Source organism: Rhinolophus sinicus, chromosome 17 (assembly GCF_057876585.1).
Source record: "Rhinolophus sinicus isolate RSI-liver-muscle chromosome 17, RSI-T2T, whole genome shotgun sequence".
Lineage (NCBI taxonomy): Eukaryota > Metazoa > Chordata > Mammalia > Chiroptera > Rhinolophidae > Rhinolophus > Rhinolophus sinicus.
Window position 1 is genome coordinate 200,383,953 of NC_142517.1, and position 144,179 is coordinate 200,528,131.

Sequence of the window (144,179 nt, forward strand, 5' to 3'; positions counted from 1 at the left end):
AAAAAAGTACATTATCATTCGAAATAGAATTTGTCAGTCTGATTATCTAATGTTATCAAGTGAGGCATCATTTTCACAACATGTTTAAAACTGAAGGGAAATAAAAATTGTGTAAAGCGACTTTACCTGAAGTATTAATTAAATGTAATAATTTAATAAGAAAAAATTAAATTAAAAAAGTTTTTAAATTTACTCCAAGTACTGGAAAGTATTATCAATATGATAATTTACAGAATAACAGATGTAGGAGACCAGAGATAAAAATGATTAAAACTATTAAATAAACTAATTTTTAGGTTAATAATTATGTTGCTATAAAAATTAGTTATATGGATCTATTTGCTTAATGTATATCACATTAATAAAGTTTAATTTATCCTTTGTTCATATTTTAACTCATTGTGATTAAAAATACATGAATATTACTTATTTTAAAATTCATATATATTAATAGTTTTATACCACAGGGAGAAATTTCTAGAAGCTTTTATCCAAGAATGAGAGTTCCCACATAAATGGATAGGAGTTAAATAAGTCAATTTAAAGAAATGGGATATGCACTGATTTTACTTTCAAAGTTTACCTAATCAAAAACTTAAAACTTAAAACTTATGAGTAGTTGAAATATTAAATCATTAAGGAGAGAGAAACATTAAGGTATAAGTAATAATATAAAAACAGTATATACCACATCTTTATTAGAGTTAAAAAGAAACAGATGTAAGATGTATTAACTTGGACCAACTCTATACATAGTCAAAGGTTAACTGCCTTCGATTGCAGCCTGGCCACGAATACAGAAGGGACAACAGTTATATTGAAATAAACACGCTCCTGTGGCCATTTATGGATCTAGCATAATGATAGCTGAAGAATATCCAGCACCTGCTGAGATCATAGCATTATATTATTTTAATTAGTATGGGCTGCTCTATCGTGTTCAAGGTTCAAATAAGGTCACATCTCCCTTTAATAGCCCAGTTAATCACCGGATGTGCAGGAAGTCTGCTTTCTCAGTTGGGGGACTCTCCCTAAAACACCAACAGGTTACAAAGCCTAGTAGGGCCAGTCCTGTTCCAAACATCTAGCCAACAGAATCTGGAGCATCTGATTAGGCCACTGACGAATCTCACATTTTCTGAGTTGTTGGTTTTGTGAATGCCTCTGGTTCACACTTACACGTTCAGCCGCAGTTCCCCAAAGCACAGCTTCCAAGCCAGGATAAGCCATGCATTCTGCTGGAACTACTTGTCAATAATCTAGGCCCTGATATTGGGCCTAGGAGTTAGTCAGCCCTTTCCTTCTTGGAAAGCTTTTCCTTGCAGACCATCGCAATCTCTTCTAGAGAATCAGAAACCCCAAAGGATAGGAATTGTAAATCTCTACATGTTCACCAAAGCTCCTGGTTCCCCATGCAAATTTGCCCACCTTCTCCTCAAAACATACCACTTCTACATACCATGGAGTATTGGAAGGAGCATATTTTGCTAGGTCAAAAACAAAACAACTCCAACCAAAAATAAATATTAAAATGAAGGAGCAATGCGTCCTTAAACCAAGAAAATATCCTTCAGGTTTATATGCTACTACAATCTAGGTTGAGAGGTGACCAGCATTATTTAAATAGCAAGCTCTCTAGGTAAATTTAAATTTGTCATTAAGTAGTAAAACAATATTCAAAGTACCTAGAGTTGAAAACCAGTTTATTTCCTGACCCCTTCTTGCACTAACCTTACTTTCTTCCAAGCTTGTAGGCAAATTATCTCTATTTCTGCAGAAAGGATAAAACTGACCTCACTCCATAACACATTGACAAAGAGTGGGGCCACCCTGACAGCTTTAAAATATATATATTTCATGGTACATGCAGCCAAGAAATAGCTCTTAATTTTCTCTTTCTCATAATTTAACTTCCTATATTTTTTAAATCCTTATTGAACTTCAAAGGGTCTCTTCTTGGGAGAAAATTATGAATCAAATCTAAGTTATCTGACTAAAATACAGTAAGAAACAATGTGAATTTGTTGCAGGTGGGTTACAATTCCCTCATGCTTGGCAAACCTTGGCAGTTTGACCATAATTCGATGTAGACTTAATATCCGAATCACATAAAATCAAACAAACCAAAAAACCTCTTTAGTTATCTTTCCACCAATTTTTGAATATGATGTTTTTAGATTCTGCATCTTCATGGCAGGGTCTCTTAGATATACTCTCTTAAAAAAAAACATGCCTGGTTTTTATTCTCCTAAAACTCATGCTTGCACTATTTAACCATCAGAGCTGGAAATTGTTTTCTTCTATACCTTTTAACTTAAAATCTTATTTATGGGAGCAAAAACTTTCTGTTGCTGGTCATTTATGAAGTCTCCTTTTGGATTTCAAGAATTAAATATTGTTGTTTGTAATGTACATATTTTTAAATTTCTCATTTAAATCTTGATGTCTCCAGATTTTTATGTAGTATAAAAGACTGTGAAATACCACATGTTAGCTCCAAACACTTTGATATTTTGCTGAATATCCAGTGATTTGTTAAGCAGTATTTTTAAATAATGAAGAAGTCAAACTTGAAAATTTCCTTAGGATTGTACAGAAAACCACTCAGGGTAGAAACTCTGCCACTGGTAACTCAGTCTATCCTGACAAAGGTTTTTCAAAATGTTTTAGAAACTTATTTTCAAGGTCAAAACCCGTTGTATATGGCACTCTCAGACACTGACTCCAGTTGGATTTTATGTCAGAGTCAGCACATTTGCAACACTCCATCTGGCATTGGAGGAAAGAAGTCCATTATTTAGGACTTTTTGCCAATAACAGAAAAACACCTCTAACTAATTCAGACAACGAAGGGGATTTATTGGCTCACATAATTAAAAGTCCCAAGATAGACAGCCTTCAGACAAGGTTTGAGTTCACAATTCAAACGATCTCGCCAAGAAGGATATCTGATTCTCCAGGGCACCTCACCACCCTCCACCCTGCACCAGCAGCTCCAGGTGGCAAAATGGCAGCAGCATTCTAAGACCTCACAGCTTCATATCACACCTTCTAGGGTAGCTGGCTCCTTCACAAGTCTTAGGATTTACCATTTTTGACAAAAATTGGGTAACTTGCCCATCCCTGAATCAAACTGTGGCCAAGGGGATGGAACATATCCATAATCTTAAATTAACCAGACCCTTCCCCTCCCACACCCCTTTCTCAGAGATGAGATTGATCCCTTGGGCAGGAGTGAAATTCCTGCTGTACCCTTATGACAGGAGATGGGTGATGGATGTAGGAAGAGGCAACCATCAGATACCCATGACACCCTTTCCCTCCATGCTCTTTTCTTTCCCTAATCCATTTAGCAGGAGACACTTGAATGTAGGAAACAGCTACCCAGGTGTCCGCACCCTATTTGACTGCTTCCAGATGGGTGTCCTCCAGGTAAATAACAGGGTAGCTTGTTGTCTCTGGCCATTTCTGCAGGGCAAGCAAATATTTGTATTCCTTCTGGTTGAATCATTCAGCCATCAGTTCATTATTTTGTTCACTCATTTGCTCATTCAATATATATTTACGTGCCAGATATTGTGCTTGTCTTTCCATGTCTTCTTTTAGGATTGAATGGAGGTTCTGGGCCCACTTGGGGGAGTTGAACCCAGGTAGAGCCAGTGAGCTCAGAGGTGGTGAGAGCAGAGTGGACAATGTCTGAGTAATTTTCCTCGCCCATACACAGGCCGGCCAAGAGCTTTTCTTTATGGGCTTATAACTCCACACCCACTCTTATCTAGAAATGCCTGGAGAGTTTCAAGGTCATCAATTAGTTATTCAGAGATAATCCTTGGGAAACTCCTATTTCAAACCAAGTATCTTTTCACCGTATCTTAAAATTCTTTCCTTAGATAACAAAGGGGATTGTCATTTATTCAATGCCTCCTAGACAGTACTTATTCATTTTACTTACATTATTTTATTAAATCTTTACAGCAAACCTCTGAGGTAGGAATTATGATTTCACTCACCAAAAATGAAGGCATGGAGAGACCAAGTAAATTTCTCAAGGTAGAGCGTGACAGAACCGGGATATAAACCCAGATCTGTTCAAGGCCAAAGCCAGTACTTATTCCATGGGCTTCTCTCCCCTACAGGTACACTGCACCCTGTTAGTAACTATCTTATTTTCATTAGGTATTAGGTCACACTTAACCCCATCTATAACATCAATGTCTAGTCAGTTTAGTAACTCATTCTGAAACTGACATCTGGACCTGGAATGGATCTACAAGACCACATGATAGAATTACATTTTACTGTGGCCTAGGAGTAGAACTTGAGTTTCCTGGCTTTCCGCTTAGAGTTCTTTTCAGGATCCCACAAAAGAAAATGTGACGCAGACCCTTCCTGAGCTTGCATTGTGGTTGGGGAACAAGACTTACAGAAGACAACTCTATCCTTGGTTGTCAATCCAAATTGTACAAATGCAGTCAAATGTCAAATGCTGTCAACAGTAAGAACTGCGGGACAGACCTCGAGTGTGCACAGCTCCTGTGATTCCTTTTACTTTTCATAGTTGTGGGGAGAAGTCTTTTTTTGTCTTGCCTCATTATTCCACAGGGAGGAACTACCATCAAAATACTCTGCCTGCAGTAGAAGCGAATTATCTGATTGGTGGATGGCAATGATGCATGTTTCTTGATTGGGTAAAAATGAATCTATTTAAAATGGGCAAGGCTGCAAGCATTGGTGATGCATTCTTTTTCCTCTGTGGCAGACCAGTGCAAGGCAGTGATCCTGGAAGAATGCATCTGCTCAGGGGCTTGGTCACCTGCTTCAGACTGCGGGCACAAGACGTTAGCCAGTTCTGCCCTTTGGGCTGTAGGTATAAATCCACATGCTGCAATCAGCTGCCACTGTTACCTCTGTCTGTTAGTTGCTTCAGACGTCCACAGGAGAGGTGAGAAGTATTATTATTTATTGACCTCTTAAAACTCCCAAAATAGAAAGCATACATTTTCTTCTTTATTTCAAATCCAGCAACCATCACGGCTTATCACTGAGTCAAAGGAACTCAACATAAAACTTCTTTATCTATATTTTAATTTGCATTATAAATGCTCAGCAATGATTTAGCAAGATGTACCTTGGTAAAACACCTGACTGCTTTTCCTGGGGCCCTGGGCACTTTGTGACAGGAGTAGAGGTCCTATGGCAGCCTATTTTGCAGCCCTCCCCTTGCTCTGCTTTCTGTCACAGCTGCTGAGGTGCAGTTTCTTATGAATTCAGGCCAGCCCACCTCAGGCCGATGTCCTGTGTTGTTCCATTTTCAACCCCAGAACCCTCTCCCTAGCTGCAAGGCTGCTCACCAACATGCAATCACAGGCTGGAATTGTGGGGAGTCAAGGCCTGCAGGGGCTACCCTCAGGCAGTGAGCCTTTCTTTTGTGTGGACAACTCTGGGAGGCATTGGTAACACTTCTCAAAAGGTTCCAATGGAACTGAACCCCTTTTCACACAGAAGAGATGGGAAAATACAACACACTTGTACTGGCATTTTCTCCTTTCCTGTCTCTGCTCTCTCATTCCTGTTTCTAAGGATCACCTCTCAATTAAACTACTTGTACTCAAATCCTGCCTCTGCCTTTGGGGAGACCCAAACTAAGGCAGTGACTAAAGAGGATATAATCTATGCAGGAGGAGAAGGTTCCTCCTTCCTTGGGCAGACAATACTGTCCCAACCTATCCCAACACACAAGATACTACCACCCCTTGACACACACACGTGTACACACACAGTCATACACAGGTGTGCATATACAGACACACACACACACAGATACAGGGACACAAACACAGAGACCCACAGGTGCACATACACTCAGAGACAGACACATACACAGAGACACACACACACAGACACACAGACACATACACACACAGAGCAGGCTCAGGTCATTGCCTCTGGCCAGGTTTACGTGTCACCACTGAAGAAAGACACCTGAGAAGAAAGAAAGACCATCACTCCATCAACACCACGTCCCTGAGTGCTGGCCTTTTCTCACAGTCTGGGCTTATCCAGCTATAACATTCTTAACTTGTCCTCACTACAATCAAGTAACTGGTTCAAGTGTAAGACACTCTATAACACTGAGAAAATGTCAAGGTCTTAGCTGAGCTGAATTACAAACACAGTTTCAAGTTCCTCTGCTGGCTTGCCTCAGCTTTGAACATTAAACAATACCATCTGACACTCATTGTTATCCTGTCCCCATTTTAGCCAATGGCCTTTTCCTTTGGATCCTGACCCATATTTTTCCTAGACTACTTTCTTCTTCATTCTTTTGTTTGGATTATTGCTATTGAGTTCCCATTGGGGTTTTTGGAGAAATCTGTTTTTTTTACATTTGGGTTCCAGGGCTATTGTTTGAGGCACTGGATGAAACAGTTACTTTGGAAGCGGCTTCCCAGTCTTCCCTGTCTCACCATAGCCACAGCCTAGAATCCTGCTCCATTTTTATCCCCATCATTGGCTCCTTCTCTTCGAGTCCCCATATTTAGGGTCCTGTCGCAGACTGGGTTCCCCAGAAGCATACACTGAGCTTATCATGCAAAAAGTTTTTTTAGGGAATATCCTCAACAACTGGGTGGGGGTGAGGGAATGGAAGCAGAATTAGGCAGAGAGAGAAGACGGGTCGCAGCGCAGACACAACACAGCCCCGCCCCACAGAGTCCGGAGGTTGGGAAGACTCCTGGGAGCCATCCCGAGGTGGGGCAAAAAGCTGGCCTGGAGTGCCGACCAGTCATTGGATGCAGGCTGCTCTGGGAAGAGATCGTGACCTTGGGCGTGGCTGATTAACTCAGTCTAGGCAATTCCTAAAGAGGGCTGACAGCTGCCAACATTCCCAGCAGCTGAGGAAATAAATCCTTCGGCCTCGAATGAGTCGGGGGAGGGGTCTGGGCAGCTCCGCGCATCACTCACAGACTTGCAACCCTCCCTTCCACTCCTCGTTCTCCTGCCGCCACTCGCCAGGATCGCGGCCCTAAGCTCTGTCTAGAACTGCTCAGGTTGAAAAAGCATTAGCAACGTCTCAGAAAACCTATAAAAATTGTGGTACAAGGTAGGCCTATTTTCTAAGAAAACTAAAATAGAAACATAAGATCTTTCTTTTTCTTTTTTCTTTTTGTAAATGAATGCCTATGTTCCAAAATATATTTCTGAACCCTTAGGCATTGTTTTCTAGACACACTACACTTTGTGAAATCTGTAGGGAATGGAAACTTTATTTCAAAAATAAACCTTGAAGCAATTGGAAAACACGGAGGACCTTCCTTTTTAATGGATGCTGAAAGTCAAGCAGGCCCACAGGTACTGTGAACCAAACTTCTTAGGAGTTCAAAATTTGAAAAGATTGTAATAACAGATGTCCGAGAGTACGTCGCAAGATTTTCAGGTAGCTTCAGGAATACTGAGCAGGCTCCCAGTTAGAAACCTATACTTTTTTTTTCTGAATATAAAATACATTCTAAGTTCCTTCAGACGTTATAAAGTCAAGCCCATTTGGAGGAACAAACAACTTAATATTAAGTAACTGTTATGGGTTGAGTTATGTACCCCGCAGCCCCCATAAGATAGGTTGAAGCCCCAGTTCCTCAGGATGGGACTTTTTGGAGATAGGATCTTTCCAGAGGAAGTCTCCAATATGACTGGTGTCCTCATGAAAAGGGGATTTGGGGATATAGAGAAGGACACACATTAGAGGAAAGACAATGGGAAGACATCGGGGGAAGGCCATAAGCCAAGGAGTGCCTGAGGTTCCCAGAAGCTAGGAGAGAGGACACAGAACAGACTCTCCCTCACAGACCTTAGAGGGAACCAACCCTGCTGACAGCTTAGTTTTGGACTTCCAGACTCCAGAACTGTGAGACAATGTATTTTTGTTGTTAAAACCACTCAGTTGGTGATTACTGCAACTCCAGGAAACCAATATTGCCACTCTGACAGCAACTTCTCCATTCAGCTCAGATTGTTATCGTCCATGAAGGCAGCTCAGAAGTCAGATGGGCTTGAACTTGGTTCCATCATTTGGGTAAGTTACGTAATTTCTCGGAGACTGTTTCCGCATATGTAAAATAAGAACATTAATAATACCTACTGTAGAGTTCTTTTGAGTATTAAATGAGCTAAAATAGATAAGATCCTTTCTGGGTGCTTATAAATGCAAGAGCATCGCACATGGCCAGCTGACTATCTTCTAACAGAAATGCTTATAAATCAAGTGGTGGGGAGTCTGATCCTTACAATTTTTATGCCTCTTAGAGATTCAAGTTCAGCATCCCTTCCTCTGTCCATTAGTACCCATTGTAAATATTACTGTTTTTTCTTATCAACTCTCAGCAATCAAAACCTTTAAGTCTTCTGAAACAAAACAATTAATTATCTTTATGTATTGAGGAAATCATAAATAAAAAAGACAACAAATTTGGAACAAGCATGCCACTATTCTTGACATGCCATTATGAATCAGTCTGGAGATACCACAGATTAATTAGCAAATGGGTCACAGTCAAGGAGTCATCCAGTGGGGGACGAGCTTCTAGCCTCTTTTGAGCCAGACATGTACATGGAGCTTTATTATTTTAAATGTATTTTTAAAGCCAGATAATCACCCTTGCTTTGTGTGGCACAGAGTCTTTCAAATAATACCCTAATGTTACAAATCGTCATGCAGATGGTCTTTGGGCTTTTGGTTACATTTGATCATCTGAACTGTTTTCTTTCATTGACAGAGATAAGTAAATACAGGTTAAACCACAGTGAGATACCACTTCACACCTACTAGGATGTCTATGATTAAAAAAAGGAAAACTACAAGCATTGACAAGATTGTGGAGCCTTTGTACGTTGCTAGTGGAAATATAAAGGTGTATTTACATGGAAAATATGTAAATGTTTTCTTCAAAAGTGGTTCAAAAACATTTAACGTAGAATTTCCATATGACCTAGCAATTTCACTCCTCAGTGTATGCCCAAAAGAAGTGAAACAGGGACTCAGATACTTATGCACCCATAGCCACTGCAGCATCATTCACAATAGCCAAAAGGTAGAAACAATCCAACTGTCCATCAACAAATGAATGGGGAAACAAAGTGCTATATATACACACAATGGAATATTATTCAGCCATAAAAATGGAATGAAATTCTGATATGTTACGACATAGCTAAACCTTGAAAACATTATGTTAAGTGAAATAAGGCAGACGCAAGAGGACAAATATGTATGGTCCCCTTATTTGGAATATCTAGAATAGGCAAATGCATAGGCTTAAAAAGTAGATTAGAAGTTACCAGGAGCTGGGAGTAGGATAGAATGGGCATTAATTGCTTAACGGGTACAGAGTTTCTATTTGGGATGATGGAAAATTTAGAAAACAGATATTGGTGATGATTGCACAATTTCATGCATGTAATTAATGCCATTGGATTGTACACTTAAAAATGGGAAATCTTATGTATATTTTTACTACAATAAAAGAAATAAAAACTGATTATATAATCATTCTATTCTTTTCATGTCAACCAGAGGCATGAATACAGGGGCTCTATACACACTGATGATCTCATTTCATCATCACACGATGTTATGAGGTAAGGACCATTGCCTCCATTTGACAAATAAGAAAACGAAAGCTCATGCCCAAATAGCTATTAACTGACAGAGCTGGGATTGGATTCAAGCCATAGTCCTTCCCCAGCGCTAAATAGAAAATACATAAATTTCTCTGCTATCTATGATCTGCCAAGATCGCCCAAACATAAATATTTATTTCTATTTACAGTAGCAGATCCAGGCTAGTGGGGAAGAAGGTTCCTGTGGGCCTCATAAGGAGAATTTCCTGGTTCTGAGGGGAAATTGAGCAGAGTTTTCTCAATTCCAGTTGATTATTTGTAAAGATAAGGTTTGCCTTGAAAGTGCCACTGGAATGTCTCATGTATTTGTGACTTCAGTTGACTGGAAGACATCCAAAGATCCCGAAGTGAGCAAAAGTCACCTGCTGAAGCATGAGAACTGGCTGTTGTGTTGCGGCTGCAGCCTTTCTGCATATGTTTGCAAGGCCTTTTCTTATCCCCACTCCCCATCTGCAGCTTTAGTAGGGAGGGGCTAGAGTAGAGAGGAGAATGAGGTCATTTTTTCAAAAGAGAGTTGCAAAGGGTCTATGAGGAGGAGAATCTACCCTTCCTGGTGAGGCAGACATCCTCGCTGTACCCTTCCATGTCTGGTCCTTTCATTTCTGTCTCTTTCTTGACTGCTCTCTATCTATTGGGCTTTTAAATGTTGGTGATACCCAGGGTTCTGCCCTTTCCACTTCTCTTTTCATATTATACTTTCCCTGTGACCCATCTACAAATATGGCTTCAGCTACCCCTGGTCCATTATAACCTCTGTATTTCCAGCCCTGATGGCTCTTCTGAACTTTGGACCCTTTTATCCACTTCACATCTCCAACAGGATGTCCCCAACCATATTCATCGTCTTCTTCTGAAACCTTCATTTCTGTTGGAATAACAGCATCAACCAACCAGTCACCCAAACCAGAAACTTGGAAACACTCCTAGACTTTTCTCCTCTCTCTTCTTTTCCTTCACCCTCCTTACTTTTTCTCTCCTGTCAATTCTATCTCTTGTATGTTGCCGATCCAGTCTTTCTTCTCCATCCCCACTGTGTTTTGCTTAATTCCTCCTTATCAAAACTGACCAGGACCACTGAAATAGACTGTAAGAAGTAGACTCCTTTCCTCCAGTCTTATTCCCCTGCAACCTGCTCTCCAGGGAGTGATTAAACAAACAAGCAAAACCACATTCGGTCGCATTTTTCTTCTGCCTAAAAGCTTTCAGGGCTAACACTTACTTGCAAGATAAATTTCAAACATCCAGACTTGACATGGCTGACAAGTTCATTCATGTTCTTTACAGCCTTGTCTCAGGCTACTTTTCCATACACACCCTTAGCTGTGGTTATCCTGGCCTACTTAATTACAAAAAATGTGCCATGGCCCATCTTGCTTTTGTGTTTTGGCACATATTGTTTTCTCCACCTGGAATGTCCTTCCATGCTCTCAACCTCCACTTCTCTGCCCAACCTGTATACAGCCTTAGGGACTTAGCTCGAATGTCATCTCCCTGTAGAAGCATGTCCTGACTGCCCTGAGCAGACTTCGGGCCTTCTCCTTCATAGTTTTCCCTTATCAGCATGTGGAGAACTCTACCCTACTCCTTGTTGCGTTGTCTCAATATGGATTTTCTTTCATTGTGTCCTCACTAGCCTAATTCATTATTGTAGGCAGGCAGTGGGTCAAGCACATATTTGTGACATAGAACGAATAAAACATATGTTGAATGAATGTTCCCTTCCTGGAACCTGGAAAATTTTTCCTTCTCAGCCCAAATCATAAGGATAGGTAACCCCTCACAGCCTTGACAATAATTCCTGGAGAGCTCTTTGAGACTCCAAGTTTGGAGAGACAAGACAAATTGGTTGAGACCCGAAAGTCAGAGCATGTTAAGACAGACATTAGAGACATGAAAAGGACAGTAAGGATAATAAACCCGGATTATTCAGTATAGCAGCTTGTCAGGGAAATTGGTGGACATCGCTTGTTTTGTCTTCCAGCAAGGCTTTTCCTTTTTTTTTTTAGTACTAATACCTTTGTAAGTCTTTGGGATACCAACCCAATCCCTGTGGTTCAGATGCGGCTGATCCCCAACTCCCACCTCATTGGTAGTCATGTGACCTAGACCTGTCCAATCAGAACACTCCATTCCCTTCCCCTCAGCCATTGGCTCAGAGGTAGGTACATGATCCAAGCCAGAACAATGATGCTAAACATCAGGAATTTCTCTGGAGCTAAGCCTGCAGTGACTGGTTGCCAGCTTAGTCTCCATATAGGAGAAGACTTGGAATGAACCCCACGCAAAAAGAAGGAGCTCAGAGGCAGAAAAACAAATTACTGATGATAACGTTTGGGTGCCAAATCCAACTTTGCATGAAGCCAAGCTTATTTTACTTAGTTGCTGTTTCTTGTTTTTGTTTTTATCTAGTTACATGATAAAATAAATTTTCCTTTCTGAATAAGGTAATTCAATTTGGGTCTCCACCACTTGCAACCAAAAGAGGCTTTATTAACACTGAAATCAGGGTAATCATCAAATCTAGAGAGAAAGCATGAATACAGAGGACCCTGGTTCTGATAAGATGTGTTTCCTTCCATCCAAGTCATTTCACCCAGTGACCTTCTATGCTTATGGTCATTGAACCTCTGGGCATGTAGCAGAGGAAAGCATACCCTAGAAGGCACTATGAGTCTCAAACTGCTTTAACTATAGCCCACTTACAGGGGACACAGCTATTCCCCATCCCATTCGTACTTGCCAGAAAGTGTGTTTCCAAATTTATTTTGTTGTATATTTATTTTTAAATATGAAGCAAACATGAATGCATTCTTTTTGTAGAACTGAAAATATTATGTAAAATGCAGAAAGTCCCCTGGCTTTTACTTGACCATTCCCCCACGGAAGTAACCCTATATTCAGCTTGTATCCTTCAAACACTATACCTCAGTGTAGATACATATAAAAACAGAGGCTTGTTGTACATGGTAGCTAGGTAGGGGGTGGTGACTGATGATACAGGTTCTACTGACATATGCACTAAGGATAAAATTGCATTGAAAAGTCTCAGCTGCAAAAAACACCTCACTTCTCATTCTATCATCTAACCCTGGGGATAGCTGAAACTGCCCCTTCCTTTAAATTTCTTCTATGTATTTAGGAATCCTCTCTAAAAGGTTGCTATTAAAAAGTTTCATGGGAAGGGGAGTATGACTACACTATAATTTTTCTCATTTTTTTCTCACTCATTTTGTTAAAAAGTATGTCATATATGAACAGGTGCTTAATGTAAAAGATTGAAAAAATACAGGAATGAATACACGTACAAAAGGTGAAAACTGCCCTCACCTCCCAGTCTCACCTTGCCATCTCCCCTCCTCATTATACTGTGTACTTTGCAGTCCTTTTTCTCTGCATTTTCATTATATATGTAAAGCAGGCAATATATTTTAGGAACTTTTCAATGTTACTGTCATAAGATTAAAGAGTTATGAAAAACAGAGAATATGCCTTTAGGTAATGAGATACAAGATGGGCAAGTTTTGAAGGGTGGAGGGGCAGGAAATCTTTGTGCACAAGCCTGAATCGGGAAGATTGGGTCCGTGTGTTGAGAGTTCCTAGGGGGTGAAGCACACTGTGGGCCTGTAAGAAACAATCCTTGCCAACTTCCCAACTTTTCCATCTCTGCTTCTATGGGAGGATGGCTGTGTTAGTGGCAGTCATAAGACTCTCTAATTTTTTCTATTCCAAATTGCGACTTAACGCTCAGTATATATATATTTTTTAATGGAAATGAGCTTATTGAGAAACTACTTTTTTTTCTTTTCTTTTTTTTTTAGGGGAACAGGACTTTATTGGGGAACAGGTGTGTACTTCCAGGACTTGTTTTTTTCCAAGTCAAGTTGTTGTCCTTTCAGTGTTAGTTGTGGAGGACGCAGCTCAGCTCCAGGTCCAGTTGCCGTTGATAGTTGCAGGGGGCACAGCCCACCATCCCTTGCAGAAGTCGAACCAGCAACCTTGTGGTTGAGAGCCCGCACTCCAACCAACTGAGCCATCCAGGAGCTCAGCGGCAGCTCAGCCTAAGGGGCCGTGTTCAATCTTAGTTGCAGGGGGCGCAGCCCACCATCCCTTGCGGGACTCAAGGAATCGAACTGGCAACCTTGTGGTTAAGAGCCTGCATTCCAACCAACTGAGCTATCCTCGAGGCAGCTCAGCTTAAGGTGCCCTGTTCAATCTTAGTTGCAGGGGGTGGAGCCCACCATCCTTTGCAGGACTCCAGGAGTTGAACTGGCAACCTTGTGGTCTTGAGAGCCCACTGGCCCATGCGGGAATCGAACCGGCAGCCTTCAGAGTTAGGAGCACGGAGCTCCAACCGCCTGAGCCACCGGGCTGGCTCTCAGTATATATTTTTTTAAAGCACAATGTTTATCTTTCCTTTTTCAGATAAGTCAAGCTAGATATCTTTTTTTTTTTCCTCCGTATGTGCCAATTTCATAATGTGAGATGGATTTTTGTTGTTTTTTTAAGCGTGTTTTTCCAGGACCCATCAGCTCCAAGTCAAGTAGTTGTTTCAATCTAGTTGTGGAGGGCACAGCTCACAGTGGCCCATGAGGGGATCTAACTGGCAACCTTGTTTTGAGAACACCACGCTCTAACCAACTGAGCTAACCGGCCGCCCTGAGATGGATGGGTTTTGATGAATGATTCCTGTTTTGAATTTTTTTTTCTTAACTGGCAGAAATATCCTGATCCTTTTCTCCCATCTCCTCTCCTCCTTCTTCTCTTTCTTCATTAGTCTTTCCTCTCTCCCAGTATTTAACATTTTTTTGGAGGGGGGATGCATTTTCTTTCCATTTTGGACTTCCATTTAATTTAGCCTCAATATTATGATTTATTATCTAACATGTTAACTATTTTACACCGAGGCTTAGAGAATGCAATTACAGTTCCAAAATATTTGAGCACGTGGACATTTGATGTGATATCCAGATACCACCAGGATGACTGACACTACTGCTTTATTCCTACGGAAGCAACATAGGCCTCGGAGAAAATCACAAGCTTGGACTTAGACAGACGTGTGTGTGTCCGGGTTCTATCACTCACTAGTTTTAGGACCTCAAAGAGGCACCTAACAAAGTTGCAGTAGTTTCTTCTGTAAAACAGGCAAATGCTTCATTGGGGGTATTTATCAGGTTAATACATATGTAAAACATTGATTCAATACACAAGCACTATTTTTCCATCCTAACATTTTGATTTAGAGAATTGTCGATGGAAATTTCACACCATCCATCCAGTTAGCCAGGATATAGGAGAAGAGGGTGATGCAGGCAGACGTCCTGTCCAAAAGAAACACTGGTTGAATTATGCTTCTCTTTTGCTGTGTTTACTCAGAAACCTGAACTTGCCGTACCTAGTACAAGAAGAAAAGGAAGCCCTGAAAATATGATTCCCTCTTTACAAAGACAGGTTGATAGAATATAAGCAGAAAACTTGGTAAGGGTGAATGACTCTGTTTGTTTCCTAAAGATGTAACCGCAATTTCACAATAGTAACAAGCTACCTTTCTGAGCTTCAGTGAATTTCATTTTGAAGCCCTCCTTTTATTTTCCCGTTTGTATATCAGGAAGTTTGATACACTAGTCTAAATACACACATTCTGACTCATTTTACTTGTAAAAATAGGAATGGGCTCTGACTTCAAGCACCACTAGATTTGGAGTTTCTCACGCTCCTGTCTTTCCTGGGCTCCCCTCTGGGCTCGTCCTGTGTTGTCCTGATGTCTTCTAAGAGAGAGTTGATCTGAACTCAGTAAACTTTAGGTTTAGAGGATCCTAACACAGCCTGTTTCTCAAGATACAGCCATAAAATGTCCATGATGGACTCTGATTGGTCCTCCCTAGATTATGTGACTGCCCTTGATCCAATACCTGTGGCTATAGAGATAGGCTATTCTGATGGGTAGGTTGGGTCCTGTACTCACTTCTGTGGCTAGAGTGGACAAGGTTTGATGGCCAGCAGTTCTGCCAGAAATACACAGAATGAGGAGAGGACCTTTCCCAAATGGAAGGGATGGCTTTTAATAGGAAAAGTGGGGGAAGGGTTGCTGGGAAGACAATGCAACAGGTATCCATGCTAGATATAATTTTTCGTAAATGAACCTTTAGCTAGAATTTTATTGTGATTGTGTAGCTAAAAATAGAGCTTCGAAAATGTATATATCAAGTTCTTTATTCCCTATGAGAGTATGTTTGTCACATCATTAATTCTAGTAAACATCCTAAAGTATTGATGGAAACTATTATTTTTCAGAGTAGCTTTAATAGTGGTAATAAAAAAGGGCTATATTGGGATATCTTACCAAAGCAACAAAGTCTCACTAATTGTCCATTTGTGGTTTACTTCTTTCTGCCCTTGCTGAAAGCAGCTGATTAAAAAGTAGATAGAGGCAAATTTGTGATTTTATAGTTAAAACCAATGTGTGGTGGATTGCTTTGGTTTTCTTGAATTAACACCACTGGTATAAAATGAGGTTGGAAAGTGTATTCTGATTTTGTGAGTACTCGCTGGCATCACTCAGGACCCTGAGGGGTGGGAGTGGGGAAGTTTGTCCTTAACATGGTTAGGGGCCATTATTGGAGAAACTTGGTTCTTTAAAACATTTACACACATTATTTTTCTTTGCTTTGCTTCCTTCCTTTCCCTTCTTCCTTCCTTCCTTCCTTCCTTCCTTCCTTCCTTCCTTCCTTCCTTCCTTCCTTCCTTCCTTCCTTCCTTTCTTCCTTCAGCTCAGAGGGTGGCAGGAGCTTCTGCTTTTGGATAAGTAGCAAACAACCACAATAACCTTCAGGCCTATCCTTCCATCCCCTTTACCCCAGCTTTTCCTCCATCTGTGGGAAGCTCCATCATGTCCCTGTTCAGGATGCCAGGGCACTGAAAATGAGAGATTCTCTGTTTGTTCTCTGTGCCAGTTGTTTTCTTTCCGTGCCTGGCTCTCATCTAAGTTACAAGTATGTCTACTTCTGGCAGTAGACAAACTGACAATAATGTTGAATCAGTGCTTCTCAAACTTTTAATGTGCACAGGAATCGTATCTTGTTAAAATGTGGATTCTTATTCAGTAGATCTGGGAATGGCCTGAGAGTCTGCGTTTCCAACAAACTCCCATGTGAAGCAGACGCTGGCCAATGAAAACACATTTTAAGTAGCAAGATACTAAAGTCACCGGTAGGTGTTCCCCAGCCCTAATTAAAGCTGTTTCATACCCATGTGAGATAAAGCAGGGACTCTCACTAGACTTTTAGTTAATTCTTCGATACTTCCACAATTTATACTATGAGAAATACACGCTAAGCAAGGTGTGATGACATAATAAATACTAGAGTGTTGTGGTTTAGAAATTACATAGAAAGTATATGAAACAGCTAACATACAATGTTTTAATATTTGTGTATGGATCCTACAAATGTTCACAAAATCACTAGGGAATCAGTATAAACAGGAATAAACTAGCAACGTATAAATAAACAATCTTCACATGTAGTTTATTTTTTTAAAAAAAGGATGTTATGACATGGCCTTACTTCATTAAAAATTTCTGGACTAAAAACTGTCTTTATGTAGTAAGAAGAATACAAATGATATAGATTTTCAATAGTCAAGATGTGAAGGAGCGAAAGAGAAAAATTAAAATGATTTCTCTGCTTTGACATTGACCATAATTCTCAATTCTGTTCACCTGGTGCTTCTATCTTTAAGAGAGTGGAAAGAGAAGAAGAAAGAAAAGAAGAGAAGAGAGGCGAGAAAGAAGAGAAGATGGTACATAGGAGGGTGAATATTTCAGATTGATTTGTACCTTCTCAAAAGTTTAGTAGTAAACTTAACAAGCACAGGTCCTGAGGTAGATGTCACTGTGTTTTGCACACCAGCATTCTTTCCCCATCTCTGAGGTAAGTTTACTTAAAGTTCTTCCTCACTTGAAGCCTACATACTGCCTACCATTGTGGACCTCATTCGCAGCTCTGGAGATGGGCCCTGATGAACTTGATCCAGAATATTTTTTCTCCCTGCACACAAGGCCTGGTTTTGAGGTAATGATAGCAGATTAATGCCAACACAGCCAACACAATGCCCGATGTTCCCCAGGATTCCTGAAAAACATAGCCATTCTTTCTTGGGCTTGATTTAGTGATTTGAGGAAGGTTAGCTTACAGCTGGGATAGCCATGGACGAAGTCAACCCAAGAAGGAAGACAACCCCAGTGAGGCCAAAAATCTGAGGACTTTGCTGACACGTGTCTAAATAAAGCTGCATCAGAAGAAGCAAACTCTACAGCTATGGTTTCAATTACGTGACTGGATAACTGCCTTTATTTAAATCAGCTTGAGCAGGGTTTTCTGTTTCAGTGTAAATGAAAATGATCTTAATTGGGTGGGATATTCTTGGAAGTGCATGAATATCATTCTTCTTTGTATCTCTTCACCCACTGAGCTCAATATGATGCTTTTATACAAGGTAGGTGCTCACTAATGAATGATACAGTGGAAGGCTCTTTGGGTTGGAAGTTGAGACCTGAGTGTCCAATCCTAGTTTTTGTGATAAGGAATGAGTGACTATGTACAAGTCTCTTACCTGTTTGGACCCATGTTCTCATTTGAGATACGAAAGTACTGGATAAGTTTGCATGTTCTGGGCTGGTATGATGCCAGTTCTCACCAGCACGGCAATACTAGTAGTTGTTGACATCCTGTGTCAGTTTCAACAGGTATAAGAACCAATTCTGTTTGGCCAGTGCTTTTGCTGTGCTGGTTACATATTATAAATGTCCCTCCTCTCCAATTTATTCAACAAACACTTATTGAGTGCCTGCTGTGCATCAGACATCGACTTCGTGAAACCCTGGGATACAGTGGGGTAGTGAAACAGACATGGTCTGTTGTTTTCATGCATCCTACAGCCCAGAGGTGGGCTGATCAATACAGTAGCCACCAGCCATGTGTGGCTGTTGATCGCTTGAAAGGTGGCTGGTCCAAATTGAGATGAAGTAAGTATAAAAGAAACGCTAGCTTTAAAAAAGTATCCCAACAAAGTATCTCATTAATAATTTTTATATTGATTACAAGTTGAAATGATAACATTTGAGATATATTGAGTTTACATAAAATATATTACTAAAATATGACTAACTTGGCTTGCTTTCTTTGTACTTTTTTAATGTGGCTACCAGAAAATTAAAAAATACGTGTGGCTCCTGTTATATCGCCAATAGATGGCGCTAGTCTAGAGCAGGGGACCAGGAATTCTCAAATTTTAATGTGTCCATGAATCACCGGCAAAATCGTGTTAAAATGCAGATCTGGTTCAAGTAGTTCTGGGGTGGGGCCTGAGATTCTGCATTTCTTATAAGCTCCCAGGTGGTGCCGAGGCTGCTGTTCCAAGGAACACACTTTGAGTAGACTAGAAGGGTCTAGCAGACTTATGAAATAATAAATGTAGATAGATGTATATGAAAAAAAAAAGGAATGAATTCATTGTAGAAAGAATGTTATAATAAGATAAACTAAAGGTATCAAAGAAGAAATAACTGAAGTAAGTGTAGTTTGAGGTTTGTCTCTCAGTCAAACTTTTAAGAAACACTTTGATATCATGTGAGAGATTTAAATGCCCTGCAAGTCCCAACATTGGTGTATGCACCCCTCTAAACTTACGCATGCATGCATGTACAGTGCTCAATGGTTGAATTCAACAAATGTGTCTTGAGCTGACTTGGTGCAGGCATTGCATCTACCAGCACATTGGGCAGACCCGAGGGAATAACAAGATGAAGACACGCTGCTTCTTTTCAAACTGCTCATCATGGAGTTAGAAAAGAAGATAACAACAACTGACTCGATACAGCACAGGACGAGCTAAGCACAGAGTGGTGCCATCCGGTGATTCAGTTTCATTTCACCTTTCCACTAATACCACGTTTCGCCAAAAATAAGCCCTAGCCGGACAATCAGCTCTAACGCGTCTTTTGGAACAAAAATTAATATGATACCGTCTTATTTTACTGTAAGACTAGGTCTTTGTAATATAATAATAATATAATGTAATGTAATGTAATGTAATGTAATAATATAATATATAATATATAATATAATATAATATAATATAATATAATATAATATAATACCGGATCTTATATTAATTTTTGCTCCAAAAGACTCATTAGAGCTGATTGTCCAGTTAGGTCTTATTTTGGGGGAAACACGGTAAATGCACTCTGATTTCCCTGTGGGAAATCTACACCTGCCTCCCCAACACATTTCCTCAGTGATTTTGGGGTGTGGACTGCTGAACTCTACCCTAGCATCCCAGGGTGGAGCCAGTGAGTCACGTCTGGATAGACAGAACATATGTAGTGTCCTGAGCACACAGATTGGGCAAAGAGAGACACTAAATGCCTCAAGAGAAAATGAGATTTCTGGGGAGACTCTGGGTTTCCATTGGGATTGGAGTCTGCAAGGGCCTCTAGCCATCTTGTTGCGCTGGAGGGAGGGTGGGGGGGTTTCAGGATGAAGCAAATCCTGACATCAAGAAAGCCGACCTATGCAATGGAGAGTCAAACTGCTCTTTCTGGTCTGATCGAGCCTTTATCAAGCTATCCCTGAAGGCAGACATACTCCCTTTAATTCTGTAAGCCAGTAAATTCTGTTTGCTTAAGCAAGTTGAACTTGCATTTTCTATTCCTTGTAACCTAAAGAGACGTAACTAAAAAACCAATAGCATGAACAAACAGAGAATGGGACAAATAGTTCTTCATGAGAGCTTCTCAGAGCACTTGACATTTGAATGAAATGCCTTAAATGACAATGCGAGATCTAATGGTCCTTTAGATGATAGGACTGTGTTCCTCGTTATATTTATGGATTCTGCAAATTGGGCAGGATTCCTAAAAATGCCAGGTCAAGTCCACGTGATACAAGAATATGTTCCTAGTCTCTGGGAGAGGCTCTCTACAGCTGGAGGATGATTTTCCTGCAAAAAGTATTAGCCAGTTCCTCATTAGGACTTAGATATCTGTCACCCCTCAGAGTTGTCTTTACTGACCTCCCTTGGCAAAAATTGTCTCTCTTCTTCCTTTCTTCCAATTATCCCATTTACATGCCTGAAGAGCACTTTTGACTCTGTATCTTGTTTACTATATTTATTTATTTATTGATTTCATAATGATCTTGTCTTTGAATATAAGCTCCTTGAGGGTCAGGATCTTTTTTGCCTTGGTAAGTGCAATTTTTGCAGCATCTAGGTAGCACAGTATTTATCATCTGGTGGCACGTAAATATTTGTGGAATTAATGCTCAATTGCTTAGAACATTGAATCCAGGCATGGCTTCCAAAATTTGTAATGATGTACAGAAACTACAAGTCCAGAGAAAAAGAAACAACAAAGATGAGAAAAAGAAACAACAAAGTTCAGTAAGGAACTCTGAAAGGAATTAAAACAGATGGTTCTCTAGAAGAGAAGGCTCAGAGATGATTTATTTCACAATTATAATAAGGCTTTTTATCAGGAAAATGTGGAACGGTTGTTGTCTATTTGTCACAAACTTCTAAATCAATGGGATAAACAGACAGAAGCACTTTCATTGGTCCTAAGAACATGGGCATCGTTACATTAAAGGCAAGAATTTCAGTGCCCAGTGCATTGTGGGTTCCATCAGCTGCCTCACTTTTATCGAGGGGGCAGAGACTGTTGGTTGTTTACCCAATAACTATTGCCGCCTTCGTGGTTAGTCACAGAACTGTGATTTTAGTTAACCTGGCAATGTGTGCTTCTAGGAAATTTCTGTCCCAACCTACGTCGTAAGTGATGACATTCCAGAGGACGAGATGTAAGGTGAGATGTAATGTGGAAAAAAACATTCCAAAATTCTTTTTATTGCCTTAAAGGAATTACTGGGAGTTATATGCCTTATATTTTCTTCCTTCTGGATGCCTGGAATGTGGATGGGATGCACGAAGCTCTATCAGCTATTTTATGACCTTGAGTAAGGAAGTCATCCATGAAGAAGCCACACACCGAGAATGGCAGAGCAGAGAGAAGCATCTTGGGTCCCTGGTGGTTTTGTGGAGTTGCTGTACTATCCCTGAAGTGCCTGTTCCATACTCATTTTATGTGGAATAAAAACCTTTGTATGTTTCAGCCACTATTATATTGCATTCTCAGTTCCATGCAGCCATACTTAATTCTGACACATTTAGGTTATCTCTTTTTAATGAAATATATCAAATCTCTATTCCAGAATATCTTTAAACAATAATAGAAAGCCAACTATTCTGAAGGGTTTGATATAACTGCCTGAATTCAGAGATCTTTACAGCTATAAGATGGAAAGGAGATTCATATGAATTAATAAATTACAGAGGTTTAATAAAGATAACATAAAAGGCTGTCTATGCTGAGACTCATACATAGACCACCAACCAAACAAGCCTAACAATGGATTTAAAAAGACATTTAGACATATAAGAATATGTCGTTAAAAAATGTTTTCTGACTTAACTGGAAATTATCATTAATCAAAATGAACCAGGAATGAAAAAGTATGTGTTGTTACTTTAAAAAACTAATTAATTTTAGGCTATTTTAATGTAATTCTGGTGGGTAAGGGCTGGGAATAGATTATTTCAATACATTTTATAATTGTCGGGTATTCTGTTTTGTCCTCCAAATGATGAAGAAGGGAGAAGAACAATGAACATGATTAAACGGATAGAAAACAGGTCATTTGGAAAAGAGTTAAAAAATATATTTTGTAAGAGCATTTGAGATCTTGCTCCCCAGCATATGTCATCAGTTTGGCTCAGATAAACTCTTATAAAAATTCTAAAATATATATATATATTGTCTAGCCTGGTAAAAAATAAGTAAAAAGGGACTTTGAAGTATTTCATGAATATGAAGGGTTATTAAAAGGAGGCTGGTAGGTTCTTAACTACTAAAGTGGAACAAAATCAAATTACTTTAAATTGAAGAAGGCACATAGTGATAGTGTTTATGCAATCCAGTGTCATTAGAGATATTGAGATCGAGGCTGTCGATCCCTAGAGGTCTTTATAAAGTCTAAAGAGGATGTGAGGGTACCCACTGTAATGCCTCACCCCACGATCTACCATGAGTTTCCTTCCTGAAGATAACACCTGTGTTGCAAAGGACTTTCTGCAAAGACAGGACCACAGGATTTGGCCACACAACCTTTTAAAATTCTCCTGATTCTTTCTTTGAAATTCAGTAACTGGAAAATTCCCTGAAATATACTCCAGTATTTTTTTCTTTAAACAAAAAGCTAAGTGGCAGAGACTGTTGATTGCCCACCTGTATCAGATGCTGTTGGTGCCTTGTACATATCCCCTTGGCATTTCGGTGTCTAGTAGATGCTGATGGCACCTGTAAATCTGCATTTCAGGGCTATCTCTCTACCACTGTGCAGGGCAGTGATTTGTCCTTACCGGGGCTGATATGTAACTGGGTATGAGTTTGCCATTTTTGCCCATTGAGCCTTGCCGGCTCCACAATCCCAAGGCTCACAGAGTTGGATTTGCCATCATGGAATCTTGCATAAAACTGGTGTTCCACCAAGGGACCCATTTTATGGCAGAGGAGAAACAATGTGTATGTGACTATGGGATCCATGGGTCCTATCATATACTTCATCACAGATAAGTGCTGCCAGATGGAACTCCTAAAGGTCTCTTTAAAGGCCAGCAAAGGAGCCAGCTTGATGATCACTCTTTTGGGGTGGGGTCCTGTCCTTCAAAATGTGGCAAAGGAACCAAAACCTTGGAACCAAAGGTGAAATGATGCTATGTTCCCAGTTGCTAGAATACTCAATCCCAGCCCTACTAGATGATCTATAATTGAGCTAAGTTTATTAGGGTCATTTCCTTTGCTAGTGTTTGGTAGGGGAAGTGAGCTGAGTGCATCTTAGAAAGATGTAGCTCCTCAATAAATACATACTTACATGTAGGAGAAGCCATCTTTTCCTTGTGGCTTTGGATATATTGTGTAAAGATAATGCTTGCAGCAGTTGCAGCCATCTTGTAACCATGAAGGGAGAGAACATGAACACTGAGAATGGCAGAGTGAAGACATAGAAGAATCTGATTCCTTGATAACATCAGTGAGTCTTTGAAGCAACTCTGGAATTGCTTTCCTCTGGACATTTTAAGGGAGATAACAGATGGTTGTATTGTTTAAGCCACTTTTAGTCAGAGATGGGCACTTTTGGATGATATTCATGGCAGACACTGCTGATCAGGCCCTCCCACATTTATTCTTTTCCATGACTGTTTCTGTATTGATGGTGACTACTTTCCATTGGAGAAGCCCAAAATACTGAGCCTTTCTCCCTTGCAGTTAGGATATGAACATGTGGCCCAATTCTGTCCAGTGGGACTTGAGAAGCAGTCTGGTGTGAGCCTTCTGAGAAAAGGTTTCATCCTTAATAAGAAGTGGTGTTTAGGAAATATGCCCCAGTTCTTTGGCCAGATGCTGTTGTGTTTCCATGTGACACTTGAAGCTGTGGCTGCTCTCTGCGACTCTCAATTGCCTGAGGATGAAGACAAAGATGCTAATGTTAGTAGAAGTTAGAAAATGTAGGAGGAGGAGGAGGGGTGGGAAGGGGTCCATGGAGCCTACAGAAAAAGCTCATAAATAGCTTTGATTAACCTCCTCCAGCCACGAACCTGTTTTTACAACAACAGATGACCCAGAGGTGGTCTGGAGCAAGATAATGATCTGAGTCAACAGACCTCCACTCATCTTAGGAGGTCACATCCTCCCATGGAAGAGCATGCACCCACTTTTCCCATCAAATCAACATGAAACTCCCTCACCCCACACAGCAAACTGTAAGTCCTTAGGTCTCTCTCTCTCTCTCTCTCTCTCTCTCTCTCTCTCTCTCTCACCTCGGCTGGGCCCGGTCTCTTTCCTGAGAATGCATCTCTAATACTGGGAGCCTATGCCTCTCTCTCCTACCGTGTTTCCCCGAAAATAAGACCAGGTCTTATATTAATTTTTGCTCCAAAAGATGCATTAGGGTTTATAGTCAGGGGATGTCATCCTGAAAAATGATGCTAGGGCTTATTTTCTGGTTAGGTCTTATTTTCGGGGAAACCTCCACTAGGTCCATTATTTTCCCTTAGAACGTATCACTAATAAACCCTGCTTGCATATTAATCAGCTTGCTCACCTTTGATTTTTTCAGTGTCAGCAAGAACTGACAGAATGAAAGACGCTAAAAGCTCAGGTCCTCAGTGACATGGCAGAGTCCCTAATCCATCTTGGACTTGCCCTGCTTCTTGTATTATCTTCATGTGAGGTCAATAAATGTCATAGTTTAAGTTGGTTTTTGTTGAATGTTCTGCTCCTTGCAGCCAGAGCCATCTTAACTCAAACATAGTATCATTTGCCACCTTAGCTCTCTCTGCTTCCAACCCCCAGTCCACCAGAAATGAAAGAACAAAAAAGTTTCTGTTAAACTTTTAAATAACAGCTCCTCCTGGTTGTGTATTATAATGGTTATGGAAAATGCTAGCAGTAATTTGCTATACAGTAACAGACTATTTCTTCGACCCTTAACAGGAAACAGATCATTAGGTATTCATGAGAATTACAAAGGCACTTCGACTCAGTGCTTCTGAAATAACAAAACTATACAAGGAACTACTGGATATTTTCATTTAGTTGGCCATTACAGTTTCTGAATTGAATTTTTCTAAAAAGAAGGAAAATGTAGCCAGATTCCAGAACTCTCGAAAGCTCTAAGTAAAAATAAAAATACACTGAAACCCTTTCTAAAAGAAAAGCAACTATGCATGTGTTATTTTATTTAAAAAACAAAACATCTAGAATCTAAACATACTACATTTCTGTTTAGCCTAAGCAAACAAGATGAGAATTTAGAATTTTAATTCCAAGGAATATTTTCTTTAAAAAATGTCATATATATGTATATGTTTATGTGTATATATGTATTAATATATATACACCCACCATATTTTATACTATAGAAAAAGATAATGAAGAAAAAAGAAAGAAAGAATGAAAGATGATAAGATGTTGCTGGAATTCTACTTGTCTGCTTTATGCTTATTGATGGAAAAATAAGATTCAATAAGATTTTGTCCCTTGGTAATTACTTATTTTTCTAGAGGCTTTTCCTAGTTTTGGAATTACCACTTTTTTTTTTTTTTTTTTGGAACTACCACTTTTAAAATATACTTCCCTCTGCAGGTAGAAAGGTAGTAAGCTGTGAAGATAAGAAATTCTGCATTCCATTTATCTTCAGGGTGTATCCTTTGATAGCGTTTAGATTAGCAAGCATCGCATTTTGTTGTGGAAGAACAGGTTGCCTAAGTCGGGTATCCATTCTTTTGCGAAGCTAAATTGGCTTGGGACCCAAGATGAGTGAGCTTGGTTTGCTCTGTGTATCATCACTCCACCTAGTTCAAGTTCAGGCGGCTTCCCTGACTGCGATTCTCCAGGAAAATGAGCCCCTGAAGCCTTAGGCTGGCTCATGACTGTCAACTTTCACCTACTTAACAAAGTTTGCATCTCAGCGAGAATTACTATTCAAGTAACTACTATTTCTAGCTCCTTCATTACGGTACCTACAACCAAAACCGAAACCCTCCAGATTTATTTTATTTCCTGTGGTATCAAACCTGATTTAATGTTATAACTTTATTCATAGGCCAACTAAATATGTTGAATTAAAAAAAAAAAAAGCCCAATCCTACTACTACTACGATAATGAAGGTCTTTTTTTTCTTACAGTGCACTGTAATTGTCGTTTTAGTCTTTTGTGTTTTGGTTTCTGTTTTTATGCTTGTGGGGAGGCAATCTACCCGTCCTCGGTATCTTTTTTCCTTTCCATAGTGTCTAAAATGAGATCCAATGGCAAACTCTTTAAAATAAAGAAACACTTTTAGATTTATCAGAACGTCCCAAAACAATAATTTGGAGTAAACCTTATCCTTTGAACACAAGTGTCAATCTTGCATAAATAGTGAGTGAATTTGGGGAGGACGGGTTATTTGCTGGGTCAGGTGAAGACAAAAAAGGAGAAATAATAAAGGAATATGCTTTGAATTTTTGAGCCCCTCTCTCTCCTGGAATTTCCACAAATCATTTTGACAAAATGACAGAAATTTGTGCCAGAACGGAATAACGAATGCAGTTAAGAATGAAAATAATACATATTATTTTAGGATCTAGATTAAGACTTATACATTACAGCCATAACTGTGTTTGCAGTTCTTTTTTGGAGGGTTGATCTGTTTCCCCTGGAGAGACGGCCCTTCTTCAGACCCTGCTGGACCTGACTCCTCTGCCCACGAGCTGCCTCAGTGCCCGGCTCCCCTTCTCCTGCGGCCGCGGACCTGTCCCTCCCGGCGGAACCCGTCCCCGCCCCGCGCCGGCTGCGGCTAGGTCCCCTCCGCCGCGGCTGAGGCCGAATGACCCATAGTAACCCCGCTCCGCCCCCGGCCGCCTGCGCCGCGCTCCCCGGCTGGAATTCCATAGGCCCAGCCCCGCACGCGCCACCGCCCGCGGGCCAATGGGCGGCGTCCTCTCTGCATATGCAACGAGCGCCGGCCTGGGGAGCGAGTCCCGGGCGGTTCGGCTCAACAGACGCTGGTGTGCCGGCGCCGGGAGGTGTGCTGTAGTTGTCGCCGCGGCCGGGGCTGGGACGAGGCGGCGGCGGCGGCGGCAGACGGGGCAGCAGACGGTGGACCCCTCGCAGTGCGGCCGCGGCGGCTGCGTCAGAGTCTCCAGGAGGCGGCGCGGGTCGTGAATGCTCTGGGGTGCAGCCAGGCCTGCGTGGGCCCGAGGCCGCAGGAACCGGGGCCCCGGCGTCGCGGTGAGTGCGGCGCCCGTTGTGGGAGCGGCGGGGGCCGGTTGGCGGCGCGGCCTCCGCGTGCTGCCAGCCTGGGCCGGAGATGTGCTCCGGCTTGGGGGAGGGACGCGGCCGTCCTGGGAGCCCCGGGTCCCCGACGTGGCCACCGAGCCCGGCTCCGGGGGTGTGTGCGCAGGCGGCCGCGGGGTTTCGGGCCGGCCCCGCGGCATGGGGAGAACCTGCCAGGCAGGGTGGGAGGCGCCGCGGTGGGGTCCGGGAAGCGGGTGACGTGGGGCCTCGGCCGAACGGCCCACGTGAGCTGGGGGAACCGCAGCGGGAGACGCCGCGCTATCCGGGGGAGGAAGGATGCACGGGGTCTCCTGGCGCTTTGGGGGCGGGGTGGGGGCCTGGCAACTTCGATTAGATCGGCTCTGACACGATCCCTGGGAGGAAACAACCCTGCGATTTCGGAAAACCTTGCTGGAGTGGCCCGCGGGCGTGTCTTGATGCGGAGGAGAAGAAATAGGGTGTGTGAGAGGGGTCAACCTTGGTATTTATTTTAGCCACGACCTGTGGTGGTGGGACTGCGATTAAGGCTGAATTTTGGGGGTTGAGAGTTGAAGGTTCACTTTTCCCCAGGTGCGTTTAAATCATATACCAGTAATAGATTGTGCAGCACGGAGGGCGCGCTTACTGCCCGCAGTCCTGTGGGGTAGGTATTCTCAGGCCCGTTTCGTAGATGAGGAACCCGAGGGGCGGAGGCATTGAATTGGTTTGTCCAGTCTGGTTTTAAAACATGTGCCCTCAGCTACTAAATATATGGCCCTAAAAAATACAAAGGGTAGAACGACATCTTTAAAATGATATGGAAGCTAGAGAGGGAATAGGCCTCTTGAAAGTGATTACAGATGAATAAAGTGACAAATCGCTGACATTTATTGAGGCTTTAATACATGCCAGGCACTGTACTAAGAGCTTTATACATGGTATCTTTACACTGTTAACAAACCTCTAGGGCGGTGGTGGTTCCCATTTTACAGCTGGAGAAACTGCAGTCTGGAGAAACCTCAGGAAAAGCCTGGAGTCAGAGTGGCCTGTTTAAAAACCCGGAGCTCTCACCTCTAACCACTGTATTATGCTGCCTCTCCTTGGTGGCCGGCTGAATAGTTGCCACAGTGGATTTTTGTTTGGGTGGCCAGGAGAACTGTGGTTTGATGATACCATCTTTCATGATCAGTACAACCGTCTTTGTTTTCCCCAGTTTAGTTCCGAGAGTTGAAGGGTGCTGTTGAGCTGCTCCTGAAAGCATATTAGGTTATAACTGGGAAGAGGTGAGCCATGGGAGTCTGTTGCACAGACTTTATTCTTCTATTTTCTGTCATTTTCCTGTGCACTCCTCACCCTTAGGGATGAGTAAGCCTTCTGTAGTCACTCTGGCATTTTCTCTTTAGACTTTTCCTGGTTTCTCCCTTTTACGAAAAGGGTTGGTTCTGTAGAATGACAGTGTTGTTCAGTGTAGGGCTTGCATATTCCTGTAATGCTTAAATTTTCCCCTCAAAATGAACTGTTGGGAAGCAAAAATCTTTATGTGAGATTTGGACTTGAAGATGGGATTTGGATGTTTTCAGGAAAGCCAGGCCAAAAAAGGTGACAGGTTTTTCTAACTTTAGATAAGCAGCATGGTAATTATCTATAGTATCCAGTGTTGTTTACACTTTACAGAGTGATTTAAGATTTTCACTTCTTAGGAGATGAAAATGATGACGTGATTTGGGAAATACAAACTGTTGAATAATAGGTGAATATTTCAGTTGAACATGTATTCAGCTGATACAGGAATTCATTGCAGTACATTTATGGAAGGCCACCTGCATTGAAAGCACTGTACTGGGTCTGCCATGTGGAATAAACAAAAAGATGAACTTGAGAAAGTCCTTATTTTGAAGAGTTCAATTTAATGACTATCAGTACTCAGATTTAAGTGTTTTTGCCCCCCTCTTTTTTCAAAGTACTATCAATGTTAGCCCATTTAATCCTCATAAGAACCTAATATCATGAGCAGAAAAATAGAGATTTAGAGGTACAATTGCCAGATATGGTGATTAGTAGTAGACGGGATGGGAGGAGATGTTAAGTGATTACTAGTTTACCATTTTGGATTCCTCAATGTAGAGGTGATGGCTGAAACCATGGGCCTGGGTGAGATTGCTTATGGAGGTACTGGAGTAAGAACTGGAGGAAGCCTGGCATGGAGCAGGGGAGAGGAAGCTGAGCTTGCAAAGGAGATGGGAGGAGTGGCCAGGGAAGTGAGAGGACAACCAGCAGCAGGTGTCCTTGCAGCCAAGGGGGGAAGCGGTCAATACTGTGGAATGCTCCTATGAGAGGAAAATTGAGTACCATCCTTTGGATTTAGCGACTCAGAGGTCATGGGTGACCTTCCCGGAAGATTGATGTGGTGGTAGGGGTCGGGAGGGGAGCAGAAGTGAGCGGAAGGTAAGGAAAAATGGAAACAGAAAGCAAGGAAACTGCTTCCAAAAGTTTTGGTTTTAGCATGTTCAAATGCAGATGGGAAGGTGTGTGTTGAGGGAGTGGTTGAATACAGATGAGAGAAGTGTTACTTGTTAGTGCAGAGTTCCTGAGGATGGGAGGGAATGGGAGCCAAAGCACAAGCTGGAAGGAGGGACACTTCTTCTGCAGTAACGGAAGACAGCCCTGTAACTGACCTGATACGAATCAGTACCTTATTATTGAGCCCTGAACAATTTCCAAAAAATTGCCAAGAACTGTTAAATTTCTATAAAAATCAGCGCAATTTTATCTCCCTTATGACATGTCTTTTTTAGAACAATTCACCACAGAAGCATTTTTTCTCTTTTTCCTTCTTCCCCTCTCCTTTCTTTATCCTTTAATTGATATACAAAAATTGGCACATATTTAATGTATCCAATTTGATGAGTTTGGACATGCGTGCACCTGTGCAATCATCACCACAAGGTAATAGATATGGTCATCACCTCCAAGTTTCCTCGTCCCTCTCTTTTGTTTGTTTTGTTTTTCTCTGAACTTCACCAGTTTTTTTGGTAAGCAGTAACAAGGTATTCTGAATCTGGTGTGTGAGTGAACCCATTGTCTAAATAAAAGCATACATCACTTAAAGGGGACCAGGAAATATTAATTACTTAAGGGCAAAAGTATTCAGGCTGTATGAAGGTCTGCACCAGATGTGGTTAATGTGGAGTGAGCAATGCAGAGGACAGAGAGGCCATGTTTGGCCAGGAAAAGATCAGCTGAGCAAAATGAGACATAAGTTGGATTTGAGGGAAGAGTTGAGTTTGAAGAAGGTATTCAAATGGGGAAGAGCAGAATTGACAGATAAAATTGAGGCATCGACTTTTTGGGGGCACTAGGGAAGCTGTGAGGATAAATCACACATCGGGGGGAGGGACAAAAGCAGACTTGGAGGACAAGTACAATTAAGACTTGGCATAAACTCATTTATTTATTGATTCCTTCAACTTGGGAAGTAATTGTTGAATGAATGGAAGGTCCTAGGAATAGGAAGGGAGACTGAGCAGCCAGCAAGTGAAGAGAACCACGTGGGCTCTGAGTTGTTATAAGAAGGACGTTTGGGGTCTGGCCCAAGTTGTTTCTAATGCTGCTGCTGTGACTGTCAGCACGGCACTGCACACCACAGCCTGGCAGCGTGCCTCCATTTAGCCTTTCTGGAACTTAGTTTCCTTGTCTGTAATCCTTTCTTGCTTAACAAAGTTATGATCTGCTTCTCCATCAGTGCTCTTTTTCTTTTACCTCCCTCTTCACCTTTCTGTTTTACTTGGCTCAGGCTTTTTATTATCTATACCATATTTCTTATGTTTCTTTCAAACTTTATTAGTGACGTTGTGCATTTCCCCCTGGTGTATTTTATGTGTTTACTACTCGGAATTCACTGGGGTACTTGATGGGTGTTATAGATACTAATTACACAACTGCATAGATAGTCAACCTTTTTAATATTAGTTTAGTTCTGAATTGATTTTGTATTTATAACAGTTTGTTTCTCTGCATCGATGTTTCTGGTTTTTAAGATAATCAGTGTCATTTTGGCCAACATTATGAAAAGTTCCTACTTCAACCCCCAGAATTTCTTATTTTTACTTATTTTGCTTTTTTGGGGGTTGCAGTCATTCTCATTCTGGACATTGACTTTGGCTCTTTTACTGTAAGACTAAAACAACCAGAAATTCTTGTCTTCCCCTTCGAGACTGTTGCTCTCTGGACTTGATACCTCCTATTTGGGGGCAGGGTTGGGTAGTTGAGTTCTTTCTAAGATGAAGCAAGGAGTTAATTTAGTTCCATGGAATACCAGAACGAACCAGAATAAATTCATCTTAGAACTGTATTTGACATAATTTTAAGGTAAAGAGAATTGGCATTAATTGAAACTGTACCACGTGGACCATAATACATGGAGTCATTTTTTACGTATTCACAGTTGATATTTCCCTAACTCATTTTCCTTTTGTTTTGTAACTTTCCATATTGCTTATGTGTTAGAGTCTAAGAATTTGTGTTCATCATTTACTCTGGAACTCAGCTTGACTTGTAGACTGATGCCTATTTAGACAGCATAGCGCTCTCCTTAGAAACTAAAAAACGTTTACTTTGTATATCACTTACCGAGGCATAAAAAAGAATACTTGTTCTCTCCAACAGCATCTTGAAGTGGGAGCATTATGGGCCACAGTGGGTGGCTGGGAGTGAGGTGTGAGGCTTGAGGGAGCTTGTGGGACCCCAAGTATGAGGAAGGAGATTAGTGTGGTCTAGAGGAGTGACGAAGGGCTTGAGCTTTGTGACCACACTGTTGCTTGAGTCCCCAAATCTGGTTCTACCTCTTTCTAGTTTTGTGACCACCCACAGCAAATTACTTCACCTCTGAGCTTCAGTTTCTTAAGATAAAGATGATATTTGTCTTGAAGAGTACGTGTGTATGCTATCTCTGGGTGCTGGAAGAAAATGCTAGAAATTTTATTTCTTTTTAAAAGTTTCCATATTTTATGTACGAGTAGTCACAGTATGCTGGACAATATTAAAACTATATACAACGTTAAAGGTACACGTGTTTGGGATGCCAGCAGTTTACCAAAAGGGGCTTGTTGTGATCCTTAAAGTTTTGAGATGGTGAGCTAGTATATACAAGTGAGGCCCATGCTTGGAGACTTACTAGTTTGAGGGCAGCTTTAGAGATGAACTGAGTTTGGAATGGAGTTGAAGAGCTCGGGTTAGTTCGCTCTGGGAAATGAAGGAATTTGGATTTAGGGAGTGTGTGTCTGTAAGTTCATCTGAAAAGTAGTGGATGTAGTAAAATGTAGTAATGATTTGAATTACTACTTTGTGAAAGTCTTAAACTGTATATTCTCACACTATATCATGTGTTAGAAGATCGCATGGTAGAAATTTGGGTAGGACATAACCCAGAAACATGAGTCAGTATTAGGGAATTGTTCTTGAAGTCTGGCTAGTTTGCCCCCAGATAACTGAGAGCCAACTGTAGGTATACATAAGTTAATAATGTTTATATTGCATGAGCCAGAGGGCAGGCATGTTAAGTATAGGTGATTAATTACAGTTTTGTGTTTCTTATTGTTAATTTCAAATTGCTGTATGAAATAATAAATGTATTTCTTTTTAGGTAAATCTAAAACATGTTTCTTTTGGGTTCCTTTAGGGAGAATAGTGTTTAATGTATCCCTCCACTGCAAAGGAAGCTCTGTGAGGAGAGCGATATTTGTGTTTCATTTACTGATGGACACTCAGAGCCCAGCATATAGAAGAGACTCATTTTTTGAAGGGATCAATCTTTGCATCTCTGCCATGTAGCACATGGACATGAAATGCTAAGTAAATGTTTGTGAAATTGAGTTGAAAGAGTTGAGCATAATACCAGAAAATTTTTGTAAGGCCAACATCGTGACATCAAAATGACGGTATACACTTTCTAGTGGGAGCTCAGGAAATGTCTTGACAGTAGACTCACTGTTGATAAGATATGCATGTGAGTAGCTAGCTGCTTGAGTAATACATATAGATATAATGTAAAAATTATGCGATCAAGAAGGCAAGAAAGTGTGATGAATTGCCTCAGGCCAGGCCAGCTGCTTGTACTTTAATGTCATACCACTTATCAACGTCTCTGTAGCTTCTGACACTCCTGACAATGTCCTCATTGACTCTCATATCTTTCTTTGGCTTCTAGGACATTGCTTTTGGCTTCTTTACCTTTCTAGCTGGCTTTTATAGTGTCTGTCCTTAATCCTTATATCTTATAAGTAAATATGCAGTCGATTCTTGAACAACCGTATAGGGGTGAAGGATTAGGGTCATTGACCCACCTGTACAGTTGAAAGTCCACGTATGACTTTTGAGTCCCCCAAAACTTAACTACTAATAGCCTACCATTGGTTGGAAGCCTTACTGATAACAAACAATCGATTAACACATATTTTTGTATGTTGTATGTATTACACAACTGTATTTTAACAATAAAGTGAGCTAAAGAAAAAAATGCTGTTAAAATCATAAGGAAGAGAAAATACATTTACAATATTGTATGTATTTATTGAAAAAATCCCCATGCAGCTCACACCCTTCTGTTATTTTTGAGGGGTTCCATGCTTTCAACTGTAAGATGGATAGAGTCAGTGTTGACTCTAAAATCTACATCTTCAGCTGTATCTAGAGCCCCAGTCCTGTATTTCTGACAATATCCTGAATATCTCTGCTGGTCATTCCCACAAATCATAGCCAACCCTGTACCCATGCACTCTTAAATGTATCAGCTCTTTGTCCCGTATTGCTCATATCTGTCACAAGTCCCCCGTGTTCTAGAAATGGTAACGTTAATCTTCAGAGATTAATATTCACATTCCCCCTTTCCTACTGGTTTTACCTCAAGAAGTTTCTACAGTCGGTCCACTTCTTTTGTATCTACTGCCATAAACTCTGGACCTCTTCAGTTTTCACTTGGGCTCTTGTAATAACTACATACCTGGAATCCTTTCTGGTTTGTTTTCTGTGTTGATCCAAGTAGTCATTCTGCAAAAACCAATTCCTTGCCTAAAAACCTATCTTATTCTACCTGCAACACGTTTTGATATTCCATTTTCATTTTTTTCTCCCCCCCCCCCCCCCCCAGTTCAAGCCGTTGTTTCTCAGTCTAGTTGTGTAGGACACAGCTCCCTGGCCCATGCTGGTATTATGAGCCTTGCACCCCTTCCCTCTCCGTATTAAGAGCCTTGCACTTCCCCCCTGCCCCAGGTTCTGGAGAGAATATTATTGGACCAACGCGTCTGCATTTCTGATACAGGTCTCACCCGTCAGAGGCTGCTGGGTCCTTGTGGTGCCCATGTTTGCCGTAGTTTGCTTGAGTAGAGATGGGAGCAAAGTGACATCACAGAGTTCAAACACAATCAGTGCTTCTCTCCCCAGCAGTAGTCAGCCAGGCAATGTGGGCTGTGCAGACCACTGTGATAGCCCAGGAGATGGTTTTGTAATCAGAAAAAAAGACTTGGGAACAAATCATTTTTGGGATGTGGAGCTGTGGACGAGAGGTATTGCTGGGCTGGTTGTTTGCTTCAGGGATCTGCTCTCATCTTTCTAGGACTTACATTCAGCCACTGGCTTACTTCTGATTTTTCTTGGATGCTGCTGAATTGATTGAATAATCAGCGTTTTACCCACTCATCTGAAATGCCACCATCGTCACATATAAAAGTCCCCTGACTGTTTCTGATTTTTAAATTCTGTACCAGAACAATTAGTGTTAGTTTTGACATTTAATAGAGCAAGTATGCACTAACTATTCTTGTTTTGAAATTTTATTAGCTAATCTTAAAATATTTTCTTCTAGATAAACTTTGGAATTAATATATCAAATAACCATACAAAACAAACAACAAAGTCCTAGTAGGATTTTGATTAGGATTGCATTTGGTTTGGTTGATTTTGGTGGAATTATATTTATTCTTTCTACCCAGGAACTAGCCTGTCTTTTCATATATACAGGTCTTTTAGTGTCTATCAGTAGCATTTTATACGTACATAAATACATATGTATGTTTAAGGTGCTGTGTACATTAAGTATGTTAAAGTTGCCTTCACTGCTGTGACTAAGATCTTTTCCCTTTGCATGTTCTAACTGGCTATTACTAGTATATAGGAACACTATCAATTTTTATTTACCTAATTTCCAGATATCTTAGTGAATTCTCCGTCTGGTTGAATAGTTTTCAGATGATTTTTTCGTCAGACAGCCAATTATCTGCAAACAGTAGTGATTCTGTGTCTCCTTTTCCAGTATTTCTGCTACCTATTTCTTTTGTCTTCGCGTTGGCTAGACTGCAGTGCTGTTCAGAAGAAATGCTATGAGGCACACATGTGAGCCATATATGTCATTTTAAATTTCTAGTGGGCATCAACAAGAAGTAAATTCTGAGATGTCCTAAATTAAATTGCAACAGGCCAGAGGGTGGAAGGAAGAGACAAGGGGTTAATTACTTAACAACTCCAAGGGAAAACCCAAAAAAGACTACTCACACTCCTGAGTGCATTTTGGAATTTTGGGTTAACTTCCAGGTGGCTATTTGCACAATCGTCTAAAAGGGAGATGGCTCCATGGAAGCACTGGAGGCCCGCTTCTTGTTTACACATGAGCTTTCAGGACTGCTGCCTGCAGTGAACCCAAAAGAGCCAATGCTTCCTCGTGGACTCCGGCGCCTATCCCAGAACTGGCCCCACTTCACTTCCCCATCCCCTTGTCTAGAGCTAATGTAAATTCTTTCAGAAGGGCTTGTATCTTTCTACCGGCTACTTGATGTTTAAAAATACTTGCCGACTCCAGGATGGCAGATGTGCTTGGCTTGTTCACTGAGCCATGTTGCTGGTAGCTTAGACTTCACGCTCCAGGACTTGGTTTTCTTTTTTCTTGCTAGCAATTGGCTTAGCAAACCCTACCTTTTGAAGGGACTTTCCACCGTGGAAGTTAAATTTTTAGTTTAGGAGCCTGTTAAATAAAGTAAAACAAAACAGGTAAGTTTAATATATTTTACTTAATATATCCAGAATATTGTTGCCGGAAAACGGGTTCTTGGAAAACGGGTTCTTGGTATCGTCACAGGAAAGAATTCAAGGATGCCCTGAGTAAGCCAGCCCAGTGGCATTTATTTCAGAAGGACAGTACACTCAAGAAGGGAGAGTGGGCAGGCCTGGAGAAGAGCGACTGCCCCTAAGAAGAAAGAGGTTTAGGAATTGATTCTAAAATGAGGGTGCAAAATATTCAAGACTTATAGGTATTCCTAGGCAGGTGGCTGACCACGCCTTCCCCTTGTGGGGAGGGATTTTTGTCCTTATTTTGCTCTTGTCAGAAGTGTCATGGCGGCTTAGAGGGGTGGAGATTTTTCCTGACCGCAGTACTAATATTAGAATCCATTGTAATTAGCTAAAGTTTACCTTGAGGGACAAGATGGGACCTGGATCTGCTCTCGGCCACCGAAATCTAATTCTGGCCCGTCTGGTTGTTGTACTTTTTCTTAAGGAATCTCATCTCCCTTCTTTGTTTTCCCGCACTTCCGGTCCCCTCTCTGCCCTTGGCCCTGTTCTTTCTGCCTATGGTAACATCATCATTTCAACATACAATCAACATAAAAACTGAGATGTTTTACATTATTTTTTTCGTACTATGTCTGCAATTCCATGTATATTTTTTCATTTAGAGCACATCTCAATTTGGACAAGCTACACTTCAAGTGTTCAGTAGCTACATGTGGCTAGTGGTTATAGGGCTGGAGTTTTCTTAAATAGCGTATACTAATTATGGTCATAACCGGCTTTTTTGTCTTGTTCCTGACTTTAATGGACATTACCTTTGAGTATGATGTTTGCTATTGGCTTCTGAGAAATACATATACTTTTGTTAAGTTAAAGGAGTTTACTTTTGTTAAGTTAAAGGATTTTTCTTTTGTTTCTGAGTAAGAAGTCCCCCCCCCCCTTTTTTTAAATTTTATTGGGGAATGTTGGGGAACTGTGTTTTTCCAGGGCCCAACAGCTTCAGGTCAAGTTGTCCTTCAATCCAGTTGTGAAGGGTGCAGCTCAGCTCCAAGTCCAGTTGCTGTTTTTAAGAATTAGTTGCAGGCGGTGCAGTCCACCGTCCTATGTGGGAATTGAACCGGCAACCTTGTTAAGAGCTCTGCGCTCTAACCAACTGAGCCTTTTAAAGTTCTTTTTAAAGTTAATAATTGATATTTACTTTCTTTAAATACTTTTTTAAAACATATACTGACATGATCACATCACACCTTTCCTTCCCACTTAATCTAGTAAAATATAGAGAATTATAATAATAGAGTCCTATGGTATGATACAAAAACATATTTGGTTACTGTCCCCATTTTTGGAACCGAGCTCCTAAAACCCTGAGTGATAGGAGTGTCTTTTGTTATTTATAAGAGCTCCTCTGGATCACACTGGAGTTTATGCTAATGAAGTGATTTAGGGTGGGGTCCTTGGTTCCTTGGTTAGCCTCAGGATAGGGCTGGTCACCTGAAAGACACTGAGATTAGAGGATTTGAGGAATTTTCAGCACAACCCACCCACCTATCAGGAGTGAGGGAGGCAGAGATTGAGCGATATAAAAACTCTTGAATGGTGAGATTCAGTAAGGTTGGTGAATACATTCAGGTGTGGGAGTGGTGCACCTGGAGGAGTTTGGAAGCTTGGCTTTGTGCCCTCTTCCCCCCATCCCTTGTCCTGTGCATCTCTTCCATTTGATTGTACCTGAGTTATATCCTTTATAGTGTTCCTGAGTTGTGTGAGCCATTCTAGCAAATTACTGAACCCGAGGAGGGGATTGTGGGAATCCCTGGTTTATAGCTGATGGGATTTGTGACCAGCAAATGGAGAACAGTCTTATGAGACTGAACTGGTAACCTGTGGGATCTAGCTCTTGTAAAATAGATTACAAAGCTTAGATCAAGTCTGTCTTTAAAGAAATTGTCTTTAAAACTTATCAAAGGGATACATATATGAGGTGTGATTAAACAGTATGGTGAACGTTTAAATACAAAAAAGTTATTACAGCAGAAGACACATTGCCATTAATCCCCCTAAAAATACGTATTTCCCCTCGCTTCAAACACACTTATCCCATGTTCTTACCACTTTCTGAAGCAGTTCTGGAAGTCCTCTTTCGTGAGTGTCTTTAGTTGCGCTGTCGTGGCTGCCTCAATATCCTGAATCATTTTGACTTAGTGGAAGAGCCAGAAGTTGCATGGTACCAGATCCGGTGAATAAGGCAGATTAGGACACACCGTAATGTTTTTATTTGACAGAAAATGCCATATACCAGAAGCGATGTGTGACATGGAGCATTGTCGTGACTGGGGATGATTTACAGCACACTTGCAAACACACCTTCTCTCAGTTGTAGCTCACACTCGACTGACTGCACCGAACAAGTTGAAACTTGTCACATGCTGTTACTAAGGTTCAACGCGCCACTTTCCATATTGAAGATCCCTGCCTTTCCGTTGGATAGCACTCAGCAGCAGCATTTACTGTATTTTGTGCTCATAATGGAAAGGCTCCGTGTCATACATCACTTCTGGCATAAGGCAATTTCTGTCAAATAAAAACATTACAGTTTGTCCTTATCCACCTTATTCACCAGATCTCGTACCGTGCGACTTCTGTCTCTTCCCCAAAGTCAAAATGACCATGAAAGGTAAATGTTTTGAATCGATTCAGGACATCGAGGCAGCCACGGCACCACAACTAATGACACTCATGAGAGAGGACTTCCAGAACTGCTTCAGAAAGTGGCAAGAACGTTGGGTAAGTGTGTTTGAAGTGAAGGGGCGTATTTTGAGGGGGATTATGGCAATGTGTCTTTTACTGTAACATTTTTTTTATTTAAACATTCATGGTATTGTTTGATCACACTTCGTACTTGTTAACAAGATTCAATGTTTATTGAGGGCCAATTAAGTACTAGAACCTGTCATGTTGGACCATTTAATTAGCAAAACAAAACAGGGTGAAGTAAGTACACAGGTATGCCAAAGTTTCTCCAGGGCAGATTTCTCAGAAGGGATTTACTGGGTCATAGGAATTTACATTTTCAGCTTTTACTATTACAGATGTTGCCAAATCACTCTCCGAGGTGGCTGCACTTCCCCAGTAATGCCCAGAACTCACTTGTTTCCTATATCTTTGCCAATACTTGTGATTTTTTTTTCATTAAAAAAGCCTGTTGGGCAAAATGATATTTTAGTTTGCATTTCTTTGATAACTAGTGGGGTTGATCATTTTTTTCATAGTTAATCGACAGTTGGATATTTTGGTGCATATACATAGCCCATTTTTTTCTATTAAGTTATTTCTTTAAAAAATTCCACAAATATGGATATGGATTGTTCATATATGTTCTCATTTGCATAGGAAACTAACAAGTAAATTTATAAGATTTCCCCCCCTCCCAATGGATAGATAGATAGTTGGATGAATAAATGAATGAACTTGTCTAGAGTCACAGCTGCTAAGAAACAGCAGGGATGATTTTGGACCCAGATATATCTGGTTTTAAGGCCTGTCTTTTTTTTTTTTTTTTTAAGTACATCTGGCTGCCTTCCTGCGAATGAGGAAATTAATAATGAGGCAGTGGTGTGCTGAATTTTAATTCAAAATACTTAACTGTTAGTTCTGCTTGCCAGCTCTATGAATTTAGGCTGCTGTTAATATTAAAGTGATGGTGACAGCTAACTAGCTGCATCACAAGTGATTGAGAAAATCATTGAGATAATGTATAAAAGTGTTGTACATACAGTGAAGTAGTGTTTATAAAAGTACTTTTTGGCCCCATAATGAGTGAATAAACAATATACTTTTAAAGAAAGTTTTGGATGTGCCCCCTTTCTAAAAAAATAGACTATGTTTTAGAGCAGTTTCGGGTTTACAGCAAAATTGAGCAGAAGGTAAAGGTAGAGATTTCCCGGGTATCCCCTGCCCGCACATCTGCACAGCCTCCTCCATTATCGGCATCGCACACCAGATGGTACATTTATTACAGTTGGTGCATCGACAGTGATGTGTCCTTATCACTCAGCGTCCTTAGTTTACGTTAGGGATCGCTCTTGATATTGTGCATTCCGTGGGCTTCACCAAATATGTAATGACATCCATCTACATTATCCTTATCGTACGGAGTAGTTCCACTGCTTTAAAAATCCTCTGTGCTCTGCCTGTTCATTCCACCATCCTTCCAAACGCTTGGCAACCTTCTGTTGTCTCAGTATTTTCAATACTGTCTCAGTAGCTTTTTCCAGAATGTCATATAGTTGGAATCACACAGTTTATAGCCTTTTCAGATTGGCTTCTTACACGTAGTACCGTGCATTTAAGTTTCCTCCATGTCTTTTCATGGCTTGATAGCTCATTTCTTTTTAGCGCTGACTAATCTTCCGTCGTCTGAGTGGACCACAGTTTGTACATTCACTTACTGAAGGACATCTTGGTTACTTTTACGTTTTGGCAAATATGAATAAAGCTGCTGTAAATATGTGTGTGTATTTTTTTCCTGTAGACATAAATTTTCAACTCATTTGGGTAAATATCAAGGAGCTCGATTGCTGGATCATATGGTGAGAGTATGTTTAGTTTGTAAGACACCAAATTGTCTTCCAAAGTGGATGCACCTTTTTGCGTTCTCAGCAGCAGCTGCAGTCAGTGCAAATCCTTGTTGCTCTTGTTAGCATTTGGTGATGTTAATGTTTTGGATTTTGGCCACTCTAATAGGTGTGTAACGGTACATAATATGCTTTTTTTGGTGAAAGGTTACGTGATAAAATGTCACTTGCTAGTGTGATAGATGGTGTTTCCAGAAAAACACAACAGAAATTTTCCTGTGAGGTTTGGAAGTAGAAATACTTCCAGGGAAAGGTTGATATTTGCCTCTGGTTAACCATGAGTAGTAATGCCTATCTTTATGTTTTTCTTTTGTCAGGTATTGAAAGAAAGGCGCATATCTTGAAGGCACTAGCACCTCCTACCATTGTCATCTGGTAATATGTTTCATTTTTTGAATTACAGGATATTTCTGTTATTAGGCATAAAATGTATTAAAGTGTGGCTAAATGTCAAAGAAAACAAATGCTTTCCATTTTGTGATTCTAGAATTGTGAGTTACGAGAAGGTAGCTTTCTTACTAATTTTCATTCCATACAAACCCATTGGAACATGAAGCCATGTTATTCAGTATTATTTACCTTCCTTTCCTCAACTTGAATTTCATTAAGCATCTGTGAAAGAGTTTAAACTCAGTAGCCTCTTTATTTTGCGAAGCTTAGCACTAATTAGACTGGTATTGGTGGTTCAAAATGTGCTGGTCATTTTAAATTCGTGTGAGTTATTTTAAATTTCTAACAGAACATTTTAACAGAAGCAGGTTCAAGGACAGGAAAAGAGCAGTGTGCTTTTTGTTAACTTACAGCAAATTCTGCATGTTAATTACAGCTGTCATGGGGTAAAATACTTCATATATCACAGTTTTATTCTTTCCTTACTGTGGTTTCTGAAGTGAATTAGAGCTTGTGAAATTTTGGGGCAAGAATTTAAGGATTTAAGTGACCTGAAAGATTTTAGCGTTCTGAGACATTAAAGTAAAAGTGGGTGGAACTGTTACAAGGAATAATCCATGTTGGTAAAGTGCTTTGAGTCTATAAAAGCAATAAGCTTAATTTTATCTATTAGAATCATGGTTGTTGACATTTATCTTTAGTTTCAGAAAATCATTTCAAAATCTATGCTCACATCAGTTGAATTTATTAATCCTTATATTTTCTACTGATTTTAAGAAGTTATACAAGTAGTATGTTTATTATTAAAAATTGTAAACTGCATCAGAATGTGTAAGTAAAAGGGAACCTTCCCTGTCCCCTGAGTTTCTTCCTAGGGATTACCTCTTACCCACTTGGAGTGGGTCCTTCCAGACCTTTTATGTGCATATTCAAGGTCACCATCTTTTAATGAGATGGGTGTGATGAAAAAAGAAATGTACTTTGCCCATTGGTGTGCCTTCACTTTATTTTAGACATTTCTTTTCAAACTACATCTTCTTGAGTGATATACTTGGCCAAATGAAGATTGTGTTCAAGTGACTAAGTAAATACATTGGAACACAGTACTTTTCCCTCCAAATTTCTTTTACTGATTAGTGGGTATGGAAACCCCAAACTTTCAATTTCTAGCTAAGAATGGATCAACAGAGTTTAGATTTACAGTGAAATTGGTATCACAGGTGTCATTTACTGCACATTAAACAGTAGGTATGGCATTTATACAAATGACTGCAATTAATATTACCTTTATAGAGATAGAGGGTAAGCTAGATTGGGGTAGACAGAGAAGTGGTTTTGGAGTTTAGTACATCTGCCTAAGGGGCAGGGGGTGGGGCATGGGAATAAAGTGCTATGGCAAAGTGACATAGGTAACTTTGTCTCATAATTTTACCGAGACTTGAACAGGTCCCCAAAAAGGGAAAGGAAATCTGTCACTTTATAAAGGTTTACTATATTATGATGTAAAGGGAATTTCATGGACTATTTGGGGAACCCAGTGTCATGAATTCTAAAATTTAGAACCCCTTCTGTTCACATTTGGGAACTACCCATTTTCAGATATCTTACATTATTAAGAAATAATGTAAAAATTGAACTGATTCACACGTGTATGTGTCCATTGTGTAATTGTTAGATTGAAGCATTTTAAACAACTTAAAAAATCTGAATAAGCAGATTTTGATAGTTTTAATGCTGTTACTAGTCCATCAAAAAATGACATGTAGAATTTGAAAGAGAACATTAACAAACAGAATTGTGTATGAGTGAATAAATTTAGACTCATTATAATAGCGATTATATAGTGCCTTAAGTTTATGCTACAGATTCACAGCAAGTTCAATACTTACTTTTTTTCTTAATGTTCAGATGTATTGATAAAGTATATTCTGTTCGTGACTCTAGTAATTCATATTTAAATATTTTCTAAAGTAGACAAGCTTTGATAGCCTCAGGATTTAATCACTCATCTTGATGATCTAGTGTCCATATTCAGTAGCAGAAAGTGCTATCTCTGCATATGGCCATGCAATGGAGAGAAAGTATCCAGGTTATTTTCCTTTGTGTGTGAAAATGATCTAGATTAGAAGTTTGGAAGGAGAGGGGACAACAGCAGGTTTGCTACTCCCTTGGCTTATCAGGAAAGGGTTTCTTCGAGTCAGGCCAAGTATTTCTTATAACTTTGAAGGTGGATTCCTTATTTTTGGTGCCTTCTATTTTTAAAACACACTTTAGTTTTTGAACACTATGGAAAAGCTCCAGAAGCCAGAAAATTGGGCACACGGGGAATGAAGAGAAAAGGGAAGACAACTCTTTATCTTAATAGCTTTGATTTTTGAAACTTGTTTAAGAAAAGCTTTATTAGTGGTAAAATAATTGAGAATTTATGGGAAGAGGAAAATACTTTATGTAAAGAATTAAAAAAGGAAAAAGTAACAAGATTATATGAATAAAATATAATAAAGACTATTGACTAAAGGAAGTAATTGCATGTTTAAACCTTATTCTTAACTATTTAACGTTCAGATAGTACAAATAATGAAGTTGATGCAGTGTTAGTTGTGATGCAGGTAATTTATCCTGTAGTTATATATATTTCCAGAATATACTTAAACTTCTAATTATATGTGTACTTACTTTTTCTCAAGTTTGACATGCCAAGATATAAATAAGGATTTTGGGGTGAGTGGCAAATGGAGGAAAAGATAAACATCTGAGGACTCTTACTAAACAATTTGTAAATCCTTGACATTGAAAGAAAAGCTATAGACTTAGATTGGATAGTCTCAGATAGACTTAGATTGCAAAATTATGCTAAGCTGTTGCAGCTTTTACTCATAGACTATTTTAAAATGATCTTGAAAATCTTAATTAGACACTTTAATCTTTTTATATCCTCAAAGGTTAAATTTACCTGGTTCATCTTTTCTCAAATGTGAATACTTTGCTCTCAATATAATCACGTTTACTTTTGCAGACAATATTTTATATGTTTGGAACAATTATATTTAGCCTCTGACCTTTGAATTTTAATTTTATTTTTATTTTACTTTTGGAAAGGAAATAGATAAACTCGAAAGTGAAATTGTTAATCCAACTAAAACAAGCCTCACTTAAAATTACTCCGTCTGCTCCCTCTCCAGGTATAGGTTCATGTAATACTAAATATAGTACTTAGCTAGATTGAGTTGCAGTTATTAAGACTCCCAAGTATCATCTGGCCAGGCTGATACCAGTATGTATGTAATAGTTCATCTTCTGAAATGTTTGTATAGTTGGCTCCCATTGACCATTTTGAAGGTGATAGTTGGAATACATAGGAATAGTGCTAAAGGGGTAAGCAGTCCTATGCAGTATTGTCTTTACAGGCAAGGCGTTCAGCTCTTGGCTCGTTAGTCCACACTGATAAGTATGTCAAATAATTGTACTAAGGAGAGCTCCTGCCCTACCATTAGGATAATGTAGTGATGACTGAACTTGCCATTCCCCCGTCCCCGTCATTGAGTCAGTCTTGACCAAAGTTCTAATATAAAAAGCTCTACTTCTGTATAGAGAACTTCACATCACTTCTTTTGGATATAATAAAGAAAGAGGTGGGTATGTGGCTTGGGAAGGTAAGTAGAAAGCAGAGTAGGATTAGGTTTTCCCCATACGTGAGGAAGTAGAGGTGGAGGCAGTGTGACTCAGAACCCTGAACTGGGTGTGGGGTGTGTGTGTACACTCCGTGACAGTGAGATAAATGAATGGAATACAGAGCCACCTCTGAGGACTCCGCTGTGTGTGGCTGAGGTCTTGGCATGGGGTTGTTAAGGGTGGACCTGAGACTATAAATGCCTTGAGAGTTAGGAAGCATGTTGAAGACCATCTTTTTTAGATGTATGGAGGCTGCGTAAGTTGAAATGGTTAAACAGAGTTGGTTCTGAGTTATAGTCCACATGTATTCTCTACCTTTGGAATTGGAGTGGGATCCAAAAAGTAGGGTTCAACAGTTTCATAAAATTGAAGGACATTTAAAGTTTAGCATGGAATATTGGACACAAGAAAAAATATTCTTAGTGTATGAATTTCCTTAAACAGAAGTAAATTTGTCATTATCTAACTGAAGCTCGTGGAGACAAATCCCCCAAAGTGACTAGTTAACTAGGGATGTTAAATGGATCAGTACCAATTCTAGGTACAGGATGTGTTAAGTATCATTTACTTACTTTATAAGAGACTTCATGGATGGATATGTGTCAGCCTCTTCTAACCTCTGAAATTGTAAATGTATTAAACATGAATAGGAATAGCAGCTGAGATTTGAGTGCTTACTATAAGGCAGGCGTTATATGCTTTACATGTGTTAACTGTTTAATTTTCTTAATAATCTCATGATACAGATATTCTCATCATTTTATAAAGAAAGTGAAGCTTAGAAAGGTAATTTAGCTAAGGTGACATTTGGTAAATGGTAGAGCTAAGTGTCAAACCCAGTCTGTTTGGCTCCAGAGCCTGAGCTCTTAGTAAGAATAGTTGAATTGATTTCAGTGTCTTCAGAATCAGCGGGGTGTAAGAAATAAGACAGAAGAAAAATGTTGTCATACGTAGTTTTGTATAGACAACAAAATTTGAAATGCTATTAAAACATACATTGTATTTTGTAAGTTATTTAGAGTGCTTTCACCTACTTTCCTTATTTGTTCCTTAAAAGGAGTTTTGTGAGGTATTTACTATCATCACCCAGTTTTACAGTGAGCCTGAAGCTCAGGATGTTAAGGGACTTGTCCCATGTTACACAATGAATAAAGGGAGGGGGCGCAACATCAAACCCAGAGCTTACTGCTGTTATTCTGAAAAGAGAAGGTTTATTGAACACTTTTTATATGCGGTCAAACCAGTGTTGCCAGTAACAGTACCTTCATAAAACAATACCTGTCGGCTTTGAAACTGCCTGAAACAGCACTGGGTACCCGTAGCAGCTATACTAGTAACTAGCATTTATAATGCCTTTGCATTTCTCAGAAATCCTTTATGTCTGCTGCATTCCATTTTATCCTCACTGTAAATTTTTTCTATTAGATAAATGATGACATATGGGGAAGTAAGGTACAGGAACGTTATTTCAAAGAAAAAGATCAAACTTAACTAGCGGTAAGGCTCAGGCTATAGTTTGCTAGTTTGTTCTCTTACTCCATAAGATAACTAAGTGTAGGGTGACCAGCTTGGCCTGTTTGCTTGGAACTTTCTTGATTTCAGTACTGAAAGTTCTGTGTCCCTGGAAACCCCTCAGTCCCAGGCAAGCCAGAGGGGTTGGTCATGGTAATTACTTTTGTCACACTTTGTGGTGGACTGGGAATGGGAGTAGGGTCGCCATATAAAATACAAGACACCCAGTTAAATCTGCATTTCAGATAAACATCGAATAATTTTTTTTATTTTAAATTGAAGTTTATTGGGGTGACACAATGGTTAGTAAAGTTACATAGGTTTCAGGTGTACAATTCTGTAATACATCATATATATATCACGTTGTGTGTTCATCACCCAGAGTCAGTTCTCCTTCCATCACCATGTATTTGATCCCATTTACCCTCATCTACCACCATCCTCCCCCCTTACCCTCTGGTAACCACTAAACTATTGTCTGTGTCTATGAGTTTTTGTTTGTTTGTTTGTCTTATTCCTTTATTGTTTTCAGTTGTATATCCCACATATCAATGGAATCATATGGTTCTCGACTATTTCTGACTTATTTTGCTTAGCATAATAATCTCAGGATCCATCCATGTTGTCAGAAGTGGCACTACTGAATAATTTTTTACGATATATCTCAAATACTACACGGGACATGTATACTTTAAAATGTTGATTGATTATTTGAAATTCAAATTTAAATGGGCATTTTGTATTTTTATTTGTTAAATCTGGCAGCCCTAATTAAGAGTGAAGGGACATTCTGGTGTGGGAAAGTCCACTTAGCTGCTTTTTGGGTGGACCTTACTCTTCACACATTAATCTGCTTAAGGAAGCACCATCTGGCAGTTTCCTTTTCTGAGGTATTTGACTCTTGTTCTTTAGTTGGGTGGACAGAGTTAGAAGCAAGAGTCAGGATGAATATATGAAACCAGATTTTGTCTAGTGCATTAAAACGTGTGTGTGTGTTTGTGTGTGGGGGGGTGTATAGCAGTTCTCATTTACTTGTCAGGAAACAACAGACCTGTACCCATTCCATCTTTGTTGGATCAGTTTGTCAGAGACCAGCACATTTTCACAGACTGCCCGTACTGTCTTTAGGCTATATGTTCAAAAGTATTTTTGTTGTTGTTAAGATAATACATTGACATGATTCAAAATGAAAAGGAAGTGAAGGCTTTACCCACCCCTTCTCACACCTATTATTCATTTGCTCATCATGGAGACCATCTGCTCTAATTGGAAAATGTTAGAATTTTTTAAATGGACCTTAGAAGTCTTCTCAGTGAGTGTTTTTCTTAAACCAGGGGAACTCTTTCCGTACCCCTCCCCTCTGAAAAAAGTATCTGTATGGGAAAATATCTTACTGTGTTTTCCTGAAAATAAGACCTAGCCGGACAATCAGCTCTAATGCATCTTTTGGAGCAAAAATTAACACGTTGCGTACGGCGGGGTTTAAATCCCTCGTGAAGATTCTCGTGATCCGTACGCAACGTGTTAATATAAGACCTGGTATTATATGATATGATATGATATGATATGATATGATATGATATGATATGATATGATATGATATGATATGATTATATTATATTATATTATATTATATTATATTATATTATACCTGGTCCTATAGTAAAATAAGACCTGGTATTATATATTATGTTATGTTATATTATATTATATTATTATACCAGGTCTTATATTAAAATAGACTGTGTCTTTTACTGATTTTTGCTCCAAAAGACGCATTAGAGCTGATTGTCTGTCTAGGTCTTGTTTTCAGGGAAACACGGTATACAGAAGACAGAAATGGGATCTTCAGGTTCTTTGATGATTGTCAGTACTCCTGGATTGACCTGGGAGTCCTAGGCATCAGTAGATTATAGTCTAACCACATCTAGCTGAATTCTGTCATCATTAATGGTGAACCAATCAAGGTGTAGTGACTTGGACAAGGTCTCAGGTTAACTTAATGCCTAGTGTCTGCAAGTGTGTGTCATAATCCTTGTTCTGTATCAAGCTGAAAAAGGTATCAATTCCTTTGCCTAATTTCTCTTTTTCCTATTTGGTTTTATGCCAAGACCAACCATTTTTATTTTGTTTTAAGAATATTTGGTTTGGACTTTATCTAGAAAAGGAAGATAGAATAAAAGTAGATTTAAAAATGTGCCTTGATCAGGATTAGGGGAGCTTATTTGTGGATCAAGGCGAATACTCAAGAGTCCTGTTATTTCAACTATTACAATTAAAATACTAAAAGTGTTTTAAAATCACAGTAGATAACTGAAGGTTATGTAAATTTAGTTGTCTGTTCAGCTGCTTCTCAGTTTTTAATTTAAATGTATTTACGGCAAAGACTTGCTAGTTTTCCTCCCTTACTTTCTTTCCCTCCTTTCCTCCCTCCCAACATAGGTCTTTATGGCCAAAATTTCATTTTTTGAGGTTAGAATAAATACATGCCTCGTTGTTTTCTTAAAAAAGAAAAAGAAAAGGCTGAACTATTATTTCCTCATCAAATTTCCTAGTTGTGAATTGAAAGTTCATCTAATCCAGATGGTAGTATGACTCAATCCTTAATGTTTTTAATCGACTTTCTGGCCCAGAATGTCTTGATCTTTTTATTTGTTGTATTAAGGAAGTACTTACATGGATTAATGATGTTGATTTTCAGCTGTACAGTCTAATTTCATTTATAGAGAAGTGACAGCTGTGGGGTCAGAATTGAAATCTTCAAAGTTGTTAAAGATTGTCTTAAGACAGGGTTTTAGAAAGGAAAAAGCCTTTGTCTTTAATAAAGGAGAGTGAGAACCACTATATTATGCAGTACTGAGTTCTTACTGAACTTCGGCAAATAACAGCATTGCCATGAAAATAAGAGTACTCACCGAGAGATTCCAAATTCTGGAGGGATCAAGTAGGGAGAAAAAGGTAAGTTTCAGTTCTGCTTACAAAGATAATTTACCATATTGCTCTAAGTCATAGGGAGCTTAAGAGAAAAGGTTTCCTTATATCTAGTAAACAAAAGATTAAAGAACCAGTACTCTTTCAAATAAGAAGTCATAAAAATTATAACCATCCTCAAATTCATTCAGTCCCATGTTATTAATCCTTATTGGTCTTAATCTTTTAACAGTTTTATGAATCCAGTTTTTCTTAGAGTTCTGCAAATCCTCACCCAGTTCAAAAGTATGACCTGAAAGTTGATCAGAAACCCGTATTTTTAGAGTGTCAGAGTCATCTTCATGAATCTCTGAAGATGAAACATTTTTACAGAAAAGATGCAGAATACAATGGCTCTCTAAATGACAGACTGAAAATGGCATTGTTAACGATCTTTGATTATATTGCAGTTGTCAAAGTTGCTTTTCTCTGCAACACACATTTTCAGATAACTAGAATTGCAAATGGAAGTATTTTATCAGGACATTGTAGATTCGTAGAAATTTCATATAATTTCTGGAATATTTTAACAATATAGGCATACAAATACAGCATAATTATTTCTTATTTGACAGTGGTTCCCATGTAATTTTAGAATATCAAATATACTCAATTAGTTTTATTTTCGCCTTTTATGTAAGTGAGAGAAGAGAAGAGAGATCCTTTGAAATCTTTCAGGTATCGTTCTGAAAAATCTTAGTTTTTTTCAGGTTAAGAAAAAGACAATTTAATTTTGAATTTTTGGGAAGTTTGTCAAACATCGAAAGTTTTAAAACACTTGGTCAAATAGAATCATAGGTCACTATGAAACAGTGTTTAATTATCTACTTAATCATGGTGACAAACACTTCACAGGCAAATACAGAAAGTTAAATAGTTGTAAGCAAAATATAGCTCTTTAAATATTAAGAAGACTTGGTTTACCTAAGCAATCAAAGACCTAATGATACAAAGCACAGGAAATAATTTTAATAAAACACAAAATCTTTGCTTTGCCTTTACAATCCCTTATTAAGAGTATACCAGTAGTACAGGAAAACTGCCTTTTTAGCAAAAGAACCAAACTCCACAATTTTGCATCAGCTTACTTTTGATATTTAAACTCACTAATTAAATTCATTTTAATCTCATTTAGCTTGACCAGCCATAAATTTCCTTTCTCAAGATTCCTTTTCCACAAACCTTCTGCAACTTTCCTTGTTCCTTTTAGTTTGTCTCGTCTTATTCAGAAGAATTCAGCTATTTTTAGGACAAACTATGTTAATTCCCTCAATGCATTTCCATGCCTTATACCTTCTTTTACTGAAAACACATATCATTCCATATTAATTAGAATTCTTAACCCTTAGAAACCTTAATTTCTAATGACAACTAAGAATTAAGCAATCAGCATTCTTTAGATTGGCAAATTTATGAATACATTTCATAATCTCTAGAAACATAGGTTCTTTTACTGGCAGATATATTTCTTAATTTTTAGAAAATAAATGCTTCCTCAACAAGGCACAAAACATATTCGTTAAAAAGTCTAAATTTATCTTTTAATTTCTGTGTAATAAGAGGTCAAATATAGATAGACTTACTTGACTATTAATGTTTTAGTGTTTTTATCTTACTTGGAAATGATCTAGATATTCAGTGAATTCACTCATCATTTAACTTGGCAAAACTAGAAGTTACCAAAAGATTTTGGGAAACTATTTTTAAGTACATGTAGTATATAATTGCTAAAACTTTTACCTAAGAAAACCTTTTTATCTTACATATTTTTAGTTTATTCTTAATTATCTTTAGATTACCCATGAAAACTGCATGAGATATCAGACAGTGATAATAATTGCCTACTTATTATTCCAAGAATTTTTCCTGCTTGCAGATTTTGTAACAGATAATATGAACTTATTTTTGTAATCCCAGGTAAAATAAAAGTATTATGTTTAATTCTGATAATTCTAAAGACATGCCTTTTTTTTAACCAAACCAAACCCAAACCAGCTTTAATAGCGAGTATTTTCCTAGATCATGAGATCCTGAAAAGCATTTGGATTTTTTCCTATTGTACATATTTTTGAGAATTTTTTTACTACAAACACTTAATTCCTTTAAACCAATTAAACAGAATTCTTTACAATCCCATTTTAATAATGTCCTTGGGAGACAGACATAATACACACATATATAAACAAACACAACTGGAGACCTGATAGTTTTGTTTTAAAATTTCAGCCATAAGACAGGTACCATAAGGCAAAAACCGCACTAATTTATAACAGTTGGAATAAGTTAAGTTTATTCATTCAGATGGCTCAGGCCTTTTCTTACTAATATTTGTGGAGAAGACAATTAAGATTTGTATTTATTTTTGGCAAGGATTCTTGGAGTCAGAGCAGCAGTTTATGCTTTTCAAAAAAACCTTTGTTTCCTTTTTTTTTTTTTTTCCTTCCCTTTTGTCTGAGGAATTGAGCGTGGTAAAGCTAGTGAGGAATTGAACTGCTTCTACAGTTGGATTTTTGATTTCACAAAGATTTCCAACATGTAAGGACAGTTACTCTCAATTTCCCAGAGAATTAGGTTGTACTCGTCACTTAAGTGACATCATAGGTTGCTCTATGTGTCCAGTTACATCTTCCTAATTCACGACTATCCCTCTGGGAGTATAGTTGTATTTTAGCCTAGAGGAGGGGGCTTAAAAAGAAATTCCTATCAGGCTCTGAAATTTTAGCTTCCGAATTTCCCAAATTTCTGATAAAAAATTATTAAATCTTTTCAAATACCTGATCAGGTTTCAGGTGGGAGAAACAGTAAGAAATCTTAAAGGAGCTGCTCAGATGGCCAAGTTTCTTTTCGGATCCTGTTAGAGCAGTTTTAAAAGTCAGTTTGTCTTTTAGAACCTTCGGCATGTAGTCACAGAATGCATTCTATTGTCTGAGAGGTTTGGGATTCTCTTTAAGGGAGGGCCCGTGATGTCGGCTTAGTTTTTCCCTTAATGGCCATTAGAGTTTTAAATTATTTTGGCTAAGTTGGTCCATTTATTAAAAAGGCACAAAAGGAGGGACCAAATGTTTGTACATATAACCAGCTTGAGTTCCTAAGGAAGGAACTTTTGGGGGGCTTTTAGAAGGTGATGATCTCATGGTAAAGATAAATTCCCCTGAAAGCTGTCATGGTTTGACAAAAAGACAAAAGAGATGTTAAGGTTACTTTGAATCATTTAATTTTTTAGAGGCCTCTAAATACCAATTAAAAAATGTCTGCCATTCAGCTTGTTTAACATTTCTAAGATTCTGTAATTGTGCGTGTAAATACACTAATTTCAGTATCTCCCCAAATCCCCAGAGTAGCCGCTGTAATTCCAAATTGTCCTTCTTATCAGAAGTCCATTGAGACAGATACTTAGCAGAATATGGTCCATAAATCCTGCTGGCGGTCTAGAATGGGGTTGTCCTTCCGTAACAGACTTAGAAAGAGGGATTCCTGTTACAAAAATTGGTAGCAGAGTACCCAAGAGTTCGTAGCTCTGAACCTTCACTGAAAGAAGGTTTGGAACCGAGAACTCACACCACTGGAATCCTGGAGCCGTTAAGGAGACACCAAGAGCTCAAAGGGCTCAAGCAGCTGCCTTGCTTGAATCCAGTGGTGGCATTGAAGCAGAGTGTTCTTCGAATCTCAGGACACTGACATTATATAGTCAAACAAATTCAAATAGAGTCTGGAGGCTTTGGCTAGAAACAAATGATAAAAATTCAGGGGTCTTAAAGTTTATAAACCAGAAATGCAGCTAGGCAAAACCCAGAAGTGTTCCAAAGAAGAAAGAAAAGAGTTCTTATAGTAAAAGTACATTATTGAAAGTTAATCAGTCTGCAGTCTTAGCCCTCGGATTGGTCAGGATGGTTATCAGTCAGATGTTAGGAGGTCTGGTCACGTCCACTGGTCTGGGTAGTGGGTGTGGCGAATATCAGGTGGTCTGGATATGTGAGTCCTTCAGGCGTTAATCAGAGGGTCAGCTGAGGTCTGGTGTATGTCTAGATGTGTATCCAGACATTAACACAGGTCTGGAAAGTTCAGAAGATCCCAGGCTAGTGTGACCAAGAGTCTTTCCTCATGCTTCAGCCCTCATAATTAATGTTAATAATTTTAGCAGCTTAGTTGAAGTGACTCCATTTTTATATATTCCCTGTCTTCACTCTTTCCTTAAGTGTTTGCTAAATTGTCGTTGTATAAATAGTGATTGGTCATTTTCTTTTAATATTGTTTAACTTGACTTACCTTGTTATTTTAATTAGCAGTTCTCAAAGTAAAGGTGAAAGTTAATATTCTTCATGGTGGAAAATTAATGTGCTTTAAGCCATTACAGCTGCATTTAAATATTTAAAGATAACTACTGAAAATCCTTGACTTGTCCATACCTTTTACTGTAGTCAGACATAAAGCCATGCATACCTATCTACACATTTTTTGTGTGTTTTTAAATAAAGAATTAGTAAGGTTCATGGAAGTCCTCCAGGTGAGTTGCTTGTACGTTTAACTTAAAGGCTGCATAATCATCTATACGTGGGTGTGTAAGTTCTTCAGCCATTCTTTGATCGATTTAGATTGTTTTCTGTTTCAGTTGTTAAAATAAAATTTTCCACAGACAGTTTACTATCTAGTAGGATTTATTCAGTGATTCGTGAATCAGGAACCATGCAGTCTAGCAGATAAAAGGCGCTGCAAAGAGTTGTACAAGGCTAGAGAGTGTTGTGGATGGACGTGAGCAGGACTGAGACGGAGTCACTGGCGTTTGCTGATGTGTTATAGCAGGGTCACTCCTTCAGGGAGCGAGGGAGGTATTGGAGCTGGTTTGGGTAACTTGTGCCGAGCCGGCAAGCGCTTGGCTGATTTAGGCCTTCCTTTTCTGGAAGAGCCAAGCGTAGAAACTGAGTTATGTTTTGGTTTGCTGATGTGGGCTTAGCATGAGCACCTCTCTCTTGGGCCTAATCTGGTTACTTTAAAACAGACGTTTTTGCCTCGGAAACAGTACTGCTGTCCTCCAAGGTTTGCCTTCAGACTGTACTGCTCACTCTTCCTTCTTGTTTGAACATCAGGTCCTGTGACTCGACTACCATCTTGTCATGATTCTTAGTGGTTTCACTACCTTTGTAGTTCTGTGGCCTTTCGGTTCCTTAACCTCCTGTCCTTAAATGATCTCGTACTCTAGGCTGCCTTTATCCATGAGTATAATCTAGACCGCCCCAGGAAAAATCACTATACAGCCTCGCAGCCTCAGTTTCCAGCCCTCTACTCAGTCCATCACCTCCTGTGCTTCCAGTTTGCTCCCCTTTCGTTCCTCAATTCCAACAATCCTGTAACCCAACCCAGGATCAGATTTTATTGATCTCGTCTCCTTTTCACAAACCCCTCCTCCCCTCATGGCTTTCCTCAACTTAAAATTTCCTCACGAGTTATAACCACTCCCTTGGAGATGGTTCCCTGGTCTCTCCCCTCTCCTCACTTGGGAATGCATCTTACCCTCTCCTACCCAAGGATGTGACTCTTATCTGCATAATCCTTTTCTTTCCTCTACTGGGTTACAGGCCTGAGTACGCAGACAAGTTATATCATCTCTTACCTTTGAAACAAAAGAATCTGCTTTGTCCTGTCACCCATTTCCCTGTTTCTCTTTAGCACTTTCATCCAGTCTTTCTTGAACTCTCTCCAGCTGGGCTTGGATCCTCACCACAGCTCTTCTCAAGGTCAGTAGTGACCTTCACATTGTCAAATCCAGTGTCTAATTCTCAGTCTTCATCCTTTTTTTGATGTTTTTATTGCAGTAAGATATACACAACACAGGTCACCGTTGTAACCACCTTTAACAGTTCCGTACATTCACACTGTTGTGCAACCATCGCCATCGTCCATCTCCAGAACTTTCCCATCATTCCAAACGCCGAACGCATTAAACACAATTCTCCATTTCCTCCCTCCTCTCAGCCCCCGGCAACCACCACTGATGATACTCTCGTGTCTTTGTGAATTTGCCTATTTTTGGGTATCTTATATAAGTGGAATCATACAATACTTGTCCTTTTGTGTCTGCCGTATTTCGCTTAGTATAGTATGTTCTCAAGGTCCGTGCATGTTGTAGCATGTATCAGAACTTCATTCCTTTGTAGGATTGAATAATGTGCCATTGTGTGGCTGCGCCACATTTTGTTTACCCAGTCGCCTGTCAGTGGACATTTGGGTTGTGTCCACCTTCTGGCCGTTATGAATAATGCTGCTATGAACTTCGGAGTTCAAGTAAATAATCTGTTTGAGTCCCTGCTTTCATTTCTTTTGGAAATATACCCAGAAATGGAATGTTGTAGTAATCTGTGTTTAATTTTTTGAGGCCCCACCATCCTGTTTTCCATAGCAGCTGCGCCATTTTACATTCCCATCAGCTGTGCGTGAGGGTTCCAGTTCCTTCACCTCCACATCCTCATCAATACTTGTTACCATGCTTTTGTTTTTCAATAGGAGCTGCCCTAATGGGTGTGAAGTCTCATCTCATTGGGGCTTCCATTTCCATTGCAGGCCTTTGTCGACCTGTAGATAACAGGTAAAGCTGGTCAGTGCCCCCCTCCTGTGACTTCCACCGCCCTGCTTTTCCCCTGTCAACACTGACCCCATCTCTCAGGTTCCTTTGCTGACCCTCTCGGCCCAGCCCTCTAAAGGTTGACGTGCCCCAGCACCTGCTCTTTGGGCCTCTTCTCACTCCTAGGCTGCCGCAGCCAGTCTCGGCTCTAAACCATCAATATGCTGAGAACTCCCAAAGGAACCTTTCACAAAGCTGAATACTCTTCCCCCAACCTGTTCCTCCTGCGTCTTCCTTTTCTTAGTAAATGATAGCTCAGTTTTGTTTTTCAGTGTCTCAAGCTAAAAACCTTAGTCACTGTTGACTTCTCTTTTTTTCTCACTGTATGTAAGGCCTTCAAAATAAAGTGAGAATTGGTTCATTTCTCATTACTTCCCTCATCCTTATTCTGCTGTAAGTCACTGTCTTGTTACATCCAATCCCAGCAAAGGCTCCCAAATGGTCTCCTTGCTTCCTCAGCAGCCAGTCACCCTCTTTGTGGTAGGTCAGTGTGTGACTTCACTCGTGTCAGCACAGTTCTCCCGGTGGTCTGCCAGGCCCTTCAGGATCTGTCCGCATTCGCACTGTATCCTCTGACGTCATCTCCTTTCACGGTCCCCTTCCTCCCTGGGTTCAGCTGGGCTGCTCATCTTCCGGTTGTCCCTGTGGCTCCCTCTCTCATTGTCTGCTGTAACATCTGAGATGCCTTTGCTTAACCACTTAGAAAGCAAGCACCTCTCTCCTCCCCTGGCATTCATTTCCTCGTAGCCTGCTTTATTAGCTTCTGTTACCTCATGATATTTAGTTATTTGTTCATGGTCTGTTTACCTCGCATGCTTTGTTCCTCACTGTGACTCCACCATCCAGAAGAGGGCTTGTATGAAGTCTGTTCAATAAAAGTTTTGGAAATCAATGAGCAGTTGAATCCTTGTTCATATGTGCTTAATATACACTGACTTTTCCGTAGACCAGAGTTCTGAACGTGGGCTTGCAAAGGGGGTGTGTGTGTGTGTGTGTGTGTGTGTGTGTGTGTGTGTGTGTTCAGTACTGTCGAATTGCTTGAGTGGACTCTGGATCTTGCAGTCTTTTCCATTTTTGTGACACTATTGGATGAAAATTGACACGGCTTCATTTTAAACTTGATTACGTGTTAAGGAGAACATGCTGCTTATGTGTATTAGCCATCTGCATTTCCCCTGTTTTGGCGTCTCTGCACATAGTCTTTGCCCAGTTTTCCTTTGTGTTGCTTAAAAAAAAAAATTATAGGAGCTCTATATATTTTGTCAGGTGTTTGTTTTTTTCCTGAATCTTGTTTCCCTATTGATTTTTGAATTGTTTCGCCACAGATATGTTAAACCTTTAAAATTTATATGGAAGAATAAATCTGTAAGAATTGATAAGAAAATTTTGAAAAATACGGATAGTGAGGGTCTTATCAGATATTTAAAGCCATAGTTCTGAAGTATTAGTGCACATAAATATCACATGGATGCTGTTTAAAAATGAGCCTGCCGTAAACACACAATGGGATTTATAGATGATGTAATACAGAATTGTACACCTGAAATCTATGTAATTTTACTAACAATTGTCACCCCAATAAACTGAGAAAAAAAAATGAGCCTGCCACTAGAGTTTTCAATTTATAGGTATTGGGGAGGTAAGGGCAGGGCAGATATGTCTGAGGAATCATTTTAAGTATTCTCTAAGGTAATTCTTATATGAGTGGTTCTGGGATCATAGTTGAGAAACTCTGCTGCAAATCTGCATTTGGAATAGTGTGGTATTGTCAAAGCGGTAGACAAATAGAGCCGAGAAACAGGTCCACATATGGGAACTTAGTATTGAAGGTGACATTTTGGTTAATTGACGAAAGGGTGGCTTACTTAATAAATGGTTCAAGGCAGTTCATTAGGAAGAAAAAGTTAGCTTTCTCCTTTACACAATATAGAAAAATAAACTACATACTTGATTAAAGATCTAAATGTAAAAATTATGCAAATACTAGAAAAAATACAGCTGACCATTAATTTAGCCCTGGGATGGAGGACGCCTTCTTAAACTACATTGGAAACCTAGAAGCTGTGAAGGAGAGGATTAACAAGTTTAATTGTCCAAGTTTACTTTCTGAAAGGTGATGACTGTTTCTGAGGTGTGGCAACATAATGAAGTACCTGTGACTGGGGTCCTCGTTCTCTAGATTTTCCATTCCCACTTTAGCAAACAGGATGCAGTTGGCCAAAGGTATATTACTTTACCTAGTTTATCTAAAACATTTTAGAAAAAATAAGTGTCTTAATTGTATGTGCCTGGTGCATCTCGGCTGTATTTGACACTGCTGAACCCTTACTCCTTGGCTCTTTTCCCTTGACTTGTGACACTGGCCTCTCCAAGGTCTCATGCTTCATTGTCTTGCAGTGGGATTTGTCTCCTCTTAGTCTTGGCAGTGGTTTCCCTTCAAAGTTTTCTATCTTTGAACTTGATCTTGGAGATTTCCTATGTGTTCTCTTTGGGCAGTCTCATCCTCCATCATTATCACTCCAAAATGTATGCTTCTAGCTCTGACCCCTCTTAGTTTCACAGTTTGTTTAGATGACTCAATGGCATCTTAAACCCTTTATTTTCAAGAGTTGTATTCATTTCCTTTCCACCAACCATCCAACTACTGACCAGCCCTTCTGTTTCAGTTGAAGGCATCAGTATTATTTTCCCTTTTTTCACTGCTGCTGTGTTAATTCATGATTTTGTTCTGTTGAGGATTCAGATACAGAAACCATCCTCACTATGTTAAGGAGAAAGGTTTCGGTTGTGGGGAAGGGCTGGAGTAACAGCTGCCACCGTTGCCCCCGTCTGGGCCACCAGGAGCTGGGACTCCCGGCTGCTTGGCTCATGTCACACCCCACCCTGCCTCCTGATCTAGGAGGGAAGGATTATTTTAGCTACTTTCTAATCTAATTTCCTTGCCTCCAGTTTCTGCTGCCTTGAGGTTAGTTATCCTCTGCATACAGTTATTTTCTAAAACGGCACCTGTGTACGTTGGAATGCAAACTAAGTTCCTTTCCCGGCATCAGAGACCACAACAGTTTGACCCTTACAGTTTGGGAGTTTGGGACCTTAAACACCTGGCCCTCATCTCCTCATCCCCACCCTGCTCTACCCGAGGGGCTGATTCCTACACACCTCCTGCTTTGGTGCTTTTTCAGACTTGGGGTATCATCTGCTCAGAATCTCTTCCTCTCCCCTTCTCCCCAGGCTTTAAGATCATAATAAGCTGTCATTTGGTCAAGCAGACTTCTCAGAAAATGCCAGAACCAGCCCCTTCCTTTCACTATACTCTTCCTGAAGTACTGTTTACACTCAGTGATTAGTACTTAGTTTTATGATTAGTTTTAGCTCTTACATGATCCATTTTGAGTTAATTTTTTTTTAATAAGAAAGGGCTCTATCTTTGTCGTTTTACATGTGTATACCCAGTTGTTCCAGCAACATCTGTTGAAAAGACTGTTCTTTCCCTCTCTTCCCACTTGTTGAAAGTCGGTTGTCCATGATATAAGGGTTTGTTTCTGGACCCTCAGTTTTATTTCATTGATCAGTGTCTATCCTTTTGCTAGTACCACACTGTCTTAATTACTGTTGCTTTTTAGTAACTTTTGAAATAAAGATGTTTGAGCCCTACAACTTTGTTCTTTTTCAAAACTAAATGTTGGCTGTTTGGCTGGTAACTTTGAATTTCCATGTGAATTTTAAAATCAGCTTACAGATTTCTGTATAAAAGCCAGCGGAGATTTTGATAAGGATTGTGTTGAATCTATACATTAATTTGGGGAATGTTGCCATTTTAACAATATTTAGTCTTACAATCCATATAGGGGATATTTTTCTATTTATTTAGGTCATTAATATCTTTAAACAGTGTTTTGTGGTTTTCATAGTACAAATTTGCAGTTTCATAATTCTTCACCTCATTTTCTGATTATTCATTGCTAGTGTACAGAAACCCAGTTGACTTTTGTATATTCATCTAACATCCTGCAACCTTTGATGAACTCTTATTCTATTAGTTTTTTTTTTTTTTTTAGTGGGTTACTTATGATATGTACAATCATATCTGTGGATAAAGATAGTTCTTTAAATCACAGTATGATTTTTTAACTCAAAATACAAACATCCAAAATTAAATTTCGGTGAGAGTACTTAGTTAACCTTGTTCTCCTGAGTTATTAAAGTGCATCTATTCTTTACAGCTCAAATGTCCTGTTAGTTTTCGTTGTGCCATTTTCTGCTACAGAAACCTTCAGTGGCCCCCCCACCATGCCTTTTATAGCAAAAATTCAGAGTCTTCTGGACTCGTTTTCCAGAGCACTGCACAATGCATTGTCACAGAAAACAGCTTGGAGTGGTGGAGAACAGAGCCCGGGGATCAGTTTGGAGACTTGGCTTCTCACCAGCTGTGTGGGGGCAAATTTGGAGGTGTTCCTTGTCTTGTAAAATTGGGGAATTGTACTGTTAATTTTTTAAGCATGGTTTCTTTTAGTTCTTTGAACATATTTATAATAGCTGCTCTGCTGTGTGTTCTGCTCAGTCTGACATTTGGGCCCTCAGAAGGACGATTTCTGTTTCCTGCTTTCCCCCGATGTATTAATATGTATGCGCCATACTTTCCTATTTATTTGCATGCCTTAATACCTTTCTGTTTTAAACTGGACATTTTGGTTGTTTTATAGCAATTCTGAATTCTGAGTCCCCTCCGCTTTCTCAGGGCTTCTTGTGGTGTCGTGCGCGTGTTCCTTTGTTCAGTGAAGCTTATCTTTTCTGCAGTGTGAGCCCTCTGATGCGGCTGTGCATCTAGCACGACCTCCTCTGTGCAGACGTGCAGTGTATTTGCCCACCTCGCGTGTGTAGGTTTTATGCGAAAGGGACGTAGACCTTTGTTCAGTTACATCCCCTGTACTTAGAATGGTATCTGAAACATAATAGATTCTCAGTCAATTTGATGAGTGCAAAGTATAAAATGATCAGTTTACTGCCTTGTTGCTTCACAGTTTAACTTGCCTACATTGAAAAATATCTAGAACCACTATTGGAAGTGAGTTTTATGTTGTTTGCCAACTCCAATTGCTTGCTGCTGCCTGGAGTGAGAGACTTGGGCTCACTGGGCAGGAATGCAGCGATCAGCAGTGGGTGCCTGGGCCCTAGAGAAGGGGCGATGTGCAAAGTTCTTGCCATTCTTAATTTAATGAGCCGCTGAATAACGGGAAGTGGGTGTGTTTGGTCTCCATTCTTTTGTAGGTCTTCTGCTTGCTCCCTTCTTGCCACCAGGAAGTGTTTGGGGATACTACTTGGGGTTAGGTTGGAAAAGCTACCTGTTAACAGATTGATGGTGGAAACTTTCTGTGGTAATTCCATTGTTAATAGATGTGGTACAAATGAGTCTCTTACAAGTATCGGGTGGACAGGACACTGCTGGGGCCAGTTACCACCACGTTTCCCCAAAAATAAGACCTAGCTGGACCATCAGCTTCAATGCATCTTTTGGAGCAAAACTTAATGTAAGACCCGGTATTATATTATACTGGGTATTATATAATATATTATATTATACTGGGTATTATATTACATTATATTATATAATACCCGGTCTTATATTAAAATAAGACCGGGCCTTATATTAATTTTGCTCCAAAAGACGCATTAGAGCTGATGGTCCGGCCAGGTCTTATTTTCAGGGAAACACAGTAGCTGCTGCTTGATGGCGAAAAACAAAAAATATTCATTCGCTTATCTAATGTGTAGAATTTTTCTTCAAAGTTATTTGTTATTTAAAAGTGATTTTGAATTAATATCTTTCTTTCTCTTCCTTGTAGATTCTTACGGAGATCTGTTAATTCTACTTTTTGAGCACTTATGAATAACCACGTATCTTCAAAACCAACAACCATGAAGCTAAAACAGACCATCAACCCCATTCTTTTATATTTCATACACTTTATAATATCACTTTATACTATTTTAACATACATTCCATATTATTTTTTTTCTGAGTCAAGACAAGAAAAATCAAACCAAATGAAAGCAAAGCCTGTGAATTCAAAACCCGAGTCTGCATACAGGTCTGTTAACAGTTTGGATGGCTTGGCCTCGGTATTGTACCCTGGATGTGATACACTAGATAAAGTTTTTATGTATGCGAAAAACAAATTTAAGGACAAAAGACTCTTGGGAACACGCGAAGTTTTAAATGAGGAAGATGAAGTGCAACCAAATGGAAAAATTTTTAAAAAGGTAAGGCGCTTTTTCCTTGCCTTTGAATTTCCTCTGCAGAACATGTACTCTTAGAAATGGTGGCAAGGGGCAAGGGACGTGCACGGGCCTACTTCTGTGGGGCTTTGCCCACAGGGCAGGAGGCACAGGGTAGGAAGGGACTGGTCTGCTCTAATCTCATGCCGCGCCCTCCGGCCCTCACTGGTCCTGAACTTTCACAAAGCCTGAGAAGCCCACGGGTGTGAGGTGCAGGGCGTGGGGCGTGGGGCACAGCTGAACCCGAATGGTTTCCAGGGCCTGGAGTAGAATGTCTAGGGCAGTTTGGGGTCGGACACCCACAACTCCTGGTGGTTCCTGAGCACCTGTATGTGCTTGAGGTTGCTCTGGGTTTTGGGGTGGGACCTGCTGTTTTCTGATTCTAATGTCGCTTCCACTGGGCACTTAATGTCTTGGTCCTTTGGTTGTGGCATTTGCATTGTTTTGAAGAATTTCTTTTCACCAGTGGAGAAGAACCTGCCGTTGTTGACTTGAAACAGGCTGTAAGAGCCTGGACTTCAGATCCGGTCTACGGGTTTGAATCTTAGCCTTTCCACTTACTAGCTGTGTGACTTAGTTAAAGTTAGTTAACAGTCTGGCCTCACTTTCTTTATTGATAATATGGAGATATTGATCATTGCTGATATTAGCATTTCTTTGAGCCAGGCTGCTGTAAGAGCTTTACCTATGTCAACTTAAACTTAAGGCTTTTAATAGCCCCATGAGTTAGTGTTATCCTTACTTTACCGATAACAACACAGCGGCACAGGTAGGTTGGGCAACCTACCCACGGACATTGCAGCTAGCTAGTGCTGAAGCCAGAGCTAGAACCCAGGCCCTCTCGCTCCATACCCCTTAAACTAATCCCAGCTCACATGCGCACCCAGGCACTATGCGTAGCACACTTTGGCATCTAGTGTACATGCTCTAGCTTCTGTTATTACTGGGATTTCAGTGGGAACAACTACAGTGACTACAGAGACAGATGATGGAATAGTGTGGCACTATGAAGGGTAGTAAATGTCGATGTAAGAATGTTCCAACCTGTAGAGAGTTTTTGTAAGACTTTATTTGAGCCAAACTGACGTCACATGCCGGGGAGCAAGAGCTCAAATGCTCCCGAGAATTACAGTTTTGCAGCTTCTTTTATGCATTTGAGATTGAGGAGGGGGACGTAAGGAAGATTAGAGAAATTGAGGCGGGGATTGGATTACAGGATAGTAACAAAATTATGTGCTCTTTTGAGGGTTAATGCTCCCTTCAGAGGTATTACTCCTGGTACTTCTGGTGGTAACCTAGATGGACAAGGAAAATGGACAGGCTGGCTTAAAACCTCTCACTAAGGAAGTTACGTGCCTGGGGTGTGACGGCCCACCATGACCTGCCCAGTTAGGAATTTATGGTCAGATCACCCTGTAAGGTGACTTTCTGTAAAATCCTCCCACCCCCCCTTTTTTTTTAATCCCCACAAAGCTATAGAAATGACATGAAAAGCCTGTTTTAGAACTTGGATACATGACTGTTAAAGCAGTTCTTGAATCCCCTGTAGGTAAAAACTGGAGATAAAACTTTTTAGAGGCCGTAAGATGGTCTGTAGTTGCTTGATAGCTTTGGCTGGGTTATGGGATTAATACCTGTGTAGGCAACCTTAATTTTCTCTTACCCTTTTTTCCAACTGCGTCCTGACTCCAGCTTCATTTTTCTATCAGTCATGAAGGAACTCAGATCTTGGAGGAAAGTCCAAGTAATCACACTAGGGAATGAAATTCTCAGAGCTCCTCTGCACTGCAGAGCCAGGCCGTGTTGTTTAACCTACTTAATGGTCCTTTCGCTCTGGCGCTTAGCACACGAATTCCATGTTTTTTCTCCTACACATGAAGGAGATGGAAAGCAAGCTAATGTCAGTAAGTCCTAGAAATTACATTTTTTTAACTCTAGACAAGAATCTAAATGTTCCCCACCTTCAGAGAGATCTTTTATCTTGTTTTGCCTGGCACAGCCCTGATTTATATCTGTTGATCTGACCTTAATACGTCCCCCTTAGAGTCTCAGAACTGGTTTGGATGAATGATATGGTCACTGGACTTTTAAGGCATATTCCCTGTTTCTTTGGTTTTTTCCCCCTACTAAATTAACTTAAGATCTAGCTGGAGGTAATAGCGTATTTCTAGAAATTGAAGTGATACAGTTAAGCATGTTTGATTATTTTGTAGCCTCTAGATTATAATTTACAGAACATTTTTTTCATAATGATGTCTGATTTTCGTCATGTTTTATTGGTACTTTTTATGGTATACCATCTTTGATTCTGTTTTTGAGAGATCTGGTAGTTATAAGAGGTACCGAAAACGCTGCATTTTTTCAGTTGCTAAAGTTTTCCACTCCTCTGCCTTCTTTTCTACGCTAGTCATATTATTTAAAAAGCATTTACTTTTATCTTTTGATCTGATGCTATTTGAATTCAAAGGCTGGGTTCTCTTATTCTGAATCTAAGCATATATAACAAGTCCTGTTTTAGCAGGAAGTATAACTCTTTTCCAGTACTTCACACATACTAGAGGCATTTTTATGGGGTAAGTACTATTTTTTAGTCATCATTCAGTACTCACAGCAGCGAATGAGGTCCCAAGTTTTTAAAAATATGGTGACTATGAAATACCTTCTTAATTTAGGTATCAGTATAATTAGGGCAAAGTAAAATCCCAGAACTATCAAAGTTTTCCTTAAATGTGAGCAGATAACACAGTGGGCATAAGGGCAGTTGTTTTCCGTGTGTGTGTGTGTGTGTGTGCGCGCGCGCGTGCGTGTGTGTGTGTGTGTGTGTGTGTGTGTGTGTGTGTACACACACGGCTTTTTCCTCCCTTTCCTGACCATGGTGCCTTTATGGTCATTGTTTATTCAACAAAGAAATATTTGAACTCAGAAAAGTTGGAAGGTGAGGAAAACTACTTTTTGTTAGTGACTTTTTCTGTCTATACTGCATTACCATCAGACGGTCTGTCTATCATAGGCATTTGTGATTCATCATACTTTTTTGGAAGTCTTTACATAAACTCTGGTATAGAAAACATGTTATATTTTTCTTGTGTGAAATTAGGCTCATTAGAAAATAAAATTAATGTTTAGGTTTTGTGTATAACAAATGAAGCGAATATTTTTGTTAGCCTTAAGAAGAAAGTGTGCTGTCCCACTGGTGATCTAAGACGAGTTTCTGTTGGTCTGCGTTGCAGCGGTAGCAGTGGCCTGCAGACTGGACTGTGGGGATCTCAGCTGTGTGTTAAACAAGCTAGGCCTTCTTTTTCCCTGTTGGTTTCTCGGTGTCTCGGTTTCTTTCATCCATTGTATTGCAGCAATAACAGCATCTGCTGTGGTAGGGCAGTGAAAAGGGGACCTTTCACAATTGGCGTGTAGACGTAAGGGTGGGGTTGCTTAGGCCTTGTGGCTTTTGCTCAGTGCTCACTCTCAGTACAGCGCAGACATGTTCACAAGTGTGTCTTCATTTTATAATTTCTGTATTTGAAGACAGTCTTTAATTGGGAAAGAAAGGTAATGATGTAGCAATATCTAAAAGTTTCCTCCCTGTTTTGAGGCTTTGGGGATTAACCCTAGAATGTATCTGATATAACTGAAGCAAAGATACCCAACACTGGATTTCCAATTAATGAACTGGGAATGGAATGGATTGGAAATGGGATCTTTATTTCCATCTTATTCTAAAAGTCTATTTTGAGCTCCCAAGGGAAGAGAAGTGAAAGGGAAAAGGCAGCGGTGCTGATTCTGCATTAATTATGCCAAAGCAGGGTGGCCCTCAGCTTCATCTAGACAGGTCTTCCTGGGGGGCACAAATTGAAAAACAAAAGGCAAAGAAGCAGAGGCTGCAGTATTCTTGAGGCTTGGCAAGCTTCTGCAGCTCCGTTGCCCCTTCATGTAAAGTTTCCTTTCTATGGTTTTATAACACTGGAGCAGAGTTACGCACCTGGAGTGTGTGTCAGTGTCACCTGATTGCCACCTTCCCAGCAGCGTATCTTGTGAAATGAAGAGCAGTGAAATGATTGGTTTTCAGAGCATCTCTAGAATACATGTACCTGAAGTAGAACAGAGAATAAAATAATTTTATAGTGAAACAGAAAAGAACACAATGCTGGTTCAAACATTGTGATCTAACTACCAGAAACACTATTTTCTTTCCTTCTATTTTATGCACATTAGAGAGAAGAAAATAGAAGGAATTCTCTAATCATAGTGTTTACAAAGATAAGATTTCACTATGATGTTCCTTCTAAATTGATCCAAAAAGATAATAGAAATACTTCTGTTCTTGGGAGTCGACTTAGCTTTCTTTTCCTCTTCCTCAGCACCTACTTTTGTGTTCTTGCTGCAGTCACATTTGCATATGTGTATGCTGTTTGTTTTCTGACTTATTAGGACATTTACATCATAACTGAGTCATATAATGGTCAGTCACTTGGCCAGGATTTGTGGTTTGGTTATTGTATCACTCTCCTCAACCAGGACTCTTGGTTTGCCTTTTCACACTTGTCCCTCTCCTTATCATCTCTGTTAGAGGCACCACCTGTACCAACAAACGACTCAAGGCAAAAAGACATGAGTGGTTCTTTTTTCCCCCTTCCACCCCCGCTTTTTAAAAACCAGATCTTCTGCTTCCGCTCTTGCCTCTGCTGTAACCCACTCACACCCGGCAGCTGAAACGATCCTTTAAGTTGTTATCAGGCCACCTTACTCACCTGCCCAGTAACAGCCCAGCTCCTTTCTGGAGTGCAATTGGCGATAGTGACTCAGTACTTCGATTCTGGAATGAGTTTGCCTGGTTCATATTCTAGTCCCGTCACTTAATAGCTGTGCGATTTTGAGAAAGTTATGCTTTCTCTGTGCCTCAGTATTCTCATATGTAAAATATGAATAATAATGGTAACTGTCCCTTAGAGTTATTGTGAGAGTTTGATAAGCCAATGTTTGCAGCTCACTTAGCGCATACCATGTTTCCCCGAAAATAAGCCCTCGCCGGACCATCAGCTCTAATGCGTCTTTTGGAGCAAAAATTAATATAAGGCCCGGTCTTATATAATATAAAGGACCGGGTCTTATATAATATAAAGGACCAGGTCTTATATAAAGGACTGGGTGTTATATTAGTTTTTGCTCCAAAAGACGCCTTAGAGCTGATGGTCCGGCTGGGGCTTATTTTCGGGGAAACACGGTAGTGCACATGGTAAAGGTTACCTGCCCTATCATCATCATGATTATTACCAACCATCCAGATTCCTTGAATATTTTCACTTTCTCGGACTCCCTTACAATAATTTGTTTATAATGATCTTCGTTTGCAGAGAGAAAGGTTAAATGAAACCAGGTATACTTTGCTGAAGAAGGCAGGAAAGTGTGTAATTTTGAAATATTTCTATTTTAAATGGTTGAAGTAAGAACAAAACAAAACATGTCCTAGTGCTCACAGAGGATAAACTCGCAGCTACCCAAAAACTTGATCTTTGTTATATTAGACTGTCTCATTCTTCAGGGTCCTGAATGGTTAAGTATTTGTGTGCCTTTATTCTGTCGAATGTTCTATATATTATCTCCGTTTTATTTTTATAGTTTTCTTTTGAGATCAGAGACCCTCATCATCAGCATTAGCAGACACCTAATCTCATGTTCTTGAACATGGTAAATGAAGTTCCTGTGTCCCAGGAGGTGAGAGTCTGACAACACTGATAGTTACACTTGTGTATGTCATATGTGTCATGGAATAAGAGTGTACAGCCAGCTAAATGTCAGAGGAAGGGGACGGTAGGGATCCTGGTGCTGCTCCCCTTAAGTTTACAAACAAGGAAACCGCTCAGAGACTCCCCAATAACCATTCACACGGCCACACTAGGCATTCATTTTCCTGACTGGCTCGGGAAGATTAAACATTTATGTCTTATATGGCTCATGGGTCAGGACTTTTAGGAGGTGGAAGGCAAAGGACGTTTGCGATTGAATGGTGATCAGAACAAAAGTAGCTATGGGAGTTAAATGATTAGATGGATATGGATTTTTTTTCCCCTCAAAGCAATCATTTTAAAAATGCAGCTGCTGGAGGAGAGAGGTTAGAAAACTCCCTCAAAGCCCGGAGTGAACTGAAGTTTTGTTTGATTACACCACCCATTCCACACATTTGGCAAATAATTGCTGAGTGCCTACTGTGTGCCAGGTACTTCTGTAGGCACCAGGAGGACACTAATGAAGAAAACACAGGTTCTTCTTCTCATGGATCTGACGTTTGTATGGGAGGAAGATAGACAAATAATACGTGACCAGATTTAGTGACTACTGTGAGGAAATACAGCTGACTGGAGCTCAGATATCGCCTTGCTGAGGAGGTTATGGCTCCGTGGAGGACTGAAGAATGAGGAGGACCCACCTCTGAAGGTCTGGGTAATGAACCTTGTGTGCAGTGGGACAGGAGAGTGCGGTGGCTCTCCAACAGCAGTGAGCCCAGCTGGGCGAGGCACTTAGGGTGCATTCCAAGACCCTGAGGGTGAGTGCCTCCTGAAATGTGCCCCAGGCGTCTTTCCTGCCTCTTCCTACTTCCTGCCTGGGCCCAACCTGTTTGAAGGACAGAAAGGACAAAGTTGTATTTACAGGAAGTGAGTCAGTGGAGGGGGCTTGAGATGAGCACAGACCCCTGCAACGGCCCTGTCCCTTCCGGCTTTGTAGGCCAGGGTAAGGTGTTGGGCTCCATTAACCCTGCATGGGGGAGACACTACGGAACAGCAAGCAGAGGAGTAAGCTGATTGATGTTTTTTAAAAACCACTCCCTGCTGTCGGGGAATGAGAATGGAAGCAAGTTGGCCAGTCAGCGTTGGTGAGTTCAGGAGAGAGATGGAGCACAGAGTGGAGGTGGAAGGAAATGGCTGGATTTGAGGAATGTCTGTTAGACACTGTGGTTGACTAATCAAGTAAAAAGTAAGGGGTGGGGCGGTCAGGACTGGAGATGGAAATTTGGGCAGCTCTTTGAAGCCAAGTCCTTGTGAGTTTTTGGCTTTTGTCGGGGACACTCCAACCATTGTAATACCGCAAGGACTGCAAAGATAGGGGTACAGATTTGTGCAGGTCATTAAACTTGGTGGTAGGAAGATAGGGGAGTTTCTGTTTAATTTCTGATTTCTCAGTGAAGTATGAGACATTATCATCACCTGGAAGTGGAGAAGGGAGACAGAGGTTGGAGGATATTTGAAGGGAGAGAAGGTTTCAAATAGGCATTTCAGAGGGTGAGAAAATGAATATTCCAGGGAAGCATATAGGATTGCTGGGTGGTGAAATCTGTGATTCTGGATTTAGTAAGGTTGGCTGTTCTTCAGCTGTGTTCAATAGTGTAGCAGGGAGTAAGGAAATGAGTTTAATCTCATGTTGGGGTCACCATAAGGACAAAGTTAGGATTGGAAACTTTTTGCAGCACAAGTCAGGTAAAATTATGGGGTTCACTGAATGTAATATTTATAGGAACGATCACTGCTAGAAGATTCAGTGATTTATTAAAGAATTAAATGAAGCTCGGGTTTTGATTATATTTCAGTTAAACTCATGATCTGGTTTCTTTGCCGCATGGTGGCACCATCACATGGCTTTATGTATTTGGGTTGTATACCTAATGCCTTTTCAGAACTCATGTGTCCTCTGAAACTCTTAAAGCTCATCATTTAGATTCTAGAATCAAGGCGGTAGCTCATGTGATCTTTGGAGTGTAAAATTCTTAACAGTTGTAATCCAGCTCCTGCACGTTCCGCCGAATTCTCATCTGTCTTCTCACCCCCACAGAGCTCCTTTTGAAGTCATTGGAGCTCCTCGTGCTGAGCATTTCGTGGGGGTGCAGAGCAAGGTGAGAGTTTCGGACACTGAAGTTAAATAAGTGTTTTAAGTACAGATAGTTGCCTTATCCATCACTATTATTTCTTAAGTCCTTTATGGAACAGGACACTAGAGGGCAGTATTTATCCTTTTTCCATTTTTATCTTCATCCAACCTCTTAATTTATGGAAGTCTCTTAAATGTTGTGAGCATTTTTGAAAGTGAATACAGTTTTAAGGCGTGTGAGACATATATTGATGACACAGCCCTGTTTGCGAACAGGCTGTATATTTGCAGTGAGAGGAGCTTTTTATCCATTCTGTATATAGTTGGGGATTTATAGTCCGATCTAAGTTGGAGAAAATTCCTAAAGACAACATATGTTAACCATCTTCACAACAAGATTGTTACCCATGTAGACTTGATGTTACCTACTTCTGGTAAGCACAGCTGGAATGTGGAAAGTCCAGCGGTGCTGGGGAGCATTTAAGGCTTCAGCAGAGGGACTTTGAATATACAACTAGTCCCCACCTGGTTGTGCAACTAGAGACTTGTTTACTTCGCTTATCCAGAGTTAGATACAGCAATTGAAATTGATCAGCTATAAATATTTCTATTAGCTTCGTTCTGGCCAATTTGTTTGTGAATCGTGTTTTTACCACCTAATACTGAAATTCAGGAATTCATAAGTAAAGGGAAAGTAAAATTTTGGTACCAGTAGTACTTGATACTAGGCTCAATTTTAAACTAATATCTAAATCATTTAAGTAAATAAAACCTGTAAATGAATTATTAGCATATGACCCTTGGGCCAGAAAGTTGATCTTTAAGATGCTGTCAAACCCTGAATATTTTTGAAAAAGAACCCCCCCTCCAAAAAAAAATTACAGTTGAAGATTTACCATAAAATTTGAATCGTCATAGAAGATACTGCAAAATAGCTAATTTTCAAAATAGATTTTTCACTAGAAACCCACTTTCCAGTTTTTTGTTAAAAACTAGTTTAATTACATGCAAGCATAACTTTCTGGCTTGTCAAAATTTGGAACACATCCTGGCTTTCTAGAAATTAGTATTTTGGTTTTATTGAAAGCTATTTGTATTTTGTTTTTGTTTTTTTCTTCAGGTTATTCTTGGACACTACAATTGGCTCTCCTATGAAGATGTCTTCGTTAGAGCTTTTAATTTTGGAAACGGCTTACAGATGTTGGGTCAGAGACCAAAGACCAACATTGCCATCTTCTGTGAAACCAGGGCCGAATGGATGATTGCTGCACAGGCGTGCTTTATGTATAATTTTCAGCGTATGTAGGTTTCTTATTTTCTGGAAGAGTGGATTTTTGTTACTGTGGGAGAGATGATAGTATTATTACAAGCATTTCACTCTTAAGAGTGTAAAATTCTGATGTTAATTTTTACCTTGTGTCCAGTCAGTGGAGAACTCTTTGTTAAAACTTAGAATTATTGGTCTGCTTTGGACAGGGAATCAGTTGTAGAACAAATGGTAGGTACAGTTAATGGATGTAGTAAGGGGACTTGAGCCTATTCATAGGGGACTTTCTGGGTCTAGGGAACTGTGCCTGCCCTATGGGCTCTACTGTCACCTCTTTGGAATTCCCCTTTGGAATTGGTGTCATTTTGTTACACCACTTCTGTTAGCAGTAACAGTTGTCTTCTAAAACACTTCCAGTCCTGAAACCCAATGCTAGGTTAAATGATAGGGAATGTTTATATTGTTAACTATTTGAGTGGTAATCCTGATACCTTAGTCTGTGAGGCAGTCCTGGAAGCTTAGTTCTGAGGTCTTGGTGCCAAAATGTGATGTTAAGTATGGCCGTTGTCTTATCCTTAAGATGAAACAGAAAAGATACTTTTACCAGATTTCTCGCTGTAAATGTCTCCACTGTTTTTGTTTTTGTTCTAAACTGGCATACCTTTTTGTTTTCACAGGTTTGGGTTTACAAAATGTTTCTTTGAGACGCTTTAAAACCATTGTTATCTCTTAAAAAGTCACTTTAAGTCTAACTTTTTTGAGTTAGGCAGAAAGCAAATAAAAATCTACATTTAATTTTAATATTTTTAAGAATGGTTTTCTTTATATTTTTCTACTTTAGAATAAGCAGTGCTGATGCTTGTTCATGCTATTTTCTTAACATATAATACCTTAAATCTGACCTTCAACATGTTATTTTGTTGGTATATGTTCTTTTTCATATTTTGGTACCAAGTAGTTCGTTAATAACTAAGATTTAAACATTTTAGAAATCAGACATAATTCCTTCCAGTATGACAGTCCCAGAGTAACATCTGTAGGTAAAACAAAAAGTAAGAGTTCTTTATTGTAAAATTTTGGAAATCTTGGGGGAAATTAGGTAAAGGTGAGTAAGCACAATGTTGATTAGTATAATACAGTAATTTAGTTTGATCATAAACTGTGGCCCCAATGACTGAAGGTTCAGCATATGCTCCATTATGATCCATGTCCGCTTTCAGAGGCTTTGCTTATGTTTAGTGCTCCCATGAAATATTCAAGTATCTGACTTGCCCTTCTTTTCCCTGTAGTTGTTACCTTATATGCGACTCTAGGAGGTCCAGCAATTGTTCATGGATTAAATGAAACCGAGGTGACCAACATCATTACTAGTAAGGAACTCTTACAAACAAAGTTGAAGGTGAGGACTGGAGGTATTTTATAACTACTGTCTGATGCCTTCGAATTGCAGTGTCATGAGCTATAGTGATAGCTCTTTTATGATCATTAAAATCCTTAATGTCATTATAAACTTGTAGGGGTATCATCATTCTATTCCTTTAGAAAAGAAAAAGGACATTTCGTATATAATTATGTATAAGTGGTGTAGAGAGTTAAATTAATTTTTAATATGCCCATATCTAAGATGAAGGGATTACAAATTTATTGTGCTCATGTATTTTCTACTCTGTTTTCAATAAATTTGCAATTTTGGAGGTTTATTTTTAAGCTAGTAATTCATTTATCTTATTTCTGAAGCACTGAATCATGAGTTTTCCGAATTTTTTAATGGGATAAGAGAAACTATGGAACTACAGGAAAAAGGAGTTTCTGTAGTCTCGCAACAATTCCCCATGAAAATAATTTGATTTGTTCTTTTTTTCATATACAGAGGGTGCCAAAAAAATGTATACACATTTTAAGAAAGGAAAAAATGGCATTAAAATTGTAATATTCAATATATACCGATAACCAAAGATGAATACAAGTCACGTGTGTACATTTTTTGGCACTCCCAGTATATATACAAGTTTATAAGTGAATTCCCTCCCCTCCCCCCCTGTATCTTTATTAGCCTCTTTTAAACGTGGGGGGTTTCAGCTACCCTGTAGTTCAGGCAGCTTATATTTACATGCCCATTTTGTGAGGAAGTCACTTTGTTGTTAAGATTTTATCGAAGAACTGGGTACACCCAGTAAATCTAATGCTGTAAAACAGCAATTTAAATTTCAGTCCAATATTTTCCCACCTGAAAAAAGTGCTATTCATACCAATGTACCCTCCTCCTTGGTTTTTTTTTTTTGAGGCAAGAAATTAATCACTGAATGTGGTTAATTACTTTTCTTGTGTCCTGGGCTGTTTGCTAAGCTGTTTCATGATGAATAATGAACGTGACGAGTGCTTGTGTTTTGTCCAGGATATCGTTTCTCTCGTCCCCCGCCTGCGGCACATCATCACCGTGGACGGTAAGCCACCAACGTGGTCTGAGTTCCCCAAGGGCGTCATCGTGCACACCATGGCCGCTGTGCAGGCCCTGGGGGCGAAGGCCAGCACAGGTGAGTCACAGCTCCGGTTCCTCATGTCATTTCTCTGGCCACGGTCCCCAGCGTCGTCCAAGTATGCGATCCCAAAGTTAGATCAAGTGACAAGTCAGTGTTCTAGACTATCGCTTCTAGGTGCACGTCTACCCTATAAAGGAAGGGTTAAGGAAAAATACAATTTATGAGTGTTTTAAAAGTGTATATATTTGAAATCAGTTTAAAACACATTTCGTTGTACATTATAGTTTTTCCGTTTCCTTTTTCTGACAGTTTTGAATGATACAAAGTTAGTTTTATAAATAATGACATTAAACTTGTCCTCTGTGAATTACCTGTAAGTACTAACAAATAGCTAGAGTGGCTAAACCAAGATCCCTCCTTTTACTCCCTGCTCCAACTCTACCTTTTGCAGAGGGCGCATCATTTTATCTTCCAGCTAGCGCCCCAAGGCATGGTGACTCGGGAAGTTCCTACCTTGAAATAAGTGTCCAAAAATGTTAGAGAGTGCACTCATGTTTAGGGGTGTCACAAAAAGCTGCGAGGGCGGTGGGGCCGTATTTCCTTTACAGTTGGAAACAGTGATGAATTAGAGGTAGACGTTGGCTCAGCTCCGGAATGGGTTAGGCTCACATTAATAATTTGGGGCATATTGAATTTTAGGTGCTGGGGGACATTCAGAGGTCGATATCTAATGAGCAGTGGCTTATGCAGGTCTAGTACTTGGGAGTTAAGTTTGGAGCTATGGGATTTGGAAGCTGGAAATACTTAGGTTTTAATTATAGCTGTGGAGTAGGTGAGGTCACCCACCGAGAAAGGTGCCTCCAGAGGCCAGCAAGCATTGGTCAGAGAGGAAGAAAGAAAAGTGTGGTTCGTGGGAGACAAGTGAAAGGAAAAGGGCGGTGAGACACAGGAGTCGTGAGCAGGACCGAGGTGCAGTGGAGGAGTCGGGTGACACAGGGATTGCGAGAGGACCATCCGACGTAGCAGACGTCCCCTTAGAGAGCTGTGCTGGTGGAGGAGTGTGGTGCCCTGGGATGAAGGAGTGAATGGCAGGCGAGGAAGTAAGGACTGGAGTGGCAACAATGGTCAAGAAATATATCTGGGCAGGTAGGAGAGAAAGGGTTCACCTGGGAACGTGTTTAAGATCCCCCCGCTGCCCTCTCCACACACGGATTTAAGAAGTCCACATTTAGAGTGGTTCCAAGGTTAACTCAGGCAGATCAGCAGCACCATCCATGACCCACTTCTGTGTACTGTGGGTCATGGTGCAAATGGAGCACATTGTCAATCCTCGTCCAGCCACCCGAGTGTTTAGTTGAACTGCTGGAGTAGCCTTTTGTCTCTATCTCCTTTCTGAAGTAGACACACAGCAGCCCGAACGGTCCTTACCACAGGTGATGCCAAGCCCCTGTTCAAAACAACAGCGCTCTCCACCCCACAGTGAAATCCAGAGTCCTTAGCGTGGCCTCTGAGGCTCTGCATGCACTGTTCCTGGCTTCCCCTTCATTTCCTGCTGCTTGCCCTCTTGCTCACTCCATGCCCCACCACGCTTCTTACTGGTCTTCACATGTGCCAAGCACATTCTTCCCTCAGGGCCTTTGCTTTTGCTTTTTTTCTGCTTGAAACAGTCTCCCAATTCCAGGGTGAATTTTCCTAGCTCCATTTTTCACTTTATTCAGGTCTTCACTAAAATATCAGCTCTACGGAAAGGTCTTTCCTGTCTCTTCCATCTGTATATTAATGGCTTCTACCTTCATCTCCTCACCTCGTCTTGCTTTGTTTTCTTCATAGCTCTATTATACTGTAGATTTATATGCTTGTCTGTCCCAACAGAATATATGACCCTTATGTGCAGGGACTTGATCTGTTTTGTTGACCTTTGTATGGTTACAATTAATAGATGTTGAATTGAGTTAACAAATGATTATGAAAAAAATTGGTGATGTGGCTAAATTTCTCAGAAATGTGTTGTTGTTTTTTCTCCAATACAGAAAACAAACCTCCTAGCAAACCAGCTCCCTTAGATATTGCAGTAATCATGTACACGAGTGGATCCACTGGGCTGCCCAAGGGGGTCATGATCTCGCACAGTAACATCATCGCTGGGATAACTGGGATGGCAGAGAGGATCCCACGGCTGGGGTAGGTCATGGGAGACAAGTGTGTGTTTGGGGGCTCCATTGTTTGTCTGTTGTGATGTTAAACATTTGTGTCATTTAGTAGGATGTGGTTCAATGAGTCCTTCAAAGTCTGTTCACAGTAGGCATGTCCTTCAAAAAAGGACATTAAAATTAGTTACAAAATAGTTATTGTTGTGAAGTTTAAAATACAGTTATAGGTATTATTGTTAATAATTACTTTTTACTTTAAAACTGCAAATTTTAACTGACTTAAATCCTTAATTTAAATTATTTTAATTGGTGGGTGTTGTTGCTTCTGTAGTCATTTCTATACCAAAGTATATTATAATTCAGGTGAACAAATAATATACCCAGTAAATGTTTATTGAGGGTCCGTGTTCAGTCTCTGATTTTGCTTTTTAAGACAGACTCCAGTAGTAGCAAGGGAGGGTGGGCATGTTGGCGTGGGAATGACGCTGGTGGAGGAGACAAGGTGGGATTTCGAGGGACTGGAAAGGAATCTTCCCAGAGATGGAATCAAAATGCTGATGTCTGACCTGGTCCAGTGGTTGCATATTTTTGATGCCCCTATGCATAGAAATCACACACACACACATAAACACACACACGTGCACACGCACACATGCACACACAGGTCACTGTGGAATTGAATTTGGGGATGGAGAGATTTCTCATGTATGCTTAACATTCAGAAAAAAATTAAGAGCAACAGTTTCCTTCTGGGTTTGCCTCAGTTGCCCTTCCTAGTTTGGGAATGGGGACAGTTCTTGAAATATATATACATAGACATTTCCTTATATAAGGTATAATTTGTTATCATTTAATTTGCCTCTCAGAACAGGACTGTCTTCTGTAAGATTCCTGGCAGACAGTTGTGGATTCTATTTGAACTCTGTTTGGTAGCCCACTGGCTTTAAAGACCATTTCCTCCTGAGATGATTTCTACTGTCTTAAAGAACCTTTGTTGTTTTTTGTTTTTTTCCTCCAAACTCCTATTTCCTCTTCCTTAGCACTTTGCTTCCTTAGCACTCACGATTTATTAGTGAGTGCCTTCAAATAGGACTGGAAACAGAGCCACTCACTTAGACTGTCCACCTCCTCAGTTTTAGGTTGAGCTATAGATCTTTTCCCGAGACACCTAAGTGTCTATCTGTGTGTGTGTCTCTGTCTGTCCCTCTCTGCCAGGAGCAGGAAGCCAGACTGATGCCCTGAGGGCCGTTCCATGTGCCCTTTCAAGCTTGCTCCCATCGCGGTCGCTTCAGCAGAGACGCGCCTCACTGTGTTTCTTGTGTCTCCTTTTCCTTTCAGAGAGGAAGATGTTTACATTGGATATTTGCCTCTGGCCCATGTTTTAGAATTAAGTGCTGAGCTCGTTTGTCTTTCTCATGGGTGTCGCATTGGCTACTCTTCACCACAGACTTTAGCAGATCAGGTAAGTTAAATGTCTGGGACTTGAGATCCTAAAAAATCATAATTATTTTTAACTCATTTTCCCCCATCAGTTTGACAATGTATTGTAAAGATGACAGTTAATCATTTTAAAATAAGCACTTGCCTTTTAAGTGCTTTTCAAAAATATAAGTAATTAAAATGATGCATTTATAATATGCTTCTTGATCTAAGAATTCCATTGAATTTTTAAAATAAGGATCGCTTTATACAGACCACTTTTTCTCTCTGTAGTCTTCAAAAATAAAAAAAGGAAGCAAAGGGGATACGTCCATGTTGAAACCAACACTGATGGCAGCGGTTCCGGTAAGAACTGACCATTAATTTATTATTATCTGCTGCAGAGCATAAATGCTAGTGGAAATGATACTGTTGTCAAGGTAGTTTGTATAGGATTTATTTTTTATTATCTATATTGCTTTAAGCTCTACAGGATTTAGTCAGTCTTGTTTTAGCTTTTTTTATTTTCAGCTTTACATGATATTAGCTCCTTTCCATAAATAGCTTCTTGTTCACATCATTTTCATGAGATCTCTTTGCTATTGTAGAAACCTGAAGCCCAGGACATAGGAGAGAAGGTTTAAAATCACCTCTTTCTAAGCAAGTCTTAGAATACCCTGCCTCAGTCCTCAGGGAAAGTCTGGCCTAGGCCCCAAAAAAACTGACAGAAAAGAAGTTGGTGCAACTTTGAATGACCTGAGAAGCACTCTGCATCTTAATATAATACCAGGCATGGGGTGGGGTCTGAGAATAAGCTCAGTAGGACACAGTGATTTTTCGGTCTCCTTACTGTAAGTTTTATGTGGCTTTCTGATTTTGTTTGAAAGCGTTGGGAATTATCAGATACCTGAGCACTCACATCTAAGCATAATTACATAGTTCTTCCAAAGTCAAATATAAATGGCCAGCAGTTTTGGAATTTCTGTAGGTAAATAGTTTCCTTAGTAGTAGTATCTTTAAATTTTCAGTTCATGTGAAAAATATAATTTAAAGTTGTAGAGGACAAACTATTTGAAGTCCTTAAAGTATACTTCGTAGTAATAGGCCCTGCAAGCAAAATGTAGTGCAGACAAGGAAAATTTCCTGGGTGCATCATTGAAAGACAACTAACCAAAATAACCCATGCTCCACTTATGAGCAAGAATGTGGTATTCTGTATAAGATAAAGTTATGAGAATTTGAAAAACCGTTTCATATTGTTGTTCATTTATTTAGTGAGTTTAAATTTTAGTTCAGAATAAATAAGATAAAAAAGAAAAACAATATAAAGAATCAATGATATATTACTGCCCTAAGGCTTTTCTTTTTTCACTACTCATATGAGCATCCAGATATATTTCTGTTACTAAAAATTATTTTTACAGAAACCTCATTTTTAATCCAACTGTATCTTTCTTTTAAAAGTTTGTTCCTGATAGAATGTCTATCTTTTGAAATGCCTCAATATTGACAGAAATAATAATCTGACGTTAAGATTTTAATATGTGTAAGGCAGCTGATAGCATTATTGACTGTATTAATTCATTTTTATCCATATAGGAAATCATGGATCGGATCTACAAAAACGTCATGAATAAAGTGAATGAAATGAGTAGTTTTCAACGTAATCTATTTATTCTGGCTTATAATTACAAAATGGAACAGATTTCAAAAGGGCGTAGTACTCCACTGTGTGACAGGTAAGTACAGGCTCTCCCTCTTCTTGATAATTTAGTCATTTTGTTCACATTAATTGCTTCACTAATTGAAGTAGTTATGAGAAATAAATTTATTTTAAAAAGTCAAAGAGACTCTTTAGAAATCCATCTTGCATATGAACAATAGAATATGAACAATAAAAGAAGACAATAAAAGAACAATAAAAGAATATGAACAATAAAAAATATTGTAACATTATTTGAAAAACATTTTCACTTACAATTTTGCTGTATTTAATAGTGTGCTTATATTTTATGTGGACACATGATTTTAATTATTTTGAGAAATTGTTTCTCTTTGCTTTTAAATTTATTTCAATATAAGTATAAAATACAAAATATGATTAAATGTTTTGCGTTTAAAGTGTTAAATGACCAATTTTACTATAAACCTGTTAAGTTTTTATTCTTGTAATGCTAATAGAGTGAGTAGATTTAATTACAGAATAGTTTAGAAATTTGAAAATATTACTTAAAGATTATTTTTATGGGAATATTAACATAGTTTTCAGATGCTTCACGATATTTAAAACTTTATTAAAGTTTTTTCCTGCCTTTTAATTATCTCTTTAGTGAGACATGTACCCAACTTTGTAAAGCTTGTTAACATTATTTTTCAAAAACAATTGCCACTTAGTTTTTGCCTTTCTCAAAGTTATTTAAAAAAAAAAACCCTTCCTTTTGATCAAAGTAGTAAATAATCTTTTTTTATTAGCGTATATTCAGGAACATTTCAGTTAGATGTTTGAATTGGTTTAATTTACAAGATAGTTTTTAAACAATAAACACTTCAGAACTTGAATTAGTGAAATTTTTAAGAGTTAGATTGCTGTATAAAAATATGTACACATTTCTAATGAAGCAAGCTAAAGCAAAATTAATTTGCTTTTAATACTAAATTTTATAAAGACATAATAGGATTATTCAGTATTAACATAATATATATAATGATATAAAATGAATTGCTCTGTCCATTAGCAAGGGTTTTCCATTAGGATACAAAATTAAACCTGACAATTTTGAATTCAAGTATTAATTAAAAAGTTTTTAAGAGAAAATCGTATGTTCTTTACTTGGATGAACTTCTAAAAATTACGATTTAAGTAGTGCGTCAAGAGAATCTGTTGTATTAGCTTTGCAGCCTTGGATAAATCATTTAATCTAAAAATTTCATGCATCAAAATTGGGAGATTAATCTCAGTGATTTGGGAAATGCGATTCAGCTTTAAAATCGTGTGATTCTCTGATTAACTTTTCTTAGGTTCATTTTCCGGAAAGTTCGGAGCTTGCTAGGTGGAAATATACGGCTTTTATTGTGTGGAGGTGCTCCACTTTCTGCAACCACACAGCGATTCATGAATATCTGTTTTTGCTGCCCCGTTGGTCAGGGCTATGGACTCACTGAATCTGCGGGGGCTGGGACAATTACAGAAGGTTAGTGTCACCTACAAAGTGGGGCTTCTACCAGCCTGGATGGGTGCGACTCAATTTTTTTTTGGTAAGGGTTTTCTGTAGGTACATAGAAGAGTGGTTAAGGGATTTGTATAGTAGAATAACGGTCAATTCCAGGTTCTCTGATTATTGATGTAAGGTTTTACCGTGTTTACCCGAAAATAGGACCTAGCCGAACCTTCAGCTCTAATTCATCTTTTGGAGCAAAAATTAATATAAGACTCAGTATTATATTAATTATATTATATTCACGGTCTTAATATTAAAATAAGACCGGGTCTTATATTAATTTTTTGCTCCAAAAGACGCATTAGAGCTGATTGTCCAGCTAGGTCTTATTTTCAGGTAAACACGGTAGAATATATTAGGTATATCTAATAGTAATTCACCTAGAAGTTTTCATTAAACTATGTAATATTAAAAACCACTTAGCATTCTGGAAAATAAGTTTTAGTAACAAGCATTGGCTGTGCTGTGTACATTTATTTTCTTACATCAGTGATTAAATTTTAGTTTTTGTAGAAAATTAATGTTTTTTTATTTAGTTTTTTAGTTATGTTTAATAAGTCTCAAATACAGAAATGTTTCTTGGCGGGGATGGTCTGTGCAGCTATAGAGAGAAAGTAGATTCAGGTCCAGAGAATGTTCAGAGTTTGTCATGATGATGTGGTTGAGGGAAGTGATCCAAGTGTCCCCACATGAGTCAATCCCATAGTGTCTCATGTGTCCCTTTTGTGGAAGAAAGTTACTTTGTTTCCCAGTACTAGAAAGAGCTATGTCTCTACTTCGTTTTTTCTAGATACTGAGAGGTACTAAACCCCTTAACTGATGATTTCCCCATTTATCTTGAGTACTTCTGTGTACTGTTCTTATGCCAGATTTATCTTCCATTGCTTCTGTATTTTCGTTTTTTTTTCAGTTATGTTCTCTGTATTGTATGTATTTTTGGAAGCTACTTGTAAGTCTTGTTTTGCAGGAAATAAATAAGCAATCTTAAATACATGTATGTATGATTCCTTCTGTGGATCCTTAATTTCTTCTGTTTTAAGATTAACATTGAATGTGTGATTAATCAGTCATAGTTTGTTGTAAATAAGACTGTAAAGTATTGAATATCAGCATTTCTGATATTTGAATGATCTTTGAGGAAGAAACACAGTGCAGTAGTAACTCATGATAGTGGTGGGTTCTTTTTTTAGCAATCTTACTCTCCTGCCTGGTCTTTGAAGCCTTTATTATATGAATTTACATAGGGTGTGATAGTATAACTGATGTGAGGGAGGCTTCCCAGGTCTCATGTTGAAACAATGATACACGGGAGAAGGCTGACGAGGTTATCTGTACTGCAGAGCTGCCACGTCTAATGGGAACGTGGGTAGGTGTAAACCTTTGTGCTCCATGTTCCTTACAGTAGGGGCCACACACTCATGAACCAGGCAGCTACTTACATGAGGAACTGGGCCCTGACGTAGGAATATGTAATGGGTAAGGACGCGGGGGATGGGAGCAGGCCTGCCCCATCTAATGAGGACACAGCTGGGCTGGACAGGTGGGCCCATTGTTCCCACCTGGAGAGTCCACACTCACATGTCAAAGTCTGGATTTTTAAATGTCAGTAATCAATTCAAATTAAAAACAAAACAAAAAGAAAAACTCAGTGTTGGCCACACAGCCTGTGGTTCACCAGTTTGTGACTTCTGCTTCTCAGGATTCTCTGGGGGTATCTAAGCTTTGGGTTAAATCATCAGTTTTGGTAATTTAGAAAAATGAGTCAGTTTGTTCACTACCTTAATCAAGTATTTTTTCATTTGCATCTTAGTGTGGGACTACAATACTGGCAGAGTGGGAGCACCATTAGTTTGCTGTGAAATCAAATTAAAGAACTGGGAGGAAGGTAATAACCTATTTTAACCACAGAGCATGAATTTGTATAATATTAAGCTTTAAAATTAGAATTGTGCTTCATTTTCTTTTGTATTTTAGAATATAAAATTACAAGTGCTCATGTTTGTCCTTTATAATAGAAATATTTTATCTAGATCTATCCAAATGAATTTATTTTGCTTGTTTAATAGATGATTCTGAAGTTACCATTTTTGTTTTGCTTATTATTTTATTACATAAATGCAAGTAAGAATTATGCAGAACTTGAGAACTGTGCTAAATAACGTCAGTAAATTAGGTATGATCATAACTTCATTTTGTAGAAACAAAATCGTAAAATTGATGTTATGAAATTGACAATTTTTACATTTTTTCTTTTCTCTGAGTGCATCAACTAAGAATTATCATAAGAAAATTATCACTATAATTCCATAAAAATTTCTTGTTTATGGCATTTAAATACTATTTACCTTTTAAATTTTTATTTGATTCAGTTAACACATACATATTATCTGTTTGGATACTCTTTTATCCAAAGTAAAGATAAAAATTCTAAGGCTCATGTGATTCTTCAGCTCTTATCAGAATTAGTGAAAATGTTCAATAAATTTTTCCCCCCCTTCTTCTGCCTCCCCCACCCCTCCGATTCAAGCCATTGTTTCTCAGTCTGGTTGTGTAGGACACAGCTCTTTGGCCCATGCTGGTATTACGAGCTTGTGCCCACCTCTCCCCCCGGCTGAGGCAGTTGGTCGCCAGTCATTGGTCGGCCGCTCACAACACGGCAGCTCTCACCAGCTGCCGACCACTCATGCTGGAACACGCTAGCTAGCGGCAGCACTCAGCAGCCTGCGGCAGGACTCAGCAGCCTGCGGCAGCCCAGGGCAGCCCACACCAACCCACACCCACCTCCGACTGCTCACAGCAGCCCAGCTCCAGGGAGAGCCATTGTTCACAATCTTAGCTGTAGAGGGCACAGCTCACTGGCCCATGTGGGAATCCAACCAGCAACCTTGGCGTTAGGAGTGCGGCACTCCAACCACGGAGCCACCCGGCTGGCCCGAAAATGTTCAATAAATTTAAACTTGGAGTCATTCTGAAATTATCTGTAAGGAATCTAAATATATAGTAATTTGATTTTATACAGAGATTTATTGTTCTCTTATTAAATGCATGATTTAATATTTTTATTAGTTTATTAGTATGATATTTAAGAATCTACAGAATCCTTAAAGGAATTTACCTGTAGTGTATGTGATTATTTTATATTAGGTTGGTGCAAAAGTAATTACGGTTTAAAAGGTTAATAATTGCAAAAACCACAATTACTTTTGCACTAATCTAATGCAATAGATGTAAGATTTTTTTTAGTGTAAATTTTTTTTTCTTGGAATAGTAGTTTAAAGCATAAGTGCTTATGGTTAGGCAACTAAAATTTTGCACCTGGTTTTATATTGATGAATTTTATTTCTTCCTAGTATGTGCCTTATTTCCTTTGGGAAACTCATTGGATTAAAATCAGATGTCCCTGTTTAGAAACTTACAGTTTGAAATTTTCGCATTATGCATATATATTGAATTAGCTGCAAATGACTCTGTTTGTTAGGTGGATACTTCAATTCCGATAAACCACATCCCAGGGGTGAAATTCTTATTGGTGGCCAAAATGTGACAATGGGATACTACAAAAATGAAGCAAAAACAAAAACTGATTTCTTTGAAGATGAAAATGGACAGAGGTGGCTCTGTACTGGAGATATTGGAGAGTTCGACCCTGATGGTTGTTTAAAGATTATTGGTGAGCCATGCAATCATTATTGTTTTTGGAAAGTGGATGTTTCTGAAATGGTTTTTAAAAAGAGATGCTGTGTATAATATAAGAATATATCTTTATGTAATGTTGTTATGGTCTGTTGAGTCATCCCTGGAATATAAAAATTTACAGTAGGGACCGGGCGGAATTATAAAGCTTGACATATTTTGAGGTCCCCAAATCTGTTCAACAGTGCTAGTTTTAGTTAGTACTAGATAACCCTTACAGAGTTAAGTTCCTCATAGGGAGCATTCACTTCTGTGAGATCTTTGATAACTAGAGGTTTTGGACAGGGCTCTGCCCTCCTGTCGGAACCATGTCCTTGCATTGCCTGTGAGAACCAAGGCAGGCCTGGCAGCTCAAGGGGTGCAAAACACCGCCCCCTGCTGCTCTTCTGAGGTCCTTTCTCAGTTACTGACTGTTCTAGCCCAGACTTGCTGACAGAGACCTGGGAGGCAGTGAGAGGCTCTCTGTCAGCTCCCCGTTACCTAACCCGTAGCCCACTGATTGACCGAATGAAAGGGGCCTCGAGGTCATTATCGTCTTACCACAGATCGTAGGTTAGGCCTTCTGTCACCCTATTGCAAGAAATGCCTCTCTTGCCTCGTTTGTCCCCTTAAAGCACCTTCTCAGTGCCACGGTGTGATGACTAAACACTGATCTATCTCCCTGGGCCATTTTCCTGCTGAAAACCTGATAGTGGCTTAGAGGCCCAGGCCACCTCTCCACCTTCACCTGCAGTTGCTTCTGCCTCCTCTGCTGTGGTGATTCGAGTTGCCCCCTCTGTTCTCTGCCAGTGCTGGTCCCCTGCCCCCCAGCCCCACTCCATCTTCCCTCAGGACTCAGCTCCGGCCTCAATTGCAGGAATTCTTTCCATAGCAGAGTCTTAACACTTAGCATACTTGATACCCTATTGTATTGAAGCCGTATGTTTTTGCGTCATACATCTGCAGGTAGAGTATGATCTTTCAGGTGGCACTGAGTGTATTCTTTACCTTCTGGTGTTAATGTATATCTGGACATACCTGTTCAGCAGAACATCCCTGAAGCCCTAATACTGGGTCCCTTAATCAGAAGCTAATGTTTTTATTAAATAAATTTTTATTGGGGAATATTGGGGAACAGTGTGTTTTTCCACGACCCATCAGCTCCAAGTCAAGTCATTGATTTCAATCTAGTTGTGGAGGTCGCAGCTCGCTGGCCCATGTGAGAATTGAACCGGCTACCTTGGTGTTATGAGCACTGTACTCTAGCCAACTGAGCCAAAGCGGCCTCCCAGAAGCTATTTTTTTTTTTAAGAATATATTTAATAGTACAGAAATTAGGCCTTAACATTATGTGCTTTTAATTTTAGTGTAACTATTATAATGAACTTAATTGATAGCAAATTACTTAGGGAATGGCCAATATTTATTCATATTACCTTCCATGTTTTTCCCTCCTGGTCTTTATCTCGCACAGATCGCAAAAAGGACCTTGTAAAGCTACAGGCAGGAGAATATGTTTCTCTTGGGAAAGTAGAGGCAGCATTAAAGAACCTCCCGCTAATAGATAACATTTGTGCATATGCAAACAGGTAAGTAAGAAAGTAGAATTCATGCTACTTTGACTTCAGACATTTGGTCTGCTGTTGGCATTTCCTTCCTGTATGGCCTTCTTTGTAAAATTGTGCCACGAACTCTTCCTCCTTGTCTGTTGTCCCCTAAACGGCCTGTGCTACTCACAGCCAGGAGCTGACTTGTGCCCCGCTCCTCATCTGCCGCTGTGTCCCTGTTTTCTGCTCCACGGCTCCTGCAGGCTCCTGTGTGTTCAGGAGGGGAGGACAGTAAAGCCCTTCCTCCTTCCTGCTGCCTTGGTGCCCAGCCACCTGTCCCTCTGCACGCGGAAGCTTCCAGAGCCAGTCCAGAGGAAAGGGGTGAAGGAGGAAGGTGGGGGCTGTGTTCTCACTACCCTGCCCTCTGGGGACCCTGGCCAGGGCTGAGGGCTTCTGCCTTAAGCTCTGTCAAGCCCGTGATGATTTAGAGGCAGCCTAGAAGGAGAGTTTGAAGTTAAAATCCCAGAAATGCATTCTTGGGAAATGGGTTGGAATTTGCTTGCCATTCCCACGACATTTTTCTGTAACAGCTGCAGGTGGTAATTATTCTGTGGTGTTAATGACCAGGTATTTTGTGGCCAGCCTAGGTGCCTTGCTACAGCAGTGGACATAATTATTATTACGAAAAAAAAAGATCTGGTATCAGAAGAGTCAATTTAGAACCAGACTTTAAGGGATAGCCCCAGTTAAAGATTTATTACTTTGATTTATAAATGATTCGGCCTTTTAATGAAGTATTTTTATTAGTGATGCAGTAGTTCTGGGTTTTACTTGTGTGGCATTAACCAGAACTGTCCTCTTCCTGATGCTGCTGCCATGTCTTCAGGTTACTGCCTTCAGCTGCCACACTCAGTTCCTCTAGCAACAAAAATTCTCCCAAAAGAAGGAAATAAATATAGTCACATTACTTTGATTGGCTGCCAGATTTCTTTAGGTGCATTTTCTAATTTACATTAGCTTTTATTTTTGTTTAACCTGTTGATGTGAATTACTGATTTTTTTAAATATGAATTTTCTAATATTTATAATTTTCTTTTAAAAATGTGTACATAATAGTTATGCATAGTTGAAATTGATCATGAAATGTCAGATTGAGGTTTATTTAGCAGTGAACTCTGCCAGAGCATTGGAAGGTGTTATGAATCAGACATTAAAATTGGCTGTTATATGAACTAAGTATTCCATGTACCAAATATGCTTCATGTATTTTATTTAAAACAGTAAAGAGTTGGTTACTAAAATGCCAGTGTAATCAGTAACTGTAGTTAACATGGTATGCCGTTTAGTTCCTTAGCTAAGTTATGCTTTGTACATTTCAGTTATCATTCTTATGTCATTGGATTTGTTGTGCCAAATCAAAAAGAACTAACAGAACTAGCTCGAAAGAAAGGCCTTAAAGGGACTTGGGAGGAGCTGTGCAACAGCAGTGAAATGGAAAATGAGGTACTTAAAGTGCTTTCTGAAGCTGCTATTTCAGGTGAGTGATTGTTAAACTGATTCTAAGAACTGAGATGGGAGGAGAGTACTTAAATTTATTTATCCTGTTACGTTATAAGGCTTAGGTTACATCGTTTCCTGCTCAGAAACCAATTGTATTTTCCTGCCATTAGTAGATAGAAGAACATACTTATCAGCCCCCATTTCAAGCCCTGCTACAGGACACACAAACCATCCACTCCCTGGCCTGATGTACGTGTGTCAGAATGGTCTCATCTCTGAGGTTTCTGTTTTCTGGGCTGGCCCTTTTCTCTACTTTCCTCAGCTGTCTCCTGGCTCAGCTCTTAACGAATTATCCAAGACTCTTTTTTACACTTTCTACAGTTAGTGGACTGGTAGTTCGTTGTACTAATATGTCCTATACTGTGTGTGTGTCGGGGGGGAGAGTTGGGGGAACAATGAGACTAGTTTAATGTTGATTTAATAAAAACAGCTATATCTTCTGAGTCATCAGCATTTTGTACAAGTATGCACTTTTATTCTCTTAATATTCAAGTTTATGAAAAATGTAAATTGAATTTAACCAGGTGGAATCATTACTCTGACCCTTTATTTCAGCAGTAATTATGTTTTGTTATATGTCAGCTTGCAGATAGTTCCCAAAAATTTTCGGCAACTTGAAAGCTTGGATTGATGCTAAATTGAGTTAATAGACATTGATTAGAAACATACATAATTTCTAAGTAAGATAGCATACTGAAACATTTAAGCATAATTTTAAATGTATGTACTTTTTTGCTTATTTCTAAATTTTATTTATATTTTAACAGCTTTATTGAGATAAAATTCATATACCAAACAACTCACTTGTTTAATGTGTACAAGTAAACAGTTTTCGATATATTCATAGAACTTTCCAGTCATCACCACAATCAGACCAGTTTTAGAACATTTGTCATCACCCCATAAAGAAGTCACGTGTCCATTAGCAGTCACTTCCCATCATACCCCAAACCTCTTAGCCCTTGGCAACCACTAATCTACTTTGTTTCTATAGATGTGTCTATTCTGGAGATTTTGTATAAGTAGAATCATACAATACGTGTTTTTTTGAGACTTGTTTCTTTCACTTCACATAATGTTCATCCATGTTCGTTCATGTTTCCTTGTAGCATGTATTAATACTTCATTCCCTTTTATTGCCAAACAATATTCCATCACTTGGATATGTATCACACTTGGTTTATCCATTCATCGGTTGATAGACATTTGGGTTGTTTCCACTTTGGGCTGTTATTAAATAATGCTGCTATGAACATTCACATACAAGTTTCTGTGTGGACATGTTTACTTCTCTCGGGTAGATACCTAGGATTGGAATTGCTGAGCCTGTTAGCCTTACGTTGGGCCTTTTGAGGAACTACTGAATTTCCAGAATATTTTTTCCAAACTATTAAAGTGGTGGCACTCTTTTCATTCCCACGAGTGTCATGTGAGGGTTCCAGTTTCCCCACACCCTTGCCAACACTTGTTATTGTTCAGCCATTTGATTCTAGCCATCCTAGTTTAGTGGGTGTGAAGTGGTATCTTATCTCATTGTGGTTTTGATTTTTATTTTTCTGGTGGCTAATGTTGAGCATCTTTTCATGTGCTTATTGGCCATTGTATATCTTCTCTGGAGAAATGTCTGTTCAGATCCTTTGCCCATTTTTAAAATTTATTTGTCCTTTTATTATTGAATTGTGTGAATTCTTTATATGTCTATTCTAGATACAAGTCCATTATTAGGTATGTGATTTGTAAATATTTTCTCCCATTCTATGAATTGTTTTCACTTTCTTGATGATACCCTTTAAAGCACAACAGTTTTTGATAAGGTACAATTTACTTAATTTTTTTCTTTTGTTTGTGCTTTTGGTATCAACATCTGAGAAACCATTGCCTGCCTAATCCAGGCCACAAAGATATACCCCTGTGCTTTCTCGTTTTCTAGTTTTAGCTCTTACATATAGGTCCTTAATCCATTTTGAGTTAATTTTTATATGTGATGTGAGGAAGGGATTTGGTTTCATTCTTAAGTCATATCTCTATTACTCAGCTTTACAGCACAGAAACAGAATTGGTAGTGTATGGAACTGGTATGCATGGCTATTGGGGGCTGGCTGGGCACAGCTGGCGATCCGTAGGGCAGACTGCTGAAAGGGTGGGCTGGCATCCTCAGTCTGGCACGAGCTGAGGCTCCTGCTGTCCACAGATGCCTCAGCTCTGCTTGGAAGGCCTGTGACTGACTGCAGCAGACCCACTAAGATCATCTAGGATAATTTTCCTGACGTAAAATGAAATGATTATAGACTGATCACATCTACAAAATACCTTCAAAGCAGTACCTAGATTCACCCTGCTGACACATAGTCACACTGACCATCACCCTGGTCAGCTTGGCACCCGTGTACATCTCCTCAAACCATAGTTATTTCCAAGTAAAGACAGCAATAAAGTCAGACCTGTGCCTAACATACATGGTCCAACTGTCCTGTGTACAGCGGAAAACACCTTTTTGCAGAAGAGGACGCGGACCGCTTACATGACTTTTACTCTCCTTTCATAGCCTGTAAGTTAAATACTGTGATACCACATTACTTATTAATACATGTTATGATAGCCAAGAATAAGGAGGAAGAAAACAAAAATACATATACAACAAAATAAGGAAGAGATACTCATAATTATTACAGTCTTCATTTCCCCAGTTGGTCATGTGGTCATAGCTGTGTTTATTTTCCTGAAACACTGGTTTAGATGATAGCGAGTCAGGTCATAGAGTGCAGTGCTGAGCAGTTTGAAATTTCAAAACTTGACTTGGTCTTCCAGTGCTTGCTTTTTTCTCTCCCCTATGTCTCAGTAACGTCAGACTCTGTCCCTGAAGTCCTGTGGTCTGAGCCTTGCTGCTTCTGTGCATGGTGGTTTTTCCTCTTGGAAACCCCTCCTAGACTTCTTTTAATCTTTGCAGAATAAAACCTTGTTTGTTATCGCTATGTTTATTTTTACAAGTTAGAATTAATATCTCTTTGTTTCCAAGACACTTAGGCCTTACATTCCCTCCCTCTGACCCCTCCCCCCTCCACTGTTGAGAATCTACTGAGTGTCAGACCATGTGTTGGGGACACAGTAGTGAGTGAACATAGTGTCCTTCGTTGCTTTCACAGGGAGTATCCTGGTTCAGTGACAAAGAGCATCTTCTCTTTAAACCTTTATTACTTTTTAGTTTCTAAAGTGATTGTGCTTCTTATAATAAATTCAAAGAAAATAAATAGGTATAAAGTAAAAAGTGACATTCCCTCCTTAATCTGGGGTCCTAGGCACTAGAGGTGTATACAGTTTAGAATTTGGTGTGTATCGGTCTTATGCTACACAATTAGATGCATATAAGTTTATCTAGGATTTAAAAAAACCTTTGCCTTTTTTAGCCTAATGATACATTGCAAAAATTTTATACGTCCATACCATACAGATCTAACTCATTGTTGATGACTGAATTGCATTCTGGTTTATGCCTGTATTGTAATTTATTTAACTCATTCTGTTGATGGACATGTATTTGAAAGTTTTTTGCCATTATAATTCTGATACCCATCTATATTTTTACTTATATTAGTATTTCTGAGGGAAAGATTGCTTAGAAGTGAATTCATGAGCAGCTGGTGAGCATTTGATGGGTGCTCAAGGACTGGGGAATTTACACCGTTTGCTGAGAATTGTAATTGTATATTTTTCATGACTTTGTATTTACTTTTGTTGTTCTACCATCTCAGCAAATCTGGAAAAGTTTGAAATTCCAGTGAAAATTCGTTTGAGCCCTGAACCGTGGACCCCTGAAACTGGTCTGGTGACAGATGCCTTCAAGCTGAAACGCAAAGAGCTTAAAACACATTACCAGGCGGACATTGAGCGAATGTACGGAAGAAAATGATTCTCTTTCGGCACCCGTTTGCTACAGGGAGCTCAGATCAAATAGGAAAATACTTGAAATGCATGTCTCAAACTATGAGGCAAACTCCATTCCTCACATTAAACCTAAACTGTTCTTTCTCATGACATCACCATTTTTAACTGACAGGATGAGTAAAATATTAAGACAGCAAACTTGTGTCTGTCTCTTCTTTCTTCCACCACCTTGTAATTTGCTCCACCACCTAGGACTGCCCTTGTCAGCATGAGGACTTTTCTGAATCGTACTGAGGAACAGTGATTTTAAAACCTCAAGTTTTTAAACATGATTTATATGTTCTGTATAATGTTCAGTTTGTAACTTTTTAAAGTTTGGATGTATAGAGGGATAAATAGGAAATATAAGAATTGGTTATTTGGGGGGCTTTTTTACTTACAGTATTTAAAAATGCAAGGGTATGGATGTGAAATTATGTAAATTTCAAATGCTTATGAATCAAATCATTGTTGAACAAAAGCTTTGTTGCTGTGTAATTATTGTCTTGTATGCATTGGAGAGAAATAAATATACCCATACTTATGTTTTAAGAAATTGAGACTTTGTGAATATATGCTTGGACAGCGTCCTTATATATTTATTTTTATTAGAAAAAAATGAAGTTTGGTTGGTGCTGCATGAAACGAAATAGCAGGAGAGGGTTATGGCTTAATAGTAAGGAAGAAAACACAGCCAGTGTAGCACCAGTGGATAATTAGCCTCTGGTAGCTTACCATCTAAATATTCAGTCTTCTAGCTAGCTGTTGAAATCAGGAAAATACCCAAACTTTTAGAATTGGAAGCAATTCATTCTAAAAGTTACACAGGGTAGAACTTAAAAAACAAAGGATAGAAAGTTATTCTTCATTTCATTGACCATATGTAAATTGAGTTGTCTATATTTATGACACGTTAATAATGGAAATGTATCCTACTTTTAGTCTAGATGTTTAATCTATTTTGCTTCAAAATTAGGATTCTGTTTTGATAGTTTGCACTGGTATGTGTGTGCGTGTGTTAGTGTCTGTTGGTAGCTTATTAAAAAGCACCTTACCCTTTCCACCATAACGTTTCTACACTAGAAAATGAAATAATTCAAAATGCTTCAAATAATACTATTCTTGCTAATTTACATGAGAACTTAATGAAGTGTGTTAAGATTCAAATTGTAGGGTTTTATGTCAATGTGCAAGTTACTTGTGATTCTAAAAACACTGCTTGTAAGATACATAGTGTTTTTTTATTGAAGCATTAGTAAGAGTAATATTGCACCAATTAAGATGCGTTCAAGTCAAAACTTAAATCATAGGTACCATGTTTTTTGTGTCATTAGTTATTTTCTTGATTTGTTGATTCTCATTTAGTTTCAGGCATCAAAAGGCAAAAGAAAACTAGGAGATGAACGGATCTGTGTAGGATGGTGGGAGTGTTGAGGCCCTGTATGTAGTTTGTGGTCAGATCACAAACATCGTACTTGGAGATACTGCAATATGGTGTTTTGTATTGAACATTACTTGTATTCTTGTATATTTATGTTATGTTTTGAATGTTTTTCTCCTCATCATAGTTTATCATAAAGTTGGGAAAAACGGCCAAGAGGTTAAAATAAGAAAGAAATTAAATGGAACCTCTCTATCAGGATGTTTTGATCTAAAAATTAAAATTGGGATGAGTGGAATTTGTTTCAGATGTTTTACCTTCAGAATAATTGTTTGCTTTCAAATGATTTTGAAAAGGTTGTGTTTAGAAAAAGAAGGTTCAATGCTCCAATGGAGAAATATCGCAAATTGTGACTTGAAATAGTGTCAGGTGAATATGTAGCTTATCACTGATTCAGAATAAAAGTTGTTTCTTTTCAGAAATACCTAATAAGACTGGATTAATCTATATCTAGTTCCATTTTTCTCATTTTTTATAATTCTTTCAGCCTTAAAAATATCAGATGTCTGGTGTCAGATGTCACAGCAGAGTAGGAAATTAAATAAGTAGAATCCCCTTTCAAACAACTCTCCTACGCAAACCACCTTTAGTGACTTGAAAAATAGTATGTTTTAATATTATCCTTTCAAAAAGGAAACGTTGGCTGATTAAAAAAACAACCCTAAACTATAACTATTCCAAGAAATACCGAGAAGATATAATGGGGGAACAAAACTTGGAATTTCAAAGTAAATTGCTAAATCTGCTACATCTGAATATAGAGCCTAAAAGAATGGTTCCTAAGACCTGTTTTCTGAAGAAGCTGAAGAATTCTTAAACCTTTCCTGTTACAGTAAGTTTCGTTTATAGCACATAGATGGGTGACTACCTCCACTCCCCCTGCTGGTATTTTGTAGTTTCAACTTCATTTTTTATCTATAACAAAGCTGAAGGTGTTACCTACTTTCTAAGGAGTACTTTGTTTTTAAGTAATGGATTTGGTACCCATAATGTTCTCTAAAGTTTGCAAGTTTTTCAGCAGTTTAAAAATGGGTTAACCTGGTATAACCTTCCTGCTAAAATTCACAAGATTTAGAATTTTTCAACAATTAGTCCCTGTGATCTTTTGTAAGAAAATTATGTACCTCTGTGACGTTTTAAAGGGGAGCCACTTTTAAACAATGTCATATTGGACCACACTGAAATGTAACGCCTCGTTTCTATACTTAACAGTTGGTTATTTACTGTGAGTTAATTTTCAATGTTTACTTGGTTATTGCTATTTTTCTGCCTGAAGTGTACATAAAGAAGCTACATGGTGTGGACTATTTGTAATTTGACATGAAGTTTGAATAATAAAGATATGTAAAAGCATTTCTGATATTAAAACTCAGTATTTTGTTTTTCAAAAACAAAACAAAACAAAAAAAAACTTCCTCTATAATAAAGTCAAACTTGAATTGACCTTCCTGAAATACTTGCTGAAAAAAGTTTGGAGGAATTTTTATTTCTTGGCCTAACAATCCATTTGAAGGGAAAGTTTTTATTCTAGGAATTCTGTTCTTTCTTTTTTAGCATTCTTCTATTATCACTTCGCTCCCACCCTTTCTGAGTGCCTCCTTTCCATTCCTTCCTTTTGGTTTTGATTACACAGAAGCTATGCTGGCAACATTTTAAAGTCTGCTGATAAAATGTTTTATACGCTTATTCACAACATGAAGTCTTGAATGCAGATAATTGAGAAATTAATAATTTGCCATTAAAGTCTGAAGGTAGAAGCAATGTGGCATATTTTGTGCCAACCTTTGAATCTTGATTGTGAGAAGGAGAGTTCTACGTGATGTCTCAGCAACCAGGCCCTCCCAGCTTCCAACTACCAGTTAGTTTGTTCCTGAAAAAACTGGGTATGTGTACCTCTACCCTAACTTACACTTTTATCATAGGAGGTCTTTGTATATAATCCTCTAAAAAGACGTACTTAAGCATCTAGCAGCTTCAATGTGTTTTTTGTTTAATGTGTCTCACTTCTGTCATTAACTTTCCTCAGATTATTCTTTTAAACATTGGTACCTTAGTATTTACATCAAATCCACCTGTAATTTTAGGATAAGGCAGGGCTATATTGTGACATATGGAGAGTCTTCTCATTGTATCAAAACAGCAAGCTATGTACACGTAGAGCCTGATCTAAGGAATAAAATACCTTCAATCTGATCCTCCCTGAGGAAAGTTCTATCTCAGGGTCCTTCTACTCGGTCCACGTGCGGCAGGGTGGCCACAGGGCATAACCATTCGGAAACCCCTCCTGCCCCGTGGCTTAACATGGTGCTTGGTCCCCCGAGCAGGTGTTCAAGAACTTTTGAGTGAATTAAAATGTCAATGAAAACGACATGCATATGTGTGTCTGCATTTAATGTTACGCACGTTGTTCTAGTTCAGACTTTGCAGAATAGCAAACACCCATTGAAGGCCTTACTGATACCGTTCAACACTGTGGTGGGATTCATTCAGAAGCAACTCACCCCATCTGGTGACTCCTTGTTAGATTTCTCCTCAGTTCTTTGTGAAGAAAAGTTAGTCTCCTGCAAGTTCTGTTATTCAGTGAAACAATCTCAGATTGAAGTCAGTTCATGAGTTACTTTTATAGGAAAGGGTTTGTCCGGTACGAGTTCTGTGATGTGGAACGTTTTTCTCTTGGAGTCTTCTGTCATGTTGAGAGAAGGATGAGCTACAGCTTTTCTCAGTCTGGCTTCACAGGGTTTCTCTACAATTCCCAGTGTGGGTTCTTCCGTGTTTATCAAGGACAAGCTACGAGGGAAGGTTTTCCCACAATAACCACATCTGTGCAGTTCCTCTAGTATAAATTCTTCAATGTGGACTAAAGGATGCATTGCAGCTAAAGATGTCCCCATTTTCTTCACGTGTAGGTTTTTAATTTTTTAAAAACGTGTGTGAACTCTCACACGTTGAATAAGGGAAGGGCAGTCCCTGAAGATTTTACCAACGTTTTAGAGGATTTTATACCTGTATGATTCTTCATATATTGATTAAAGCAGTGGCTCTCACACTTTTTGGTTTCAGGACATGTTTCCAATCTGAAAGAAACTGACAAAATTTTAGAGGACGCTAGAAAGTTTTGGTGCATTTGGCTTACATCTACTGATATTTCTAAATGACAAACTTTTTCTAAAATGTTTATTCTTTCCCATGAAACATGTAGAATTTGAAAATCATTCACTTTGGTTTTCCTTAATGACCATAGTCATATTAAGATAAAAAGTTATGAGAGGGTAGAGAGGTTCCTCAGGATGGATGTACCTCTCCCACCCCTGACTCCCAACTTTCCATTGGGAAAAAAATGTAGCTTTTAGAGGAACACAACTGTGAAAGATTTGTCCTATGATATTGCAAAATCCCATATTCATCAAAATAGGAATGAAAAACCTATGTTGCCCAAATAATTTGATGCCTCAGCTTTCTACGTTTTATTCATAAATGCCTGTCACACCTATGCCCTGCCCTGCCCAGCCATTAGGCTTTGTCAACCCTCACTGCCCTATTCTGGACCTTGTCATCCTGCCAAAATACTCGATGTCGGAAATTGGGCAAGAGGATACTGAAGACTGAAGTTCTGAATGAGATCAGAGAATGGCTTTAAGGGGAGGCTTGGATGGGCAGGGGACTTGGGCTGGCTTGGAGAGGAGGGGAGGGGCGGGAAGGAGCTCGTGTGTGAAATCTGCAGCTCTAACGCCCAGCAGTTAGAATGCTGTCCTGGGAGTCCCTGTATCTGCTGCTGAGGTGGACCTCGTGATTCCTCAGCTGCCCGCCCAGCCTTGCTGTGGGCTGCTACCTGCAAGCCAGCCCCCCAGGGCACTGCTGGGAGCTGGGCCTGCTATGCATGAGCCCCTGTGCAGCTTCCGTGCTGACATCATTGTCACACCAACCTCCTGGTTTGAATGCTTTCTGCCTCAAGAGGAATGTGGCAAGACTTGTGAGAATAAAAAGAAAAAGCCCCACGAATGGAAGGAAATATTGCTGTTCTAGAGCCATGGTCGCAAGAAGCCACCAGAATCTGTCTGAAACCTTTTCAAGTGATCAACTGCTCATCTTATTTTGGGAAGCAAGATGCATCAGAGGCCGAAAAAATGTTTATGTTTTGGGCACATGAATTCCATTTCTGGAAATCGAAGGAACTACCCAATAGATGGGGATTTAGAGTTTTTGCACAAAAACCTTCATTGTGAAGTTTACAGTAACGACCTACCTGCTGGAAGCAACCCAAGTGCCCGAGTATCTAAACAGCTAAACGCCCGCTTCATTGATTATATAGGCAACAAACGTGTTTACACAACTGTTTATAGCATGAGAGTGATTTCATATTATGAATTATTTGGGGAAAAGAAAGTAGGAATCAAAGTATAGTAGGTATTTTAGGTCACAAAGTTGTGTGCATGTGTGCAATGTGTTGCATGTATATTGCAGAGAGAAAAGTCTAGAAGGAAATGTGCTGATGTGGTGGTTATGGAATTGTGGCTGACTTATTTTTCCGTTCATATTTTTCTTTATACATTGTTTTCTTGTAATGGCGTTACTGTTATCATGAAAATCTAAACTTAATGAGAATAGTTTAAAGTTTTTAAAATTTTTCTTATCCTGGCAAAATTAATAATTTTTAAGAAGAAATTTTCTTGAAATTGTCTCATGTTTGGTAAGGAAATAACCAGAAAACCCTTTGCTTTCTCTCTTCTCCTTCTGGTACCCCTATGATACGAATGTTGTTACGCTTGATGTTGTCCCACAGGTCTCTTAACCTGTCCTCATTTTTTTGGTTATTCCTTCTAGTGCATTCTTCATTTCAATTATTGTATGCTTCACTTCTGACTGGTTCTTTTTTTTTTTTTTTTTTTTTTTTTTTTTTTATGGTTTCCATGTCCTTTTTTATGCTTGCTATCTCTTGGTTGAAATTCTCACTAAGTTCCTTGAGCATCCTTGTAACCAGTGTTTTGAACTCTGTATCTGGTAGGTTGCTGGCCTCCGTTTTGTTCTTTTTCTCGAGTTTTCTCCTGTTCTTTCATTTGGCAGGTATTTCTTTGTTTCCTCATTTTGGCTGTTTCTATGTATTAGGTAGATCTTCTATGTCTCCCAGTCTTGCTGGGTGGTCTTATGTATTAGGGGTCCTGTGGGGCCCTGGCACAGTCTCCCGACCACCTGAGCCAGGTGCTCCAGGAGTGTCCCTTGTGTGAATTGTGTGTGCCCGCCTGTTATAATTTAGCCTTGATTGCTATTGTCATGTCAGTGAGTGGTATTGACCCTCAGGCTGATTGGCTGTGGGGCTTGGCCACATCCATAGCTTATGGGCTGCTGTGTGTGTGTGTGGGGGGGCTTACTCCATGGAACGGGATTCACTCCAGTGGGCCTTGATGTCTGTTGAGACCACTCTTTGTGTGTACCACTTGTGGGGCTAATTGTTCAGTGCTCTGGCTTCAGTGGTCTGAAGCCAACCTTCAAGTGTATTGGTTCTGGGGCCTCTTGGGAGGGGCTCTGGTGCAGGCCTAGGTCACCCACTGCCTGTGACCAACCAGGGACTACCTGGTAGGAGCTACAAGGTGATCCACAGTTGGTTGCTGCCTGTGGTGTATCTGGAGGCCCATGAGAGAGACCACACTGCAAAATGAGTCCTGCTGCACCTGCTGGCTCCCTTCAGGTTCAGCAGCTGATAAAGCTTCCTGTGGTACACAAGTTGGTTGAGGCAGGGTCTCAGCGAGTCAGCAGGGTGGAGCAGTGGAGCTCACCAGGCCAATCAGATTCAGATTTGGCCTGTGCGGGCGGGCTCAACACAGGAAAAATGCCGCCTGCTTGCCGCCTGCAGGGGAGAAGGGCTCCACACATGGAAAGTGGGGACTGTCCCTTCAGTCCTCACCCCACATATCTCTGACACCCCCAGAGTTACCGTCCTTCTGCTGGAACCCAGGGTGAGTGGCTGCGCGGGCCCTTTAAGAGGACGTCTGGGTTTTCCAAAGCCTTCCATCCTACCTAGAAGGTCGGAATCCCCATTGTTTTTCACAATCAGAAGTTGTGGGGGCTCCTCTTCCAGACACCAGTAATGTGGGCTGGGGAGCCTGGTATGGGGGGTTGGGGCCCCTTGCTTCTTTGTAGGGAATGTCTGTGATTGAGATCTCTCTCCTGATTTTCAACTGCTGCAGGTGGGTGTGGGACCAGCTTGTTTTGTGTCTCCGCCCCTTCTACCAGTCTCGACCTGCCTTCTTTATATCCGTAGTTATAAAACTTCTGTTCAGCTAAACTTCAGATGGTTCTTCAGGTTGATTGTTCTGCAACTTAGTTGTAATTTTAATGTGTTCATGGAAGGACAGTGCTTATCTACTCTGCCATCTTGGGTCTCTCCCATAAAGTAACCTTTTTAATTGTCATGGACATAATATTCCATAGCATGGGTCTATTTCATGTATTTAATGATTCTTTCATTGCTGGGCATTTAGGTTACTCCAATTTCTACTGCTAGAATCCATGTGACAACAAACAGCCCTCACTAAGATTTTTGTGCGTAAGTGAAAACTCGAGTATCTGTAGGCTATTTCCCTAATGGTGACCTGGCTAGATCACACCTGAAAGGTTTTGCAAGCTATCCAATTGGTAATTTGTTTTGAATGTGTATATCTTGACTCCTTGGGTAAATCTGAATTCCTGAGAATGTGGATGCTTTCGTGATTCTTTGTATCCCCTAAGTTTAGTGTAATATGTCTTTCTATTAAGAGATTCTGAATAAGTGTGTGCTACAATATGGTTTTGATCAATCATTTTAGCCTTTAATCCAAGCTAAAACGTAGGGAATAAAAGTAAAGGTGGTGTACAATGTGACAGGCAGCCCTTATCCCTGGGAGCTTCTATGGATCCTGTGTTGGGTTAGGTTGTTTTGGTTTGGTTTTTTTGTCACGTATTTCCCCACCTACTTCCAGCCTCCCTCCCTCTTTTCCTCCTTTTATCTCTGATTATAAATAATAATTTCATATGCCTTTTGAGTCATTTGTGGGATTGTTTCGTTCTATCCTTTCCCAGTTACACACAAATCATGAGTAAAATAAAAATGAATATAGGACCATTAATCAGAGGCTTCTGCAGGCATTTGATGTAGAACCTGAAGGCGGCCTTGCCTTTGTGTATCTTTGTGTAGTCCCTCCCCCACAGCATTTACCAGAAGCAGCAGGGACTGTGTGGGGATAATTGATGTTGCTGTCTGCCACCGTCTGCCACCCATTCCCCTCCTGTGATTCACCAGCCCCGTGATGCTGACGGCCATGCATGCCGACATTCACCAGCCCTGTCTTCCTGGAGTGGCACAGACACAGAATGTTTCTCCTACGGAGTCATGAGGATCAGGTGTAACAGGAAACACTGTTTTTCTAGGTCGAGAGGATGACGGATGCAGACCCACCACAACGAGACACCCACGATCACTAATCACCTACATGCCCTTGGTGTTGAAACTGATGGTGGATCACGAAAAAAAGAGTGGTTTTGGAATTGCAGTATTGGTAATGAGAATTGCTTTGTGAATTTTACGATTGGTCTCTCCCTTTTTTTCCTCCACGTCCTTCCTGCTTTTTGATTTGCTTTAAAGATACAGAAAAAACGACTTCATTTTGTTGGAAAAAATCTCTTGAGTAGCCATGCTCTGTAAGACACTGGTAATTCTCATACTTGTGAGTTCTGGAATAATAATAATGAAAGCAGTTAGCATCGAGAATTTGCCAAGTACTTGATGTGTGTTACCGCCATGAAACCCATGACAGTGCCATGAAAATAGGTGTTTCTAATCACCCTGCTTTACGGATGAGGAAGCTGAGGCTTACAGAGCTTAACGAGTCGGTGACAGAGTTGGGGAGGAACCCAGGCCGTTGAGCTACTTTGCAAACTAGTTTGGTGGATTCTGATCTCCTAGACTCCTGGCTCTCTTGGTTACTGCTGCCTGTCAGAGCCGTCCTGCTGGTCCTGACTTGTTGACTGGCTCTAAGAACTCCGAACCTCTCTTCCCGGCCGCACTGCCTGGCTGGCCCGTGATGCCAGCCGCGTGCTACCCAGCTAGCCTCCCGCCCTTGCATCTCTGGGTCTGCCCCAGCATCCAAGCATGGCACCGACCATCTGTCCTGAATAGTCAATGACACGACACCACTCAGCTGATGGCTTACTGTGTGCCCAGCACTGTGCAAAGTGCTTTAAGTTTGATCAGGCATAAATAAACGCATCGGCTATGTGCAAACAGGAAGATTACTGTATTCTCAGAACAGAGTTTTGTTAACTTTGGCTTAGAGTAGCCAACCTACTTACCCCATTCCTGACACGTCAGTCATTCTGGCACTTTCTATTTTGGTTTGCATATGAAAACTATGGCCACATTTTCCATTTAAACTTTCCCTCCAATGGTTTCCCTTTTCTTTTCTTAAACAGCTTTATTAAGGTAGAATTTATATACCATAAAATGCACCCTTTTTAAGTGTGTAATTCAATAATATTAATACTTAGTAAATTTATGGAGTTGGGCAACCATTACCACAACTCCAAGCATTTCCCTGACCTCAGACAGATGCCTCCTGCCCATTTACAGGCACGCTGGGGTGTCTTTTCCTGCCCCCTGCCCTGGACTCTTTAGTACTTTCTCAGGGAGGGGGCAGAATTTGCACTGTGGACCCTCTGGGCTTTGCTTGCCTATCAGCTCCAGCTGTGGTGTCCTGCACCAGTGCTCACAGCCTGGCTATTGGTTTTCTCAACTCGGTGGCTTCCCATTCTGCTTCTTTAGGGGAACCCCAGACACCTGCAGCCTCTCTGGCGACTTCCCCCAGAGCCTCCTATATGGGACTCCTATGGGGACATGGACACCCTCTGTAGCTCCAGCAGGATTCCTCCCAGCTTTCTATTGGACCCTTTCACCTTGATGGGGAGATTATGGGGGAGGAACAGAGACCTGGCATGTCCTAAGCTGCCAAAGGCATCTTCTCTGGGCCCACGGTTAGCCCAGCATGCCTACCTCTGCTCAGGGAAATGGTGGTAGGGGGTGGGGTTGTGTGCGTGGTTTCTCCTGGCTCGAGAGGCTGTCGTCTTCCCACGGTCCTGCTTCAGGTTTCGGTGACACTGGAGTGGGTTGCCAGCGTTGCTGTTGAGCAGAATGCTGATGAGACATAAGCACGCCCCTTACCTCATCTCAGGAGACAGTCCAATGACAGCATGCCATGCTGCTAAGCTCCTAGACCTTTCTTCTCTGCCCCACTTATATTTTTGTTTGTTTGTTTGCAAAAGATGCTGAAGCAGATGTGCTTTCTATGACCTGGGGTGTGGCCTGAGATCCTCACAGCAGGAATTGGGCTCCTGGAGCTGAGCTATGTAGGATACAGGGTCCTTGCTGTCATCCAGTGCTTTGTCTGCAGCAAGCCTTCACCTTTCATTTGGGCACTTCACACACCAGTGTTACATCTCCATGTACAGCCCCGAGGAGGAGGAAGATTGAGGCTCAGAGACATTAAGTAAACTGGACTGGACATGGTCACACAGCATAGATGTGCATAAACTAGGTCTGACCCTAGGCAGTTTGAAACTAGGTCTGACTAGGCGGTAGCAAGGTGCAAGGAAGAAAGAAACCTCGTGTCCAACATCAGGGAAATAGATTCAAATGGTGGTACCGTCCTATGATGGACTGTTCTTCAGCTGCACGGAGACATTTCTGTTTCTTTCTACATCTATCTATCATCTATCTATCTATCTATCTATCTATCTATCTATCTATCTATCTATCTATCATCTATCTATCATCTATCTATCTATCATCTATCTATCTATCTATCTATCTATCTATCTATCTATCTATCTATCTATCTATCATCTATCTATCATCTATCTATCTATCTATCTATCATCTATCTATCATCTATCTATCATGTATCTATCTATAAGTATCTATCTATCTATCTATCTATCTATCTATCTATCTATCATCTATCTATCTATCTATCTATCTATCTATCTATCTATCTATCTATCAATCATCTATCTGTAAGTATCTATCAATCATCTACTCGTACTCGAATCTCCTCCCTCCTTCCACCCCTCCCTTCTTCCCTCCCTCCTTCCTTTCTTCTTTTCTTCCTCTTTCTATCATCTCTCTCTGTCCTTTCTCTTCTCTCTTCTCTCTCTCTCTCTACTCCCATCCATGCATTCATCCATCCATCTCTGACTGGTATTTTATTTTCCTGGAACATTTTAATCAATCAATTGCACTTGAATTCTTGTCCCAGCGTCTGCTTCTGGGGACCTAACTAACCCCAAACACCTAATCTTTATTTCCTCCCCTCTCATTCATTCTTAAATCCATGCCAATTCTGGGCCGTCACACCAATACATAGAGCCCCCACCTCCCCGATAACAGGGTCTTGCTAAACCCAATGCACACGACTGGCTCTCACCTTCCTGGACTTCACAATACCCTCTGATGCCACTGACTCATCTTTTTTTTTTTTTTTTAAACATGTATTTACTTGTGTTTTTCCAGGACCCATCAGCTCCAAGTCAAGTAGTTGTTTCAATGTAGTTGTGGAGGGCGCAGTACACAGTGGACCATGTGGGGCTCGAACTGGCAACCTTGTTGTTAAGAGCACCGCACTTTAACCAACCGAGCTAACCGGCCGCCCCATCACGGACTCATCTTGAGGCACGACTCCTCTCTGGCACCATCCCCTGGCTTTCCCCTTACATTTCTAGCTCTTTGTTTGGCTTCCCCTGTATGGGCGTATCTTCCTCTAGCCACCCATTTATGCAGAGAGTTCCTCAGGCTTAGGCCCGAGACCCTTCTCCACTCCCCACCCCACTGCCCCCACCCCAAGCCCCATGCTGCATTGCCACGTGCTGGTTGGTAACCCATACATCACTGTCTCCAGCTCCGTCTTCTCTGGGTGCCAATCCAGTGTCTCTGTTTGCTGAACATCTCTGTCTGAACGTCTCAGAAGCCCCTCTGAGCTGCATCATAACCCTGTCCACAAAGCAGGCCCGGTCCTCCTTCAGTGCGCTCCGTCTGAGTGACTGCAGCCACCTGTCCACCTACCCATCACCTCGGCATCCTCCTGTGTTCCTGCCTCACCCTTATTCCCAGTAGCCAACTAGGCACCACCTCCAGCGTTATCCTGCTTCTAAACCTCTCGTACATGCTCCACGTTTCTCCATCTCCCCCGTGGCTGGTAGTCCAGTCTGGCACCAACGCCCACCTCAGCTGTGAAAACAGTCTCCTCACTGGTCCTTCTATGTTCACTTTTTTATACTCCTTTGATTTTTCCCACAGTACTACCAGAATGATCTTTCCAAAATATCAATCTAATCATGCTTTAAAAGAACAGTCTCATTGACACATAATTTACATACCATACAATTTATGCATTTAAAACGTAAAATTCATGCGTTTTAATAAGTCACAGAGTTGTGCAAACATTACTACAATTTAATTTTAAGAATATTTCCATCACCCCCCCCCCCAAACAAACCCCGTACCCATTAGTAGTCACCTCCCATTCCCCCATTCCCCCCAGCCCTAGGCAACCTTTAATCTACTTTCTGTTCCTGGATTTGCCTATTCTGGGCATTTCCTATAAATGTAATCATACAGTATGTGGTCTTTTGGGACTACCTTCTTTCACTTAGCATAATGTTTTCAAGATTCATCCATTTTGTAGCACATATCGGTACTTCTTTCTTTTTGGGGGGCTGAATAATATTCCATTGCATGGACGTGCCATTTTGTTTACCCGTTCATCATCACTTGAGGAACATTTGGGCTGTTTCCACTTTTTGACTTTTATGAGTAATGTTGCTATGACCATTTGTGATAAGTTTTTATGTGCACATGTTTTTTTATTTCTCTTGGGTGTCTACCTAGGAATAGAATTACGGATCTTATGGTTAATCATACCTCTTTTAAAGCTTTTCAGTGACATTCCATGGTGCTTAGTCCCTCTTTTCAGTCCCTCTTTTCTTGGTGCCCTAGTTCTCACAGAATGATCCCCACCTTGCCCACCGGTCTCTCTCTAAGCTCCAGGACTTGGCCACAGTGGACTTTTTTGGCTCCTTTTTTTCACTAAGCTGTAGGTCTGAAAAGCTCTTTGGGCCTCCATCCATCCTCCGTCACTTAGTTAACTTGACTCATCCTCCAAATCCCAGCTCAACTGTCACTTCCTCAGGGAAGCCTTCTCTGAGCTCCCCAATTAGATCCAACTTCCCCCTTTTTTTCCCACTGTAATCACACCGTGTAATTTCTCCTTTATAGCACTTGCCACAGTCAGTTTTAAATTTTATAATTTTAACCCAAGGCCCTTCTTGTCTAATGATTCCAGGATCTGGGGAGTGTCAATTTTTTGTCTCGCCTTTGTATCCAGCATCCGCACAGTACCCGGTACATAATAGGTGCTGTGTGAATTGTTACACGACTGGAAATGTCATCACCACCCAACTTCATGATTAAATCACAAGCATTAGCTAGTTGACTAAGGGCTTTTTGATCTTTATATCATGAAAACACTATGAATCAGTCCAATGGTTGTAAACGCTGCTCCAGCTAACATATAACACAAATATTAACCATGAAATGGCACAATCCTCTCAAAGACCACACCAGCAGCCAAACGGAATTTCACTGGTGGGAGGTGATTTCTCAACAGTGGATGAACTCAGGAGGTTTATTGGAAAATGAACTCATGAGGGGCGAGAGAATATTGTTTCCCACAGAGCAAGGAACCCAAAAACCCACCACTGAACTAAGTTACTCCAGGGTAAAAAGATGTTTATTTCTCAGGGTGAGAGCACGTAGCATGGTTTTTGAGACACATACTGTTGTTCACCGACTTTCTGTCTGATGCCCACATCGGCCTCAGAGGGATCTAATTTAATTAGATCAGAATGTAAGCCGAGCTTCTCCTCTCCTCCAGTAAAGGCTTCCAGGTGATTTGAGTGAGTGCAGTGGGGCAGCTGTTTCTTGTACACATCTTCATTTCATGACCTCTGTCGTTCCTGCTGTGTCTGAGTTCTGAACCTTGTCAAGATTTGGCAGAGTAGACAGGCTTTTTTCTGGAATATATTCCCTTCCACGCAGACTCTAGGCTGTGATTTCCTCTGAACTCCCTTTTCACATGCCGTCATCCATCCTCTATCTTCCAGACCCTGGTTGAATTTTCATCAACAACAGGCCCCTTTTATTTTCTTTACTGTTGTGGATTTATGTCTCTTTACATTTTCTTGCTACAGTTTTAATGAGAACTCAGGAGGGGGAGGAGTTAAATACATATGTTAAATACATATGTATTTAACTAAATAAAAATATTCACCCTTCCACCTAGAACTTTCTGTTCCACTCAGTTAATGAACTATTCAAATCAGGATAGTTTTCTGCTTATGGAACTAGATTTTTAAAAATGGACAACTAGATGATAATCTGGACAGGGGAAAGGGTCCTGTTTCATTCTTTACTTCTTGGAGCCCAATATCTTTTATGTGGTAGGTGCTCACTCAGTGCTTATCAACTGAGATGGCTTTAACGTTTACACTCTACTACTTTTCTTCCTGTTTCACATTTTTATCTGTCCTCACAAGGCGATTTCTCACAGAATAGACTCACATCTGGAGAGCTGTTTGTATCCCCATTTTATATTTTCAGTCTTGACCATGCATTTCTGGGAGATCTGAAAGAGGTGAGAAAACATGGTAAGTTCCCTATGTGGAGAGATTCTTATTCTATAACTTGTGTTCAAAGTTATAGTTCTTTTGTGTTACTTGTCTTCCAGGTAAAAGCGTAACTTGGGCATTTTATTATCCTGTATCTCTTGCTTTTGTTGTTTTGGTTCACTAGGGAGAGTAGGTTATTTCCTCTTGAAAGTTCCAGAGTTCCCTGAGTAAGGGGGCACACTTCCCTCCTTCCCTGTGACCTTGAACATGTGGACGTGTGCATTTGCATGCACCCTGACCCCGCTAGTACACACTGGACATCATTCCCCTTAAAAGAAAACTAAATCAGTGGTTTTATTTCATCCAAATAAAAACCATCAAGTGGGGCAGTGTGACATGGTCCTTAAATCCCATAGGTCACATTTTTGGCTAATAGCTGTGTCCTGTAACTGTCATTCCCATGATGTGCAGCTTACTCATCATCTAATGCATGACATTTTCTTGGTCTTGGAATGTTCCATCTCAACTAAATTTGGAGGAAAAAAGTCATTCTTCTACATTGTAAATGGGAAAACAAGTACATCGCAGAGACTTTTCTCATCGAACTGTAAAAGAAGAGAAATTGCGTGCCCTGCTGGGGTCTCCCCAGGGAGATAGCTGGTCCAGGGTAGAATCAGCTCAGGAGGAAAGCTGGAAAATTCTTTTCTACTGTGTATTTTGTACTTGGAAAAATACGTTGTAATGGTTTTCTGTTTTTGTGTTTCAGTAACTGAGAAAACTACCCCCAATTAATTCACAACATCTATTCAACACACATTTTGCATAGAGTAAAATTTAACAAAGCCACAACTTAACACATTTGGAATTAGACAATATAGTAGAAAGAACATTGATTTTAGGGCTAAGGAAGACATGATTATGAATAATAACTCATCACTCTTTTCTATTACCTCTCTATCATTTAGGCATATATATATATATATATATATATATATATATTTACATATATATATTATATATACTATTTTAACCATTTAAGTACAACTCAGCACACTCACAATATCGTACAACCATCACCACTATCCATTGACAGAATGTTTTCATCATCCCAAACTGAAGCTCTGTACCTTTAACACTAACTCCCCATTCCTCCCTCCCCCCAGCTCCTAGTAACCCCTATTTTACTTTTTGTCTTTATGAATTGTATTTGCCTATTCTAGGTACATCATATAAGTCGAATCATGCAATATTTGTCCTTTTGTGTTTGTTTTCACTTAGCAGAATGCTTTCAAGTTCCATCCATGCTGTAGCATGTGTCAGAATTTCATTCCTTTTAAAGGCTGAATCCATTGTATGTATGTAACACCTGTGGTTTATTCATTCATCTGTTGATGGGTATTTGGGTTGTTTCTACCTTTTGGTTCTGGTGAATGATGCTGCTTTGAACTTTGGTGTACAAATATCTATTTGAGTTTCTGCTTTCACTTCTTTTGGGTCTATACCCAGAAGTGCAAGTTGCTGGGTCATACGATAATCCTATACTTAACTTTTTGAGGAACCATCAAACTGTTTTGCATCAGCATCTTTTCACAGATGAGGGAAATGAGGCTCAGAGAGGTTAAGCTACTATCCTGAGGTCACAGAGCTGGCCTCTAAAGAGAGTTATTAAGTTTAGATAAATATCCTGTAATATGTCTAGGTAGTGCTTTCCATAAAATGACTGTTAATAAATGTTCACTCTCTTCTCTTCTCCTTCTGATGACAATTCAGATATACTGGTTTAAATTTTAAATTGATTAAAGACTCCACACTCTTTCATTTTCTATATTGATATCACAAAAACAAACAATTCTGATGTAGGCTAAAGTGATTCAAGAACCTTCTCGTACCTCAGAAGTGCAAGCTCCTTTCGAACAATTCATGTTCTGATTACAAATCCTCGTCTTTGTCTACAATCTTCCCAAATTTGTTGGCTGTAGTTAATATTGTTTGGGGTTGTTGAGAGTAATAGAACTGCTTTATAAATTATTTTAATGGAGAATTTTCACAACCGAAGATTGACCTGTTCCCTTTCTCCTCTCCAGTCCGAAATGCACAGTGGTGGTCGCAGATGACCTGTGGGCAGATAGGCTGAACAGGAGGGAAACTGTAAGTGTGTCACGTTGCATTTGGGGGCCCTGTTGGTCTCTTCGTCAAGACCCTGGCCCTTAGTGTCCCCATTTAGACCTTCCTTCTAGGTGACAAATGGCCTTTCTCCTCTGTCCTCACTCTTTAACACCTGCCTTAGGGTGGCTATGGGTCACTTAGGTTGGTAAGATTGGAAATCAAGCTGTCATCTCTTCCAGGAGTATTTACATCTAAAACCTAGTTCTGATAGTGGAATAAGAGGCATTTAATAGAACTCCCACCAGACTGGTGGGTATTGAGTCTTGAGAACTGAGGGTGGGACAGCCTCCCAAGGTGCCACTGAAGTCATGCTGTGTAGGAGAGCCACTTTAAATAGTAAAGACTGAGCTTGTCCACGGGGTCTCCTGACTTAGGGAGTTGAATTGGATGAACAGTTTGGGAGAAATCAAAACCTCAACATTTATATTTTTCCTGAAGAAGAGTGAGAATCACCAACCTAAAACACTCCCAGCCAAGGGGGATTTGGGAAGTCCAGGACTGGCAGGAGAGAAGGTTGGCTTTGCTCTTGGGGTGGGGAGGAGACGTCAGTAAACCAAAGCATTTCACACACGCTGGAACACAGGAAGACCGTTTTCAGTAATGTAGTTCCCAGGATGTCCACACGATGGCGCAGAAACTCCGCTCACAGCCAGTCCTGAGGCGGGACTGGAACCTCAGCCAGGCTCCTTTACAGATTGATAAACTGGTTAGGAAGGCGTGATGAAGCCTTCGCTGTGGAGAAGATGCCTTTTGACATCTTAAGCACTGAGATTGAATATTCAATTAAAAATGGATCGAGTTTCCAATAAATTAAATGAAATTACTAAGGTGTACCAAAGCTCCCTACACAGCAACTGCCTATACGAGGGCTTAAAGACAGACAGGGAGGACAGATGCTTTGTGAGGTGATGCAACGCATCTCATGTGCCTAGAAAATCTTGAAGTCGAACCTGGGATTCGTTCATTCATCACATTGGGCATTTACGATGGGCAGCGCTTATCTGGGCGCTGTGCAGACAGACAACAATGTACAAAGTTCTCAGCCTTTCAAGAGCTTGCATCCTATTAGGAGGACTAGACAACAAATTGGACAAGAAAAATAAGTAGCGTGCCAGGCCGTGACATGCCCTATGGAAAAAATATTAAAACGGACAAGTGGAATAGGAGGGCTACAAATCTAGTGGCTGTGGAAGGTCGCTCTGAGACAAGGTGACATGTCGGTGAGACCTGGAGGATTGATGGGACAAGCCATGGCATTTCCCGGGAAGATGATTCTAGGCAGAGAGCACAGCGGGGGCAGAGGTCCTGAGGTGGGAACGTGTCTGGCGGCCAGCGTGGATGCACAGTGATGGGAGCAAGAGGAGGACACGTGTCAGAGCTGCTTTGGGGTAGATTAGGGGCTTTTGAAGCAGAAGGACTGTACGAAACTCTGTAAGATATGATAAGAACTTTGGCTTTTACTACGGAATGAGAGGAACCATTGACGATTCTGAATAGAGAAGGGAATGGCCTGACTTACATTTTAAAAGGATCACTCTGGCTCCTGTATGGAGAAGGGGAGAGAGGTAAAGCCTCAGACCAGTTAGGACACTACTGCAATGTTCTAGGTGACATGAGATGATGGCGGCTTGGGCCAGGGGGACCCCAGAGGAAGTGGAGAGAAGTGGTCAGATTTTGGACCTATTTTGAGTCAATAGGATTTGATGGTAGATTGAACGAGTATTTGAGAGAAAGAGAGGGGTCGAGGATGATTGCAAAGTTATTTCCCTGAGCAACTGGGTGGATGGACTTGCCATTAACTGACTTGAGTTGGAGGAGCAGATTTTTTTGGGGAAGATCAGGATCTCAGTTTTGGATGTGCTGTTCGAGGAGCCCTGGAGATGCCCAAGGGGAGATGTTTAACATCTATGAACCTGGAATTCAGGGGAAGAGTCTGGGCTGAGATCTACACTCAGGGGAGGGGTCTGGTGGGTCAGTAAATACGTAAAGGCATAGACTGGAGTGAGAATAGGTAGAGAGATGAAGTCCAAGGACAGAATCTGGGCTCACTCCAATGTTTAGAAGTTGGGGAGTTGTTCAGGGGCCAGCAGAGGAGAAAAGAGGTTGGACCAGTGAGCTTGAAGGAAACTCAAAGAGTGTGGTGTGCTAGCAGCCAAGGAGGAAAAAGTCCAGGGAGGAGGGAGACATCAGCTGTGGCAGCTGCTGCAGTGCCAGCACGCAAATCACTCTCAAGCAGGATTTCTCAACCTTGGCGCTGCAGGTGTTTGGGGCTGATAATCCCTTGTTGTGAGGTCGGTCCTGTGCGTTGTAGGATAGGTAGCAGCACCCCTGGCCTCTACTAACTAGATGCCAGGGGCACCTTCCTCCCAGTTGTGACAACCAAAAACGTCTCCAGACGTTGCCACAAGTGCCCCAATGGACAAAAATCACCCTGATGGAGAACCACTACTTTAACCTAAGGTCTGAAGAGCTCACATTTAGAATGATGATTTCTTCTAACTGAGGGGAGACAAGGCGTCTGGAGAAGCTGACAAATTTGAATTTGGCTTTACAAGTTGTGTAGACTATTGACGGAGAGTAACTGGGGCAGAGTGGACGGAGGCATCTCAGCCAGGGGAAAATTCCTGACGTTTGATAAATGCTTGTGTAGAGACCGACATCGCCTTTTGGAGTCAGAGAAACAGTTGTATCAGTTTCACCATCTCTTGCTTTAGGCGCAAGCATGGTTTCCATGACATCTTTCTTTCCCACAAAGGAAGACTGGAAGTTAAAAGATATTTTTTCCTCTGAAATATGATTTATGAAGCCTTAGGCATGACAATACATGTTATTCCATTTAAAAACTGTGATTAAAAAAGAAAAACCTCCTCTTCTGCCCTCCTTACTTCTCCTGCCTCCCCACTCCTGGCATTTTCCCAAAGTGATAAAGGAGAAACTTGTCTGTCTTCTAGTTTCCAGCTACAAGGTCAGATTGTTTTCCTCCCATTGGAATACAATATTAATTTATTGCTTTGCTTAAATCTGACTCAAAATCTCTCCTCCCCTAACACGCGCACACACACACGCACACACACACACACACACACACACACACACACACACACATGCGTGCACGTGCGCTGAGTTGAAATAAAACACTTTTTTTTTTTTTTAAAGCAGATACTCACTCCATGGGCTCATTAGAAATTTTACTGAGTACCTATTGGAATGATTTTTCTGTGATTCCTTTTCTGGACATTTAGCCAATATGTTCAGAGGGCAAACTCATGTTGCATTTACAAGACTCAACAGAAAACATCTTCAGGGTGAGAAGGGGTGAATTGAATTCTGCTTTGAGAGGGGGAAGATCAGATACGGCTCGAAGTAAAGGCCAATTTAAGTGGAAAGCGTTAGGACTTTGGAAAGAGGCACTTTTTATAGTGAGAAAACCCTGGGTAAGTAGACTTATCAGCGTCATGTGGACCTTCTTGGAACCTGCTGGGCAAGCATTCTGGTGGGAGTTACAAGGAGGACTATGAATGAGGACGTGACGTTCAGGTGCAGACACTGAAAACCTGGGCATGGAAACGGCCTGTTCCAGGGCTTCCCAAAGGTGGTTGCCCATCACCATCAGCAGGGGTCATCATGGGTGCTTAGAACGATGGGGACCACCCCTGGAGATTCCAGGGCGGTCCATGTGAGGTGAACTCACAGCATCTGTCATGTGGAAATGTGCCCTGGTGGTTCTGACCGGGTCTGGACTCCACATCGGCATTTGGGGGGATTATTTGACCAATTTTAACAGAAATGAAGGAGTTCTAGGTCTTAGACAAGGAAGAGGTTCTGTAATTTGTTGAGCCTGAGGTCCCCAACAAATTGGCATCTACCTGAAGACAAGATCAGAGAAGATCCATAACTGAGAAAAGTGATCTTTTGACTTTTTGTTTTAAGGAGCCTTCTGTTGAGCATGTGGCAAACGTTTTCCTTCCTCTTTTTAAAATTTTTTTATTTATTCTTCCACGTCTTCTTGGCCATGAACCCCAGCATCAAGCACTATTTGTGCTTTGGTCAAATGATGCTGGTGCCTAGGTCACTGAGACTCTGCTAGCCAAAGTAGTTTACATCAATGTGCCTTTGTCATTCCCCTGAAGTGATGGGACCTCATACCTTCTCTCTCTTGAGGTTGATCAGTCTCAGAGAAAAGCCCATCCCTCATATTGTCTCTTCAGAATATCCTTGGTAAACAAGACTGGATAACTCTATTTAGCCAAGGGAAGAGAAAAGCCAAGAGTTTCCCAATGAATGGCCATGGCCCCTCCATTCCCTGTTCATTAATAATCACAAACTTTGTAAGTGCCACTTGGCTTGCAGACTATGCCTGATTCCCTTGCGTTGGCCATCCCCATTGTTACGGCAACATGCCAACACCAATTCAAGAGACCCTTCTCTACTAGCAGTAGAAGAAACAAGACTGGCAGAGGACTACTCTCCAAAGATCTTGGTTTACTTTGGAACCATAAACATACCTCCATAATGTACAATATTTACTGAGTGTCTCCTTAGTCAATAGGATCTTAAAGTCTCCTTCTGTGGTCCTAACGAGGCTTGATCAAGAGATGTCTTTTAAGCATCAAGGTAGAAATCTGTACACATGACCGCTTGTTTGTAATTTTCTCCATCAGTAGGGGTCCCTTCCTCTTTTCTTGGATGGAGTAATGATTACAAAGTGGTTCAGACTCTGTAAAAAAAAACACCCAAAACGGTTAAATTATAAGACATTTTCGGAGAGTAATAAAAATAATAATAATATTTCTGTTAGCAGTTAATCAGTAAGTAGACACCCCACTAAGCCTTTTATATGTCTTGTCTCATTTAATTCTCAAAACAGTAATGAAGTAGTTCCATCATTATTGTCATTTGACAGAAGAGTAAAACCGAAGCTCAGAGGGGTTAAGAAGCTTGCTTGAGGTTGGTAAGGGGCAGAGCTAAGAACAAATCACATATGCTTGACTCTGAGTTCACGTTCTTGAAACATCTTTGCTACACTGCCTTTTATGAGCTTCTGACATGAACTCTGCAGGCTGGCTGGCCAATATGGATTCCTGCACATCTTCCCAAGAACATCCACCTGCATGTGAAGACTGCTGACCTCCACATGACCTCTGTCGGGTGTGTGTGGAGGGAGAATGCAAGAGGGTAAAATTCTTTATTCCTCTTGCTTGACTGCAGTTTTTTTTTTTTTTTATTAGTTTCAGGTGCACAAAACAAAGTAATACTTAGATGTTTATCATTTATATCCCTCACACTGTGTCAACCCCTCCTCCCCCCATCCACTATCCCTCTGACATCGCACACAGCCATTACATTTCTACTGTCTCTATTCCTAATGCTGTGCTCCGCTTCTTGTAGGTATATATATATATACATATGACTTGTAGGTGACATTCATTATTGTTCAGCTTCAGCTTCAGGTGTACAGTGCAGTGATCAGGCATCTACATGATCCCTGAGGAGGTCTCCCTAACGAGACAAGTGTCCATCGGATACCCTACAAAATCTTTACAGCATTATTGATCACATTTCCCAAATTAACTTTCGTAACCCCGTGGCAATCAGTTTTCGTATACCCATATCAAAGATCTATCACAGAGTAAGACGACCAGCCTTGCTGCTCACACCTCATCACCCCAGGAAACCAAGTTCAGGATCAAGTCCTGAATATACCAATATTATTAGTCATCACCATCGAGGGCTTTAGCCCATTAGGTAACATCAAATCCCCAATATGTCACGGATTTCTTTCACTTTTAAATTTATTGGGTTGACATTGGTTAATAACATTATGTAAGTTTCAGGTGTACAATTCTATATAAAATACATCATCTGTATATTGCATTGGAGGCTCACCACCCAGAGTCCTGTCTCCCTCTTTCCCATAAGCCTGACTCCCTTTACCCTCTTCATCAGATTTCTTCATTAGCAGCTAAAGAAGGGAAGAAACCACGACCCTGCTTTGCCAATTGAGTTGCTCTCTGAGGGCACACTCTGTATATTTTTAAAATCTCAGGTTGTCACCAGCAATTTCATGATCACCCAGGAAACTTTCAAACATTGTTAAAAGATGTTACTTTCTTGTAAGTGTTATTTGCACTAATGAGACTGAGGGCGAGGCGACCTTGTGTTTCTCCTTCAGCTCCATTCTGGGCTGTCTGCTGTTTATATTGCCACTAGAGCTGCCTTCACCTTCTCTCTGTTCCTCTGAAATGCCTCCTTGAATTTTAAACAATTTATTTTTACTTCTCTCAGAGAAGCAGTCATGCCTCAGGCTCATGATGGTGTGATTCAGTCTAACTGGATGCCCGCAAGGTAGACTCACCCTTCAGGTTCCATCCCCACAACGCAGGTGCCGCTCAGGCGTCCCACACCTGAGGCGTCTGAGGTCAGTGAGGACCAGGTGGGTGTAGCCACCGGGGAGCGAGTGGATACGAGATGAAAAGACCTGGCTTCTGTCTCAGGGTGTTGACAATCTAATATGGAGGGAAAGGAGAGTATACAAAGAAATACAAAATGAGGAAGAATCTAATGGATGTCTTGAGAAAGCCTTTCACCAAAGCGCTTTAGAAATCACGAGGAGGGAATGGTATTTGCCCACAAGCCCTGTCCTTCAGATGCATTGTAGAAAACCTCCACTTTGCTAAGTCGTCTCCAGCACAGTGCCAAATATGCTATAACCCTAAAATCAACCTCATTCTAACTCTTTCCTACGAATGATGCATTGAAAACTGAAGTCGTTTCACTTAACTGTAGGTGTTTATCAATATAACGTATCCTTCATTCAGATCCTCTCTTCTCTGCATTTGGCCAGGTGCCCCTGAAGGTCACCCCGTTGTCTGGATCAGGGGGAAACAGACCACTGGGGTCCATTTCTGAAGGGTCTGGAAGAATGGATCCCCAGCTTCCTCTGGATTCTGATGGTGGTGCCTGGATATGACTCCCATTTACCTTGAATGGAGACTTGATGCTTCTCCAGCAAGTTTTTAAATCACCCCAATAACTTCTAAACCTCGTAAGTCGTTATGGCCTTTCTCTGTATGTTATGTTCACAGTTGAGGCTGGAGGGTCTTTCTCCCCCATCACCCTATTTCCATCCTTCCATATCTAAAGTCTGTAAAGACTGAGTCAGCTGGCCTCCATGTCCCTCGCTATACTGTTTTCTTCCTCCTTCTGTGTTCTTTGCTGGTTGCCTCATCCTTCCCAGCTCAGTCTTCAGGGCAGGACTCGCTCCTAGACTCTCCGCTCTGTCCTTCAGCAAACATGTCTCTTCCAGCTATTGCCCTGCACTCATCCCCCATTGCTTTCTCCTCATTTATAAATATTGAGGTAAAACTTAGGTGCATTAATGCGAGCACGTCTTAACTATGCAGTGTGATGAATTTTCAGTTATGTGTACGCCTGTGTGGCCACCACCTAGGTCAAGGGTAGAGCATTTCCAGTGCCCAGGAAAGCTCCTGCGTGATCCTCTCAGTCAGAACCCCGCAAGGGAGCCTCTATTCTGACCTCTATGCCATAAATTAGCTTTGCTTATTTTTGAAATTCATATGCGTGGAGTCATATAGCACGTACCCTTTTTTGTTCAATTTCTTTCATTTAACATTATGTCTGTGAAATTTATTCATGTGTGCTTTGGTAACTTACTCTTTTTCATCGTGCAGTATTCAATTATAATAATATTTCAAAATTGATTTATTCGTTCTACTGTGGATGGACAGTTAGGGTGTTCTCTGTGTGGGCCTGTTCCAAAAAAGCTGCTATGAACATGTCTTTGGTGGACGTCAGAATTCTTGGGTACATGCCCAAAGGTGGGGCACAGGGTGTACACGTGCGTATGTTTAGCTTTTGTAGGTATCATCACACATTTTCCCAAAGTGATTGTACAAATGTACACACTCACCAGGAGTGTAAGAGTATTCCAGTTGGCTCTCATTCTCATCAGCGCTGAGTACTGTCACATTTTTAATTTTAACCATTCTGGTGGATATGTAGTCACATTCACATTTCACTGTGCTTTAATCTGCATTTCTCAGGTAACTAATGATGTTGAACACTGTTTCATATATCTCTTGGCCGTTTTGATATCCTTAGTGGCACACCTGTTCATGCCTTTGCCTGCTTTTTAATTGAGTTATCTGTTTCTTTTTGAGTTGTAGGAGTTTTTTTTTCTTTCTTTAATATCATCTCAGATATGAGTTTCCTATTGCTTTTTAAGTGAAATCCCAAATCATCAAAATGCTTTTCAGGCACTGCCCATGACTCCAGCCTGGTCTTCCAGCCATTCTCCCTTCTCTCTTTGCTTTCTGTTCCCTCTGCCCGTCCTCCCAGCCAACTCTTACTCACTCTCAAGGTCTCAGCTTAAACTTTGCTTCCTCCCAGACTAAGTCAAACCTTCCTGCTGGATATTCTCATCCCACCTGTACATAATCTTCATGTTACTTATTGCAAGTTTCAACCATCATTCATGAAACTCTTTAGTAAATGTGCCTTCCCGGTTCTACTGGACACTTCCAGAGGGGTAGGACTGAATTTGTTCTGTTCCCTATTGTATCTGTACCACTTAAAAGAGGGCTAGGCCTATAGAAATTGCTCAACAAATTGTTTTTTAAAAGGTGCAAGAACGGGAACATGAACAAAGCACTATTTAACCTCAGCTCTGTCTGGTTCTACACTTTGGGTTACTTATCTCTTTTACCAAGAAGCCTGCATTATTGCTGGAAACTGCACAGGTAGTAAAATTTCTAAAATTATGCGTGGATCAGAGCCTCTTTGGTCCTGAGTGTGAGAGCATGTGTGTGGTGGTTATGGTGCTACCATCGGAGCTAGGGCGTGGGAGAACTGCACAAATGGGGGGAATGGAAGTACGGAGGAGGTGTTGTGGTTGGCGTGGGAATGAGAGGGAAGTGGTCAGCGAGAGGAGAGGAGGAGGAAGAGGACAGAGAAGGAAAAAATTGTAGCTGTAATAGAATAGTGCAGGAGCCACTTCAGTTACTCTGCACTGATGGCAGGGTCTCATGAGCGTGAAGGCATACTCATGAGCGGTGGAGGGCAAGAGGGAAATTACAGAATGCACAGTTGCATTTAGGTAAAAATATAAATAGCACCAAATTTGTTGACTGTAATGGCTTGGGAATTCGAAGATATTTCTAGGATTTTTGAGACAATTTCAGGCAGTGATGGGTCTTTGGGGGTTAAAATACAGTGAGGATTGTTTCCAGCCAGATGGCCCTTTGAGTCCAATGGTACTTGAACATTGGGGGAGGTGGTTTTCCTGGGAAAGGGACAATGACCACAGGTCAGTGTCCAGTGCTCTGGTGCTTTGCTGTAATGTGGCTGAACCGGAAGCACACATTCTGAGCAGAGATGGGACCGTGTGGTCCCGGGAACTTTAAATTCCTGCGAGGAACCAGCAGATCAGTCTGTACACCAGGCATTAGACTCATGAATACGGCATCGTGCATATGAGGTCTGTCAATTAAGCTCGTGAAGTCATCCTAGAAAAAGTGCTACATACCCCTTTGCTGAATATCATCATGGTCACCTTCGAAGTACTCCCCTTGGGAAGCTATGCACTGACACCAGTGCCTAGCTCACACTTCAAGCAATTTTGGAACTCTTTTTCTGTAATGACCATTAGAGCTGTTGTCGTATTACCCTTGATGTCCTGAACGTCAGCAAAATGTCTTCCTTTCAATATTTCCTTTATCTTCGGTTAAAGAAAGATGTCATTGGGGGCTAGATCAGGTGAGTAGGGAGGGTGTTCCAATACAGTTATTTGTTTCCTGGCTAAAAACTCCCTCACAGACAGTGCCGTGTGAGCTGGTGCATTGTCGTGATGCAAGAGCCATGAATTGTTGATAAAAAGTGCAGGTTGTTTTTGTCTAACTTTTTCATGCAGCCTTTTCAGCACTTCCAAATAGTAAACTTGGTTAACTGTTTGTCCAGTTGGTATAAATTCATAATGAACAATCCCTCTGATGTCAAAAAAGATTAGTGACATCATTGCAACAAGTTCGTGAACATAATTGTCAGACATTCCTATGTGCATACTGCTACTTTTCTGATTTGTGCAGATGCTCTTTTAATATGCAAGTAATAGAGTATGACTGAATCCATTGCTTTCTGTCATTTAGATAGGTTTAAAAATGAGGCAATAAGAAAGGTGTGACAGCATTCCTGTGGGAGAGTTTTGGAAATTTTCTGGCGCTAAGGTGTGGTCTTTCATACCAACCATCTCAGTTTGTTGAACCTGGAGAATGTTCAGGGCTCAAGAGGTGCCTGTGGGATGCTGAGCACATGAGGAGATGCTGCTTCTGGGAGATTACATGACGAGGCTAAAGTCTGATTGCAGCTAGCGGAAAATGGCCCTGGATGCCCGGTCTCATGAGCCCAAGGGAGTCTGTTTTATCCCTAAGGTTCTTCATGGGTGGTGGTTCCTGGGGAAAAACCTCTACCCTGTTTGTGTTTGGGTCTTTATAATTAGAGGCTCTCCTGTGGACACCAAATTCTCCAAAAAAAAAAAATCACTGAATATTTTAGGCCTAAAATTGAAAACAAGATGATACCACTTTGTCATAGTGCAGAAGTTAAAATTTACAAGCAAATGAAAAGTTTTAAATCAGAGTGTGATTGCTTTTTAGTGATTTAAAATGTTTGGAAGGTGATTTGTGCACTGGCAGCTTAACCCGTAGCTGCCTAGAAGCTTTGTCTCCATCCAGTTCACGCTCTAAAAGGAGAAACCCACCGGCCCTCTCCTTGGGCAGCCTGACCCAGCAGAACTGCTTCCAGCCACTGCGAGTTCGTGTGTCCCAGCTGGAAGCTGCTGCTGCTCCTCCCTCCCTGACCCATTTAGCTCGTCCCATGAGACACAGTTAGTATTACTGGGGAGAATCTGATGTGGCTTCACAATGTTCAAAGGCTTCTGGGACAACCTCCAATACGGCGGTAGCTCCTTTGCCTGGCTCACCCTGAAGAATGTGCCAGGTCCCACCTGGCGTAGTGAGCAAGGTACCCACTCTCTCTCCTACGCCAAGACCATCCCCCCACCTCCCTGCATGCCTGAGGGTGTGGTGAGATAGCCTGAGGCTGCTCTCCCTCCTCCTTAAAAAAAAAAAAAAAAAAAAAAAAAATTAGCTTTTTTTTTTAAAAACAGCTTTATTGATACTCAAAAAATTGCAAAAATTGAATGTATGCAATTTTATGAGTTTGAATATAGGCATGCAAATGTATAAAACTCATTTTATAAAGGTAAATATAAAGACAGGTCAATAATACTGTACTAGTGTAATGGTTGGATGTTAACGACTCTTAATTTTAGTGTTAAAGTTAAAGGACAAAAAAATTAAGAATATCTATTACTACAAAAATTGGCCAATGGATAGCCAATATAAAAAGATGTAAATTATGACATCCGTCTCCCCCTCCTTTGTTACTCAAGTCTGTTAAGCCTCTGTTCACAGAGTGAGGACACACACTTGTCACAGGAAAAGAATCTTCTCAGCTTCATCTCCAGAATGGGGATGCTTTCGTCTTTTATGAAATAGATTACAAATAAAAGGGGCCTGATAAAAGATTCAGAAGTGGGGACCAACAAAACAAAACATGCAAAGGAAAACAAGTCATGATAAATACAAGACAGACCTATGATTGTTTCTTGAATGTGGCATGTTTTTATTTCTGGTCTTACGGCTCAAACATTAATTTAAGAGATTTTTTTTTTTAAAAGCCTTAAAACAAATCTCTTTGTTGTAAGATTAAAGAGAATTTCCCATATAAAATAAAATGAAAATACTCAGATTAAAGAAACAACATTACCAGCTAGCTTTCTCCCATTGGCTGCACCACTGACATCTTTGAACCCCAGGATCTAAGATGGAACAGCTTCTGAAGATGCTCATCTTTTCAAGTCCTGTTTCGGCAGTGAGGCTGAGGGCACTTCTGCCTCTTGCACTGGGTGTAATCACTTTGATTGTTGCACATGAGCTGGCGGAACTGAGGACGCCCCGTGCCTTACACAAACAACTCCCATTTGCAACAGACCAACAGTGCTCTTCATCGCTTCCTGCTCTTGCTTTTACTTCTGATCCTCGAAAGTAGACTGGCCTGTTTGGAAACCTGACATCTGTGCTTTGAAGTCCGGGAGAGCGAAGGCATCTTGAAAGCAAGACACAGGGACTTTCAAGGGAATCAGATTGGATTTTGATTAAAATGAAAATGTTAAGACTTTTGAAACCTTGTTTATCGAGTAGGACTCTGATTTTAAAAAAAGTCACAGTGAGTAGACAACTTCTGATCTCAAGAAGCACATATTGTAAAGTCTGTGTCACTCACCTCCCCACGGCACCCTCAGTTTTCCCAGAACCTTTGTTGCTCTTAGCAAGCTTTAATGAAAACCACTTCCTTTGGACGTCTGCCCCAGTCTCCTGCTTGTCACAATCTTCCCAGCTGCTCCCCTAGTCGTAATGTCCCCACTGCTTGCCTCTCTCCCTACCTGCTCCCGTAGCCTTGCCCAGTGTCCTCTTCAGGGAGAGGAGCAGAGGTGGAGAAATACTCACCTCAGTCAGTCATGCTTTTGGGGGATCCCAGGAGCTCAGCGTGCTTTATTCAAAGGAGAACATCAGCTATGATTTTTCATCTCTCAGCAAAATGCTTTAAATAGCAGCTTTTCCACAGAGCTCTGGCTACCATGCATCACAGCCTGGGGGCCATTTCCCTGTGGCCAGGGAAAAACCCTGCCCACAGAGCGATGACTTTCTCTTTGAAGCCAATATGCGCCTCTGACTCTGCAACATTGAACTTTTGTGGTTGCCTTCTTCGGTTGGCGTTCTGCAGCTCGATTATCTGGATATGCATGTGTATAAAGGTTTTGTTCATGACCCCACAGCCCACCTTTACCCCACATAGGAGCAGTGATAATGATGTTGAGGAAAAGAGTGAGAGCTCTGGGGCTGGAGGGACTCGTGACTTTGAGCAAGTTAGTTAATGGCTCTGCAAAATGGGCGGAGCAGTGGAACGTACGCATAGGTCATGAAAAGGGTTGTTTGAGATAGTACGCGGAGATCCTTAAATAGTCTGTGGCATAGAGTGGCCAAAAGTGTTAGCTAGTAGTCAAAACAGAAGTAGAGGGAGATTTAATTACCTTAAAGCAACCCCACTCGAGTCTGCAAACTCCCAGTCCGTCTGAGAGAGGCATGCTGTCATCCTCATCCAAATCTTGAGCTTGTTCTACCTGGAAAGCACCATCAGGGTCCACAGCTCTGTTCGGCTTTCCTCCATCTGCGAAGTGGACGTGTGAGTGCCTTTCTCCCTTTCCTTCCCCCCAGGTGCCAGTGGTAGGATAGGTAGCACATTCCACACCCGGACTTCTCAAACACTAACAGCTCAGTAATCACTTGGAAGTCTTAGAAAAATACAGATTATGGTCAGGTAGGTCTGGGCGGGACCCGAGACTCTGCATTTCTCTCACAAACTCCCAGGTGATACTGCTGTGTTCAGTCTGCAGACCACATTTTGAGTAGCAAGGGTCTATCCCATGATGCTATCTGGAGCAAGGAGGTTATTCTGGATCAATTTTGAGCGGAAAAGAATGCCAGGAGATCTGCTGCTCTGGCTTGGCATGGTGTTCCAGGCTCCTGCATTTTCATGCTCCAGAAATACAAACATGGACTCTTGCTAAAGGCCCTGAAATGGCTATTAAATACTCATGTGGCCAAGGCCATCATATTTTCATCTCAGTCTTTTTTTTTTTTTAATTTTAAAGATACACACATACACACACACACACACACACACACACACACAGAGGAGGTCTGACAATGAAGTTTGCCAACTTGTTGCAACAATGTTGCTAACCGTTTTTGATATTAGAGGGATTATTCATTATGAATTTGTACCAACTGGACAAACCGTTAACCAAGTTTACTATTTGGAACTGCTGAAAAGGCTGCATGAAAAAGTTAGACAACCTGAACTTTTCACCAACAATTCATGGCTCTTGCATCACGACAATGCACCAGCTCACACGGCACTGTCTGTGAGGGAGTTTTTAGCCAGTAAACAAATAACTGTACTGGAACATCCTCCTTACTCACCTGACCTGGCCCCCAGTGACTTCTTTCTTTACCCAAAGATAAAGGAAATATTGAAAGGAAGACATTTTGGTGACATTCAAGACATCAAGGGTAATACGGTGACAGCTCTGATGGCCATTCCAGAAGAGAGTTCCAAAATTACTTTGAAGGGTGGACTAGACACTGTCATCAGTGCATAGCTTCCCAAGGGGAGTACTTCAAAGGTGACCATAGTGATATTCAGCAAACAGGTATGTAGCACTTTTTCTAGGATGAGTGTGAGAACTTAATTGTCTGACCTCGTGTGTGTGTGTGTGTGTGTGTGTGTGTGTGTATGTAAACATCCGAAAAGGAACTCAAATATGCAGTTTGAAAGCAAAAGCAGTCCCAGTAGATGCAGGTTAAAATATGTTTGTAAAAAAATAATTCAGATATGTAGTTAAAAAAAAAAGTCAGTATTTTTTCCGCAGTTTTTAGAAATACATGATATAAGGTTCCTTTGACATCGGTGCTTACTTTCCTCACTATTTTCCCTTCTATGTATGTATGAACCACATATTATATCTATGTTTCCTTTTGGCTAATATAGTAATTTGCTAGGGATTGTGATTCTTCACCGTTACTGCGAAAGAAATTTGAAGGTGGTGGACAAGGGAAGGGGTACGGAAGGAGCCCCTTCCTGATGAGCAGAAGCAAACTACAACTATATTAGGTCTTTAATATAATCCAGCAATGGGCAAGACTTTCTCATTTCATAGTTCACAGCGTCAGCCCAGTCGTTTTCCAGAACATACCAGCAATTCTGATGTTTCTTGTCCTGTGTTTCCTCATGGTTCTTTGAGATTTAATTTTGATCAATGAGGATGCCTTAGGGCACACATTTTCATATTCTAGGCTAATGTTACCACAGGGGAAAGAAAACTAGGGATTCCCTTCTAGATTTTTGAGGTATCTGTGATTTATAGAAGAGTCAAGTTCATCTTTCTTTCATGAGATAAGGTCTGTGGTCCATGGGTCACTGGTTGACAGAGCACAGCTGATTTGGAAGGGAGACTCTGTCCATGAAGGAGGCTGGGAGGATTTCACAGACCCAGTCTGTCTGGGTGCAGATGGTTCTTTCTTCAGACTTCATCTGTGTGGACCCATTCTACTGCTGGACTGGATATGCTGGTGCGGAGTTTGCGGTTGGCCTGGCATGGGCATTGTAACCCAGCAATGGCAGCGGTGCGTCTGGGTGTTGGGGGAAATAGCCGGGAAATAATTCAGTCTTCCTTGGGATGAACCTTCCAGTCCTCGATCCTGCAGACCCCATGAGAACAAATGGGAGGACCTTGGCACTTGAGGCTCTGTTGCAATTTATATTCTTACTAGAAGAGCTGTGGGTCAGGAGGCTATCTGGCTTGTTGTTCGTGAACTTGAGGGTATGTGTTTATGTGTTAACTTTATTAATGTTGTAATGTCAACGATTCCTTGACTTTATGAGGGGAATGTTCCCTTAGTCCACTTATGTCCACGTTACCTAATTTTTCTGTCTGCTGGGAAAAGCTCATGGCTCCTACTAAGCTGATAAGCTTTTATGATACGTACATGTCTTTCCCCTTCTATGTTTAAATCTTTGAATGTGATGGGATCTTAAGAAATGTAACTTCATAGATTTTAGAATTGTTGTAACCTTTTATATTCTTGGGACCATACAACACTTACATCTTATTTTTACGTAAAAATATCTAAAGTTATATCCTATTGGATTTTGATATTATATGTGGCTTTGCCTGATTCAAGGCCAGAACTTATTGAATCATTCTATTCCTATTGGATCATTCTATTACTATTGGATCATTCTATTCCTATTACTACAAAACATTACCATTCTATTACTATTCTTCCTTGAGTTAAAAAGTGCTACTTAAGTGATGTATTTATATTTAATGTTTCTGTTCTTTGTTGATACGTGTAATGAATCAGTTACATAAACATGACTGAATAACAAGACTCAACAGAAATCCGAGTACACTGGAGTATTTTACTTCTTTTAGAATTTTTATGTTAACCCTTTCTTACTTTGTGTATAACAAGTATTCTTCTAATCACTTCTTCTCAGATCCCTTTGAGAATCTGATACGCTATTGACCCTCTGTCCAGAAAAATACACATACATGTGCCATTTAGTCCTGGTTCTTAATTATTGGTCATTGCTGGATTATATTAGGTCTTTAATCTGTACTTCACCATTGGTTATATCGCTGTCTTCCTATGATTATAGTTTCTCAGTAATTCGTTCGTTGTCTCAGTCAGTTTCTCTTTCTTTCAGTATCATGTCTAAGTATTGTAACACAGTGTAGAGCACAGTGCTGTGGGCTCCTGGAGGCCTAAGCAAGCAACTCCACTCTGGGATCGGAGAATGTTACAAAGAGGCAGTGACCTTGGAGCTAAAAATTGAGAGATGAGCTGAAGTTTCCCAGGCAGAGTGGATGGAGGAAAAGACTCCTAGTTAAATGGAACAACATGTACAAGGGTGAGAGTTGTGGAAAATCTGGTGAGAGTTCGGTGGCAAGAGGCAGGGTACTAGAGGAGCTTGGGGAGTGTGGTTGGAACAGCTAAAGAAGAGTAAATATCAATAAGAACGTAGATAAGGAGGCCTCTCATTCTAGATTTAAGTTTTAGAATCATTGTATCAGTGGATGTCTTTGTTCTTTGGTTTGGATATTCAGCAGTGCCTGGGGGGATCCTGGTTGAAGGCAAGAATGGCCTCAACTCATAATGGTAGTGTTATCTCTGAAGATACTAGGTTGGTGCAAAAGTAATTGCAGTTTGCAATTATTTGTAACTTTTTAAACTGTAATTACTTTTGCATCAACCTAATAATACAACTTCAAACTTTTTTGTGGGAATAATTGTTCAGTCGTAATTCAGAAGGGTTTGAATTTTGATTTCATGTTCTACATGGTTTTTCATCGTCATCACCATCATCACTATCATCACCAACAATGACAATCCACCACCACCACCACCACCATCATCACTCATTTTGTGTGGAAGAGCTTAGCTTAGGCTCAGGACAAGATAATTTTTTAACAAATATAAGCAAAGAAATACACAGTCCTTGCCTTCAGATGCGGATATTCTCTTGTGTGATTCCACATCACAATATTAGAAAAAAAATGTTACCTTGGGAACTGAGTGACAAATACAAGAAGACCTCTTCTTCAAACCCGTTGCCCTGCCTTACTTTAGACCCTCATAATCTCTGGCTTGGACTGCTCAGAATCTCCTCACTAGTTTCCTTGCCTCTGGCTTTGCCCTGACTACATTATCTCCAGCACCTTCGCAAGAGGGATCTTTTTAATATGCAAATTTGATCATGATGCTTTGTTTCTCTAATTTCCATGAGATAATGTCTAAACCTCTAAATACAGAGCATAAGACCCTCCTTGCTCTGGCTTCTACCTACTTTCATGGTCTCATCTCTAATACTGCTGTTAAATGCAGTCTCCTGAATTCATAAGTTATATTTCATCTTCTCATGTTCTAAGATGATTTTCCTCTAGCCTCATAAGCTGTTTCCTTTTTTGACTGCATAGAAAATTAGTATTCATCCCTTAAGAGCCAGCTCAAATATTGCCCCTTCTAAGAAGCTTTCCTCAATATCTCTGGGGACAATTAAAAGTTTATTCTACTGTACTCCCACAATGCCTTGCTCCTATTTGTATGAAAACCTTAAGGCACAGAAACAAATTATAATAGCACTGGGATTCCTAGGGTAGCAGATTTGCATTCTGTTCACCTTGATATCTTCTGTACAGGGCTGGGTACAGAGTTGGTGTTTAATAGTTATTGAATGAGTGAAAACAGATGTTGTTTAAGATACTCTCTGAGGGTAAACACCAAAAGTTTATTTTTGTGATGAGAAATTTATACTTTCCCCGCTGCCCCCCCAAGAATTCTTTTCCCATTTACTGTGATGAGAATGGGATGGAGGCCTAAGAGCAGAGCTATGAAGGAGAGAGAGAGGGATGAAATTAGAAGAGATTACAGTGTGGAGAGTAATATTTGAAACAGCAGGGAAGGGAAAGCAAGGCTGTACCTCTTTACATTACTACATCAGGTTCAGGACCAGAGAAAAAAATCCCCGTGGATTTTCAAAAACTGAGCTGGGGTTCCCAGTCTGGCCGTGTGGGCAGGACTGTCCATCTCTCCCTGCTTGTGAGGGAAGAGAGGAGAACATGTGAGGTCTCCCTGTACAAAGTTCAGGAGGAACTCAGGCATCCATGCTCCAGCTGTCTCTCCATTCTGTTTATTTTCCTTTTCATACCCTTTCCAGAACTTCAGAACCTTCCCTTTCAGCCTGTTCAGCTAAAGTTTGCTGGAAAACATAACCTTGGCAACCCCAAAGGGCCTGTGGGGCCCATTCAGGCTTCCTTTACTCCCAATCCAAGAGCTAGATTTTAATCATCTTCCATGATGACTCATTTTGCCTAAGAACTAAGTGTCCAACGTTCTGGCATGCTCAGTCGCCATATGGGAATAGGCGGTCTTCTCCAGTGGGAGGAGTGGGTGGCCATCCATGTGGGTGAATGGGCAATAGCACTGCTGACCTGCAGAAACTGCAGAAGCAGGCTGAGGTGAAGACTCTTTCGTGCTGTTTTTTTTTTTTTTTTACCCTTTCTGTGTGGATACAGTCTGGAAAAGGGACTCTTGGAACATGCTCTGTCTGTAGAAGAGAAGGTCATGGTGGGGGCAAGAGCCCTGGAGCCTGGCTGCCCATATCACTGGCAATGATCTTCCCAGAAAGTTGTGCTGCTGCATTTAGCTCTGAAAGGAGATCTGGCCTCATTCATAGTATTAGGTTGGTGCAAAAGTAATTGCGGCTTTTGCAATTGTTTTTAACCTTTTAAACCACAATTACGTTTGCATCAACCTAATAGATTCTGCTTGGGAAAGGGCTAAAAGCTTACAGTGCTTCTTCTTTGTTCTGGAATATCCCAGACCAATTGTCCTCCTGTCAGGGCCAAAACTCCAAAGGGCCAGAGGTGAGGGAAGGGGCTCATCTCTCCCTTGAAATTGCCATATGGGCAGCAACTGCTTAATGAGAATATTCAGAGTAGGTGTGAGTAGTGGAGTGAGGGCATTGCTATCAGGAAGTCTAGCTGGTGGGAAGAAGCATTTCTGAGGGGAGGCACCAGAGAGGGATAACAAGTATCTTGAGCGCCTTACCAGGAGACAGTGGATGATGGAGGTGGTAGGATGCCTGCAGTTGCATTTTAGTTGTATTTCAACTGCCAGCTGACAGTTGCCTGCTGCCTTGGTTCCACTGGTGCCTGGGATTTTGCTCCCCAGAGTGTTTGTTGATCTAGGTGCAATTGTCCTCATTTGCCCTCTCCTAGGAATGGCTCCATTTCCTACCTGCAACGGGAGGATAAGAATGAAATATTAAAGCATTGAAATGTGTGGTTTAATCCATGGAATCACTAGACTCAAAACCTCTAATTAGTAGGACATTTTGACAGACCACATTCTCTGGTCATGGTCTAACTAGCTACACATGGACAAAAATCCTATTTTCCTCTGGATTTTAGTAATTCCAAACGTGGAATTCAATGAAAACACACACACACACACACACACACACACACACACACACACACACACGACGCACACCCCACAATGCACATATCAGCTTTATTTTGTGATTAGGGTTGGTTATGGAGGAAAAGTAGGTAATGTCTCATTCATTCACTTGTTCCGTTATTCATTCATGTAATATTTTTGGAGCAACTTATGAGATTGTTTCTCCACTAGGAGCCCGTTTCTCCACCAGGAACCCATTTCTCTAGCAGGAGCCTGTTTCCCTACCAGGAAATATAAGCTAGAGGGTGTTTGCCCTCATGAGGTTCATAACTGATACAACATGAGGCAATAAATTGACATCTCTATAATTACAATACAATATTTCAGTTGACTTCTGGCTTTCCTCTCTTTTCTGTCACGGGAGTCCTGTAGTTCCTCGCAGCTCTGAGATCTAGAGCAGATGCGTGGAGGGCACTGTCAAGAGTATATGCCTCAGCATGGACTGATGTCTGCCAGGCAATTGGACAAGCCAATGGTTTCTTGGGGGCTTCCATTTCCACAAGCGTATTAAGAAAAAGCCGATACCCACCCTAGCCGTGAGGGCCATTCTGGTGACTTCCAGTGTTGTCGCTGTTCCAGGAAGCAGCTGCGGTGCATTTGCCCATTAATGCTTCATGCCGTCTGTCCAATGTTGCTGGCTGTGTAGTGAGGACCACCTGGTCAGAGGTGGCCTGCTCTGCCTCAGGATGGAATCCTGGCTTCTCTCTTTATTTATAAGGCTCTGGCTGCCTGGTCTCAGCTGAGAGAACACTGGGCAGCCCTGCTGGCTGCTCTGAGTCCAATCTGCAGAGAGTCCTGGTATTTTTCCTCTGTGAGAAAAGGGACTGGTTGCCAGCCTTCGCCTGTGACCCCTCTGCTGTCCCCTCCAATGTCAGCGATGAAAGAAGGGCTTTGGATTTCCTTTTGCGATATTGTCTCTGATGGAGCCACCAGGGAAATGAGGCTAGACACTTCCAGGCTATCCCAGGCAGCTGAGAAATATCGCAGAGACAAAAATATTAGGCTCACCAAATTCTAGGACCCGAATCACAATGATGTACTAATAGCGCCTACGAAGATGTTATGCAGATGTAGGTTTGTGGGTAGGTTTGTGCACGTGCGTTTTTCTCCCCCAAAGTTTCTATCAGATGGGAAAGCATAATACTCCTTTTGCATTATCTTTGTTTTTCTGGATGAAGAGTAAAAACACCATTCAGCTCTTGGCTAAAAAGTGTTTCTCTTCTGTACATTTTTAGGGCAGGGTTTTGTGGGAAATCCGGGCCTTTTATCTTTTTTATATTTTTATATTCCAATTATCATGGCGGCCCTTCTTTTTGGAAAATGTAGTGGGTGTAGGATGTCTACACTTGTTGGTTGAGGCACTACCCCTCAACCCTCTAGTATATTTCACCACAGAAAGTGCGTGTGTGTGTTTATTTTTAACAATACAATCTAATCTTTTATAGGGAAAGCACATTATTTCTCTTATCATTAAGACTTTAATTCCTCCTCTTCTTGCTAAACACTGTAATAAAGTTAACAGTATTTCTCTAAGGAGATTTGATTCTTGTACCTAATTTACCTTTTAAGAAGCTCCCAGGAGCTGAGAATGGCTCTGTGTGAGCTGCCTGAAACCAGCGGGGTAGCCTTAAACAGATTATTTCTGATTCTCAGCTTTCTCCTTTGATAGAAGCAGGCATGGAGCTCAGTAAACGCTGCCAAGAATCTTTAAGTTGTGCACCCATTTACATGTAAAAGCAGTTTAAGTAATTTGTCAATTTTTTATCATTCATTTAAGTTAGTGAAATACACACTTAGATTGAGTCCCTCCCCAACTATTTTGAAATGTAACCAGCTATTTATGGGAAAAGATCGATTTGGTTGACTATCATATAGATCGGACAAGTCACATATTAACTATACTTTTCCTTTTTTGTCAGTGGCATTATATAGTCTAGGGTCATTCAACTGGTCAATTATTATGACATGGAATTTCTAAACTGTTTAAAAAACAAAGGTTGAAAAATTGCTTTTAAGAGTTATCAAGAGATCATTTTACCACAGTCTTTGGGATCTAGAAGATAGAAACCCTGAGGAAGCCCTGTCTCCTGAAGGAGTATAATGTCCCACTCTAATAATCAGCTAAGGTGCCATGTGGGATTATTTAGCTAAGTGATATGCAGTCATCTCTGTTCTGTGACACTCTAATGTCTGGAGCTGTAGTTGTTGTCATACCTTCCAGGTAACTATGGCAACAGACACTGTGCTGACAAGCTCTGAGTCTACCCTTATCAGAGATGCGACCGTCTTGTCAACTACAATTAATTGGGATTTTTTTCCTCCTGGCTTTGTAAGGCAATTGACATCACCATTTCCATGGTGCAAATAAAGACATTTTGGATGTGGAAAAAGCCAGGCTTCATTTTAAAATCGTGGCATTTACCCTGAAAAGCAGCTCAGGGAAGTGAATGCAAATGCGGAAGCATCAGTCTGGTCTTCCTTTCTCTTTTCAAAAAAAGGGCACTGTCGAGGCTTCTGTGTGTGAAATTGGAGCCTATGGTCCTAGACATACTCATGTGTGAAACCGCTCATTTTTTTCTTGCAATGTTGAGAGAGAAAACATCCCAGAGAAAATTTTCAATAGTGAGACAATATTTTGGATCGCCCTCAAAATGGCTTTTTCTCAGCTTTTCTAATGAGCTGTTTGCAGTTTTATTTCTCCAGGGTTTGTGGTGAAAAGTGGTCAGATTATTTTGACTTTCAAACTCTACTTAATGGTATTTTGATGTGTCAAAACTCCTTAGGCGAGGGAATAGGATTTCAGAAGAGCTCTGTGTTCTGGTATATTTTGTAGCGTGGTAGGGTTACAGGAAAAGTTCATCTTGGGTGCCTGTTGTGGGAAGTTAAAAGGCCCCCAGAAAGAAATTTAAGCAGATTCCTAGCATTTATTGAGTACCCAAATGTGCCTTGAATAGAAATCTCACATTTATTTCCTCACTTAAGAATTTAGTATTTTATTAAGGTAAAAAGAACTCTTAAAATTACACTTGAATACACACGCACACACACATAACACACATATAAAAACATTATATATTTGTATAATTTATATATTTGTATAAATTATATAAATACATATGATACAATATAGTACTTTTGACCCAATAAGATAAGTAACAAAGGATAAAAAAGAAAATGACTTTATTTCATTGCCTCTGAATAGAATTTGATGCAGAAGAAAAAAATAGAAGCACAGTTAGCAGATGTTTATATGATCTGATTGGGCTGTTACATCTAAGAATTTATTTTTCTCTGCTAATGTGACAGGCTATTTCATCACCTCTTCAAGGTAGGAGTTTTTTTCAAGATGTTTGTTAGGATTTGGTTGGATTTTACTCAGCTGGGTTTTTGTTCCAGGAAATTCCTGCTAGGCCAGTGACTAATTAAAATCTTGAAACCTCAGGCTGTATTTATCAAGTATAATCTGATTTCCCTGGAGCTTATATCTAGAGTGAGAAGAAATCAGGCATTGGGCCTCATCATACCCAGACTGATAGATACTCAGAAATGTCATTTGTTTCCTACTATAGAAATTTCCAGAAAGTGACTTCTAGATTGGAAGCTGAGGAATGTTGGGTTTGAAGCTGGAAGACTTGGATTTGGACTTGGCCCTACCCCTCGCTCTCTGTGGGGTGGGACAGATTGTATCATCTCTTCCTCATTTTCTAATCTCATATTGAAAAATGTTGTAATCAGCTTAATTTAAGTGTAAAATGAGATCCAGTGGGTACAAGATTTCTGTAAATTTAAAATGCTTTTGGAAAGCTCAGTATTTTGTAAAACTCACAAACTCATTATTGGCAAGAACTGGAAAATAGGATCTTGGGGAGTCAAATGGTTGGTACTGGTGTAGATTTTATTTTGTTTTTTACAATGCATTCTTGTGCAAGATACATGCAATGGGGACAAAGCACCTATGAACCTTATTCCACGCTCCGCCAATAGTGGATTGTGGGAAGAGTCTGGAAAGAAGGATCCCTATAGTCAGGCAGGTTTAAGCACATTTTGATCATTTTGGTGTAACAACATCTTGGGTGGAGTGACGTAGCTTCATAGGTTGGGCAAAGGGAATGATAATGACACTGACATTTTTTGAGCATTTACTATGTGATATGCACAGTGCAAAATACTTTATAGACATTCTGTTGTTTGTAACAACAAATCTATGCAGATGAGCTCCTACTACCCTAGTCTACATATAAAAAGACTGGATATCAACAGGTAACTACATATTAACCCGTAACTAACTTGCTCCCGGGGTTCACCTGGAGAAAAATGGCAGAGCTAGCACATAAGCCCACCAGTTCCTCAAATAAACAAACTGTGAATCGAGTTGAATGGACTAAAATTATAACTTGATTTACATAAAATACACAATGTACTCATTATTTATTCATTTACTAATAATTAATAATTTCTGCAAGTTTCTGTGCTAGGACCTGGGGGTATAAAAGGGAGCGTCTTGGCCACCTGCAGCTTCTAGTCTACTGGAGAAGACTGATACATATGAAATAAATACTTAAATACAAATCGATTAATTTATTGATTAAATACAAGTGTACTAAGTGCTGCACAGAGTGTACAGGGTGCTCTGAGAGTATGTACAGACGGTGGTAGGATAGCCAGAGGGATGGTCAGGCTTGTTTGAGGAAGTGACATTGAAGAGAATTCTTGGACCGGAATAGCCAGATGAACACACATACAGGTGACCCTTGAACAACACCGGTTTGAACTGTGTAGGTCCACTAGTACATGGATTTTTTTGGTCAATAAATATATAGTCGACATTCTATAGCCTAGGGTTTTATACACATGGATTCAACCAACTGTGGATCGAAACCAGCATTTTTGTTGGGAATCTGCAGATGTGGAGGGCCAACTGAATGCATTGTTCTATACTATTTTATATAAGGGATTTTGGCTTTTGTGGGGTGTCTTGGGACCAATCCCCTATGGATGTCAGGGGATAACTGTACATATAAGGAATCCCATCTCCCCATAGCCACATTTTATAAACAGTTCTTTAAAACTCAGCTGAAATGCTACCTCCTCACTGCTCTCCCAGCTGGACACGACTTCCTCCTCTGGAGTCCAATAACGATCCTATTAATAGTGCATATTAATTGTGTACCTACTATGTGCAGAATGTTCTAAGTGCTTTTAATGGATAATTCATTTAACCCTCCCAACAACTCCTAGGTAGTTACTATTATTGTCACCATTTTGCAGGTGAGAACATTGATGGAGTTAAAATAGCTTACCCTCAGCCACACAGAACAAGATTTAAACCCAGACAGTGCTGTGCAACCCTAGAGAGGATAGTCATAACCCCTCGGCTATGCAGGTTCTAGCTGTGCCTCTCTCATGGGACTTAGGCTTTCTAACTAGTATTAAATTAGTTTTTGGAGGTGTCATCTTCCTTATCGGACTGTAAGCTCTTTTTGATATATATAATTCACACACAACAAAGTGAACAAATTTTAAGCTGCACCGCCCCCTGCACAATTAAGCTATAAAACATTTTCACCACCTCCGAAAATTTCTTTGTGTCCCTTTGCAATCAATAGCCTCCACTCTCTATACCATTCCAGGGAACTACTCTTCAGATTTATATTATCATGGGTGTTTATTTTCTGATCTAGAACTTTGTATAAATGGAACCATACAGTATGTACTCTTTTTCATCTAGTTTCTTTCACTCAACACAACGTTTTTGAGATTCATCTACTTATTTTATTTTTGCTAGTAGTACTATATCTGTAAGTTCTTTAAGTGCAAGACGTGCCCACCTTTGTATCCACCACTGTGCTTAAAAACAGAATATTAAAAGTATTTATCAACAGGTATGACACAGGTACCCATCAGAACAGACACTGGCCAGTGAGCTGCAACAGGGTCCTGTGCCGGAGATTAACCCTTAGTCATTGGCTTGCAGGAAAGTTGGGGTGCTGGAGGAGCGACCATAGGAATGGGGGGTGGCTGTGGTGGTGATGGGGTACTTGGGGGCTCAGGGCAGTGGCTATTTACAAGCCAGTGTGGGAGTTTTCACTGTTTTGAGAACAGATGCCAGTGTACCAGTGTATACTGCTGAATATATCAGCTCTGCTTAGCAAAGTGTCCTATACAGAAAAGATAGTCAATGTTATTTGTTTCTTGAATGGATGAATAGCTACACATAAAATGTAAATTGAGGATCTCTGCTTGTATTATTTAGACTTGCTCTGTCTTGCAAGTATCTCTGAATACGTTGGTTTTGTCAGCAGTTGTGTGATATAGGTTCTAAAAACAATTCCAGAGACTATATATAGGTTGCAGCATTTGGTCCAAAGTTGATACCTATTATGGTATCAAAGACTGATGGTGACCAATCAATGCTTTAAAGTCTTGAGTTCTTAAATATGAACAGTTACACCTAGAACATCATGGAGAGGAGAGCTACTGGAGAAGAACGGGGACTTAATAGTGTACCTGGCACATTGTATTATATGTGTTTAGAAGAGAAAGAGGTCATTGGGGAGTGGAGTATCCAGCAGAGAGTTTTTGGAGAAAGGGGGTTGAAGGTAGACCATGAGGGTGGGTAGGTTTTAGAAGAGAAGGTAAGAACAGTGGATAGCATGAATAATGAAAGGGCATGGGTCCAATAGAGGACACCTGGTGCTCTTGCCTGCCCAGCATCCCTTCTTCCCTTTGGAAAACTCAACCACATTCTCTCTGTTGCTTTCAGGCTTGTAGGAAATGCCAGTCAAGGAGCCCTGTCTTCCCAGGACAAAAAGTGGATGGGTGATCCAAGCTATGCTGGTAAGAAGCTCTCTTACTAGGATATCACGTGGAGTAATCAGAGGATTACGGTTGAAATGATGACTCTTGATGACCGTACCCTGAATAGACTGTCCCTTGGTTCCTGCTATGTAGATCTCCAGAACTTCCCTGATTTTTTAATTTTCTGAAATTTTGGCCACTCTGCTTTTCCTTCATTTCTGTGAGTTATTCTATAGCCTTCCCATACTTTTCTTTTTTTAACTTAATGTAGCCAACGTCCATTTCTGTTGCCTGCAGCCATCAAGCCCTGCTCGATTTAGGTGGTTTCCAGCTTCTCAGCTCAGCCCCCACCGGTTTTTTAGGGTGCTCTGGCTGTTCAGTAGCTGATTACAGAATACTTTTGAGTATTTATTTTAGAGAATGGAATTCCTTACACTTTCCTTACGAGAAGATCTGTGGTCTCACTACTTGAGTCATAGACCAAGATGTCTGGAAATTGAATGTTTCTCTTTATGACACAGTTTCAACTTTTGTTACACACAATCCCCTAAGAGATTGCACTCAGAAGGCTGCTGAGAAGATATGAAGATAATACCAATCATCCTGTAGACTCTTGAGAGCAAAGATAGTGTAACTTTAAAAAAAATGAAGATTTTTAACTCTATAGCTGTAGCCAGTGGCTGGTGTGCGTGTGCGTGTGAGTGTGTGTGTGTGTGTGTGTGTGTGTGTATGTGTGTTTTAGTTTTTTACTCACTTCATTTACTCATTTCTCTCCCAATGAAAGTAAATATTTCCCTTTCTCTTCCCAGTTCCCTTTATTGGGCTAAACTATTGCTGTGGTGTTGCCCTCCATTTTTTTTTCTTAACCTGCACTAACGTTTCCACTAGGTTTATTTCTTGCTACTTACTTGGAACACTCCAGTATTTGCTTCTGATGAGTGCTAATTGAACTACACTCCTCATTTTTTCTCATGAATCCTGGGGAGAGTAACATTTTTCTCCTCAAGGGAAAATGAAAACATGACAGAAGACCGAAGTAGCTATTATGTAAACAAGAGAGGAACCATAGAACAGATTTCAGTGGCCTTTGTGCAAAAGGAAAGCAGATGGGAAAAGAGCAATTCAAATCCAAGGCTGGCCATGTGGACTAGTCTTTTTCAGTGATAGCACGGCATGAGAAAAAAGGAGGGCCTCTCTCAAGAGGAAGTGCTCCACGTGGGTGGCTGAGCAAGTAGCTGCTGTCACAGTCCTCAATGGACTCACAATAAATGGGGGAAAAGCCCTACAGAAATGAAATATAGTACCAATTCAAAAGAATCTGTCTGAAAACGAATATGATTCTCAACAATTTTATTCCCTCTCAATGGCTGATAATGAGAATAAGGGCGCTTAAGAAACTAAGCACAAACTTGGGGAGTGAAATCTGCCCTCTGACACCAAGGCAAGTGCTGCATCCCTTGGTGCTTTGAAAATTATCCACCATGTCTCACTCCTGTCTGCTCGTACCATCACTGATCTTATCTGAGCTCTCATTATTCCTGGCATGGTTTTCTAATGGTCTCTCTAATGATTTCTCCCTTCCTCAGCCTCTTCTCTCTGCTCCCAGAATAAGCAAGACTTAGTTATATCCATCAGCTGCTGAAAGACCTTTGATGATGCTCACTAGTCCACAGGATCAAGTTGGAGTCTTTACCGTGGCAACAAGATTCTACCCCGGTGGGTTTCCACATGCCTTCCCAGCGTCCTCTCTTGCTGCTCACTTCCCTTCTTCTCCTAGACTGGTCTACTTGCCATTCTATAAGCTCATCAAGGACTTTAAAGCCTCTGTGACTTTGCTCATGCTTCTTCCATTTGGTCTTCTCCTCAAACTTCCTCCAGAGAAATCTCTTAAAGGCCAACATTAAATGTCACAGTCTCTGCCCAGGAGAATCTATTATCTTTTCCTCTGTGCACAATTGTCTTTCTATACATACCACACCTATGGTACATACTTTGTATCAGTTCAGTCCAATAGAAACAGAACATGAACCAAATATATAATTAAAAATTTCCAGTAGCCACATTAAAAAGGTAAATAAACATGCAAAATTAACGTTAATAATATATTTTACTTAACCCAATATATATATATATATATATATATATATATATATATATATATGTCCCATGTTGTGGGACAACATCTCTTCTTGCCATCTCTTCATTTCAATATGTAATCAGTATAAAACTTATTAATGAGATATAACACATTCTTTGAAATCTGATGTGTACTAAACACTTACAGCACAACTCAGTTTAGACATAGTACATTGCTAGTGCTCAACAGTGACATTTGGCCAGGGATCCTGTACTGGACAGTCAGCATGATGTTATAGGTCATTGTATTCTTGTCTGTCCTCTGGTTCAGTGTTGCATTTCTTGAGGAGTATTCATTATTCATCTTTTGAAATCTGATATATAGTTTCATGCAGTGGACATGGCAGCTGAGTAAATGTGTGCTGATGGATGAATAATTTTTAAAGGTCTTGGAAAACTATGAATGCTGGGACCACAAATGAACTATTATATATATTTCCCCCTTTTTGGGGGTAGTGTCAAATTCCCTTGGTGGTCTCAGGGCAGGTTATAAAATAATGTTCAACACTTCCCTTAAATCAATTGCCAAATAGTTAGTGGGGTAGACCATAACAGAAATGACCTAAAAGGAAGATTAGTTGCACTGTTCAAATTCAATTTGACTATTGTAAAACTATCAGAATAGTTGGAATATACTATGCCTACAAATGATTACATTGTTACTGCATACCTTTTGGATATTTTTCTCTTGAATTGACCTAGATGCATCAACCATGCATGCATGATATAATCAATCACAGAAGGCATCCCTGAATATGTTCAGAGAAGAAGGAAGTGAAAGGGAAAAGAATTTGGTTAAATCCAATGTTATTTGATTACTATGTTCTGTGAACTCCTACAGTGTTTATAACCCGTACCAGGTAGCATGTACATACTATGGGTATAGGATCACAGGAGAACCTGTGGGATCGCTGGGAGCAATGGTTACACACCACTGGCAAAGAGCCTGTTCTTTAATCCTACACTGTTACAGCCTCAGTATCACAGGGACAGAGTCTGTGGTGGGGACTCTTGGGACTTTGGGATGAAATTACACAATATGAAGTACTGTAACATGCATCTGATGTATTATAAACAACATCTCTTCTTGCCAGAATGAAGTCCTTGAGAACCATTCAATGACTCAAAATACAAACAATGATTGTGTCTAAAAACATCCAAAACACGTGGTTTTGCATGCCTTTTCTAAAACAAAATCCCTAGTTTCTGTCCACTAGAAGATAACATTCTGGTGAGATGAGACTCTTATCATGTCTGTCACCATATTCACCATTCCAGATCATTTTGACTTTTCAAGTATTCATGTGCTTTCAATCTGTCTTATCATCCATCCATTCATTCAAAAAATTTGTGTCAAACTATTAATGCCATCACTTGCATTATGATTCATATTGGCTATGGAAACTATGAAAACCATTGTAGCTAATATTTTGGAGGATGTCTTTTATTTTGCAACATATAGACATGGCCGTAAATAATTATACTTATGCTATAAAAGCATCGATAACTGTCATCAAAGTAAAATCAGTTAAAAAAAGTAAAAAGAGGCAACGACATTAAGACTTTAGCTCCCTTCTTTCTTCTCTCCATGGAAGAAACTCCTGGCTGCTGAGAGCATGCACAGAGAGAGTCTTGGTGGAGAGTATCTAGTCTTGTGGGACAGTCTTGCCTCCAGCTCTGTAAGAATATAATTCCCTTGGCATATCTCAAGACCCAACAGAGCAAACTCTTTCATAAGCTGGAGAAGGGACTAGCCAAACATAGAATAATAATATCAATTGTCAGACCCCTTTAAATCTAACCATTAAAGCAATAATGTAGTCAATATTTTAAAATTTAAAAGTTCAGGTTGAGCCCAATTATTTGAAGTATGTATGTTTTAGTATGTCTTTTTTCTCTAGACTTAGACATTGATAATGTGAATGGATTATGTCTAAATAAATCAAAATCTAAAGGTGATGGAGATGAGGTGCTTTAAGGGAGTGACACACATGTTCTACCTGCCAGGAAAACTCTCATGGTTTTTTGGAGAAATGCTGCACTTTCTATAGTGTGTGTCTGCTTTGTTGTTGTCCTTCTCCAGGACATTCCATCGACGTGGTGTTGAGTGGAGGTGGAGAGTAGGGCTCTGGTGTCAGACAGACCTGGGCTGGGGAAGTGGCTTCACCACTTGCTGACTCTGGGATTTGGGGGACAATAATACTGCTCGTTCAACAATAATGCCTTTTCTTTACATTGTTCTTTATCCTTTTTCAATTGTGTGTACACATACAAACTCAAACTCAAGGCAAACATTCAAACTTTGAAATATTTTTAGGAGATTTGATCAATGGCACATTTAGTTTAGTTATTTATTTAGTTTTTTCCCCAAGAGTGTAACAAGGGGGAAAATTCTACTACCTTATTGCATGCTTTCAGCTTTGAAGTATTTATTAGACCAACTGGCAGAATTGTTGGTGTGGCTAATTTGGAACAGCATAAAACCAAAACAGTTTTTATTTGGGGTTCTCTTTGACTTGGGTAATTTCCAGTACGTCACCTCACCCTGCAGTCAAGGTATTGAAGGAAATAATAGTGTGTCCCCAATTTTAGGAAAGCTAATAACAAAATCAAAACTTACTAAGCAAATGAAATGGGGGGCGGTGGTTTCTTCTGAAAACAGAAATATTTAGATTAAGATTTATTCTTTTGTTCCTTTAAATCCAGCATTCTCAGCAGAACCAGTTCTGCCCTCTAGGGAGCATACTGAGTGTCACAATAATTGAAGTATGTTACTGGCATTTGGCAGGGGGAAGCTGGTTGTGCCTGAACTGGCTCAAAGCCCAATGGACCTGCACAAATGAATTGTCTCTTGGCCTTCACAACTATCAAATGCCCAATGGGACATCTATGCAGGTGGAAAACCTGTTTTTAATAAACTGAGCCTAGAGTTTAACTCTATTTTACGTATAAACGTAATGTTGGTTTTGTTGGGGTGGGGCATGGTTTTAATAACATATAATACACTTTACGGGGAGGCATTACTTTGAAAATTGAGGGAGGATTATACTACTTCGTTTTGTTTAGAAGCTTACCAAGTGTTGGTTGCTGTTATGGACTGAGTTTGCATCCCCTCCTTCAACTCATATGTTGAACCCCAATCCCCAGTACTCAGAATATGACTGTATTTGGAGATGAGGCCTGTAAAGAGGTAACTAAGTGAAAATGGGGTCAACAAAGTGGGCCCTAGCCCAATAGGACTGGTGTCCTCATAAGAGGAGGAGATTAGGACACAGACACATGGAGGAAAGACACAAGGAGAAGATGGCCAAAGAGAGAGGCCTCAGAAGCAATCAAACCTGTTGACATTTTGATCTTGGCCTCTAGACTTTGATCTCGAGACTTTGGACTTTTAGCCTCTAAAGTTGCGAGAAAATGGCTTTCTGTTGTTTAAACCATCTCGTCTGTGGTATTTTGTTATGGCAGCCCTAGTGAGCTAATACAGTTGCTTTATTTTTGAAAAATTACACCAGTAATGTTAAAGCTGCTTATTGCGTTTGAGTCCCCAATACAACACATTCGTGTCAATCTGCATTTGTGACTGTCACGTTCGTGGTGATTCTACATATAGTGCAAGTATTTGACTACATTATACGTAATATTGTGTGGATGAGCATTTTCTTAATGACATTCCTATTATTATATTATAAATTACCTTTATGTATTTTACCTTTAATGGAGTGAGATATTTTTGGAAATTATGTGTATAGGCAAATTATATTACCTATACATTTTAATGCAGAATGTAAAGAAGACATTTAAAAATATTTATTATACGTGGCTGGCTGGGCGGGTGGTCAAAATGGATGAAGGTGGTCAAAAGGTACAAACTCCCACTTATAATATGAATAAGTCATGGGATGTAATGTATAGCATGGTCACTATGGTTAATAACTCTGTGTTGTATATATTTGGAAGTTGCTAAGAGATTACATCTTAAAAGTTCTTATCACAAGAAAAAAATGTAACTGTGTGCTGATGGATATTAACTAGACTTATTGTGATGATCATTTCACAATAATACAAATACCAAATCATTTTGTTGTACACCTGAAATGAATATAATGTTATATGTCAGTTCCATATCAATCAAAAATAAAATAAAAAATGTTTATGACCAAAAGCTGGCATTGTGTTTGCTGAGGTGGAGATGTGAGCATCACTTGAAGTAAGTTTTAAGTACATTTTACATTTTGCATGTCTAAAGCGGTGGTTCTTCAGCTTGGGTTTGTGTTGTCAAGAATTCGATGCTTTGGTTCCACTCTGAGAGATTCTTCTTTGGTTGAAGTGTTGCCTGGGCATCAGGAATTGCCGAAAGCTCCCTAGGTGATTCTAGTGTGTAAGCAGGGTTAAAAACCACTGTGGTGGGTTTAAAACAAGGTGGACCTAATTTCCCTTGAATGTGGGTCAGCTGGGTGACTGGCTTTGAACTGGCAGAATGCAGGAAGTATTGTCACACAACTGCTAAGGCTAGATGATTAAAGGTGACACAGCATCCACCTGGCACTCAGTCTCTCTCTGTGTTCCCCATCTCTCTCCCTTACCCCCATGCCTTTAGAGCCCTGAGCAGCCATTCAAGAAGAACACCTACCCTGAAGCCACCATGCGGAAGGGATCGTGTGGAGAGACCATCTAGGGGTAGAGAGAGCTGTCTGAGGAGTGCCAGCGATTCACCCCAGCTGTTTTGTTCTTCCCAGCTCAGACACCCATTGTGTGAGTAGGCAACTTCCAGATGAACTCTGAGTGCCATCTTGGAGAGACCTCAAGCAGAGGGCACCGCCTAGTGGAGCCCAGACAACTCTGCACTATGTGATGGTTATTGCATTAGGCCACTGTTTGGGATGGCTTGGTATGTAGTGATGGAAACATGGAACAAGCTTTGGTGGTATTTGCAAAATCTTTTTTGATGGAATTTGAGTTGCTCTGTGCCTTCGCCTTCTTTTCCAGTTCATGTTAGGATGGGAGACAGCCACTGTTTGTTCTGGCAAGACCCCTTGAGCCAGCTGGACTCATGCCCTCCCGTGGAGGTCTCACCTATTTCTAATTTGTAGGTGGGAGGAGAGGCAGCTGTCAGTCCAATACAGGAACATTCTGACCAACTCTGAAGGAATACACTGTAGGATTATCTGGATTAAAAGGACAACAGAGCAGAGAAACCTGTATTTGCTTTGCTGCATGATTAGTTTATGTCTTACGCTCTGCATTTCCAAGCGTTCTTTAAAAACTTTTATTTCTCCCACAAATGTCTGGGACATTAGGATGAATACCAGCTAGTCCGATTCTAGGCAGATACGGACCGGAGTTTTCTCTCCACTCCAAAGATCTTGCTGCAAGCTGCCCAGTGCTGACACAAGCAAAGGGTAATGGGCAGGCCATTGTTGTCCCCAACACAGTCAGAGGACAGTCCTGGTTCGCAAGCAGGCCCCGAGCGCCCTGGCTGAATCCTGTCAGAAGAAACGGGGCAATGCGCCAAATGTCGTAAGTATGTGGTCTTCCCTTGAGCAGTGAACCTAGAAGACAGGATGAACAAATACTATAATGATGGATGATGCACCTTGTCTTTTTTGAAAGCTCTTTTCTAGGCTGACTTTCATGTATTTCCTTTCCAAAGGTAGCTCTGTGCAATGATCTCTTCCTCACTCAGAATCTGGTTACAGCCATGCTGAGCAGGAGGTTGGGAGTTTGGGAGTTAATGGTTTTCTAAAACATGACGAGTCTTTTTGATTGAGTCCTTGGAAGTTGAGGACTCAGGTTCACTTACAACATTTCTGTGGTGTTTGGGCTTCACACGAGCCCGCCCTAACTTGTGTTTTTCCTCACAGCGATGGCAAAGAATTGGGGTTACTCAGACTATGAGACTGCTTAGGTACAAGATTCCTGTCTTCCGAGGAGACATTTGCAGAGGGCCCTGGAAGGAGGTGATGATCTTTGTAAGGGTCTGAAATAGTCTTCTCTGGACTGAATATGAAGCAGGATATCTGCGAACCAAAACTTCACTAATAGGTGAAGGAAACCAATGATTTGTGGAGGATGGAAGCTGCAGGCGAGGGTAGGAACATTTGCCTGGGGTTTTGGAGGGGAAAGGAAGAGGGCTGCAATAACCTTTGCCTGACTCACTGTTGCTGAAACCTCTCAGGGTGGCCAGGTGTGGCTCTGAGCCGTGCCCAGTGACACGGAAGGGCACTGAGACAAAATCTTCTTGAGGTCAGAAAGAGAGATGACCCCTCAGGTGGTGGGAGGGTTGGTGCTGGGGAGCGAGCAGGCTCTGGAACGAATCTGGTGAATTCCAGGACTCACACTGGGAGCTGGGGTGTGGAACTTGGTATTGAACTTCCTGCTAATGGCTGTCTGTGGGCGCTAGGCCCTTATTTGCAGTCTCCACAGAGA

General features: G+C 40.3%; 2 protein-coding genes and 1 long non-coding RNA gene across 5 annotated transcripts; 2 read left to right on the forward strand and 1 right to left on the reverse strand.

The window, feature by feature from the left end:
- Positions 1-6,312: 6,312 nt before the first annotated feature.
- LOC148754910 (uncharacterized) lies at positions 6,313-19,683 on the forward strand. Its single transcript, XR_016019793.1, has 4 exons — positions 6,313-7,350; positions 8,003-8,071; positions 9,569-9,633; positions 17,416-19,683. It is a non-coding gene; the product is annotated as an uncharacterized LOC148754910 (long non-coding RNA).
- A 1,250-nt stretch (positions 19,684-20,933) lies between these two features.
- LOC148754911 (uncharacterized) lies at positions 20,934-28,851 on the reverse strand. The gene is made up of 3 exons (XM_088794370.1): positions 28,669-28,851; positions 26,943-27,890; positions 20,934-24,254 (listed from the first exon to the last, which is right to left on the reverse strand). Exons 1-3 carry the CDS (start codon positions 28,849-28,851, stop codon positions 24,147-24,149), a joined length of 1,239 nt encoding a protein of 412 aa, XP_088650496.1. The 3' UTR covers positions 20,934-24,146.
- Positions 27,338-94,593, forward strand: ACSL3 (acyl-CoA synthetase long chain family member 3). 3 transcript variants are annotated; one of them, XM_019753683.3, is made up of 16 exons: positions 27,338-27,566; positions 41,593-41,650; positions 62,279-62,696; positions 71,686-71,863; positions 73,122-73,231; positions 74,228-74,366; positions 76,343-76,493; positions 77,801-77,924; positions 78,176-78,247; positions 79,481-79,620; positions 80,900-81,072; positions 82,910-82,984; positions 84,578-84,769; positions 86,246-86,360; positions 87,698-87,855; positions 91,628-94,593. In XM_019753683.3, the coding sequence occupies exons 3-16, from the start codon at positions 62,319-62,321 to the stop codon at positions 91,783-91,785; spliced, it is 2,163 nt and encodes a 720-aa protein (XP_019609242.1). In that variant the 5' UTR covers positions 27,338-27,566; positions 41,593-41,650; positions 62,279-62,318; the 3' UTR covers positions 91,786-94,593. The 3 variants fall into 3 exon arrangements, with proteins under 3 accessions (XP_019609242.1, XP_019609243.1, XP_074170126.1); XM_019753684.3 differs by lacking the exon at positions 41,593-41,650; XM_074314025.2 differs by lacking the exons at positions 27,338-27,566; positions 41,593-41,650; positions 62,279-62,696 and adding exons at positions 68,330-68,420; positions 70,530-70,590.
- The last annotated feature ends 49,586 nt before the right edge of the window (positions 94,594-144,179 follow it).

Excerpts from the sequence above, each read along its gene's own strand:
- LOC148754911 (XM_088794370.1), bottom strand. The coding sequence starts at position 28,851 with ATGCTTTCAGGAGCAGCTCAACAGCACCCTTCAACTCTCGGAACTAAA. Across the intron at positions 27,891-28,668 it reads AGAGGCAGCATAATACAGTG|CGCGGCGTCTCCCGCTGCGG; the intron begins GTTAGAGGTGAG and ends TCCCCCGGATAG. Across the intron at positions 24,255-26,942 it reads CTGCAAACACAGTTATGGCT|GCAATTGAGAGTCGCAGAGA; the intron begins GTAATGTATAAG and ends CTTCATCCTCAG.
- ACSL3 (XM_019753683.3), top strand. The coding sequence starts at position 62,319 with ATGAATAACCACGTATCTTCAAAACCAACAACCATGAAGCTAAAACAG. Across the intron at positions 76,494-77,800 it reads GAGAGGATCCCACGGCTGGG|AGAGGAAGATGTTTACATTG; the intron begins GTAGGTCATGGG and ends TTTTCCTTTCAG. Across the intron at positions 86,361-87,697 it reads ATTTGTGCATATGCAAACAG|TTATCATTCTTATGTCATTG; the intron begins GTAAGTAAGAAA and ends TGTACATTTCAG.